The 121,896-nt window shown below is 40.4% G+C and overlaps 5 protein-coding genes, 1 non-coding gene and 2 pseudogenes across 42 annotated transcripts, besides 14 other annotated features; 6 read left to right on the forward strand and 2 right to left on the reverse strand.

Annotated features, from left to right (window-relative positions):
- ZKSCAN8P2 (ZKSCAN8 pseudogene 2) lies at window positions 6,649–8,122 on the forward strand (annotated as a pseudogene).
- Window positions 31,648–32,324: an enhancer, noted in NCBI's record as "OCT4-NANOG hESC enhancer chr6:28180715-28181391 (GRCh37/hg19 assembly coordinates)". NCBI's record gives its function as "activates a minimal SCP1, AML or CMV promoter by ChIP-STARR-seq in naive H9 embryonic stem cells {active_cell/tissue: H9 hESC(naive)}" and the evidence as "EXISTENCE:reporter gene assay evidence [ECO:0000049][PMID:30033119]".
- On the forward strand, window positions 31,748–31,829 carry TRS-GCT5-1 (tRNA-Ser (anticodon GCT) 5-1). The gene has a single exon. It is a non-coding gene; the product is annotated as a tRNA-Ser (tRNA).
- Window positions 34,049–37,640, reverse strand: TOB2P1 (transducer of ERBB2, 2 pseudogene 1; annotated as a pseudogene). Its single transcript, NR_002936.2, has one exon. The product of NR_002936.2 is annotated as a transducer of ERBB2, 2 pseudogene 1 (transcript).
- Window positions 35,695–35,888: a silencer, noted in NCBI's record as "fragment chr6:28184762-28184955 (GRCh37/hg19 assembly coordinates)". NCBI's record gives its function as "represses an EF-1alpha promoter that drives an FKBP-Casp9 reporter gene in an ReSE screen in K562 erythroleukemia cells {active_cell/tissue: K562}" and the evidence as "EXISTENCE:reporter gene assay evidence [ECO:0000049][PMID:32094911]".
- Window positions 37,697–37,816: an enhancer, noted in NCBI's record as "active region_24348". NCBI's record gives its function as "activates an Ori minimal core promoter by ATAC-STARR-seq in GM12878 lymphoblastoid cells {active_cell/tissue: GM12878}" and the evidence as "EXISTENCE:reporter gene assay evidence [ECO:0000049][PMID:35858748]".
- Window positions 43,791–43,890: an enhancer, noted in NCBI's record as "active region_24349". NCBI's record gives its function as "activates an Ori minimal core promoter by ATAC-STARR-seq in GM12878 lymphoblastoid cells {active_cell/tissue: GM12878}" and the evidence as "EXISTENCE:reporter gene assay evidence [ECO:0000049][PMID:35858748]".
- Window positions 43,951–52,198, forward strand: ZSCAN9 (zinc finger and SCAN domain containing 9). Of its 8 annotated transcripts, none has more exons than NM_001199479.2 (5): window positions 43,986–44,077; window positions 45,723–46,215; window positions 46,401–46,548; window positions 49,047–49,199; window positions 51,273–52,198. In NM_001199479.2, exons 2-5 carry the CDS (start codon window positions 45,796–45,798, stop codon window positions 51,887–51,889), a joined length of 1,338 nt encoding a protein of 445 aa, NP_001186408.1. In that variant the 5' UTR covers window positions 43,986–44,077; window positions 45,723–45,795; the 3' UTR covers window positions 51,890–52,198. The 8 variants fall into 8 exon arrangements, with proteins under 8 accessions (NP_001397770.1, NP_001186408.1, XP_047275273.1 ...); XM_047419317.1 differs by having other exon boundaries at window positions 43,986–44,041; XM_011514875.3 differs by lacking the exon at window positions 43,986–44,077 and adding an exon at window positions 44,128–44,717 and having other exon boundaries at window positions 49,029–49,199.
- Window positions 54,563–55,377: an enhancer, noted in NCBI's record as "OCT4-NANOG hESC enhancer chr6:28203630-28204444 (GRCh37/hg19 assembly coordinates)". NCBI's record gives its function as "activates a minimal SCP1, AML or CMV promoter by ChIP-STARR-seq in naive H9 embryonic stem cells {active_cell/tissue: H9 hESC(naive)}" and the evidence as "EXISTENCE:reporter gene assay evidence [ECO:0000049][PMID:30033119]".
- Window positions 58,569–58,648: a silencer, noted in NCBI's record as "silent region_17042". NCBI's record gives its function as "represses an Ori minimal core promoter by ATAC-STARR-seq in GM12878 lymphoblastoid cells {active_cell/tissue: GM12878}" and the evidence as "EXISTENCE:reporter gene assay evidence [ECO:0000049][PMID:35858748]".
- On the reverse strand, window positions 60,408–77,922 carry ZKSCAN4 (zinc finger with KRAB and SCAN domains 4). Of its 9 annotated transcripts, XM_005249095.4 has the most exons (6): window positions 71,518–71,656; window positions 70,269–70,752; window positions 68,398–68,545; window positions 66,778–66,860; window positions 65,680–65,803; window positions 60,408–64,686 (listed from the first exon to the last, which is right to left on the reverse strand). In XM_005249095.4, exons 2-6 carry the CDS (start codon window positions 70,689–70,691, stop codon window positions 63,827–63,829), a joined length of 1,638 nt encoding a protein of 545 aa, XP_005249152.1. In that variant the 5' UTR covers window positions 70,692–70,752; window positions 71,518–71,656; the 3' UTR covers window positions 60,408–63,826. The 9 variants fall into 9 exon arrangements, with proteins under 9 accessions (XP_005249152.1, XP_047274709.1, NP_001291435.1 ...); XM_047418753.1 differs by lacking the exons at window positions 70,269–70,752; window positions 71,518–71,656 and adding an exon at window positions 77,894–77,922; NM_001304506.2 differs by lacking the exons at window positions 70,269–70,752; window positions 71,518–71,656 and adding an exon at window positions 77,890–77,922.
- Window positions 70,539–70,608: an enhancer, noted in NCBI's record as "active region_24350". NCBI's record gives its function as "activates an Ori minimal core promoter by ATAC-STARR-seq in GM12878 lymphoblastoid cells {active_cell/tissue: GM12878}" and the evidence as "EXISTENCE:reporter gene assay evidence [ECO:0000049][PMID:35858748]".
- Window positions 70,739–70,788: an enhancer, noted in NCBI's record as "active region_24351". NCBI's record gives its function as "activates an Ori minimal core promoter by ATAC-STARR-seq in GM12878 lymphoblastoid cells {active_cell/tissue: GM12878}" and the evidence as "EXISTENCE:reporter gene assay evidence [ECO:0000049][PMID:35858748]".
- NKAPL (NFKB activating protein like) lies at window positions 78,008–79,669 on the forward strand. Its single transcript, NM_001007531.3, has one exon. The coding sequence runs from the start codon at window positions 78,083–78,085 to the stop codon at window positions 79,289–79,291; it is 1,209 nt and encodes a 402-aa protein (NP_001007532.1). The 5' UTR covers window positions 78,008–78,082; the 3' UTR covers window positions 79,292–79,669.
- Window positions 78,016–78,095: a silencer, noted in NCBI's record as "silent region_17043". NCBI's record gives its function as "represses an Ori minimal core promoter by ATAC-STARR-seq in GM12878 lymphoblastoid cells {active_cell/tissue: GM12878}" and the evidence as "EXISTENCE:reporter gene assay evidence [ECO:0000049][PMID:35858748]".
- Window positions 85,692–85,751: an enhancer, noted in NCBI's record as "active region_24352". NCBI's record gives its function as "activates an Ori minimal core promoter by ATAC-STARR-seq in GM12878 lymphoblastoid cells {active_cell/tissue: GM12878}" and the evidence as "EXISTENCE:reporter gene assay evidence [ECO:0000049][PMID:35858748]".
- On the forward strand, window positions 85,854–96,915 carry ZSCAN26 (zinc finger and SCAN domain containing 26). Of its 13 annotated transcripts, none has more exons than XM_011514864.2 (5): window positions 85,854–86,164; window positions 90,565–90,645; window positions 90,733–91,050; window positions 91,381–91,498; window positions 94,906–96,915. In XM_011514864.2, exons 2-5 carry the CDS (start codon window positions 90,631–90,633, stop codon window positions 95,805–95,807), a joined length of 1,353 nt encoding a protein of 450 aa, XP_011513166.1. In that variant the 5' UTR covers window positions 85,854–86,164; window positions 90,565–90,630; the 3' UTR covers window positions 95,808–96,915. The 13 variants fall into 13 exon arrangements, with proteins under 13 accessions (XP_011513166.1, XP_047275268.1, XP_024302306.1 ...); XM_047419312.1 differs by having other exon boundaries at window positions 90,733–91,047; XM_024446538.2 differs by having other exon boundaries at window positions 85,854–85,924.
- Window positions 85,896–86,460: an enhancer, noted in NCBI's record as "H3K27ac hESC enhancer chr6:28234963-28235527 (GRCh37/hg19 assembly coordinates)". NCBI's record gives its function as "activates a minimal SCP1, AML or CMV promoter by ChIP-STARR-seq in primed H9 embryonic stem cells {active_cell/tissue: H9 hESC(primed)}" and the evidence as "EXISTENCE:reporter gene assay evidence [ECO:0000049][PMID:30033119]".
- PGBD1 (piggyBac transposable element derived 1) lies at window positions 100,283–121,260 on the forward strand. Of its 9 annotated transcripts, NR_169855.1 has the most exons (8): window positions 100,283–100,629; window positions 102,487–102,920; window positions 104,262–104,418; window positions 105,791–105,879; window positions 115,527–115,656; window positions 116,098–116,234; window positions 116,606–116,702; window positions 119,435–121,260. NR_169855.1 is itself a non-coding variant. In NM_001184743.2 (7 exons), exons 2-7 carry the CDS (start codon window positions 102,525–102,527, stop codon window positions 120,993–120,995), a joined length of 2,430 nt encoding a protein of 809 aa, NP_001171672.1. In that variant the 5' UTR covers window positions 100,283–100,629; window positions 102,467–102,524; the 3' UTR covers window positions 120,996–121,260. The 9 variants fall into 9 exon arrangements, 3 of the variants coding, with proteins under 3 accessions (NP_001171672.1, NP_115896.1, NP_001372988.1); NR_169858.1 differs by lacking the exon at window positions 116,098–116,234 and having other exon boundaries at window positions 102,467–102,920; window positions 104,262–104,411; NR_169860.1 differs by lacking the exon at window positions 116,098–116,234 and having other exon boundaries at window positions 104,262–104,411.
- Window positions 100,314–100,463: a silencer, noted in NCBI's record as "silent region_17044". NCBI's record gives its function as "represses an Ori minimal core promoter by ATAC-STARR-seq in GM12878 lymphoblastoid cells {active_cell/tissue: GM12878}" and the evidence as "EXISTENCE:reporter gene assay evidence [ECO:0000049][PMID:35858748]".
- Window positions 100,655–100,831: a silencer, noted in NCBI's record as "fragment chr6:28249721-28249897 (GRCh37/hg19 assembly coordinates)". NCBI's record gives its function as "represses an EF-1alpha promoter that drives an FKBP-Casp9 reporter gene in an ReSE screen in K562 erythroleukemia cells {active_cell/tissue: K562}" and the evidence as "EXISTENCE:reporter gene assay evidence [ECO:0000049][PMID:32094911]".
- Window positions 102,782–102,989: a silencer, noted in NCBI's record as "fragment chr6:28251848-28252055 (GRCh37/hg19 assembly coordinates)". NCBI's record gives its function as "represses an EF-1alpha promoter that drives an FKBP-Casp9 reporter gene in an ReSE screen in HepG2 liver carcinoma cells {active_cell/tissue: HepG2}" and the evidence as "EXISTENCE:reporter gene assay evidence [ECO:0000049][PMID:32094911]".
- Window positions 121,261–121,896: the final 636 nt, after the last annotated feature.

A 121,896-nucleotide genomic window follows, 5' to 3' on the forward strand; every position in this document is an offset into this window, starting at 1 on the left:
GAGGCTGAGGCAGGGGAATCGCTTGAACCCGGGAGGCGGAGGTCGTGCCACTGCACTCCAGCCTAGTGACAGAGCGAGACTCCGTCTCAAAAAAAAAAAGTTTAACAAAATGCTGGTGGGGGAACGGGGGAACGTGGTTGGGGGTGGACAATGAACCAAATGAAAATCCTGAAATTGGAAAACAACTGAAATAGTAGTGGATGGATATAGCAGCAGATGAAACAGCTGAAGACAATAGTTTAGAAAAAAATATCCAGAATGAGGCACAAGAGGACAAAAAATTGGCTACATAGGAAAAGGGTAAGACACAGAGAATATAGATCCAAAATATTTGTCATTAGGATTGCAGGAGAAATGAGAGGAAATGAGGCAGACACAATATTTGAAGACAGAATAGGTGAGAACTTCCTAAGATTTATGAAGGGTATCAAGCACAGATTCAGGGACCATAAGAACCATATGAACCCTAAATAAGATAAATGAAAAAAATCATTTAGATACATCATAGTAAAACTACTAAAAATTAAAGACAGAAATATCTTTTTTTTTTTTTATTTGAGACAGGGTCTTGCTCTGTCGCCCAGGCTGGAGTGCAGTGGTGCAATCTCTGCACCCTTTACCTCCCAGGCTCAAGCAATTCTCTCCTCGGCCTCTTGAGTAGCTGGGACTATGGGTGCACACCACCATGCTTGGCTAATTTTTGTATTTTTTGTAAAGACAGCATTTTGCCATGTTGGCCAGGCTGGTCTTGAACTCCTGAGCTCAAGCAATTTGCCCATCTCGGCCTCCCAAAGTGCTGGGATTACAGATGTGAGCCACTGCACCCAGCAGAAGTATCTTAAAAGCAAGAAAAAAAGTACCTTAAAAGGAGCAACAATTAGATTGGCAGCTAAGTAAAAAAAGTCAGTGCCAAAAGACACTGAAATTTGTGGAAAGTAACTGCCAACACAGAGTTCTGTACTGAGCAAAACATTTTGTTTAAGAACAAAAGTAAAGACATTTTCAGATAAATAGAAGCTGAGAGAAGTCATCATCTATATGTCCTCAAAACACTCAAGACAAGGCTGGAAACAGTACATATTCCCACCAGCAAGATGGAAGAATCTCCTAATTCACAAAGCACTAGGTAAAGTACTTGGAAGGGGTCTGCCTCAACAGTGAGTAATAGGTAGCTGTATTAGTTTCCTACTGCTGCTATAACAGATGACCACAAACTGTCACTTAACACAAATGTATTATCATACAGTCCTGGAAATCAGAAATCCAAAATGAGTATTACTGGGCTAAAATCTTTTTTATTCAGAGCAGAAGAACTTGAGAGGTAAAATCAAGATGTCAGCAGAGATGCATTCGTTTAGGGGACTTAATGAGGAGAGTCTGGTTTATTGTCTTTTCCAGGTTCTGGAGGTTGTTCACATCCCTTGGCCCTATTTCTCCATCTTCAAAGCCAACACTGAGTTGAGTCTTTCTCACGTCATATCATTCCAAGCTCTCTTTGGACTCCCCCTTCTACTTTTAAGGATACCTGTAATTACACTGGGCCTACACAGATAATACAGGATAATCTCCCTATTTTAAGGTCAGGTGATAGGGAACCTTAAACTTCCCTCTTGCCACATAACATCATATTCACAGATCCTAGATATTAGGACATAGACATCTTTGGGTGGGTGAGGAAATTTCTGCCTACTACATTTCCTAGGCTAAAAATGTGGTTTCTGGTGAGGGTTGCCTTCTTGCTGTATACTCACATGACAAAAAGAGTGAGAAAGCTCCAGCCAGGCGCAGTGGCTCACGCCTGTAATCCCATCACTTTGGGAGGCCGAGGCAGGCAGATCACGAGGTCAGGAGATCGAGACCATCCTGGCTAACACAGTGAAACTCCGTCTCTACTAAAAATACAAAAAATCAGCCGGGCGTGGTGGCAGGCGCCTGTAGTCCCAGCTACTCGGGAGGCTGAGGCAGGAGAATGGCATGAACCCAGGAGGTGGAGCTTGCAGTGAGCCGAGATTGCGCCACTGCACTCTAGCCTGAGCGACAGAGAGAGACTCTGTCTCAAAAAAAAAAAAAAAAAAAAAAAAAGAAAAGAAAAAGAAAAACAGTGAGAAAGCTTTTAGGTGTCTCTTAATGTAAGGGTACTAATCCCATTATAAGTGCCCCACCATCATGACCTCATCTAACCCTAGTTACCTCCCAAAGGCCCCATCCCCAAATGCCACCCCAATGGAGGTTAGGGCTTCAATATGTGAATAGGAGCAGGGGACAAAAACATACAGTCCATAATAGCATGTAATGGAAATACCATAAGGAGAAGAGAAAAAGGAACAGAAGAAATATTTGAAGCAATAATGACTGAATTTTTTCCAAAGTTAATCATAAACACTAAGCTACAGATCTAGGAAGCCCAAGAGAATATGAAGCAGAATAAACAAAACATCTACACCTAGGCATATAATATTCAAACTGCAGAAAACCAAAGAAACAAAATCTTAAGCTAGAGGAAAATTTACTTTGCCTATATAGGAGCCAGAATAAGAATTACATTGGCCTTCTCTTCAGAAAGCATGCAAGCAAGAAGAGCAGAGTGAAATATTTAACATGTTGAAAAAAACTCACTAACCTAGAATTCTATATTCAGCAAAATTATCCCGCAAAAGTGAAGGAAAAAACAACAGATTTCCTCAGACAAAAAGTGGGAGAATTTGTCACCCATACACATCATTTGCAAAAAATGTTAGAAGTTCTTCAGAAAGGAGAATAATGATATAGGTCAGAAACTGTGATATGCATTAAAAAAAAAAAAAGCCAGCTGGGCACGGTGGCTCAGGCCTGTAATCCCAGCACTTTGGGAGGCCAAGGCAGGTGGATCACCTGAGGTCGGGAGTTCGAGAGCAGCCTGACCAAAATGGAGAAACCCCATCTCTTAATACAAAATTTGCCAGGCGTAGTGGTGCCTGCCTGTAATCCCAGCACGTTGGGAGGCCGAGGTGGGCAGACCACCAGGTCAGGAGATCAAGACCATCCTGGTTAGCACAGTGAAACCCTGTCTCTACTAAAAATACAAAAATTAGGCGGGTGTGGTGGCAGGCGCCTGTAGTCCCAGCTGCTCAGGAGGCTGAGGCAGGAGAATGGCGTGAACCCAGGAGGCGGAGCTTGCAGTGAGCCGAGATTGCACCACTGCACTCCAGCCTGGGCGACAGAGCGAGACTCCGTCCAAAAAAAATAAAAATAAAGAAAATAAAGCATTATATTCTACCACCCAGAGATTATGATTGATGACTTTTATATCTGTACATCTTTTTCCATGTTTATATGTGTGTGTGTGGATATATGCATACACACATATACCTTTTACAAAAATGAGATCATATTATATGTGGTATTTTATAACCGATTCTCTTCAGTTTATCATCTTCTCCTTTCCCCGTCAATACATTTTAATGTTGCCTAAATCCAGCCCAAATTCAAATTGGCCCAGTTTTTCCATAATGTCTTTAAAGTTGATTTACCCAAACTAGAGCCACACGATACATAATGGTTGTTATGTCTCTTAATTTTTTATTCTAGAGCAGTCCTCCTGTCTTTTTCCCCCCATAAAATAGTCTTTTTGATGAGTCCAGGCTAGTTGTCTTACCCTCTGAAATTTTCTGTTTGTTTCTTCATTATGTCACTTCCTTTCATACCCACATTCCCTATATTTCCTATAAATTACAAGTTAGATCAAAAGGCTTGAAGGATTCAAGTTAAACATTTGGGGATAGAATTCATATTAGGTGACAGGAGACACTGATATCTGGGTGACCCACCATTAAATCACTTTCTTAGTATGATGAGAGTCCGATCCCTCCATTGAACAGCTGATTTTTCCCCTTGTTACTAAGTTTGTGGTGTCATTTGGCACTATGTGAATGGCCAGTTTCTCATCAACAAAATACATAATGTTTGATAATCTTTTTATGGGTCAATCATTTTATCAAGGGTGACAGAATGATTTTATAATTATTCCATTCCTTATACATTATTAACTGACATTTTTATTTATAGTAGAGCTTTCCCTTATCAAATATGTCATTTTGGTCACTTCCTACTAGGAAGTTATGATTAGTACTTAGTTTTTTTCCCTTTATTTACCGATTTTTAAGTCCAAGGAGTGGTTTAATAGGCACTTCAAATTGTGACATGAGATTTTAGGACTTTCTCTATGTTAGTATTGTAATAGACTTACAGATTTTCATAGAATCAGTGTTTTAATCCTCCATAGTCATTACTTTTTTTAATGCCCAAATTGACACATCTTTGGCTTGTGTAGACATCTTCAGTCTTGTGTTCACATCTGTTTGCCATGGCCCTATTGATTTTTGAATGCTTACTTTCTGAGCAAAATTAATTGTTCCAGGCTTACTTTGTACCTCCCCTGTTCTCAGATCTGGTCTCAAGCATTTCTGAAGGAGCCTTGGTTCTTTTTAATGGAGACTAGTATTGGAGAACAAAATCTGGGTGCTAGGGGTGTCCTTTATCACTAGGGTAACACTGCTTCTAGGACATTTCCTGGACAGAGCTCAATGGACATTTCTTTTCTAAAAATTCATGAGTTCCTATTGATGTATTGAATTCAGTTTTAACATGATAGTGTTTCATTTTTAGTATTTAATTTGTTTCTGAATTTATTTTTGTTAATTCCTTCCATGTGTTCTCCTTTGGTTCATTTATTTATTTACATATTTTAAGTTGTAGTAGATTGTATCAGAAGTGATTCCAGGAAGCACAAGGAGGGATTACTGAAACAGGAAAGGGAAAAAAAGCCAACAAAGTATGCATTAATGAGCAGGTCTATCTTGGTTTATTCTATTGTGTTTTTTTCCAAACTTGTAAGCTGGGTTGGTTTTATTCTCCCTCTGTTTCCACTCTCCCTCTATTACTGATATATATGGTGCTATGAATATTTCCTTGAACACTGATTTAGATGAATCTCAAATGTTTTAAATGTAGTATTTTTATTATTTTCTAGAAAATCTGAAATTTATATTTGTATTTTGCTTTTGAACCAGTAATTGGGTGAAAATTTTGAAGTTTTCAGATGGAAGAACTTGTTTGTTTTCTGATTGTGTTATTAATTTTAGATTCGTTACATTGTTATCTGAGAATATTTATGTTCTTTGTACCTTTTAGAATTTATTGTGATTTTTTTGTGGCCAAATAAGTAATCAGTTTTCATTAATGTTCACTGTATACCTGAAAAAGATAATTCTCTATTTTTAGGGTATAGAGTTTGACATATGTAAATATCCATAAGATTTAATTTATTGATTTCATTCATTTTTGTTCATTTGGTGGTTTTTTTAGGCAGAGGTCAAAGTCTCTGTTTTTTTCTAAAAATTTTTATATCTCCTATAATTTTTGCTTTAAGAAAGTTACTCCTGTTATTTTCTGCATAATTATTCATATCTGTTCTATCATTATTTAAACTGTATTCTTTAACATTATAAAGTACTCTTCTTTATCTGACTTTATGCTTTGGTCTTTTTCTGAAATTGAGATTTTGATGAATTCTTTCTTTTTATTTGTATTTGCTTAATTTACTCTTGTTCATTCTTTATTTGCAACTTTTCTCAATCATTTTATTTTAGTTATAACTCTTATATACATAATAAAATTGAGTTTTGTTCTGATCAAATCTAATTTGATCTAATAGGTAGGTTAAGCCTATTTGCATTTATTGATATGACAGCTATGTTTGATCTTAATATAATTTTCTTCTGCTTTCTGTTTACATGTCATACATATGCAAATACATAAACATAAGTATAAATGTATACACACACACAGAGATATGTATTGTGTGTATGTATATATGCATATACATATATATGCTTTTCAAAGTGTGGTTTGTTTTTCCTCATTTTTAAAAAATTATAGTTCTTATAGTTAGGAAACTTTGCATTTGTATACTAGTGGTGTATTAGTTATTTGTTGCTGCTTAACAAATTACCACAAAGTTAGCAGCTTAAGAAGACACACATTTATTATCCACAATATCTGTGGGTCAAGAGTCTGGGTATGGCTTAGCTGGGTCTTTTGCTTCAAGGTTTTTTATGAGATGTTGGCTAGGGCTGGCATCTCATCTGTTACAAGGGAAGGATCCACTTCCAACCACACATGGGTGTTGGCAGGACCCAGTTTCTTGAAGGCTCTCAGACAGAGGGCCTCACTCTCCTGCTAACTGCCAGCCAGAGGTTACCCTGAGTTCCTTACAACATGGGTTTCTCCATATAGTGGCTGTCTACATCAAAGTCAGTAAGGGAGGATGTCAATGGAAAGAGTTTACTAGCAAGATAGAACTTGGAATCTTCTATAATCACAGAAGAGACATCCTGTCAAATTTACCATATTCTGCTGGTAACTCAGCCATGCTTTATTCTTTCTCACTTCCCCACCTGTGTTACTACCATTCCTTCTGCCTTGACTGACATATTTCTCTGAACTCCAAATAAAGAGACTATATAAAATCCACTGTTAAAATTAACCTAACATAAAGACTGTCCTTTCTGTCTGTCTCTTAAACTACTATTTTTGGGTTGTCTTTTCTCCTCAAGTTTTGTGGTTTGTTGTTTCAGATGATGGTATGAAGACTGAGATCACAATGTTAGGCATGAAGCAGGAATTTTGTGAAGTAACAGAACCACATAGGGAGGAGTTTGATGGATGTAATGAAACTGTGTCTCAGCATGCCAAACATAGAAGAGACAGTGAGCCTAATGGCAATTTGGAAATGCACGATGGGGATGCCACAGGTGAAAAAATATATAAATGTGATGAGTGTGGGAAAACTTTCACCTGGATCAGAGGCCTTCAGATGCATAGGAGGATCCATAATGGAGAGGAGCCATACCCATGTACAGAATGTGGAAAGGCCTTCATCACACATGCGGAACTTACCCAGCATCAGGGGCTTCACAGCAAGAAAAAAACCCATAAATGTAAAGAGTGTGGGAAAAGCTTCAGTCAAAAGGCAGGACTCTTCCAACATCTTAAAATCCACACTGGAGAAAAGCCCCATCAGTGTAGTAAATGTGGCAGGTGTTTTAGTTGGAGATCAGTTCTTAGGAAGCATCAAAGTCTCCATACTGGAGAGAAACCTTTTGAATGTATGGACTGTGGGAAAGCCTTCTGCCATAGTTCACACCTCATTGAACATCAGCAATTCCACAACAAAGAGAAACCTTATGCATGTAATGAATGTGGGAAAGCCTTCAGGCAGTGTTCACCTCTTACTGAATATCAACGAATTCACAGCGAAGAAAAACCCTATGAATGTAAAGTATGTGGAAAAGCCTTCACTCAGTATGCCGGCCTTAACCAACACCAGAGAATCCACACTGGAGAGAAACCTTTTCAATGTCCCGTATGTGGATGAGCCTTTAGCTGGAGCTCAGAACTAATAATACATCACAGAATCCACTCAGGGGAAAAACCCTATGAATGTGCTGAGTGTGGAAAAACCTTTAATGTGATCTCAACCTTGATCATACGTCAGAGAATTCACACTGGGGAGAAGCCCTATAAATGTGATGAATGTCTGAAGCCTTTAGTCAATGTTCAGGCTTAATAAACACAAGTTAGGAGGCAAGCATGGAAACCCTCCTGAGCCAAGAAAATATAAATGTGATGAGTGTGTAAAGACCTTTACTCTGTCAACTGGCCTGAGGAAGCACAAAAGAATCCACACTGGAGATAAGACTTACCAATGTCCTGAGTGTGGAAAGGCCCTCACAAGGAGACAGGATCTTATCGAACACCAGGGGATTCAAAACAAGGTGAAGCTCTATCAGTGTCAAGTGTGTGGCAAAGCCCTCAGTCAGAAGACAGGTCTTAGTTGCCATCTCAGAATCCCCCCAGGAGAGAAACCTTTTGAGTGTTCTGAATGCGGGCCAGCTTTCTGCTGGAAGTCAGATCTCAACAAACATAAAAGGGTCCACTCTGAGGGAAAACTCTATAAATGTGAAGAGTGTGGGAAAGCCCATAGGCAGAGAGCAACCCTGGATCAACATCAGAGAAGCCACATTGTGCCAAGACCTGGGAGTGGGGTGAGTGGTGCAAAGCCTGCAGTGGAAGCTCAGCCCTGATTAATCCCCAGAGAATCCACTACAACTGAACACCTTGCCCACGTGTTTGGTGACAACTTCAAGTAGTATCCAGGATTTTTTCTTACTGAGATAAAATGTTTCTTGAACTTCATTGTTTAAGAACATCATGGATGCCACATTTAAGACTTTTTATAAAAATCATAAATACTGTGAAAGTTGAGAATTTAGGAAAATAAACATCGAGGAATTTACCTGCAATTACCTTTTGTAAATGCAATGAAGTATCAGTGCAACAAAAAAGTATACAAGGGCAGTTGTTTAAAAATTATATTTTTCTGCTGAATTATTTATTTTGTTTTGAAGCCATTTCAATTTCTGACTAACTTTAGCATAGCCTAGTGTTGAAATTACTTGTTTGAGTACCAGTTGAGGACACTGGAATATCTAAGAGCATGGAATGTGCAAGGTGCGTTGTCTCTGTTTCTTTCCTACCTTGGCTACCTGACCAAGCAAGCCACAATCTAGAAGACAAATAGTAGGTGGGTTAAAGACCCTTCCACATCTCCACTCCAGAATCATCATTTCCTAGTGAAAAAAGGATGTGTAATATTCTAAGTAGTATGGAGGACATAGAAATTTTGGCCCCTAGTAACTCAAAATTTAGTGGGGCCATCATGGCTAAAGCCCAGGGGATATATTTTCCACTGTGAACACAGCTCCTTGAGTTCAAATGGAGATGGACAAACCTTTCATTTCAGCATTTTCACCCTCCTACAAATTATATTTCCTCAACTGAAACCCCTTTCAGCTTCAGCACTAACTGTGTCCCTCATTGGTCAAGGATGTGGGGGACTTCTTTGCCGAAGCTGATAATCATTTTCAAACACTGGAAGAATTGCACTTCTTTGTGCTGGTCACAGTGTAACAGCTCTAGACATGACATACTTTTAAGTTTACTCTGCATTGTTAACATTTTATCTAACATTTTCCTTAATCTGCACAGCCAAGAAAACAATAAACCAAGCCCTGATTTGAAGTGTTTGCCAACATCCAGCTTTCTGTGGTGTACAGTACTTGCACCATGGCTGATTTCCAGTGAAATCACTGAAGTCATGGAGTTGAGAAGAGATGGGGGGTAGCACAGGATTATAGATTCTTTCTACTATATAGACACACAGACAACCTCAAGAGCAGAAGTAATCATAAAATGTAGTAAATTGGGAATTGATATATTTTGAGTATATATTACCTTTTAATAATTAAATTGTAGCTGAGCGTGGTGGTGCACCCCTGTGGTTCCCAGCTACTTGGGAGGCTGAGGTGGGATGATCACATGGGAGTTCGGGGCTTTAGTGAGCTGTGATCACGCCACTGTACTCCAACCTGGGTGACAGAGTGAGACCCTGTCTCAAAAAAACATTAATATTAATAATTTAGTTGTCAGTTTTAATAATGTATTTTTTAATGTCTTGCAGAATTCTTGAAAATTTAACAAGCTCTGAGTCTCTTTGGTCAGGCTCCTACCCACCACTCATTCATGTTTCCTGTATTTGTTCCTTTTTATGGCTGAGTAGCATTCCATTGTGTGGATAAGTTACAATCTATTCTCCACTGCTATCATTTTGTCATTTCAGTAGTATTATATAAATCATGTAGTATGTAACCTTTTGCGATTGGCTTTTTGCACTCACTATAATTTGTTAGAGATTTATTCAGGTTGTTGGGCATATCAATAACTTGTTCCTTTTTGATGCAGAGTACTATTTCATGATATGTGTGTACCAAAGTTTGTTTAACCATTCATCATTGAAAGACATCTGGATTGTTTTCAGTTTTGGCTATTATGAATAAAGCTGCTGTGAACACTCATGTACAGCTATTGTGTGAGCATAAGTCATCGTTTCTCTGCAATAATGACCAGAAATGCAATTGTCAGGTCATCTGGTAGTCATACATTTAGTTTTTTGTTTTTTGTTTGTTTGTTTGTTTTGAGACTCTGTCACCCAGCCTAGAGTGCAGTGACATGATCTTGGCTCACTACAACCTCTGCCTCCCGGGTTCAAGCAATTCTCCCGCCTCAGCCTCCCGAGAAGCTGGGATTACAGGCACCTGCCACCACGCCTGGCTAATTTTTGTCTTTTTAGTAGAGATGGGGTTTCACCATGTTGGCCAGACTGGCCTCAAACTCCTGACCTCAAGAGATCTGCCTCAACCTTCCGAAGTCCTGAGATTACAGGTGTGAGCCACTGCGCCCGGCCACATGTTCAGTTTTTTTTAAAGAAACTACCAGACCTTGGCGGGCGCCTGTAGTCCCAGCTACTCGGGAGGCTGAGGCAGGAGAATGGCGTGAACCCAGGAGGCGGAGCTTGCAGTGAGCCGAGATCGCGCCACTGCACTTCAGCCTAGGCAACACAGGAGAATCCGTCTCAAAAAAAAAAAAAAAAAGAAAGAAAAAAGAAAGAAAGAAACTACAAGACTTTTCCAGAGTAGCTGTACTATTTTACATTCCCACTAGCAAAATATGAGTGATCCAGTTTCTCTACTTTTTTTTCTATCATTTGGTGTTTGTCTCTGTTTTTATCCTAATAGGTATTCTGATAGGTATAGTACAGTAATTTCTTACTATGCTTTTAACTTGCATTTCCCTAATTGCTAATGATGTTGAACATTCTTTGGTAAAATGTCTTTTCATGTCTTTTGCCATGTTCTGATTCCTATCTTACTATTCATTTTTGAGGGTTTTTTATATATTATAGAAACTAGTATCATCAGATATGGGTTTGTAAGTATTTTCTCCCAGTCCGCAACTTTTTTTATCCTTCTAAGAGGACCTCTTTAACAGAGCACAAGTTTTAAGTTTTTATCAAGTCCCAACGGTCAATTTTTCCTTTTTTGGATCATGTTGATGGCATCAAGTTTAAGAACTCTTTGCCTAACCCTAGATCCTAAAGATCTTCTATGGCTTTTTTTTTTTTTTTCATAAAATTTTTATAGTTTTCCTTTTAACTTTTTTTTTTTTTTTTAAATTTTGGTTTTTTGAGACAAGGTCTTACTCTGTTGCTCATGTGGGAATACAGTGGCATTATTACAACTCACTGCAGCCCTGACCTTCTGGGCTCAAGCAATCCTTCCCCCTCAGCCTCCCAAATAGCTAGGACTACAGATGTGTGCCACCACACACACGTCTGTAGTCCTAGCTACTGAAACGATCCTCCAGCCTCAGCCTCCTGAATAGCTGGGACTAGAAGTGTGCACCACCATTCCTGGCTAAATTTTTAATTTTTTTGTAGAGACGGTCTTACTATGAACCTTGACCTAAGTATCATGCCTTATATACAAATTAACAAAAAATGGATCATGGATTTAAAAGTTAAATGTTGGCCAAGCACGGTGGCTCCCACCTGTAACCCCAGCACTTTGGGAGGCTGAGGCAGGAGCCCAGGAGCAACCTGGGCAGCATAGAAAGACCCCGTCTCTACAAAAAATAAAAATAGCAACATATGGTGGTGCACACCTATAGTCCCAGCTATTCAGGAGGCTGAAGCTGGAGGAGTGCTTGAGCCCAGGAGGTCCAGGCTGCAGTGAGCTCTGATCACACCACTGCACTCCAGCCTGGGTGACAGTGAAACTGTTTCAAAAAAAATTAATAGTTTTGAGCTCAATTTCCTTAGTATTTATTAGTACATTAAAATTATTTCATATTGGATGAGTTGCGATAGTTGGTGTTTCTCAAAGAATTGGTCTATGTTGTTAAATTTATGTGTAGAGTCTGGGCGCAGTGCTCACACTTGCAATCCCAACACTTTGGGAGGCCAAGGCAAGAAGATTGCTTGAGGCTAGGAGTTGGAGACCAGCCTAGGCAACATAGCAAGACCCCCAACTCCACAAAAAAATTTAAAAATTAGCTGGGCATGGTGGTGTACACCTATAGTCATAGCTACCCAAGGGGATGACAAGAGGATCGTTTGAGACTAGGAGTTCCAGTCAGAAGTGAGCTATGATCACACACACCACTGCACTCCAGCCTGGGCAACAGAGCAAGCCTTGTCTCAAAAATAAAATAAATATATATGTAGAGAGTTGTCCATAGTATTCCCTATTATCCTTTTGGTGTTTGCATAGTCTGTTGTGATATCTCCTGTTTCATTGCAGTTAATGGTCTTCCCTAATTTTTTATTTATCAGTCTTACTAAAGGTTTTAATTTATTGATCTTTTCAAAAAACCCACTTTTTGTTTTATTTATTTTTTATAGTTTTTTTAAATTTTCCATTTGAGTTTTGCTCTTATTTTTATTATTTGCTTCTTTCTGCTTGCTTTGTGGTTTTCTTCTTTTTCTAGGCTCTTGAAGTGAAAGTTTCAATTATTGATTTGAGACTTTTCCTCTTTTCTAATGTATGCACTTACTGCTATAAATTTGCCTCTTAGTTCTGCTTTAGCTGTGTCCTACAAATATTGTTTTTTTTCAATTTTCATTTAGTTCAATGTATTTTTTTATTTTCCTTAAGACTTCCTCTTTGGTTATTGACTTATTTAGGAATGTATTCAGTTTTCAAGAATTTGGCAGTTTTTCCCTATCTTTCTGTTATAATTCCTAGTTTGGTTTTCTTGTGGATGCAGAACACATTCTAGTTCTTTTAAACTTGTTGAGGTTTGTCTTATGGCCCAGGATATGGTCCATATTGTTATATATTCTATGGGTACTTAAAAATAAATATGTATTTTGCTGGTGTTGGGCAGACTGTTTTATAAATGTCTATTAGTTGGTTGGCTGATGGTATTGTTCAGTTCTTCTGTATCCTTGATGATTTTCTGTCTAGTTGTACTATCACTTGTTCTCTAATATAATTGTGGATTTGTCTCTCTTTTCAGTTCTATCAGTTTTTGTTCACATATTTTGCCTACCTATTCTTTGGTACAGATACGTTTAGGATTATCATGTCTCATTAGTGAATTCACTCTTGTCATTATGTAATGTTCCCTCTGTGACTGGTACTTTTCTTTGTTCTGTATTCTACTCTATCTCACATTAATATAGTTGCTCCTCCTTTACTTTAACTGATATTTGCATGATCTACCTTTTTTCATCCATTTACTTTTTTTTGAGAGGGAATCTCACTCTGTCACCCAGGCTGGAGAGCAGTGGTGTGATCTTGGCTCACTGCAAAGTCCACCTCCCAGGTTTAAGTGATTCTCCTGCCTCAGCCTCCCAAGTAGCTGGGACTACAGGCGTAAGCCACCACGCCTGGCTAAGTTTTGTATTTTTAGTAGAGACAGGGTTTCACCATGTTGGCCAGGCTGGTCTTGAACTCTTGACCTTGGGTGATCCACCCGCCTCAGCCTCCCAAAGTGCTGGGATTACAGGCATGAGCCACTGTGCCTGGCCCCATTTACTTTTTTTTTTAGATGGAGTCTTGCTCTGTCACCCAGGCTAGAGTCCAGTAGCATGATTTTGGCTCACTGCAACCTCTGCCTCCCAGGTTCAAGCGATTCTCCTGCCTCAGCCTCCTGAGTAGCTGGGATTACAGGTGCCTACTACCACACCTGGCTAATTTTTGCATTTTTAATAGAGATGGAGTTTCACCATGTTGGTCAGGCTGGTCTCAAACTCCTGACCTCAAGTGATCCTCTCGCCTCAGCCTCCCAAAGTCCTGGGATTACAGGTGTGAGCCACAGCATCTGGCCTACTTTTAATATACTTATATCATTATATTTGAAGTGAATTTCTTGTAGACAGCATATACTTGGTGCCATTTTATTTTTTGCTTTTTGTTTGTTCTCTGTGTTGCATTTTTTTTTCTGCTTTCCTGTGGGTAACTGGGACTTTTTTTTAAAGTCCAGTTTGATCTGTGTGTGTATATATATATATATATATTTAAGTATATCTCTTTGTATGGCATTTTTAGGGGATTCTCTATATATTGCATTTTATGTATGTAAGTTGTCACAGTCTACCAGTGTCAAGTTCACGTAAAGTATTTCCATACTTTACCTTTCCCAATTTATAATTCTTGTAAATACATACTCTACATACATTTAGAATTACTTTAGGCAGTGTTGTAGTTTTTGCTTCAATCATCAAACACAATTTAGAAAATTCAGGAGGAGAAGGAAAGTCTATTACATGTGCCAATTTTTGTTGTTGTTTGCTTTTTAGAGACAAGGTCTCACCCTGTCAGGCCAGAGTGCAGTGGTATGAACATAGCTCACTGCAGCCTCTAGCTCCTGGGCTCAAGTGATCCTCCAGCCTCAGCCTCCCAAGTAGCTAGGACTACAGGTGAGTGCCACCACACTAAGTTAAATTTTGTTGTTGTTGTTGTTGTTGTATAGATGGGGGTTTCACTATGTTGCTTAGGCTGATCTTGAACTTGTGGCCCCAAGCAATCCTCCTGTCTCAGCCTCTGGGATTACAGCGTAGGCCACTGTGCCCAGCCCAATATTTTTGCTTACTGTGTTTTGTCTTCTTTTCTGGTGTTACAAGTTTCCTTTTTATTTTTTTTTAATCATTTCCGATTGTTCAGAGAATTTCCATTAGCCATTATTTTACGGTAGCTCCGCTGATAACAAAGTCTCTTCGTTTTCCTTCATCTAAAAGTATCTTGATTTCGCCTTCATCCCTAAAGGATATTTTCTCTGGATATAGGATTCTGGACTGACAGTTCTTTTCTTTCAGCACTTGAAAAATATTGTGCCACTTCCTTCTGGCCTTTATTGTTTCTGATGAAAAATCCCTGTCATTCTCATTGTTTTTCCTCTATTTTTAAGGTATCATTTTTCTTTGGCTACTTTCAAGAATTTTTTCTTTGTCTTTGGTTTCCAGAAGGTTAATTATTACCTGTCTTGGTATGGATTTCTTTGGGTTTGTTATGTTTAGCATTTTCTCAACTTCTTGAATTTAGTAAGTTTATGTCTTTTGACAAATTTGGGAAATTTTCAGTCATTTTTTTTTACTTTTTCATCCTTGCCCCTCTCTCCTTTCCTTCTGGTACTCTAATTGAACATTAGCTCTTTGGTTATAGTTCACAGATTCCTGAGGCTGTTTTCAATTTCCTTAGTCTGTTTTCTCTGGCATTCAGATTGGTTAATTTCTGTTGTTCTCTTTCAGTTCAGTGATTCTTTCCTTTTCCCCTCTCAATTCTGCCATTCTGCCATTCTGCCTATCTACTGAGCTTTTTATTTCAGTTACTGTGTTTTTCATTTCTGAAGTTTCCATTTGGTTCTTCTTTTATGTCCTATTTGCTGAAATTTTCTATGTCTTTGCTGTGTCTGTTTTTTCTTATTATTTGTTTCAGGCATGTTTGTAATTGCTTGTTCAAGCCTTTTTGTCACGGCAGCTTTAAAATCTTTGTTAGATAATTCTAAGATTTGTCACCTCAGTTTTAATATTCATTTTTTTTTCTTTCAGTCTGAGAATTTCTTGCTCCTTGGTATGAAGAAGGATTTTTGACTGAAACCTGGAAATTGTTATATTATGTTCTGAACTCTGGATCTTATTCAGAATCTTTTGTTTAACCTGGCTTTCTCTGATACTACTCTGGCAGGGGGAGGTGGGGGTGTGCTGCCTCATTACTACCAGATGGAACTAGAAGTCCATCCTCTGTGATACCCAGCCTCCATTGACACCCCCACTCAGCCTCCATTAACACCCAAGGTGGGGAGCTCTTCATTATTTTTGGGTGGAGGGGAGTTCCAATTCCCCATGTGGTTTATACTGATGCTATGGTCATGGGTATGACCTCATTACTGGTGGGTAATAGTAAAAGCCCTGGGCCTTCAGTAGGCCTCATCTGACACCAGTCCAATGGAGAAGAGGAGGAGTGCCTTGTTTTTGCCAAATTGGGGTAGGAGTCCATGCTCTCCACATGGCCTTTATTGACACCAACTTAGTGGAGATATTGGGGTACCATTGGAGCCTGGTGAGGGTAGAAGTCTAGGCTTCTCACTGGGCCTTTGCTGTTATGGGTAGGGCTTGGGGCCACAGTTTTTTCTGTCATGTTTGGCTGGAGTAGAGCAGTTACTATCTAAAAGGGTTTTTTGTCTCGCTAAGCTGCCCCTTTCTTGATCCTTGGGCTGCAGCAGCAAGCTTTTGTTACGGTTAAATCTGCTTCTGTTGGCATTTTCAGGTTGCTACTGTCTTCAATTTCAAGTCTAGGATAAATACGGCCAAAAGAAGACCTAGGGAACTCATTACTGGGTCATTCCTTGAATCCTGAGGTTCCTATCCAGTCTGCCTTCTCTTCACCTTTTAGAGATTTCTTATGTTTGTTTTATATATAATCTCCAGAGCTTTTAGTTGTACTTAGTAGAAGGAACAGGGAGAAGTACATTTACTTCACATCCCAGAATCCTCACTTTATTTTTAATGAAGTACTCTCAGTAATTCACCTTTTTAACTTATGTCAATTTTAGCAAAAAATTCAATTTCCATTTATCATTTATTTCTTGTTCCTCAGAGTTCTCCTCTAACATCTCCCGACCAAGACACTGCTGAGGTCACAACTCCCGGTGTCCAAGATGGCTGTGGATGCAAAGAAGCCTGCTGACTAGCAGCTCCTCCTGGAGGGTTTTGTGATAGTAAAGGTGAAGTTTGAGGAAGACCACCTCAGGGATTAGGATTTTTACCTTCCAGAGAACCAATCTCTTGCCTGGGAGACCTTCAGCCAGCAGTTTAGACACTGCTGCTGCTAGGATTCCTTAGGACCCTGTCTGAACCTGAAAATTATGACATCTAGCAGTCTCTGGGGTGCAATGTTCAGTGAGAACTTTAAGCAAGGCTGATTTTTTCTTTTCTTTTTTTTTTGTCAACATGAGAGTCACTATGAAAAGGCTTATCCATTATGAGACTCAATGTTATTAATCTCTTATTACATAAGGAACACCTAGGTGCCACATTGGAGAGTGAGTCTGCATGGGTAATAAATTCTGAAAAAAACAAGGATTTACAGAACTTTATTTGTGATTTGACCCTATTCGGTACAATAAAGTGTTCATGCAATAAAATAGCTATGCTGAAACTGCCATAGAAAATTCTTTTTTCTTTTGAAATTTATGTTATTTTGTGCATATTATCTTTATTTCTAATTATTTTTGGCATAGCCAGTACTGGTACTACTTTTTTCCCCCTTAATAGTGATTGATGGTCATTGACATATAAAAAGAGTTTGGTGTTAGGTCAGTTGTCCCTCTTTCCATCCCACACTGGAAACCTAACTGAGGTTTAGTGGGTGTGTAGCAGCTCCTCCAAACACCCATGCCCCACATTTTCACCATATTACATTTATTTCACCCCCTGGTATCCTATCATATGTAGGTTTTATTTTCATTTCCCTTCACTACATATTTCATCATCTTGTTCTGATGACTTCCTGTATTGATGCTACCTGACCTAGTCACCCAGGCTCCAAACCTTGGAGTCATCCTTGATTCCATCTATCTTGTTTCTCCACTCCACAATCAAGCAGAACTATTCTATCTCTACAGAGTGCTCAAATATGTCCCTTATTTTCCATTTGTGTTGTTATTCTTTCTCTTATTGTATAAACATGTATTAAGTGCTTATTATATGTCAGGCACTTCTAGGCAGTGGAACTAACAGTGGCGTACAAAACAGACAGTCCCTCCTTTCATGGAGCTTATATTCTAGTGAACATGAAGTAAGAAGGTGAGATAAATAACAAATAAAAGCACTTTAGGCACTAGTAAATATCATGGTCAAAATACAATTGGGTTATAGGACAGAGAAGGAAAGATTTAAGGTATTGAATAGGTAGAAGCTGTATTAGTCTGTTCTGTGGTGCCATGAAGGAATACCTGAGACTGGGTAATTTATAAAGAAAAGAGATTTAATTGGCTCATGGTTCTGCAGGAAGCCAATTGGCTCATTGGCTCTACAGGAAGCAGATGGTGCTGGCATCTGCTCAGCTTCTGGTGAGGCCTCAGGGAGCTTTTACTCATGGTGGAAGGTGAAGCAGGAGAAGCATGTCACATGGCAAGACAGGAAGCAAGAGAGCTACGGAGGAGGTGCCACACTTTTAAAACAACCAGATCTCACATGAACTCAGAGCAGGAACTCATCATAAGGAGGGCACCAGGCCATTCATGAAGGATCCACCCCCATGACCCAAACACCTCCCACCAGGCTTTACCTCCAACACTGGGATCAATTTTCAATATGATATTTGGAGACGACAGACATCCAAACCATATCAGACGCTGAGAGGAAAGCAGTCCAGGGGTGGGTCAATCGCTCTAGGAGCATTAGGGACCCATTCTCCCTTTATCTCTGCCACACCATGGTTTGTAGCTCTTTTTCTCAGTATCACCTCATAGTCCAATGAAGTTCTAGAACCTCAGTCCACATATCTGTTCTAGGAAGGGGGAAAACAGGAGGGCCACTTATTGGAATTCTCACATAACTTTTTAATATTTAATTATAATAAAATACAATAGTCTCCACTTATTTGCAGGTGGTACATTCCAAGATCCGCAGTGGATGCCTGAAACTGTGGATAGCACCAAACCCTATATATACTATGCATGAATTTATTTTTCCTCTTGACAATTTCACAGATAGAAGACTCATTCTCACTGTAGATCTTAACATCAGCGTATGATCTTTTTTCTTATTAAGTCAAGGACTTCCACCTCTTCACTTAAAGAAGGCACTTTATGGCTTCTATCCATCATATCCAAATTGCCAGCATCACTACTCTTGCACTTTAGGGCCATTAAATAAAATAAGGATTAGTTGAACACATGCACTGTGGTACCATGATGGTCAATCTGATAAGCAGAACAGCTACTAAGTGACTAATGGGCTGGTAGCATCTACAGCTCAGATATGCTTTACAAAGGGATCATTTGCATCCTGGGTGGGACGAAGCAGGACAGTGAGAGATTTCATCACACTACTGAGAACACTGTGCAATTTAAAACTCATGAATGGTTTATTTCTGGAATTTTCCATCTAATATTTTTGAATAGAAGTTGACCATGGATAACTGAAACCATAGAGAGCAAAACTGTGGATAAAGGGGGACTACTTTGCATGTAACACAAATTTATCATCCTCTTTTTCAGATGTACAGTTTAATAATGTAAAGAATATTCACATTGTTCTGCAGCCAATCTCCAGAATTCTTTTTATCTTGCAAAACTAAACCTTATTCCCATTAGAAAACAACTACCTATTTTCCCCCTGCCCTCAGCCTCTGGCAACCATCATTCTACTTTCTGTCTCTAGGAATTTGACTATTCTAAATACCTCATATAAGTGGAATGATACAGTATTTGCCTTTTTGTTACTGCTTTATTTCATTTAGTGTAATGTCATCAAGTTTTATCCCTGCAGCATGTGTCAGAATTATTTTCCTTTTTAAGGCTGAACAATTATCCATTGTTTGCATATATCACATTTTGTTCATTATTCATCTATCAATGGACACCTGGGTTGCTTTTACCTTTTGGCTATTGTGAACAACATCGCTATGTGCATGGGTGTACAAATATCTCTTTAAGACCATTCTTTCAATTCTTTTGGGTGTATACCCAGAAATGAAATTGCCGGATGATACGGTCATTCTACATGAAAGTTTTTTAGGAACCACCATACTGTTTTTTATAGTGGCTGCACCATTTTACATTCCCACCAACAATGCACAAGAATTCCAATTTCCCTACATTCTCACCAACACTTGTTATTTTCATATATAGGTATATATGTGTATGTGTATATATCTAGATAGATAGATAGATAGATAGATAGATAGATACATAGATAGATACATAGATACATAGATAGATACATAGATAGATACATAGATATAGACATCATATCTGTTAGAATAGCATATATATAATATATATGAAAGTAACAAGTGTGTGTACAATTCTCTCTCTCTCTCATATATACATATATGCTATTCTAACAGATGTGAGGTCACATAACGTTTTTATTTATACATGTCATTGGTAGACATCTGGTGGTGATGGTGATGGTAGTGGTGGGGTTTTCCAATAAATGTTCTTGTTGCTTAGGAAAGACATAATGAATATTGGAATTGGCACTTGGAAACTGCCTCACTAATGGCAGGCACTAGACAGTACCTAGTTTTTCAGTGTTATTTGTCTCTGCTTCTCCTACATTAACCTTTAATCCCAACAGAATTCACCTCTGTTACTTGCACACCTAAGCCTATGTGGTATGTGCTGGGGCATGTAAAGTTTAATCAGTCACTGAAGGTCTTGCCTACAAAATTTTTATAGCTGTGTACAGAAAATGAGACGTGGGCAAAAATAACTATAATATCCAAAGAATGTTGTACATACTATAGTAGGTATAGATAAAGAGCTTTGAGAGTTCAGAGACATAATAGATTTAGCTTCTAAAGGGAAGACATAGGTATTTTTAATTTTTTAAATTCTGCACAGCTGTACATTAACTTGATTATTTTACATTTTATAGGCTTTACTACAGTCTTGGAAGCATCATTGTCCTGGATAATAGCTGTTATTTTGACTGTTGAGTTAGAATAAACTTACTACTCTCATTATTTAGAGAGAAGGAAACTCTGGGAAGAATGTTATATTGTTGCCAATTTATCTGGGATTTTAAAATTTATTGCAATCTGTAAAAGACATTATATTAAAAATAGGAAAACTGGGCAAGACAGTGGTCATGGATGTCAGAATCTGCTAAGGAGTATGTAACAAACTGTCTGCTGGAAAGAAAAAAAGAAAGAAAACTGGAGTGCCTAATCATGGTATAACAGATGACTCCTCAGAAGCCTGCAACCTTTGGCTTAGGCTTGCCAAATTACTACCTGAATGGGAGGGATGGCTATTTCAACGCCTAATTTTGGCCGTGCTAGCATTTATATGTCTCTAATGCTTATGCTATTGTGGTAAGATTGTAGCTACCCAGTTCACGCAAATAACAATTCAACTCATATGATGACATAACATCACACTGAAGAAGACAAATCAGAAGGTAGCATAACAAATGTGTTTAGCCTCATTCATACCTTACTGATATGTAAGAGACAGACAAGTTGATTTAAAATTTTGTTAAATTATCAACAGTCTGATTTTTAAAACATTTTAAAATTATCTTCTTAGTTCCACCTGTCTCTAAATAGATGAAACCACAGGCCTATTTCCTGTGAAATATTGCCCTAACAGGAAATGATGCTTAATTGATTCTTGCAATGCTAATCCCTACAAATATATAAGCACAATGAGGAACTACTGTATATCCACTAAGAATGAGAATAATTGAATGGAAAAAAACTCAAAATTTTCTCTTTTTTTCCTCCTGCTTTCACACCATAACAATCAACACAGAAGACTTCTATGACCAAATGTGTGGGAATTTCTCCCCACCAAGCAAGCAAGCAACCAATCCTGTAGCAAACGTCAGCTGGGTGTCTTCTAATCCAGTTCAATTCTGACACTATCTACCTGGAGTTAGAGTTGGATCTCATAGGTTAAAGGCCCAGTCCCATAAGACTGCAACCAGCTTTAGATGCCAAACACCAGTAGTAGATTGTCACCCATACTTCTGACAAACCAATTATAAATTAGGGTTCCCTCTACTCACTGCTTGGGTTTGGTTTGCTAGGATGACTCATATAACTCAGGAAAACAGTTTACTTATGCTTACCCATTATATTATATTATATTATATTATATTATATTATATTATATTATATTATATTATGTATTATATATCATAAAGCCTATTATGAAGGGTACAGATGAATAGCCAGATGGAAGAAGTACATAGGGAAAGGTATGTGGGAAGAAACATGGATCTTCCAAACCCTCTTCAGGAGCATCACCCTTCAAGAACCTACACATGCGCAGCAACCAGGAGGCTCCAGGAACCCTGTCCTTTTGAGATTTTATGGAGGATTCATTATGTAAGCATGATTGGTTACATACATCACTGGCTACTGGTGATCGACTCAAACTTCAGTCCCTCTCCCTCCCCTGAGGTAGGGGGTGGGGCTGAAAGTTCAAACTCTCGAATAGTATGGTTGGTTGCCCTGGCAACCAGCCCTCCTGCTGAGGTTACCTAGGAGCTCATCAAGGTTCTTCTCATCAGTACAAAAGATGTTCCTATAACTCAAGAGATTTAGGTTCCTATAAATCTCTTCCAAGAGATTTAGAAGATTAGCGTCAGACACACTCTGGTCATTTAGGAAATTACAAAGGTCTTAGGAGCTCTGTGTCAGGAACCCAGGTCAAAGACCAAATATTAGCTCAGGAAGCAGGGGCACAGAACACATATATATTTCTTATTATATCACAATATTCAAACTTCATAAAATCAAAGATTTTTTAAAAATCTTAAAAGAATCCAAAGGAGGAAAAAAATACCTTATCTATAGAGAATCAAAGATAACAATTATATCTAATTCTCCTTAAAAACCATGTAAGCAAGAAGATAGTGAAATAAAATATTTAAACTGTTGAGAGAAAATACTGTCCACCTAGAATTCTGTACCCTGCAAAATTATCCTTCAAAAGTGAAGGAGAAATAAAGATTTTCTGAGACAAAGAAAAACTGAGGGAATTTGTTACCAGTAGACTTGCCTGGTAAGAAATGTTAAAATAAGTTATTCAGAGAGAAGGAAAATAATATAAGTCCAAAATTTGGATCTACTTATAGAAAGGATGAACATCAAAAAATGAATACATGAAAGTGAAATACTTTTTTAATGCTTAATTGATCTAATAGATAATAGTTTGTTCAAATAATAATAGCAATAATGTATTCAATTATGTATGCTTTTGTATAAGGGAAACCAATGACAGTAATGATACAAAGGACAGGAGGGTTCCAGGAATTAGGAATATTTTGTTATTAAAAGGTACATACACTACCCAAGAAACACTATAGTGTTATTTGAAAGTGTATTTGGATTAGTTGTAAATGCATATTGCAAGCTCCAGGGCGGATCATGAGGTCAAGAGATCGAGATCATCCTGGCCAATATGGTGAAACCCCGTCTCTACTAAAAATACAAAAATTAGCTGAGTGTGGTGGCATGCTCCTGTAGTCCCAGCTACCTGGGAGGCTGAGGCAGGAAAATCGCTTGAACACAGGAGGCGGAGGTTGCAGTGAGCCAAGATTGCACCACTGCCCTCCAGCCTGGTAAGGTGACAGAGCAAGACTCTGCCTCAAAAAAAAAAAAAAAAAAAAAAAGTAAATGCAGAAGCATAATTTATATACTAAGAAAGGAGAGAAAAATAAATCATATGAAGTGCTCATTTAAAACCACAACAGGTTAAAACAACAATGAGATGCCACTACACATCTATTAAAATGACCAAAATCCAGAATACTGCTAACACAAAATGCTGGCAAGGATATGAAGCTACAGGAACTCTCATTCATTCCTGAAAGGAGTACAAAATACAGTTTGGCAGTGTCTTACAAAATTAAATATACTCTTACCATATGATCCAGCAATCACATTCCTTAGTACTTACCCCAAACTTATGCCCATACAAAAACATGCACATGAATGTTAATAGCGGCTTTATTTGTAATTGCCAAAATTTGTAACCAGCTCAGCTTACAAAACTGTCCTTCAACAGATGAGTGGATAAACTGTAATACATCCAGACAATGGAATATTATTCAGTTCTAAAATAAAAAGAAAAACTATCAAGCTATGAAAAACATGGAGGAGACTTATATCCACATTGCTGAATGAAAGAGGCAAATCTGAAAAGGCTACGTACCTATGATTCCAACTAGATGACATCCTGAAAAAGGCAAAACTGGGGAGACAGTAGAAAGATCAGTGGTTTCCAGAGTTTAGAGGGGAGGAAGGGATAAACAGGCAGAACTTCGAGGATTTTTAGGACCGTGAAACTATTCTTTATGATACTATAATGGTGGATACATGTCATTATACACTTGTCAAAATGTGCAACACCAAGAGTGAATGCTAATGTAAACTGTGCACCTTGAGTGATAATTATGTGTCGATAAAGCCTCATTGATTGTAACAAGTTTACCACTCTGGTGGGAGATATTGATAATGGGAGAAGTTGTGCTGGTATGGGAACAGGGGATACGGGGGAAATCTCTGTATTGTCAGCTTAATTTTGCTGTGAACCTGAAAGTGCTCTATAAAAAGAAAGTTTATTAATTTTTAAAAATGTTGACTATCATCACTTTACTATCATCACTCTACAATAGGGCATGAGTGAGAGAAATAAATCCAAGATCACCGATGTGGGGAGCATGCTATCTGCTTTCTCTTTCAACATACACACACACGTGCGCGCACACCCACACACACACACACACAGCCCTTGTCTTTCCAGATGATCCTTAACTGGAAAGAGAAATATCAGAAAATTTCCTTGGCTAACATTATACTATACTGATGCAGTCTCAAGTTGATGTGGAAAGGAGAGAATAGAAAACAGGGGCAAGAAAAGATTGGATGACCAGTTGTTTAATGCTCAATTTTTTGGCCTTCAATTGTTTAAAGCTTAATTTTTATTTTGGCCATCTCCAACAGAATAGTCTTGGGTATGGCTAAAATTGAACAGAAATTATTTTTAGAGAAAATTAATTTTTAGAAAAAGAAAAGAGGTGAGGAAGACTCCCAATTAGCACAGGCTGTTCTTTCTCTTTCAGAGAGAATCCACTACGAAATAGCTACCTTGTTAGGCAACTGGTAAAGAGTGTTGCAAAACAAAAATGTGGAAAGTGTCAAGAATCTGCCAGCCCTTTGTTGGACAAGCTATGCTATCACTATTTAAAAAAATCAAATTATACTAGTGGAACAATTTGAAGAGTGGGTAACATTAATTGAATGAATTCTTAATCTCTAATACAAGTTGGATGATGATGTAACTTTTCTTTGAGGACCAGCTACCTTCTTATTTAATCATCTGCTCATTTCGAGCCAGTTAGGAGAAATTAACATTTAAGAATATCTACAACCAAGCAAAAGTCTCGCCAAAACTCTAGACATCAGAAAAAAGTAAGGTAGTGTCTACTTAGGAGAGCAACTGCCATCCACAATCCGAAAGACCTGAATGAAAATCCCAAATAAAGAGAGCATTTTGAATGAAACTGGGGGAAATAAAAATAGTGGAAAATGTCTAAAGATTCATCGCTGAAAGATCAACTGAGAGGGTAAGAAGAATGTTTGGCTTGTTTCTTGCCACAATTTATTGAGAAGCAGACATTTTCTCTGAGAATTGTCTCCAAACACTAAATAAGACAAGTAGGCAAGGGTCAAAGTTTAATGTAATTTCTTATAAGGGATTCTTATCTCCGTGGAAATGCTGGCTTCCAGCCTTCAGCACTGGATTATCAAACAATATACACTTTTGATAAGGTACAGCCTGGCCCATAGCAGTAAAATCTTATAAGCCATATCAAAGATCCTCAACAAGGGCAAACAGACACTCCCGGAAAACGGAAAAAGAAAAAATGTTTATTATTTAATTCTGGATATATGACAGTTTTGTATTCTCCTAAAAGTGATGTTAAAGGAAGAATTTTAGGAATGTTTGTAATTTTTTTAAGGTAACCACAATCTTAAAAATAAAAAAAACTCGGGCAAAAAAACAAGTGAGCACTGATTCATTAGAATCTGGGAAAGCAATTCCTTCAGCTACAGAACGGGCCTCATTTGGCTGACTGGATAAGGGCTCTTAATCCCAGCACTCAGGCAGTGCTCCAGTACTGGTTCGATTTCCGCAAAGTCCTTCTTGCATCCACCTTCTCCGCGTTTCTGGTGAGAGAGCAAGTAAGCTACGCTCCCCAACAGATTTTAACAGGGTGGGAGGACAATTTGAGAGAAACATCTGTGGTCTTGGAATGTCCAAAAGCTACTTGGCACCAATTACAACTGAGTGGAAAATTATGGCCCTGCTGGGCTCCAGATCTTAAGACGGGAAAATGTTGGAAATTCCTCCTGGTCACCATCTACCCTAACGTCCCGCCCCCGCACTCACGGCTTTGAATATGTAAACAATTTCAATTTCCTCTACTAACAGTTGATTTACCCACAGAATGAATCGAAGGGTACTCAACAAATGGGAGGACTCGGGCAGCTTTCCTGGGATATCACACCATATAGACTGAGAATTTCAGAAACGCAAAGTGCGCGTCCCAGCAGGGCGAGAATGGCGTTAACTATGTCACCACCGCCCAAATTCCCTATAATTTACCACTTATCGTTCCTGGCTTTATTCTCCGTGCGTGCAGGGACATGTAATTCTCTAGGAGACGGTGGTCCGGACTTGGTTCCCGACTCCCTCGTGGCTGCAAACAGGGGCAGCTGATTTGGGTGGATGCAGAGGTTGTGGCCAGGGGAAGGGCCGCGGGGCAGCGCGTAGAACTGATTGTAAACCCAACTTCCCGCCTCGGAGCGAGCCGCGGCTCGGAGTAGCGTCATTCGAAAGCCACCGGAGATATCGAGAGAGCTCCTTAACTGCTCACTGAGCAAACTTCGTTTTACAGCTTTGGGGTTGATATTTGGGAAACTGGGTCCTAAAAGTGGCTTCTGGTCTTCAGAAGGCTTTGTTCTCCGCTTTTGATTTTTTGACACCACGGGTTTCACACCCCACCCCACCCCCCAGTCTCACACAAACCACTCAAACTCGATTGCGTCTCCATTGCGCTTTGGGGAAAAATAATTTAAGATTCTCGCTTCTGAAATACAGCGTGATGGTTAAGAGCATGGGCCGTGGAAACAGACCCGGGGAAAGCCTCAGCTCGGCCACTCTTTGCCGCGTGACCCTGGGTGGCACCTTCTAAGGGTGATTCTGGGATTCTATGAATTAATGCATGGAAAGCGCTTGCGAGAGCGCTAGCCGGAGTCCGCGCTATTTAGGTGTTTGCCAATATTATTGTTGTTGTTAAGGTGTGAGGGATCTTGGAAGACAGAAGCCAGGAATAAAGTAAACCTACAGAGACGTCCCTCCCCAAACCCCGGCCGCTACCCCTGCAAGACCTTGTGGAGCATGTTAGGTTTCGTGGCGTCGCCAAGTTGTACCTCCTGCGCTTCGCCGCAGATAAAGCCCCAGCTTAGAGCATGGGGTCGCAACCACCCAGAGCCTTCAGACCAGTGAGCACTTTCCGCACAGGTTTGAATCCCATGAACAGTGATTTTTCTTCAATTCTCTAGTCTCGTCTACGTTTTTTGTTTTTTTTTTAAGGTTTTTTTTTTTAAGGAATTTCCGACAAATAGTGTATTAAGCCTCACTCAGCCTTTGCTTTTATCAGCATAGTGTATTTGCTTATCTACTGACACTCTCCCTGACCATTTTATTAATTCCTTCCGTGCAGAGACTACAACATTTGGGATACTTATACAACGAAAAAAAGGTGTTAAACATATTATAACTTTTTACTATGGAAATGTAAAATATTAAAAAAAGGGAAAAAATGATATGATGTAGCCTCGTATATCCATCACCCAGCCTCAAAATTAACAATATTTTGTCAATATTTTTAACATATATTTCAAACTTTGTCTTTCTGCATTTTAAAGCAAGCATATTATTTTATTCATAAAAACTTCACTATGTAAGAGTGAGAGCTTTTTTCTTTTGTTTTTATTTTGAGAAATAGCATTTTTAAACATATATTAAAACACTATATCTTACTGCTTATTTGCTGGGAATGTCTCATTTTTAAAATGGCTTTCTCAGATTTCTTTGTTTTTCCTATTTTGACCAGTGTGTTAATTTTCTTAGAATGGACTTAGAGGATTAGGTGAATTACTTCATAGCACAAAGTTGCTAGGGCAGAATTTTGCTTATTGCTTATATGGGCAGCAAGATAATTTTCCTTCTAAGGGCCAGTGTTAAATACTGACCTTATCTCTATTTAATTTGAACATAATCAACAATATTGTTCAAGAACAGAGTCACCTAAATATAATGTCTTTGACAGAGTGTGGTATTTGCCTCATCTCTCTGCTCTAATTGAATGCCTTGCACTTGTCTCCTAAAAATTTCCTTTCCCTGGATTTCACATAGTGCTCTTTATAATTAACCCAGAATATTCCTTTGGTGAAAACATACTCTCTTTTCAGAGGTTTGCACCTAGGATCTTTAGCAGTCAAGGCTCACCTGTCACCTTTGCTAAGAAGACATCTACTGATAAATTATTTTTAATCCAGTTGGTGTGGATACGAATAAATTAGCTGTCAAAAGTTTTGCAAGATTGGAGATATTTTGTTTTTAAGTTTTTTATTCTTTTGACTAACTAAATATGTACAACTTACCCTTGCAGTATTTAGAAAAATGGACAAAATACAGAATAGTTATTTAAAATGGGAAATAAGCCAAGGAATCACCAAATGATTTCCTGTAAATTAGATTTACTCCAAGAAATAGAAATTCCAGAATATTAATCATTTGTAGTTAAAATCTTGAATAAGGAGAGTTCCCCACGATGGATATAAATCTCATATTTCCTATAGTCCTTTGAAATAACAAATTCTTCTCCTGACTCAAAGACGAAGGAAAAAACATTCTATTGCAGACGGCCTGCATAGGTTGGTTTATGACGAGTCTTAACATGTAAAAGTTAAATTGTCATTTCCACAATACCTACCACTTCCTCAATCTTCCCAGTTTTAATAAACACTACTTCCACTTGCCCCACTACTCAAGCGAGAAGCAGGAAACTCATTATTGGTCCTTCCCTGTCACCAACTGTTTAGGTTTGCCTGGGACTGGGGGGTCTCTCAGAGACATGGAACTTTCTGTGCTGAAACAGAAAAGTTCCCAGCAAACTAGGATGAATTGTTCACCCTACTCATCACTCACAGTGTGTGTCCACCATTTTATCTCCAACATATATCTTGGACCCATCCACCTCTCTCCATTCCTATTGCCACTCTCCTAGTCTGAGCCACCACCACCTCTCGTGACAGCTGCTGCCCTGGCTTCCCAACTGGTCTGCTCACAGCTATTTCTGGCCACCTGGTCTCTCCAGAGCAGCTAGAATGATCTTTCAAAGAAATCAAACAGGGCTGGGAGCTGGTAGGAAGAAAGCCCAGGCAGGACCTGGTGAAAAAATAGCAGTTAGAATCACTATGCCAGAGAACACGATTAAAAGAAGGGTTTCCACTGTCCTGAAGCAGTCTGTGGAATCAGATCCTTTATAGGTAGTGTCTGCCAGCTTGAACTACAAGATGTTAGGAAAAAACTCCATCTTGTCCTACATAAAATCGTTCCATTGGTAAATCTAATGGTCGTTTCTTAATATTATACTTTATTTCTCAGCTGTGTTTGACTGTTCACTCTTATGTCTTGAATAATTTAAATTTATCTTTACTTTAAAAACATTAATTACTAAGTAACGTACTCATTATGAAAAAAGTAAAATCTTGAAAAAACCTTTAATATAGAAAGTTAAAAAGCTTCATATTCTCACTGTTAGAGATACCAGCTATTAACAAGTAATATACATCCTTCTGGAGGTTTTTTATGTTTATATCAATCAGAGCCTTCCAGAAGTCCAAAAGGTTCATGCCATCTTCATTTTCAGTGTATAAAAAAAAAAGAAATGCCAAATAAGATTTGAGAATATTGAAGACCTTTAATTTAACTCTTAAAAAATACACAGTAGTTGTATGTATAATACATACACAGATATACATACACATACATAATACTTCTTTAAAGATAATATGAAAAGTCTATGTTTAGAACCTTCTTAAAATTGAGCCTGAAGCTAAATGGCCCTCACCAACATTAAATATCTAAACTCTCTATCATCTAAAACAAACAACCGTACTATACATACTGTTCTGCAACTTGCCTTTTTTAAAAAAAACTTAGAAGTGGGAAAATAGGCTGGGCAAAGTGGCTCATGCCTGTAATCCCAGCACTTTGGGAGGCCGAGGGGGGCGGATCACTTGAAGCCAGGAGTTGGAGACCAGCCTGGCCAACATGGCAAAACCCCGTCTCTACTAAAAATACAAAAATTAGCCAGGCATAGTGGCATGTGCCTGTAATCCCAGCTATTGGGGAGGCTGAGGCAGAAGCATCGCTTGAACTCGGGAAGTGGAGGTTGCAGTGAGCAGAGATCACCCCACTGCATGCAGCTTGGGCGACAGAGCGAGACTTCATTTAAAAAAAAAAAAAGTGGGAAAATATTTATAAACTACTATGTATAGAACAGCATTATTCCTATTAATAATCACATACCACTTTAATGTTTTGCTTAATCATAATTTATTTAACTAAGTATTCCACTTTGGTGGACATTGGGTCGTTTTAATGTTTAACACAGGTGTGAGAATAAAAAAGAGCCTCTCCCAACAAAGCTGAGAACAGAGATAGGACATTTCACAGGGAGGAAAAAAAGCACCAACATTCTTCTGGTAGAAAAGAAAAATTTCCCCTCCAAAATTCTGCACCAAATATCAAAAAGCACACAAACTCTAACGAGTGTAAGAATCTTCCTTCCTTCCTTCCAGTTTTTTTTGTTTGTTTTTTTGTTTGTTTGTTTTTGTTTTTGACAGGGTCTCATTCTGTGGCCCAGGCTGGAGTGCAATGGCGGCAATCAGGGCTCACTGTATAGCCTTGACGCCCCCAGGGCTCCAGCGATCCTCCGCCTTAACCTCCTGAGTAGCTGGGACCACAGGTGCGGGCCACCACTTCCGGCTGATTTTTGCAATTTTTGTAGAGATAGGGTTTCTCCATGTTGCCCAGGCTGGTCTCGAAATTCTGAGCTCAAACAATCCACCCGTCTTGGCCTCCCAAAGTGCTGGAATTACAAGCGTGAGCCCCCGCACCCAGCCTCAGGCTTCTTTTCTTGCTGATCATTTTATAATTGAGGTTGTCAGAGCTGGAAGGGACGTTAGGGGTTACTGTTCTGCTTCTCAAGTTGGGTTGGATTTAGTGAGTGGGCTTAGTTAAGAGCCACAATTAGGACCAGGCATCCTGACTCCCGCACCAGGGGGTTACCCACCCCACAGGCCCTTCCCAGTGTCGGTAGCAACTGGACTGAGCCAATCTTGTGCTAAACACAAAAAGACTTTCTTTCTTTCACTGTCCTGACCAAAGCAAGAGGAGTGCCATCGGGGTGCCTGCGCGCCTCTAATTTTTGTAAAAAAACATGTTCTCACCTGTTGCTGATTTATCATAGACTGATCAACACCAACTCCTAGAGAAAGTAACAAAAGAGAAAGGAGGGCATCTCCTGGCCCTCGGGCATATTACAGAAGCAAATGAAAAGGAATTACAGTCAGGTTTCTGGTACGTCACAGAAAACAGGAATCTAAGGACAAAGTTTAGATCGGGAAGCAAATCAACCCTTTGAATGCAGAATAAAGTGGCAGAAGGACCCGGCGAAGGTCCCAGCGTGTCTCGAGGGGCATACAGGGCGGCCAGCTGGAGCCGGGTCAACAAAAAAGCAGGTGATTTTTGTCTACCAATGAATGCCGGCACTGGTTCAACCTATTATTAGATATTTGCCAAGTAACTTCACTACTCTAAGTGACAGTCGTCATTTTTATGGTGGTTGTGAAATGTGTCTTAATTAAGACACCTGACTCAGACTGTGGTTATGGGGATTAAACCAGGAAAAACGATTAGATCATGTTTCTACAAGACTCACTGGGAGCACTACACAGACGAAGAAATTCAAGTTGTTGATTCTTTGTGTGACGAGGTGGCCGAGTGGTTAAGGCGATGGACTGCTAATCCATTGTGCTCTGCACACGTGGGTTCGAATCCCATCCTCGTCGGCTGCATAGCAAGCCTTTTGTTCCAGGAATCACAAATGATATGGTAAGCACTTTATTTGGCAAATTCATTCCGTATTCACCAGCCATTTCAATAATTCCCTCTGATCTTTCCTGCTCTCTGCTTCTTTAGTAACACTTGTCTTAGCTGTGAATGTAATTTGTTAGTTGATTTATTTGATTCAGGCTTCATTCTCATGCAAATTTTCATTCCTTCACAAGTTTTGCTTAGCGGGATTCCCCATTGAGGAAACAATTGAAGATTTAATTGAGGGCTATAGAAAAACATTGCCTGAAAAATTTAAAGGTACTTATAAAATCATAAAGAGTTACATATGCAACATTATGGGTATTGAACCGTATGGGTTACTTAAGGCATTTTCAGCCTAATTGTATATCTCTACTGAAATTTTCATTTATTATCTTAATGCTAACTTTTAAAGCAGTCACTATTGCCTAAGGATTCCATCTTTGAAAAAGGAAGGAGAGTGAGAGTGTCTCTTAGAGATATAGCAAAACTTACAAATACATTCCATAGAACATTTCTAGTTAGTACTAAAGCATTTCCTCCTGAGAAAGGAAAGAAGAATGTCAGTATTATGTAGTTTCCATTTGTAACTTCCATCTTGGCTGATCTTTTGAGAGAAAAAAAGGAATACACATAATTTTATTCAGTTTATTCAATTATTTTCATTTCGAAAATAAGTACTACATTCACATGATTCAAAAAATATGAAAAGTTGTATAGCAAAGTTTTGCCACTAATTACCTACTGCCATCAGTAGGACACTCTTATTAGCTTTCATGTATCCTTCCAGAAACATATATAAGACTATTATTTATAAGACTTGCATATATAAGACTACTAATCTCTCAAAGATATACTCTTAAGTGAAAAAAGCATGATGCAAGACAATATGTATAGGTGCTACTTGTAAAAAGAGGTAAACATACCTGTGTCTGAAGATATATACATATATATATAATTTTGAATATAGCATTTTATGTGAGTGTCTATATTTACAATATAAATGTCTAGGAGTAGATATACTGTGTCCTGGGTAACATTCATTTGTAAGATACTGTCAAATTTCTTCCATAGAAGTTGTGTTGACTTACCCTCCCAACAAAGTGAAAAGGAGGTCAGACCACACCTGCTTATGCAGCCCTTACAAGAGAGATTATTGTTTCAACTAGCGTTGTCCCAGATCATCTAAATGGAAGCTCAAGTACTCACAGTGAGGAGGAAGTGATTGAGAATCCTGGATTCTCATAAACTCAGTGACCTTGGTTTATTACAGATTTTCTGGGTAACTACTGGCAGTTTATACACTGGGCTTCATAAATATTCAATATTTAATGGATTTTTAGGGATTAATGGTGTTGAGCTTTGTGTGATTTGAGAGCACGACTCATTCGATTGTTTTAAATGGGAATGAGAATTTTAAATTGTCTAAGTCAGAGGTCTGAAATTGGATCACTGGCTTCAAAGCATTATTAGCTTTTGGCCTGATGCGATGGCTTATGCCTGTAATCCCAACACTTTGGGAGACCGAGGCGGGTGGATCACCTGAGGTCAGGAGTTCGAGACCAGCCTGGCTAACATGGCTAAAACCTGTCTTTACTAAAAATACAAAAATTAGCTGGGTGCAGTGGCACACGCCTGTAATCCCAGCTACTCCGGAGGCTGAGGCAGGAGAATCTCTTGAACCCCGGAGAGCGAAGTTGCAGTGAGCCAAGATCACACCACTGCACTCCAGCCTGGGCAACAGAGCAAGATACTGTCTCAAAACAAAACAAAACAAAACAACAACAACAACAACAAAAAACCATTATTATGCCGACGAGATTGCTCTAATTCAGTGGTTCTTAAATGTGTGGTCTCTGGAACAATAACATCATTATCACCTGGGAAAAAACGCTAGGTCTGGGGTCCAGCAATTTGTGCTTTAAAAAGCTCTCCAGGTGATCCTGGTTTATGCTAAAGTTTGGCACTGCTGCTCTAGTTTTGTTTTGCCTCCCCCTCCCCTTCTAAAACATGGTTAATCTAGATTCTGTGTGATTTGGTAAAATCTTCTCTCTCTCAGGATCCACCTTCCTCTCATCATTCCAACATCAACTGAGGGTCTATCCTGCCAGGATTAATCCCTCTAACTCCTGCACTGTCGGAGGGCCACAGAGCAGTAATGTGGTGTTAAAGACAGTAGCCAAAGACCACCAGGAACAAAGCAAAATCAGATTTAATACATAGATGAAGTGACAGGATATTCCAGAGTAACGGAGAAATGCAGTTCAACAAGAGGCTGGAGAGAACTGTCTTTTGTAAGGTTTGGGTTCCCATTCGAGGATTCTGAGGAATCTCTAAGAGAAGCAGGATCAGTTCTGGATTGCTTGGTGTTTCTGAGGTGGGGTTAGGAGTAGTGGGGATTAGCTAGGGATTGGGCGTTGTCACAAGGAGAGAGTGATCTTCGGTATCCCCAGTAGTACATGGATGGGTGTGGCAAAGCGGGTATGCGCACTCGTAAAAAGGCAGCAATTGCTCAAAGAGGGGACCATTGCGACATTTTACGGCTGCTGCATGATCTTGGAAAACAGTGTTTCCTGTTAACTTTGCATCTGGCTTTACCTGTCCTCCCAGCCCCTGGTAACAGCTTTTGGGGTTTTTTTGTTTGTTTGTTTGTTTTCAATTGGAGGAGATTTCCTTTCTTTTCGTGGTGACAGGTTTTCACTCTTCCCAAAACTTAGGAAACTGTTCTCCGGCTCAATGGGGTGGGAAGTTACCCGGAACGCAATTTCTCCTCCTCCGGCCTGAAGTCAGGTTGGCGGTAGGATTGCCAGATAAGATACAAAATACCCAATTAAATTTGAATTTCAGATAAAGGAAGAACAACATTTTGCATACAAATCAAGCAACACTACCTGGTGAGGCCGGGCGTCCGTGAGCGGGCTATGGGGCAAAGAGAGAGGCGAGGAGCGCCCCACTTGCCAAAGGAAAAAAAGTTCATTACCCTGCTCCCCTGGCTCCTGTCCACGTCTGCCTGGCCTTGTAGGGTTGGAGAAACAAACCCTCTTCTGGCAAAGGCAGAGGGGCAAACACTCTTCTGTGATCCAAACAGCTGGGAGTGCAGAGTCCCTGTCCAGGATACCACCCCTCACTGTATTAAGGTCCAGTGGGGTTGGGTCAGGGCAGTGAGGGGGATGGCAAGAAGTACTGAGAAGCTCTCAATCAGCCAGGGGCATAAATGTACTCAAATAACATCTACAACCAAAAGACCAAAAAGTATCTATTCCAGGCTCAGGGCTGCCCACTACAGATGCTGACTCCAATATCCCACCCTACCTCCCTGCTCCCTTCTCACCCCCAAAGGTGCTCAGGTGAGCAGCTCCCCACGGGGCTAACATCACACATCAGAAGGGTCGAAGTCCAGGGACTTCTCATAGGCATCAGAGGCTTGGGTATTCCCTTTGCCCTTCAGATCTAACCTATTTTTTTGGTGGGGGTGGTCAAAAACAAAAATGCAGATCCCTCTGCAGTCCGGAAACCAGTTCCTTCTGCAGTACTTCTCTCTGGGAGTGTCTTAGGCTTAGCCATAGTGGTGTGACCCCACCACACACACTGCAAAAGGACTGCTAATACCCCCAGCCCATTCCCCAGCCTCACTCATTAATAAGCACTTGCCGCAACCCAGAATCACATCTAGTGAGGAAGTTTCACATGGCTTGGAATCCTTTAAAACTGGACAGCAAACCACACACACACACACACACACACACACACACACACACACCACCTCCCTCCCCACAACCTCTGCCCCAGGGAGAAGAGGCTGCATGAGAGAAAGAAAAGGCCATATGCATCAGTGGCTGGGTGGCCAGGGCCTTGATGATGGTCTGGGCCTTGAGGGAATGGTGAGGCAGGGCCTCAGGACAGAGATGACAGGAATTCAACTAGATAGAGTGCTAACCTTCCTGTAGTCACAGACATCAGCTCTAGGGTGTGGTGGGGGTGGGTGTCAAGTGGCCAACTGGCAGCTCCCTGTGGCCCAGCCTGAAAGGGAGTGGGGGCTGGAGTCAGGTCTATTTCGGTCACAGGGCCTGAGAAGGCCTGCCAAGTTTGGATGGCTTTGAGTGTGAGAATAGCTGGGCGACAGAGGCAGTGACACAGGTCAGCCTCTCCTTTGCCCATTCTTAGCAAAGGAAGCCACCAATTAAAGATGTTATATAAAGAACTACATGTTAAAAAAAGAAAGAAAGAAAAAAGAAATATAAAACCCAAACCAACCAAATTACAGGCCGATGGGCGAATTGTAAGTGGTAGGGGGGTTAGTTAAACACATTTTGGTGCTTTGGAAGCCCCTCCCATTCCGTGCCTGCACTAGATCTTTTTTTCTAGAAGTGAGAGTGAGAAAATAGAAAATCTTTTTGTACATTTTCCTTTTCCTCTTTTTTTTTTTTTTTTTTTGGCCTTTCCTTTTCTTTCTCTTTTCTGTGGTCTTGGGTGCTCCCGGCCCCAGGGCAGGTAGACGGTCAGTTGGCCAGCACCACGGACTGGAACGGTTGACTAGGATATTGCATGGTGTTCAGGTTGTAGCTGAGGTCTTCCATGAAGGGTGCCTTCTCCAGGAAGAGGCGGTGGCACCACCTCCAAATACCTAGACCATGTAGAAGCTGCTGGCGTTGCAGGTGACAGTCCCACTGCCTCCAAAGAGGGCTCGGGTGTCACTACCCTGGCCATTGGCCCCATCAAGGAAGAAACTGGGCAAGCCACCACTGTTGTACTTGAGACTGTACGTGGCCTTGGGGCGAGAGCTGGGATTGAGAGGCCGGTTGGCCGGGATGAAGTTCAATGAATGCACAGACAGAGAAAGACTCCTGTGTTTCAACAAGCTGTTGGTGTTGAAGCGGGCCGTGGAGGCTGCTGTACTGGCTGCTGGCCACCTGCTTCACCGCTGGCTGCACCCCTACCACTTGTTGCCCCACCCCTCTTCTTCATCTTAGTGGAGCCTAATTTGGTGGCAGCAAAGGAGTCCATGGTGAAGGTGATGGGCTGGGCGAGGCAGAGGATGAAGGTGGGGCTGGGTGATGGGCAAAGCATAGCGACGGGGAGTTGGACAAGGAGCTGTCCTGGCTTCCGAGGAGAAAGAGCATCTGGTCGTCAGGAGTGAAACTGCTCTTGATCTTCATGTCCAGCTCCGGGGCCCCACAGCCGTCACTGTCATCCAGGTACAGCACTTTCACTGCTCCCTTCTCACCAATCTGGTAGGACACCCCGAAGGGGTCAATCCATATGCTCAGCTCCTCAGGCACATTGGCCCGCACATCTTCCACTGTCAGGCCACTTCGCTTAGCGGCCAGCTCCCCAACGGGGTCCACCATCTCCTCGGTGTGGAAGCCAGAGCCCTTCAGTGGTTTGTCAGGGTACCAGTGGGCTTCTTATTTCTTTTTCAGAGGCGCCAGAGCAGCTTGTTGTACAAGTAGAAGATGATGAAGTTCAGGGCTACTTTGATCTCCAGCTGCATGGTCCTTTCCTAGGCAGAGAATCAGCACAGGGGACGTGCACAGCCTTGGGCTCCAGAAGGCTTCCGGTCTCCACCGCGGCTGGGCGCTCTGCCAGCCTCGGGGCAGCTTCTCCCTCTAGAGTGGCCCTGAGCGCGGGGCGGCGGTCGCTCTCTCTTTTTTCCCCCGGAGCCGCCCGGCCGGGGGCCGAAGTCCTTTTCGTCGTCGAGGGTTGGGGGAAGCAGGCAGCTATGGTCATGACTCCCAAAAATAATTCCTTCAGCGCTTAGGAGGTTGGGCGGCTGGGGGACGAAGGGCTGGCGGGCGGCGACCGGGCGGGGAGAACGGACCGGAAGGTGGCCCGTGGGGGGGGCGGGGGGAGCGGAAGAAGGACCGGGCTGTGACCGCGGGACGGTCCTGTCCTCCTGGCCCTGCGTCTCTCGAGCTGCTGGCTTCTCTCCGCCGACGACCCGCACCTTCCCGCGCCCCGGCCCGAAGTCTATACATTTTTTAAATGTGCATATTCTTTGACACGGGAATTCTACTTCTAGGAATTTATCCTAGAGACAGACTCACACATATGTAAGATAATACGTGTCTGAAGCTCAGCATTGTTTATAAATGGAAAGTGATAGGAAATATTAATAGCTTAATTGCTTATCAATAAATGACTGGTGCATAATGAAATAGTATGCAGCTGTCAAAACAGAGCTGCAGCTCTACATGTATGGCTATAGGAAAATTTTCTACTATTTCTGTAAAATCCCAGGGCAAAATTATATATAAATATTTGCTTCTACATACCTAAAATATCTCTGAAAGGCTGTATAAGAAATGAAGGCCGGGCATGGTGGCTGACACCTGGAATCCTAGCACTTTGGGATGAGGAGGCAGGCAGATCACTTGAGTTCAGGAGTTTGAGACCAGCCTGGGCAACATGGTAAAACCCCGTCTCTACTAAAAATACAAAAATTCTTCAGGCATGGTGGCACATGCCTGTGGTCCCCAGCTACCTGGGGGCCTGAGGTGGGAGAATCTCTTGAGTCTGACAGGCGGAGGTTTCAGTGAGCTGAGATCGTGCCACTGCACTCCAGCCTTGGTGACAGCACTTCAGCCTCAGCGACAGAGAGAGATCCTGTCTAGAAGAAAAAAAAAGAAATCAATACCTTTGGCTGTTTCTAGTGGATGAAATTAGGTGACTAGTGGTAGGAATAAGTTGTATATTTCTATTTAACAAATTTTTATTTTGAAGATGTTTAAATATGCAAAAAACACAGAAAATAGACTAGTACATGTCCAGGATCCCTTAATCACAGTTCTAAAATCCATAAAATTCTAAAAACTCCAAATCTTTCCTCCATAAATTTGGCACTACAATCTATCTGAGGGGAAAACCTGAACTTCTTCATAGCCTTTATTTAACTCATTTAAAGTGACTAATCATAAATCTCAAAGCAGAAATATTGAGGTGTTTGATATGCTCTGAAACTCTGCTGGAAGTTACATAATGTACAGTGTATGCACATTATCTTTCTAAAATAAAAAAAAAACAAAAACCTGAATTTGGAAACACATCTGCTCCCAAAGGTTTATGTATTTTTAACTTAAGGAAAATATCACAAGATACAAATTTAGAAAAAGAGAGAAAAGACTTTATTTCTTCTTAAGGGTTACAGCCTGCAAGGTGGCCAGACTACAGGCTGGGAAGCCTTCCTCTGGCCACATCCAGAGACAGGCACTTTGAAGGAGGAGGGGTTGAGGTAGAAGCTTTATGCTGAATGAGTTGACCAAACATACATATTCAACAGGTTACTGAAGGAGCTATGAATATTCAGGAAGGGGTCCTGACACATGCACATTGAACAAACGTGCATGTTACATGTTCACTTTGAAGTAGAGACTTAACATTTGCATGTATTACAACTAGGCTCTATACGTCAAATGGTCACTTTAGGACATGAGAGCACAGAAGTGCACAATCTCTGTAAAAGGGCTAGAATGAGTCCATGGTTGGTCTTATCAGGAGAAAGTTACTAAAATCAGTCTCACGTTCAGTCAAAGCTATAGTTACAGTTAGTGGAACAGGGGTACAGTTTGTCAGCATCTAGTGGAGCTGCAAATTGTTTGAATATTTCTTATCTCGGGGCAGTGCTTGTTTAGCTGCTAGAGAAAAAGGAAAACCTTGTGGCAGTTAAAACATAGTTTCTTCTTTAAATGAAAGGAAGCGTGACTTAAACCTTCCTTGGCATGGACTTAGATCCTGCTTATAATTTGGTATCTTATTGCCACAAAGAGCCTATTCTATCAGTCTTATGATCTCTACTTTAACTTTAATGCTGGTCAGTTGTGTCTAAACCACACAAAAGAGGAGGGTATAATGAGTCGTGTCTGAGCTCTCATTCTGTCAGGGCTGGGAACTCAGTTTTTAAGTTTTTTCTGGTATCACTTTTGCCACAAGGGGTCTGTTTAGTTGGCCAGGGTTGGGTTGGGGATTGGATTTTATTTCTAGTTTATGTTACATAACATGTAATGAACATCTATATACTTATCGTTTAGATTTTATAATTGTTCACATTTTGTCATATTTAACTCCCCGCCTTTCTCTCTGCTGAAGTATTTTAAATTAAATTATAGACATCATGGCATACCATCTTTGAATATTTCAGTACCCATCTCTAAAAAGTAAGAACACTTTCCTGCAGAACTACAATATCATTATCACACATAACAAAATTTAAAATATCACAGAGATTTTTCAGTGTATGCCCTTTTGTACCTCTTATATTTTGAATCCTTGGCTATGTAACTTATTCAATAAGCAATAAAATTTAAAATTAAAAATAAGCTGAATAAGACCTTTAATACTTAAAATTGCCAGAAAGCTATGGGAGCTGCTCCAGGCATCATTAAGGGACAGGAAAGGATTTACAAGAACAAGTTGAACTGTCTCAAAAAAAAAAAAAAAAAAAAAGGAAAAGACCAAATCATTTTATTTTAATACCCACCTAAGTTGAGGCTGGTGTAAGTGGGGCTTTCAACAAGTCAGTACTGACAGAGCATGGTAGGGATGAAAAGCCAATCCAAATCCCAAAATGTCTACTGCTTTGAAGAAAAGTTTTGTCCTCTCCATCATGGAAAGAGTTGAATGTAATCAATTTACCATCAGGTGGCTGGCTGTTTCCACTGTGATATTACATCATTTCTAGGGATTAGGATTGGTTTTGGCTCTTGCAAATTGGATTTCAACAGAAAAGCTTTTGTCTTGTTTTCTGAGCCTATGTACAGCCTTCATCATGGCAGCCATGGTCACTATGTTCAAAAGTTTCTTGAGCAAATGCTGAGATAGCTGAAAAAAGAGTTGCTGATACCCATAGAGCAGATTGTTAAGCAACAAAACTTGGGTCTGCTTCTCCAGTGCAGCAAAGTCAAACATTGACACTAGGATTTGCAGTGAGAGAAAGTAAGGCATTTATTGTAGAGCACCAAGCAAGGTTATTGGGCCACTAACACTTAAGATCTGAACTCTTTGTAAGATGGCTTACAAGCAAGAGTTTTTAAGGCATGGATGAGGGGGTTCTCCAATGTGAGCTAAAGGCTGGAAAATTTCTAGAACTTGCTTATCCATCTTCTGATTCCTGTCTGTCAAGGTCTATATGACAGTGATCAACATTTTCCATCTGGTGGGGGTCCTGGTTTCTGAAAAACAACTCAACTCAAGGACATATGTCAAATGTTATCTTTAGTTTCTATAAGGAAACAAACATCTCATGACTCTGACTCACTTGGGTGACTATTGTTTATGCTATTATTATCATCTTTTTTTTTTTTTTTTTTTTTTTTTTTTTTTTTTTTTTTGAGACGGAGTCTCGCTCTGTCGCCCAGGTCGGACTGCGGACTGCAGTGGCGCAATCTCGGCTCACTGCAAGCTCCGCTTCCCGGGTTCACGCCATTCTCCTGCCTCAGCCTCCCGAGTAGCTGGGACTACAGGCGCCCGCCACCGCGCCCGGCTAATTTTTTGTATTTTTAGTAGAGACGGGGTTTCACCTTGTTAGCCAGGATGGTCTCGATCTCCTGACCTCATGATCCACCCGCCTCGGCCTCCCAAAGTGCTGGGATTACAGGCGTGAGCCACCGCGCCCGGCCTATTATCATCTTGCTTAGCAGGTTATTAATTTATTTCCCTAGTTGCTGGTTGCAGGGTGCCTGGAATTTCCCTTGAAGGGACTCACAATTTTTCCTTTATTTTCATGCTTAAGGAGGGATCCCAGTAGGCTATGAAGAGGAGGAGTCCATGTTCTGTTTCACCATCATCTTGTTCACTTGCTTACTGAAACCCTCTGACACAGTGGGTTAATGAAGATTCATACAGGACACAAATATTTGTACATTTGATATCCATTCTAAGAGATCTATCCACATACGAGCTAGTTCCATCAATAATCTCTTTGTCACCAATCCTCCAAGTCCTTCCTTCCTTCCTTTTTCCCTGTCTCCCTCTTTTCCTTTCTTTCTCTCTCTTTCTTTCTTTTCTTTCCTTCTTTCTTTCTTTTTTCTTTCTTTCATTCTTTCTCTTTCTTTCCTTCCTTCCTTCCTTCTTGCTTGCTTTGTCTTTCTTTCTTTCTTTCTGTCTTCTTTCTTTTTGTTTTATTTCATCTTAATTTTTTTAGCTTATGGCATAACCCACAGCCGAGTTAGTATCCCAATATGCCTGCTTCTAGATTCAGGTAATCCTTAACCTTTTTGGTTGATTTTGCAGTCAGTATTTCTTGTCTTTGAGTTGGTGTGGCATTTTCAATATTCAGTACGGATTCCCAGTTATATGTTAAAAATAATCCCTTCTGTCCCAGGATACTCATCAAAGTACTGCTATAGTGGAATCTTCCCGGAAACAGACAAATGAAAGCCAGTCTCTCTCAGGGCTAACCATTGTGAAGTCCAACGTGCTGCCCACTTGACTCTGGGCTGGAGCCTGCCTGAGCCCTATAGTTGACCCACTTAGCAAGCACATATAAACCAGTGAGAGACCCTAACCAACTGCCAGTGAGACATTTAAGAAGTTTCATACAAATATTAAATTGCATTTACTTGTCACAGATGGTCATACAAAATGGAAAAGAATAACATATTTAAACAGTCTATTCAAGTCCAAGAGAAATTGAGCATTTACTCTCATTTCATAGTTTGTTAGGAAAGTTTGTAATGAGGGATTTGCAAGTGAACATGGTATGGTGGAAAAAGTGATGAGGATTTTTGAGCAAATTTTCTGCATGTTAGTGCTCTTATTGATTATATACTTATTGGATATTTGAAAGAAAAAGAAGTAAAGCATAAAGCTTGGGTTTATTTAATGCCCTCAGAAGGCTAGGTTGAGGAAAATAATAAAGAAATTTTCCGAGCTACTACCGTTTTGGAGTTAAAACAGATCATGGAGCCTCCATTAACACACAAGATACTTTCTTACTGCTTTAATAAAATAAATGATAAGATTCTGTTAAAACAAACAGAATATAGTTTAATCTACGTGACACCATCATTCTGGTTGGCATAGTAAAACTGATGAATGACTAACAGTACCTACAATTACGCTCTTTTGTACCAATAAAATTTATTTAAGGCTGGGCATGGTGGCTCATGCCTGTACCAGCACTTTGCCAGGCGGAGGTGGGAGGATCACTTGAGGTCAGGAGTTAGAGACCAGCCTGGCCAACAAAGCGAGACCCTGGTCTCTACCCCCCTCCCCCAAAAAAAATGCTGGGCATGGTGGTATGTGACTGTAGTCCCAGCTACTCAGGAGGCTGAGGCAGGATTGCTTGAGCCAGGAGTTGCAGTCTGCAGTGAGCTATGATGGTGCCACTGCACTCCAGCCTGGGTGACAAATTTATTTAATTGGTTTTGGTTTGATTTTGTATTATTATTACTAAAACTCCAGAAAACTTTTACAGCAAAAAAAAAAAACAACAAAAAACAAAAACAAGAAAGAAAGAAAAGGAAAGGAGGATGGGAGAAAGGCAGGAAGGGAGGGAGGAAGGTAGGAAAAGAGGAAGGGAGGGAGGAAAGAAGGCAAGCACGCAGGCAGATGCCTAAATAAAGAATACATAGGGGCCTGGACAAATAAATTGCTTTATGGACTGTTATGCACCCATACAATAAGTTAGACTTACATGATGAGTAAAGCTTTTTAGGATACATGAAGTGAAAACGTTAAAATAAGCGGGGGAGAAAAGGCTAAATATAAAATAATGCCATTGTGTGTGTGAGAGAGGATCACAATGATATACAAATTCCAGGCTAACGGTGACAGTGGCTGCCTCGGGGAGTGGGACTAAGGAGGGGTAGGTGGGGTTTGACATTTTACTTTATTAATTTTGGTATTGTCTGAGGGTTTTTAAACCATAAATAATGTATTAATTTTAAAAATGCTTTTAAAAATCATCATTTTCAATAGTTAACGGTCTATGCTTCATCAACGTTTTCCGTTTAAAACCTGTGTGCGGCCCACACACGTATGACATTCTGATTATGTGATTCACTGCTGAAAAAGAACTGGACGCCAGGAAATTGGGGGTTGAGTCCGAAGCAAGGTGAACGCCGGACATCGAGACATGGAATCCTAGACCGGCCCGGAAGTGCCTCTGCTCCGTCCGCCTTCGAGGAGAGGTCGGCATCTTTGTTCCCTGCCCGGCCATTGTTCGTGCCGCGCTTCTAGCAACGCCGGGCCGGTAACCCCCTCTCCCTCCTTGCGCGTTCCGGGTCTCGTGAGTTGGCTGTGGGGACCGGGAATGGAGGCGGGTCAGGGAGGGTGGGGCTGGAAAAGGGGTGTGGAAAGTGAACCTCAGCCGCTGGGAAGTGGGAGCCGGAGGAGGGGGCGGCGGTCAGTGCCGGGCGGCTTCGGGCGTCCCCTAGACCAGAGTGGTCATCCCCAGCTGTGGGGACATTGTACAAGAAAGGGTTGTAGGAGGACTGCGAGGCTGAAGGGTCACCTCGGTGAATAACGACAACAGGCTTAGGACTCAGGGAAAGAAACACCCGGGAGAGGAAGTTAAGGACAATTAAGACTTTGGCAGCCTTCACGATGGAGAACCTGTATACCCTCTTACCTCTAGATTCTGAAAGCAAATTAAGGGGCGTTGAATGGACTGGTTTTCAAGCGCAGAATGTAGCAGTTCCCGATTCCCTTTTCCTTAGTTCATTGATTCTCAAACCTTATAATACATACAAATCACTGAGGAGCCCGTTAAAGGGCATATTCTGGGTCTCCCTGTACTTCTCTCCACCTCCCAATTCAGATTCCCCAGATGTCTGCCATAGGGCCTTTCAAGCTGGAATTCAGCTGCTGCGCTGTGCTTCCTGGCATTTTGGAGACACACATTTTGGGAACACCCCCATGGGTTTCAGGTGCTTCCTGCGTCTGTGGAGAAAACTTTTCCCTTGGGCTTCTTTGGCTTCTTAGGATTGTCCTCAAAAAGAAGTTGACCTTGGGCAATCTACTTAACTTTCCCTGGCTTCCATTTCTTATCTAGTGAAATAATTATTATAATAAAACCTCAGTGGGTAATTGTGAGGATGAAATATAGTCTTGTATCTGAAAGCATATTGTAGACTTGTGCAGTGTTGACTGTTATTCTTCAGTAGCAGCAGGGCGGTGTGGAAAGCTCCAGGACTTGGAATCCACCTAAGCCTTTCTTTCTGTAAATTTAGTGAAAATAATACTAACCTTAAATGGTTGTTTTGAAGATTAAGAAAACTGAAGTAAATAGTAAAGTAAATGTTGGTTCGTTCATTTAGTCGACAGTAACAATATTTCCATTTATTCTTTCTCTAAGTTGATGTTTATACAGTGAGTTCAAACTTTTTATTCAGACTTTCTGAGTGATCGGTGCAGTCCCTAATTCATGGGCTGTTTTCCTCCATGAACTCTGTGAAGCATTATTGCTATTTCTTCTTCACATAAAGAAATCAAGATTGAAAGAAGATTTAAAAACTTGGCACAAGGTCACACAACTAGTAAATATTAGGATCAGAATAAAACCTAGGTCTGGGTCAGCTGTGGTGGCTGACGTAATCCCAGCACTTTGGGAAGCCAAGGTGGGAGGATCACTTAAACCCAGGAGTTTGAGGTTGCAGTGAGCTGTGATTATGCCACTGCACTCCAGCCTGGGAAACAGAGTGAAATTCCCCATTTAAAAAAAAAAGAAAGAAAGAAAACCCATATCTGGGTAACTTAAAAGCTTATGCTCTTAGCACATTATGAATATATATATTTCCATTATTTCCATCCTTTGGTCACCAAATCACTTTTCAGAGAAGAGCTTTAGGGCCTATGATAATTGCTTGTATTATCAGTTTCTGTCATCAGCTATTATCATTTTTCTATATAAATAATTTATTTTTACTGCTTAGGCAAGCGCCTCCAAGGTTTGTCTTGAAGCATAGCTCCAGCTGGAGGGTACCTTTTAAGCTGTTCAAGGTCAAGATGAATACAAACTCAAAGGAGGTTTTATCCCTGGGTGTTCAAGTTCCCGAGGCATGGGAAGAACTTCTGACAATGAAAGTGGAAGCAAAAAGTCACCTTCAATGGCAGGAATCCAGACTGAAACGCAGTAATCCACTGGCAAGGGAAATCTTCCGAAGGCACTTTCGACAGCTGTGCTACCAAGAGACCCCTGGACCAAGGGAGGCTCTTACTCGACTCCAGGAACTTTGCTACCAGTGGTTGAGGCCACATGTGAGCACAAAGGAGCAGATTTTGGATCTGCTGGTGCTGGAGCAGTTTCTATCCATTCTGCCCAAGGAGCTCCAGGGCTGGGTGAGGGAACACTGTCCAGAGAGTGGAGAAGAGGCTGTGATTTTGCTGGAGGATCTGGAGAGAGAGCTCGATGAACCACAACATGAGGTAGGAAGGGAGATTTGCTAGAGAAAAATGTGTATTTTGGCATGCCAAGAATCCTTGTCACTTCTGCTTTGTGTCTCCTTGACATTGGTGATAAAATACTCTCTTCCTGTTTCCTTCTTTCTTGGAAGTGTTTATTTCAGACAGTTAATTTCTTCAAAAGTCAAATCTTGTCTTTTTGTCCCCAGATGGTGGCCCACAGACACAGACAAGAAGTCCTCTGTAAAGAGATGGTGCCTCTAGCAGAGCAGACACCACTGACCCTTCAGTCCCAGCCTAAGGAGCCACAGCTCACATGTGACTCTGCTCAGAAGTGCCATTCTATTGGAGAGACAGGTGAGGGACAGCATTTATTTGATGTTGAACGAATCCCACCTGGTCAAGCAAAAACAAACAATAAACCCAGAGCTGGGAAAACAGGAGACCCAAAGACTCCTTACCAGATAGCAGTAATGGTCAGTTCTTCTGAGAGCCTAGTGTGCTCATCTTTGACCCTTCTCCCTGCGTGCAGACTTCTCCCTGAGTACCACCCTGGAAGCTTTCTGGACTTCTGATGCATGGTACATGAGGAAGGCTTTCAGGGATCGCTGTGGAGCACAGCTTCAGAGAATGGACTTCAAGGTTTGACAGACAGGTTCAGATCCTGGCATCGCCTCATGGAAGCTGCTTGTATTGGGCAGATTACTTAACCACTTGACCTCAGATCCCTCATCTACAAAATGGGGTTGATAATAGCTTTGGTTTAGTCTACTTGCGCTGCCTTAAGAGAATACCACAGACTGGTTGTCTTTAACAGAAATTTATTTTCTCACATTTTCAAAGGCTAGTAGTCCAAGATCAAGATACCATCAGGTTTGGTTTCTGGTGAGGCCTCTTCCTGGCTTATAGATGGCCATCTTCTTGCTGTATCCTCACATGGCCTTTCTTCTGTATGCATACAGAGAGAGAGCAAGCTCTCTCATCTTATAAGGACAGATACCATTCCTACCCGATAGGGCCCTTCCTTATAACCTCATTTAACTTTTAATACCTTCCTCAAGGCCCTATCTCCAAATATAATCATATTGAGGGGTTAGGACCTCAGCATATGTGAGGGAATACAATTTAGTCCGTAACCAGTATGTACCTCAGAAAGTCATTGTGAGTATCAAATACAATTTATGAAAAGCACTTGGCATGCATTATGCTTAATACATGGTCACTATTGTCACAAATCACCAGTGCCACCCTTGCTGATTTGGGTTCATACTTGGAGTAGAAAGATATCAGATATGCTTAGTAAGTGGCAGAACTGTATGGGAGAATCCAGTGAAATCAGACTTTGCCATTTCCTTCTCTGTAATCTTCTGAGTGGTGGCAGTGACCACCCTTGTGGATATAGTACTGAGCACTTGGGACTGAGTCAGCTGCTTTCCCATTCTAGCCCTCCCTGCAGGAATTGGCTCTAGCTTGTCTGATTTCCCACACATAAAATCATGCCCTCTTACTGACTTTTTGTTAATGTTCTGACAATCAATCTGTAGCAAGGTTCTACTGTTTTCAGTTTCATATTACCCCTATATGCATCAAAGCTGCAACTTCCCTTGCCTCTTTGTCCCTAGGTTCTGTTTATTTCATTTACCCTAGCAATTATGGATTTCTATTACATGGAACTCATCTCTTGATTTAAATTAAAGTGTATGTGTTGAGTAAATTCTGTGCAGACCTTCTTATAGCTTCTGTGACTTTATCAGATTAAAATTGCTTCTGATATCATTTTCCCTCTTTATGAGCATCTTTCCAGTCAATTTGTTTCTTTCTTCTTCCTCTCTCTATGAACTTGGACCTTTTATTTTCTAGCCACTTCCTTTCTTCTACCTTCCAAACTGCATCTAGAACCCTGCTGAGTATCCCCTTTTCCAAGAAGCACATCTATATTTTCCACCTATCCACTTATCTATCCATCTATCATTCAACAAGTGTTTATTAAGCATCTACTATGGCTGTAGGAGAATATCCAGAGGGCATCTGGAGACTGGAGTGTTCTCCTTGTAGGATATCAGCGCAGGTATGTGTTACAAATTTAGATAAAGCCAATATTATAAAACAACATAGTGTTTGAAATTACAAGGACCAAATTCAAGTTCCAGCTTTTCAAATTCTTAGCCAAGCAATATTTAATAGGTAAGCTTGAGTTTCTTTTTAAGTTATGCTGATTATTTAAAAATCCAAATAATACAAAAGTTTATATAGTAAAAAATGGAAGTTTTCCAAATCCTACTCCCTAGAGGTAGCTACTCTTGTCACTTTGCTGCATATTTTGCAGACGTTTCTCTATATAGTCTGCCTACCCATATATATGTATCTTCCCATATTTTTCTTTTTTTTTTTTTTTGAGACAGAGTCTCGCTCTGTCGCCCAGGCTGGAATGCAGTGGCACGATCTCGGCTCACTGCAAGCTCCGCCTCCCGGGTTCATGCCATTCTTCTGTCTGAGCCTCCCAAGTAGCTGGGACTACAGGCACCCGCCACCATGCCCGGCTAATGTTTTGTATTTTTAATAGAGACAGGGTTTCACTGTGTTAGCCAGGATGGTCTCGATCTCCTGACCTCGTGATTCGCCCGCCTCGGCCTCCCGAAGTGCTGGGATTACAGGCGTGAGTCACAGCGCCTGGCCCATATTTTTCTATAGTTCTTTAAAGAGATGGGATAATAACATCGAGTTTTGTGGTGAGTCAGTTTGATAATATATCTGAAAGTGCTTCATAAGTCATGAAAGTTGTATAAATGGTAATCATTAAAAGGTGGGAAATGTCTGAATTTTTATATTCTACCCAGCTCCCTTATGGATTTCAGATTTAATACGAAGTTTGAGGAGAAGGGCAGTACTGATCCCACTTGGGGCCCATCTGTTCTCTACAGACACATTTTTATTTTCCAAACCTGTTGTGATCCCCCAGCTAAAAGGAGGAGGAGAAACATGGCCTAACAACAGAGGAGTCCTAAGAGGTACCTATTCTTGTATGTGAGAGACAGGACAGTTAGATATGGGAGAAAGAGGCAAATATTTTGGTCAAAAGAGGAGGCCTGGGTCTGTTGTCCTCGGCCTTTTTCTGGGTTGCAAAGTGAAATCAGACTATGTGCCAGGCATGTTTCTCAGGAATAAAACAGAAGGTTCCTCCTCTCGTAGAGATTAGATTGTAGCAAGAGGGAGATAATAATAAATATAAAAGTAAAGAAATGATACAGTGTGTTAAAAGGTGATGAGGCTATGGAATAAGGCAAAAATAGAACAGGATAAGGGAGATTAAGAGTGCTACGGATGAGGCAAACAGATTGTGATATTAAATAGAAGAATTAAGATAGACCTCATTGAGAAGGTGAGTTGAACAAAGACTTAAAGGAAGCGAGAGAGTGGGCCTTGCTTTCATTTGAGGTGAGAAGTTTCCAGGAAGAGAGAAGCACTAGAGCAAAGGTCTTATGATGGGAATGCACCTTGGATAATTGTGGATTTGAAATTCATAAAGTATAGTAGTCCTCACTATTCAAGGGGGATACATTCCAAGACCCCCAGTAGATGCCTGAAACCAAGGGTAATACTGAACCCTGTATATACTATTTTTTTCCTATACATACCTAAGATAAAGTTTAATTTATAAATTAGGCATAGTAAGAGATTAACAACAATAACTAATAATAAAATGGAACAATTACAATTATAATAATATGCCAGCCTCACTACTTTTGCACTTTGGGGCCATTATTAAGTAAAATAAGGGGTATGTAAACACAAGCACTGAGACACTGCAACAGTCAATCTCATAACCAAGATGGCTACTATGTGTGCAACAGGCAGGCAGCATGTACAGTGTGGATATGCTGGACAAAAGGAAGACTCATGTCCTGGGTGAGACAGAGCCAGATGGCATGAGATTTCATCATACTACTCAGAATGGTGCCAAATTTAAAACTTAAGAATTGTTTGTGCTGGGCGTGGTGGCTCACGCCTGTAATCCCAGCACTTTGGGAGGCCAAGGCGGATGGATCATGAGGCCAGGAGTTTGAGACCAGCCTGGCCAGCATGACGAAATCTCATCTCTACTAAAAATACAAACAAACAAAAAATTAGCCAGGCATGGTGATGTGTGCCTGTAGTCCCAGCTACTCGGGAGGCTGAGGCAGGAGAATCGCTTGAATCCGGGAAGCGGAGATTACAGTGAGCCAAGGGGCAACAGAGTGAGACTCCGTCTCAAAAAAAAAAAAAAAAAATTGTTTGCCTCTGGAATCTTCCATGTAGTATATTTGAACTGTGATTGACTGTGGGTAGCTGAAACTTTGTAAAGGCAAAACCACAGATAAGTGGGGACTACTGGACTGCCTGAAGCACCTAAGTAGTAGAAGTTTAATACTTGTTCTGAAAATGAATGAATGAATACATGAAGTAACTTTCCTTGGAAAGGGTCACTTTGAGGTTATCTCAGAAAGGAGAGAGAGGTGTAAGGGAATACTCCAGAGAAGCCACCCTAATCTTTAACCATCCCTCCCTATGAAGTATAAAAAAGGTACTGCCAGCTGGGTGCAGTGGCTCACACCTGTAATCGCAGCATTTTGGGAGGCCGAGGTGGGTGGATCACCTGAGGTCAGGAGTTCAAGACCAGGATGGCCAACATGGCGAAACCGCGTCTGTACTAAAAATACAAAATTAGTTGGGCGTGGGGGTGCGTGCCTGTAGTTTCAACTACTTGGGAGACTGAGGCAGGAGAATCGCTTGAACCTGGGAAATGGAGGCTGCAGTGAGCTGAGATCACACCATTGCACTCCAGCCTGGGCTACAGAGTGACACTCTGGCTCAAAAAACAAAACAAAAAACAACGACTCAGGCCAAGTCTACATGGGGATGGACTGACCTGCATTATGCCAAAGAGGGCAAACGTTCCTCCCTACGTAGGGGAAAGTGTTACCACACTAGCCCTTCTGTTTCTAGCCCACTTCCTTTTCTATGATATATTTTTATAGACATAGTCACCTTCCCATAGGCTCAGGGAACAAGTGACATTTACCTAGCCTTTTTCTTTGTTTCAGATGAAGTAACCAAGACTGAGGACAGAGAGTTGGTGCTAAGGAAAGACTGTCCTAAGATAGTGGAACCACATGGGAAAATGTTTAATGAGCAGACCTGGGAGGTATCACAGCAGGATCCCTCACATGGAGAAGTTGGTGAACATAAGGATAGGATAGAGAGGCAGTGGGGAAACCTCTTAGGAGAGGGGCAACACAAATGTGATGAATGTGGGAAGAGCTTTACTCAGAGCTCAGGTCTCATTCGACATCAAAGAATTCATACTGGAGAAAGACCTTATGAATGTAATGAATGTGGGAAAGCCTTCAGTCGAAGTTCTGGTCTTTTTAATCACCGAGGAATCCACAATATACAGAAACGGTACCACTGCAAGGAGTGTGGGAAGGTCTTCAGTCAGAGTGCGGGTCTTATCCAGCATCAGAGAATCCACAAAGGAGAAAAGCCGTATCAGTGCAGCCAGTGCAGTAAGAGCTACAGTCGGCGTTCATTTCTCATTGAACATCAGAGAAGCCACACAGGGGAGCGACCTCACCAGTGCATTGAATGTGGGAAAAGCTTTAATCGACACTGCAACCTCATTCGCCATCAGAAGATCCACACAGTGGCTGAGCTGGTCTAGGGCTTGGCTATGAGCAAGTTTTCCAGATCACCACCCAAGTTGTGTGGGGCAGGTTGAGACTAGAAAATGCCTCTTTCTTCCTTTCTCCATGAAATGTGTTTGAAACAAATCCTGACTTAAGGCCCAGGGACTTCCTTAAAGGAAAGTTGGGTGTTTGAAGCTACTGTTTTCTCTTTTGTTCATTTTACCTCTTTCTTACTCTTACTAGCTGTGTCCCTCTTATTTATAATTTATTTATTTTTTTGAGATGGCTGCTAAACCCTTCTAATAATATAATAAATGGCACTGCCACAGCCAACATGCCTGAAAGATTTGGTATCTGTGTTTAACTACAAAGGATAACAGAGTTCTACTGATGGTTTATAACAATTGGGTCTTTGGTGTTCCCTGTGACCAGGGTCTACACTATAAACACCTTTTCTACCTTACTGCTTCTCTCTGACACCTACGTGACTCTCCCTTGGAAAGTGACCAGCATTGGCTGTGTGTTTCAGTGTCTGCAGTGTGTGTCCGCTTACTTAACCATAGTTGGTCCTCACAACAGCCACACAGGGAAATGAGCGTTATCATTATCGCATTTTACAGATGAGGACTCCAAGGCTTAGAAAATCCAAGCATCAGAGCCAAGGCTGAAACCCTGAACTTTTATTTTTAGTAATGCTTTAATTTTGGAATAATATTTGACTTACAGAAATGTTGCAGAGATGGAGTTCTCATATTCCCTTCACCTAGATTCTCCTAATGTTAACTTGTAACATCACACCTTTTTAGTTAAACCTTGGCTTTTAACTCCAAATCTCAATTTCTTTATGATGTCAAGCTTTGTACTGATACCAGATTTCTACATTTTAGTCACCTGGAACTCCCTTAGAGTTTTTCTATCACATCTTCAGTGTTAGAAAGTCATCTGTATCCTGAGTACCAGGCCACATCAGAGAACTGGATTAATCCAGGTAAGATGCTAGCTACTGTCTGAAATGTCCTCAGTCTTTCTCTTCTGTTTGCTTGGCTTAGGTCTAGAGAAAAAAATTTCTTCCCTGTGTAGATCTTTAAGAAAATCAATTGTACGCCAGGTGTGGTGGTACAAGCCTGTAATCCCAGAGCTTTTGGAGGCCAAGGCCACAGTATTGCTTGAGGCCAGGAGTTCGAGACCAGTCTGTGCAACATAGTGAGACCCTGTTGCTACAAAGAAAAAATTTTAAAATTAGCTGCGTGTGGTGGTGTGTGCCTGTAGTCCCCAGATAGGAGGTTGAGGTGAGAGGATCACTTAAACCCAGGAGTTTGAGATGCAGTGATCATGCCACTGCACTCCAGCCTGGCCACAGAGAGAGACCCCGTCTCAAAACAAAACAAAACAAACCCAGAAACGTTGTCTCAAAAAAAAAAAAATCAATTATGCTGCCTCCATCAAAAAATTTAAAAAGGAAGAAAATTTTTTTAAAAACTGGAGAAGACTTACGTCGCCTTAAGTGTTCTGCCCCAGAGGAAGCTCTTTCTCAGTGAAGTTTACTCATGGAGAGGAGGAATCTCCCTTTCTTAGGACTAAAGACTTGAGGCTTGAGGTTTCCCAAGGCTCTTTGCCTGCCCTCCCTTACTCCCTTTTATGATTACTAAGGCTGCAACCCCATCTCTTCCCTTTATGTATTTGATTTAAATGTTCAGAGGTTTCCTGAGAGATGGAAAAGAAGTGCTGCAATTTGCTCAGGATGAGTCCATACACAGTTGAGTTTTGCACTGTTTTCAGTAACTCCTAAATGTGTTGCAGAGCAGTCAACTCTTGAATTGGGGATTATGTAATTTAACTCTTTTATGTAAGATTCAAACAGAAGTGGAATAGCATAGTGAACCCCATGAACTTGTTGACGAAAAGAGTCAAACTCCATAAAATATTTGAAGAGACTTACTCTGAGCCAAATACAATTGACCATGGCCTATGACACAGCCCTCAAGGGGGTCCTGAGAACATGTGACCAAGGTGGTCAGGGTACAGCTTGGTTTTATATATTTTAGGGAGGCATGAAACATCAACCAAATACATTTAAGAAATAGATTGGTTTGGTTCAGAAAGGCGGGACAAATCAAAGCGTGGGCTTCCAAGCTGTAGGTAGATTTAAACATTTTCTGCTTGACAATTGGTTGAGTTTATCTGAAGACCTGGGATTAATGGAAAGGAATGTTTAGGCTAAGGTAAAGGATTGTGGAGATCAAGTTTTATTGTGCAGAGGAATCTCTCAGGTAGCAGACTTCAGAGAGAGAGCAGATTGTAAAATGTTTCTTTTTTCTTGTTTCTCCACTGAATGAGTGGCCAAGGAAGTTGGATTTTAAGTCAAAACCCTTAGCAACACTTTCCCATCAGAGGGAAAATAAGTTACCTAATACGTAGCATCACCTAAAAACTCCACAAAATATCAGCTTACCTAAGACACCCATTTCTTTTTTTGCATCAGGAAAAAGTTCTACACATTGTAGGGAAGCCTAAGAAGAATTTTCGTGTCATAGTAGGTTTAAATGATAAACTCCAGGATCATCTGACAGAAATGTTAAATATAATACCTTCCTATACCAAACAAATGGTATGGGAATTACCTATTACTGATGACATTAATCGTCTTGAGTGAGTGAAAATTCAAAAATTTAAATATTAAAGTAGCCTCTTCTCTTTTTTTTGTTATGTCTCAATACCACATGGTATAGTTAAAAAACAGGAGTGGACCAGGAGTCAGGACCCCTGAGATGGAGTCCATGCCTAATCAATTCTAGAGTTTGGACCTTGGATAAGTCACTTGGGTTGGGTTTCCTAGAAGCGGAGCCTAGGCATGGATTCAAGTCTAGGGAATTTATTGAGGCAAAATAAGCTGCAGGAAAAAAGCTGCAAGGCAGAGAGGGAAGCAAGATATGGAAGAGGAAGTGGGCTGAGCAAGATGTGGTCTGAGCTTAAGTCTAGTTTAGTCTACTTTGGAAGAAGGATCTTTGGAACAAAACTTACCCTTGAGGCAAGGGGCCAGCCTTTTGTACCTCAATCAGTGCCTTGTGGATTGAGGACTTCCCGGAGAGAATAGATTATCTCCCTTTGTCCAAGGACAATTCTTCAGAGAAGGTGATGACTGTGAGCCATTAGCAGCCAGTGCTCATGATAATCAGGGAGTGGGTGCACTGACCTTCCTGGCAACTGGAGAATGGGTGTACTGACTTGGAAAAGGGGACCTGGGCAGGATACCACTGGCATGCATCACCACACGTAACCTCTCAGGCCCCAGTTTCTTCACCTATCCTCCTATTTGCAGGATTGTTTTTGAAAAACAGCAGATAGCAATTACAGTCCTATAAATGACAGGGATACATCCTGAGAAATGTGCTGTTGTATGATTTTGTCACTGTACAAGCATCATAGAATATACTTACACAACATAGATGGTATACCCTACTATGAACCTAGGGTAGATGGTATAGTCTGTTGCCCCTAGGCTGCAAACCTATACAGCATGCTACTGTGTTGAATACAGCAGACATTTGTAGCACAATGCTGTATTTGTGTATCTAAACATAGAAAAATCTAGTAAAAATGCAGTGTGAAAGATAAAAAAAAATGGTATACCTGTATAGACACTATGAATGCAGTTTTTAGGACTGGAAGTTGGTCAGGGTGTCAGTGAGTGAAGAGTGAATGTGAAGACCGTACACTGCTGTAGACTTTATAAACATTGTACACTTTGACTACACCAAATTTATTTTTAAAATATTTGTTGACACCATCACTACAAACACATGAATAATGCATTGCACTAAGCTGTTAAGATAGCTACAATGTCACTAGGTGACTGAAACATGTAGCACATGACTATATGAAAGGACAATGCAATCTATAAAATGCTGCATCAAACAAATAGAAAGAGATATTACCAAATTTGCATATAATATGCCAAGGCAAAAGGAGTATCTGACATACTGGTGAGAGAGTTTTAAGTTGGAGTTTTTGTGAGACTTTTTCTTTTGCCTCATTTTTTTTTAAAGTGTATTACAGACTGTACTCACATGGGTTTTAAAAGTAAATTAATATTAAAAAGTAAAGGTTTCTGTATTGAATGAAATTCTCCATTTTCATATATGTCTATACCCTAACTAATCATTTAATCATATGTAAATTCCATTTGTTCTGCAATAGTCTCAACTAATCCATCTAAATGTTCTTCGATCCTAACTTCTTTCCTTCCCTGCTCTTCCCACCCCACTCACTACCTCTGTTCTGCTCTCAAAACATCTTCCTCAATTGTTTCTTTAGCTCTGTTTGAGAACTAACATTGAATTTTAAAAATAATATTGTTATGAATAAGGAGGGTTTTATTTCTTCCCTTTCTTATTTCCCTTTCTTGTCTTGATGCAGTGGCCAATCTCTCCTGGACAATGTTAGGTAGAAATCATACTAATAGTCATCTTATTCCTGATTTTGAATGGATTCATCTAATGATTCATATCATATTTGTTGTGAGTTTCTGATCATTATCCTCCATAATATTAAGAACATTCCCATTTAGTCCTCATTTACTAAAAGTCTTTGTCACAAATGAGTATTGAATTTTATCAAATAATGTTTCTGCTTATGTTAAAATGATGATATAGTGTTTCCTCCTTTGATCTTAATGTGGTGAATTAACAGATTTTCTGTTGTTAAAATATCAGTTTTTTGAGTTTGTTAACTGTATTCAAATTTTCCTATAGCCGAAGTTTTTGTTTGCCCTCTGATTTTTTTTTTTTTTTTTTTAAGGCAGAATCTCGCTCTGTCACCCAGGCTGAAATGCAGTGGCACGATCTCAGCTCACTACAACCTCAGCCTCCTGAGTGGCTGGGATTACAGGCTTATGCCACCATGCCCGGCTAATTTTTGTATTTTTAGTAGAATTGGGGTTTCGTCATGTTGGCCAGGTTGGTCTTGAACTCCTGGCCTCAAGTGATCCACCTGCCTTGGCCTCCCAAAGTGCTGGGATTACAGGTGTGAGCCACCCCACCTGGCCTGATCTATTGATTATTGGGAGAGGTTTGTTAATACTTTGCTGTGGGGAAAAGACTTGTCAGTTTCTCCTTGTATTATGTCAATTTTGCTTTGCATATTCTAAGGTTATGAGTTGAGGTATATAGAAGTTCAGGAATTGCATGTCTTCTTGAGGAATTATTCCTTTAATCATGATGTTTTTTATCGCTAACAATGCTTATGTGGTCTGATATTAATGTAACTAGGCCAAAATCTTTTAGAGATTATTAGCTTAGTATCTCTTTCTCACCCCTTTGCATTTTAAAAAATGATTTCCTTTGGATATCAAGTGCACAGAATTGTATTATTTATATTCCTTTATGTGATCCATAACACGCTAATATCATTGGTCCATGTATTAGTCTATTCTCTCATTGCTCTAAAGAAGTACCTGAGACTAGGTAATTTATAAAGAAAAGAGGTTTAATTGCCTTATGGTTCTGTATCCTATACAGGAAGCATGATGCCGGCTCTGCTTGGCTTCTGGGGAGGCCTCAGGAAGCTTACAATCTTGGTGAAAGGTGAAAAGGGAGTGGGCATGTCACATAGCCAGAGCAGATGCAAGAAAGAGAGGGGGAAAATGCCACACACTTTTAAACAGCCCAATCTCACAAGAACTCACTATTGCAAGGACAGTACCAAGGGGGATAGTGCTAAACCATTCATGAGAAACCCACCCTCATGATCCAATCACCTCTCACTAGGGCTTGCTTCCGATATTGAGGATTACAATTTGACATGAAATTTCATGGGGACACAGATCCAAACGATGTCAGCCCACGAATGGCATGCTTTTGATTATTGCTTTCTTAATTTAAGTAGTTATTTTTAATAATTAAATTAGCACTCTTTAACCTGCCATTCAAAACAAAAGACCTTGAAAACCACATATACATCTAATCATTTGGTACTCCTTATTTCAGCTACCTGACTTCTTCCAGTTGCGGGAACATCATCCTGAATCCCAATTTTATCATTTCTTGCTTTCCTTTTTTATATATAATTTTATTTCATATATATGCATTCCTAAGCAGTATGTTTTTTAAATTGATTTTAATATCCTTTTACAATATTTTTATGTCCAAATCTTATAACTGTGAATCCATTTCATCCATAGATATTTGTTATGATTACTGATTTATTTCCACCACCTGATTTTGTCATTCTATTTTTCATGATCTTTCTTTGATTTTTTGTTAGTTCCTGTCTTGTGTTGGCTATATTTTCTTATTTTCCCCCTATTTACATGTTTGAAAACTATACATTTACACATGGGCATAAAATGTCCATATGCCCACCTGGCTTGTGAGATTATGAAACTAATCTCTTTCCTCACCCTTTTCCATATTATACAAAACTTGGAATGCCTCCTATCAACCCTCTCCAATATTACATAACATTATTGATTAATATTTTATTTCTACTTGTTTTTAAGCTTTCTTTCCCCCAAAGTGATCATTGTTATTATCATTGTTGTTATTATTGGATTTTTATCATCAATGATTAACTAGATTTCCATGTATACATTTTAACAAATTGGTTTCACTCACTGGGGCTTTCTGGGAGATTCATTTTTCTTCTCACTGAAGCACATGTTTCAGTGGTTTGTTTAGCAACTGCAGATTCTCTCAGGCTTTGTGTTAACATGTTTTCATTTAACCGTCACCCCTGAATGGTAGTTTCTATGTGTCTGCAGTAAGTTAGAGAGCCCTTATTAACTCAGTCTGCTCAGAAGATTGACAGTTGTATTCTTCAACACTTTAAGTATTTCTTTTTAGACTTTTATTTTAGGTTCAGGGGTACATGCACAGGTTTGTTATATAGGTAAATTGCAACAGAGTGAGACCCCTGCCTCAAAAACAGAAACAAAAAACAAAACACAAAAAAAACGTTGAGGTCAGAGAGGTAATGTGAAGGCAGACTGTGAAGAGCCTTGCCTACTTCTGTAAGGGCTTGGGCTGTTAATTTTGGTGAAAATGGAAACCATTGCAGGGTTTTGAGTGGAAGAATGATGTGTGTGATCCCACTTAGATTATGCAGGAATTTAAAAAGGGTTACTCTGACTGATATATTGAGAAGAAACTGTAAGGGGACTCATTTGTAGGCTTCCATAGTGATAATCATGGGAGAGCAAGAGTGGCTCAGATCAGGATGGTAGCAGTGGAGGTGGTGAGAAATGATCAGCTTCTGAATCTACCTTAAAAGTAAACTACAAATCAAAACCTAGCAGGTAAAAATAGAGAGTAGCTCTCAAGCTTTTCCAGGGCAAAGACAACATCTTGTTCATCTTTATTTCCTTAGTGCCTGAGCATAGACATGACATAAGCAATTGGGGGTTGTTGAATGAATGGTTAGGAATACATAACTTGTTTAGAAATAGGGAAAGCCTAGTATTTCTGGAAGCAGATATGCACATACTTTGGCTGTCAAGGCATCTTGATTTACTTAAACAGTACAAAAGAAAAAGTTGAGTCAGCCAATTTCCACATTCACTGATCTAAGAGGAACTCTTTTAGGTGCTGAGGTTACAGTGAAAAGCCAGTCATATATCTTGTCTATCTCTTGTATCCCTCATATATCTCAGCCCCGCAGCAGGCCTTGTATACCCTGTGCTCTAAGTGTGTCTGTAAGGCTACAAACTCCATTTCCCAAGCTCCCAATGCTTATGGGCAGAACTGGTGGGAGAGAAAAAAGGGAGAAAATTGTTAAAGGTTTTAATGCTTTAGTTAATACCTGAAATGATAGTTATTTTCTGACAGTTTGGAAATTATGCAATCCATTATCTATTTAAGAATTCACTCAGAGGAAAGGAATAATCATATGGTTTATTACTTGTTTACAAATACGTTACATTAGGATTGCTTTCCTAGATCCCTGAAAACCTTGAAGTACCAACCTTAGAAATGGCAGTAAAAACAGGAATTTGAAAAAATGTGCAGAGGATTTTGGGTAATATTCCAATTCAACAAAATACATAAAGCAGGCAGGAATATACCCCAATGTTCAACCATTAATTGGGAAAGGAGTCCAGGAAATCTTGCTGCATTCAAATCCAGGGTCATAGGTTGACATTGTAAATAGAAGGGGACTGCAAATGCCAGAAACCAAGTAAGAAATCTGAGTAAATACAACAATGAAAGGATACTTCTATAATAAGGGAACATGATACATAACAAAAAAGTTCACAAGAAAGTAGTCCTGGAAAGTAGTCATCCCGAAAAATTTCTGTCATAGCAACTCCCTTTAAAATGTACAAAATAGACACTACTTATACAAGGCTGACTGAAAAATAAAGCTTCCTCATTTGAATCTATCAGACCCAATTTTGACTATCATGAGGAAAAACAAAGAATGGACTAAAACAAGTGTTCAGAGAAAAGTAGATAAATTGAATTGAATTAGTGGTTAAAGTTCTTATGAATAATTGAGGAAATGGTACCAGATAGGTTTGGGAAATTATTAGAAGATAAGAAGACCAATACTGTCAAATAGTTACAGGACACTTTTAAAATATAGTCTTTATTATTAAACAATTATAATTCCTTTATTTGGAGGTTTCCATTAACAAAGTGTTAATCTCCATTTCTCTACCAGTTAGCAACATTTTCAGAGTTTTTACTTAGCACTTCTTATTTGTATAAGCAGATCCTCAGAATCCTAGGAGTTAAGTTGTCATTCCTACCTTTTTTTTTCTCTCACTAAAGGAAGAGGCAGAGAAAGTCTTTTGCAGAATTATATACGTCTTTGCCAAAATTAAGAACAAATCCAAGAGTGCCATTCATCAAAAGCTTTTTTCATTATAACCATTCATTCTATCGAAGTAGAAAAAGTGCTATAACCATTTACTATTCAAGCAAAGGGAGAAAAAAGAAAATAGAAGATTTCTGCGCTGCTTCAGTTACAGAAATGAAATAGAATGGCAGACTAGTCACCACTAAAATTCCTAAAAGCAATTTAAGAAAATATGAAAAGTGGCATTTTATTGTGCTTTATATACTGCTTATATCTCAACTAAGTAGTTTACTTTACTAGATCTAATTTCATTGGAAAATAACTTTTTTGGCCATCCTTTCAATAGGCTACAGATAAACTCATTTTATAATTCAGCTATTTATAAACACATACCACTGTTTTATAGAAAAGTGGAGTATCTAAAAGACTGTAAGCAAAATGATTTTATTTGATATTATATAATACACCAGATAAAGTTTCCTAGATAATATTTTGATTATAAAATATCATGGCTCCCCAGTGCTTACTGAATAAAATTTAAACTTTTTGCTCTGGCACTGAAGGCCCCTACAATGTCCCTATCTCTTAAAATTTGCTTTATTTACTCAATTGGACAAAGTTGTTGTGAGTCCATTCAGCTTTCTAACATGTCACCCTGTCCATATAATAACAGCTTGCACAGCTGGAAGCATCCTTTTCCTTCTCTGAATTTCTACAAGCCTCAGTTTACCACTCATAAGGCATTTATCATTACACTGCCTTATTTGTGTGCAAGTCTTACCAACCTGACTGTACTAAAGACCTAAGCCTAAGTGTGTATACACACACACACACACACACACAAATAGAGGCTTTATTTCTTCCCTTTTCTAGCATAGCAGACACTGAAAAGTACTTTTCTACAATATTTCCCTCCTCTACAGAGAAGACTTTTAGGCTTGGAGGCGCAGGAGTGAAAGGAGGCACAGTGGTCCTTAGTTAATCTCAGGAAGTTATATTTGTATAATGCTTTCTGGTTTGTAAAAGGCTTTCACATATATCTCTTCATGTAACATCAGAAACAAATATCACAGAAAAGTTAACAGAGTTGTCTGTAATGAGTTTGAGTGTGTAAAATCAGAGCTATTTAGCAAATATTTAGGAGAAGTGAAAAAGGAGAAAAGGAAATGGCTAGCTTTGTGGAAATAACATAAATAAAGCTGATTTTAAAGAAATTTGAAAAGGCTAGAAAAGATTGAGCAGAGAAAGTCTACAGAACTTTGGAATTCTAAAGAAGTTTTAAATTAGACTGAAAAGGAGATAATGAAGGCAATAAAAGATTGTAGGGAATTAATAAAGGGAGAGCTCTACGGTTTTGTAAGTCTCTGGTCAGCCTGTGGTATTTCAGAGGAGAAATCCAGAAAGGGTATTTGAGGATAGACAAGAACACGATGCTGGTGACTGAATAAAACATGGTCAGGGATTTCATCAGAAGCAGAATCCATTCATGACAGTCTGGCAATGCTGGAAGATGGTAATAGGCACTTGAGCACTTCGGAAGAAATCAGTCTTTAAGCATCGCAGGTGATTTGGGTGAAAGCAGAAGATATCAAAAAATTCTTATTTCTTGTGAATAACTCACAGCATTGAGCCTTGACATCACATATCAACACTTTGGATATTGTACAATCTTTTTCATCAGATACCTAGGATTCCCAATGTGCTTCTGAACAGACACATTTTCTTTTCTTTTTTTTTTTTCTTTTTGAGACAGAGTCTCACTCTGAAACCCAGGCTGGACTGCAGTGGCACCATCTCGGCTCACTGCAACCTCCACCTCCCAGTTTCAAGCAACTCTCCTACCTCAGCCTCCCAAGTAGCAGGGATTACAGGCGTGTGTCACCATGCCTGGCTAATTTTTGTATTTTTTGTAGAGATGGGGTTTCACCGTGTTGGCCAGGCTGGTCTCAAACTTCTGACTTCATGTGATCTGCCTGCCACAGCCTCCCAAATTGCTGGGATTACAGGTGTAAGCCATGGCACCCAGCCTGAACAGATACATTTTCTCCTACCACTCAGATGTGAGTTTCTATCCTCATAGGCTGCCTCTAACCTGATCTTCCTGTCCCCAACTGACAGGGCAGTTTTGAAACCATGAATAATAATTATAAATATTTGTTATGAATCTTCGGACCTGGAGAAAGTTTAAGCTTAGCTGGCATAAGCCTTGATGCACAGTCAGCTATAAACTGGGGAAGAGGGACACAGATGACGTCTTAGCACTTGGTCGGCCCAAGATAACTAAAAGGTAAGAAACAAGATGGTAAGTGTTACAGAATGTGTTCAAAATTCATAATAATCATTTTGATCTAACTCAGTAAGTTGATTTTTATTTACCTGAATGTGAAAGACTCCCCCTAAAGAGTAGCAAAATTAATGTAAACTAACATAATTAACATTGACCAGACAGTGGAGTTCTATGGATGGAGCAATCTCACAGTGTCTTAATGATAAAGAAGCTGTTTAAGGCATTCTTCTCATCTCTACTATCATGGTAGAGAAATATGGATTCCCCCACCCCAATTCTGAAAACAGTATGTACGTGGCAACAAATACACTAGATTGGCCCAGAATCTAGAACCTCAGAGAATAATACATAAATTCAAATGGCATAAGTTAGAAATTTCTCAGAAATATAGACAACATCAAATTTTTGGTACAAAGGCCATTTTACTGGTACATTTAATAAATGTTTATTAGCACCTATCATACAAGGCACAAAGAAGAGTAAAAGACCTCATGGATCTGACCAATTTGTGAAAGATTCATTAGAGGCAAAATGAATGGTCAGAGCAGCAGCCCCCCACATCAGAGCCATCCAACCAGATGTCCTAAAGTGCTGGCTGAGGGCAATTAACAAGTCCAGAAGGCCATTTAAATACACTGGGTGAGAACAAACTATTTTAGGTCCTACAACTTCCAGACCACTCTCCCATGGCCTCTTATCAAATGACTTCTTCCAATCACTTTCTAGAATGTAGAAGATAACTCATCGTCTCAGCCAGACTACATTTTCTAATACCCGATGATGTATAGTGGTAAATAAAGCCCTGGTCCACAATTTCTGTAACCATTAAGGGCTCCAGGGTGGCTTCAGTTCAGTGACAAATGAGCACCAATGTTGGCATGAATACCATGGGTCACTGTGAAAGAGTTTTTTTCCCTACATGGCTTCTCTGATGTTGAACAAGGTATGAAGTTCGAGTGAAACCTTTTCCACATGTGTCACACTGATAGGGTTTCTCACCAGTGTGGATTTTCTGATGTTCAATAAGACTTCTATTCCGTGTGAAACTTCTCTCACACTCATTACATTTATAAGACACGGGAGCCTCAGTATTTTCCCACTGGCTTTCCGTCCTACCCTGACTTTCCCAGGACTCCCCGTGCTCAGGATTCTGAACATTTTTATCACCATGAATCCTCTGATGTCTCAGGAGATGTGAATTCCGCCTAAAGGCTTTGCCACACATATTGCACTGGTATGGCTTCTCCCCAGTATGAATTTTGTGATGTTCAAGGAGGCTGCAGCTCTGGCTGAAGGTCTTCCCACAGTCATCACACTCATAGGGCTTCTCCCCAGTGTGGGTTCTCTGGTGTTTGATAAGGTTTGAGCTGTGACTGAAGACCTTACCACATTCTTCACACTCATATGGCTTCTCACCAGTGTGGACTCTCTGATGAATGACAAGGGCAGAGCTCCCAATGAAGGTCTTTCCACAGTCTTCACATTCATAGGGTTTCTCACCAGTGTGGATTCTCCTGTGTTTAGTCAGGCCTGAACTTTGAGCAAAACTCTTTCCACATTCATGGCAATAATGTCGCCTACTCCCTATGGCATTTTTCTGCTTTCTTTGTAACCTGCCCTCCTGTTCACCAGCTTCTGCATGTGTAGGAATCTGGGCAATGTCTTCCCTCAGGTGGCATATCTTCCCATGCTCCTTTTCTGGAAGCTTCTTGACTGGAGGCAAGTCCCTGCTCTTAGTCTGTATTTCACCACCTGAAACAACAAATGGCCGGCAACTGTGGGTTATGCCCTGCCATGGGAGGAAAGCTCTGTGATGAGTACTAGGGAGACAAGAATTACAGAAGTCTATATATGCCCAGGATGAGGATTTAAGTGCTAGAATAAGAATGGGAATAAAAAGGGAGAACAGGGGTGCTGGGGAGGAAGGAGGCCTGAGAATGAGAATGGGGCCATTGGAAGGGTACAAACTGGGAGTGGAGGGAAAATGGTGAGGACCCAGGACTATGCAGGGGACATATGTGATGGTTCTAAGCTCTAAGAATAGTAAGCAGGGCCATGCACCTAGGATTAGATTTTGAAAGGGGTGAGCAGAGGGTGACAGTAACAGGGCAAGTGGAAGGATTTCTGAAGCACCTGCAAGAAATGGCAAAAGCAAAGAAACTGGTGACTGGTGATCGATCAATGACATGGACCGTCATCTCTAACTGTGCCCAGGCAGAGGCAAAGTTCTCAAACAGAACTGGCATTGGCGCTAGGAGTTCTGAGGTAGAGCCCCCACTGTGCCACAAATAAGCTATGAGATTTCAAACAAGTGAGGTAATCTACGCCTCTGCACCCTCACCCCTAAGGTCAGGGTCTGTAGTTGATGTCTAAGGTTGCTTCTGGCTCTCACGTTCTGAATCCATGGCCCATTTCCTGAAGAGGCCCCCCCCTCCCCGCAGCTTTCCTCTTCAGTCAGGGATAGGAACAAGAGGACATCAACATTTACTGAGCATCTCCTATGAGCCAGACCTGTACAAGGAGTTGTATCAATTTCACCCCACTTATCCTAACTAGAACACTGGCATGACAGAGGAGAAAGCAAGGTCAGAAGGAGTAAGGAGCTAGTAGTCAGTAACAGGCTTTCAGGAATGGTGATTCTGAATCCAAACATAATGGGGGCTTAACAGCTTCTAACAGCCCAATAGGTTCTAATACGCAAAGAATGCCAAGAAATCTTAAGACAAATTAGTGTCTCAGTCTTACCAAGGGAGACCAGGCTGCTATGGTTCTCCTGCTTTTCATCTCTGTAGAGGTTCACCTGAGATGAATCCAGCTGTGTCCACCCAGGAGTGAGGGTCAGGGCCACATCTTCCATTTTCAGCAAACCCTAAAACAATAGGTAGTCCTAACTAGCTCCTCTTGCCCAAAATTACCCCCAAAGCAAAGAATGAACATCCCCTTTAAAGAGGCTCTTTAAAAAGGAGCAAGTGTGGCACACCTACACCAATTTAGCTTTATCTCTAATAACATCTTAATCAAGAAAACCTGCCAAATGAAAGAAATATTACACACATTTTAGGATAAGTACTTTCATATAAATATCTAAACAGTCCAGAAAGTAAAAAGGTTTGGAAGACAAGGGTCAATGCAGCAAAAGGAATGGAACTATGTCCAAAATTTTCAAAAGATTTGCAGTATGCTTTGGCAAAGTGAGAGTAGGGGTTCATTTACATTAATAGCTTCAAAAATACAATGAAATCTAGAACTGAAGTGAGAAAAATTAGGGGAAAAAAAGGATACTACACAGCCTCAAACACTGAGATCTTCAAGCAGGACAGGAAAGGCTGAGTAGTAAATTGAAATCTAGGTTGAGAAAAGATTGTTCATATTGTAATATAAATAACTTCAAGATAACTATGCCTTATCTGACCTTTCAAGTATAAGTTCTTTGAGGGCAAGGGCCAGGCCTTTATATCCCTCACCAACAGCACAGCTTATTGTATCTTAAAAAGCAAAACAGAATGACCATCCCAACAAAACCTTCAGTTTGCTTTTGCGGAACTGCCCTTGTTGAAGGAGAAAAATCACATTGAAGAAGAGGCTGACCGAAGAAATGTAGGAGGAAAGATCTGAGAAGTACAAAGAAAACTCCAAGGTTGTTGTGAAACAGGAAAGTCCTCTTAGGTGGGCACCAAAATGAAGGTGGACAATTATATGCAACTTTGGGATAGATGAGAAAACTCAAATTCATGTAGATCTAGGATAGGGGTGGGGTAGGACTGGGGAGGGAGGAACTTAATGCGGAGCCCAACAGTAGTGAAAGGTATGGGGCGCTGGGGAGGGAGAGGAGCTCCAGCTCACCTGGGACCCTGGAGTGAGCCTGGAAGCTACCATTGCATCTTCTCTGCAGCACCCTCCCTGGGCAAGCCCAGGAACCTGGAGAACTAAGAAAGAAAGAAGCTCTGGATGAGAACTACCCTAGTATTCAGCCTCCCCACCTTGCAAAATCCAAGTTCAAAAACTGGGGCAGTAAGTTCTTGCCAATAAGTTTATACAGAATGTGTTCCTTTCAAAAATGCCTGATTCCCACCAGCTCCAGCCCTAGGGCCGAAAGAAGTCTGGTGCACTCTGCAGATATACAAAAACCACGTGCAGAATCGTTGGTAGGAGTGGTGAAATGAATGCAACATAACAAAGCTTTCCATTTGAAGACCTTTGGGTTTTGAATTTTGCTAGGAGATGGGGAGTAAAGAGGGTTTTTTGTTTTTGTTTTGTTTTGGTTAAAATGTCTTTAGTAGATATTAGGATGCTTTCCACTTCAGGTATGAAAAACTAGGAGGAGGCCAGGCACAGTGGCTCATCCCTGTAATCGCAGCACTTTGGGAGGCTGAGACAGGTGGGTTGCCTGAGTTCCGGAATTCGAGACCATCCTGGGCAACCTGGAGAAACCTGTCTGAACCAAAATTACAAAAAATTAGCAGGTGTAGTGGCATGGGCCTGTGCTCCCAGCTACTCAGGAGGCTGAGGTGGGAGGATTGCTTGAGCCTGGGAGACAGGTTGCAGTGAGACAAGGTCTCACCACTGCACTCCAGCCTGGATAACAGAGTGAGACCCCCATCTCAAAAAAAAAAAAAAAAAAGAAAAAAGAAAAAGAAAAACTAGGAGGAGTCAAATAAGGCTGGGTCCAGAAAGGAGGCAATGGAAGACTGGAAGACTGCTTAAATAGAACTTGCTCAGACTCAGAAGCAGAAGAAACCTTAGGTTTCCCTACAATAAGTCAATTTGCAAGGGGCAGAAAATAAGTTGGTTTAGGCCAGAAACTCTGCTGAGAAATAAAGATTGCATGTTGGATGGCATGTCCAAGTGTTGTATGTCTTAGGAATCGGCCCAGATGTTCACAGCAGATGAGGAACAGCATGGAACACACAGCTGCTTCCTATTAAGTGATTTTCACTCTTCTAGTCACAGGCTTTACAGGGTTTAGATTTACACTCTTCTATTTGCAGCAGTCCTACTATCTCTGGAATGTTCTGGCTGGCTTTACAAATTCTGCCTTATTTTCTTCATAGCACTTAACAATATCTAAAATTATATTATTAATTTATTTTCTATCCTCCCTGCTAGAATGTAAGCTCCATCAAAGCAAGAATTCTGTCTTATTGGTGGCTCTCTCCCCAGTGCCTACAACACTGGCTACCATAGATGAAGGCTCCCTAAATATATCTAATGAATGGAGATCACCATGTTGTTTAAAAAACCGATTCTTTCTAGACATCAATTTTAATAAAATCAGATTTACTATGTCCTAGTTTGGTTAGGAAAGTTTTTCACCATTGTTTGAAATTTCTCTTAGTCTCAGTCTTAAAATACAGCTCTCTGTGATGAGTATATAAAGTAACTGTAAATGGATCTTTTAGGTGATCCTTAAATGAAATTGGATGAAGTCTATAGAATTCATACAACCCAGAAGAGAATACTCACCTCTATCGTGTAAGGGCTGGGATCCCAGAGATTCATGCTTGAACAGAGCCTTCATTGGCTGGCACTGGCTACTTTGAGACCCTTGAGTTTGTGTCAATAGTGCCATCTTGCAACAGAGCAGTTCTTGCCCCTGGTCACCAACGGGAACCTAGAAGTCACGATTTTTAGTTATCTACCCAACATTTCTATGTTTTCCATGTGCAAGTGATTTCTATTTTCTAGGCACTGTTTCTACAAGCCTTATGATATTAACACAATTAATATAGATAACAACCCTGTGAGCTATTATTTTGGATTTTTATGATAAGTTGCTGAAAACGGAGATGTGGCCCGGATCCTCTCTCCTGAGTGGACAGCATTTTTTTTGTTGTTGTTGGTTTTTTTGTTTTTTTTTTTTTGAGACGGAATTTCACTCTTGTTGCTCAGGCTGGAATGCAATGGCATGATCTCACCTCACCGCAACTTCCGCCTCCGGGGTTCAAGCAATTCTCCTGCCTCAGCCTCCCTAGTAGCTGGGATTACAGCCATGTGCCACCACGCCCGGCTAATGTTTTGTACTTTTAGTAGAGACCGGGTTTCTCCATGTTGGTCAGGCTGGTCTCGAACTCCCGACCTCAGGTGATCCGCCCACCTCAGCCTCCCAAAGTGCTGGGATTACAGGCGTGAGCCACTGCACCCAGCCAAGGGTGGACAGTGTTTAAGCAGCTTGCCCATGTCACCCAGCTAATAAGTGGAAATGCTAGGATGGGAGCTCAGACAGAATGACTCCAGATCCCGTGTTCTTACCATTACTCTAGGCTCCCTCATTATATACATCTGTGTGTTTACGAAAACCCTTTGGACACTGGTGCTAAATTCTCAATACTAATATATTTTCTAATCTGAAAAATGAGGATAATAATTTCTACTTTATGAGGTTTTGGAGACCAGTAAATAAGATCACAGTATGTGACATCACCTAACACAGGGCCTGGCACATAGTTATGTCCTCATTAAAAGCAGGTTTCCTTCCAGACATTGATAGTTAAATTACAGTTTTCAAGTTACTGTCTCACGTGCAGCTCAGAATTTCCCACATATTTTATGAAGAATGAAGCTAAGAGATTTGCAATGACTTCCCACTGCTACAGGGCTTGCGTGCAATAGACCTAAGTCAAGAACCTTGGTATCCAGCTCACCAGTTAGAAGATTTGGCCACACAGGTCCTCTGAAGTTGTGTGCACAGGGACACAGGACGATGCAAAGAGGAAACAGTCCCTCATAAAACAGGGAAGAACATGGAGGTAAAAATAGGCCCACTTTCTACCAGAGGTTCATAACCAGTGGTCCATGGACTTTCTCCCAAGTGGTCCATGAACTTAGAAAGGACAAAAACTAATCTTATTTTTACTGGTCTTTAAGAGAGAGTTAACATTTCCTTCAATTATGAATGGAAGCAACAAATCAAGGTAGCATAAGCAGTACCCAGGACTTTGTCACCAACAAAACCTGCACGTTTTCACACCACATTACAACCAGGCAAATAGATGCTTATCGCCATTTTGAAATTGCCAATTATAAGCCCTGTCCCTAGGTCTTATTATTTAGTGCAGTAATAAAAATCCACATATATGACTTTAATACAAATTTAATTCTTTGCTAACTGTATGTCAATATAGTTGTGTTCTTTTGTAATCCTTTATAGTTTCTTTATATATTTAAAAATATAATTCTGAGAAGGAGTCCAGGGACTTCACCTTACTGCCAAGGAGGTTCACAGTACAAAAAGAGATGAAGAACTCCTGGACCTTAAAGGAATGCCCCTCGCTCCGATCTGGGATTTCAGGAGGAAACAGACCACAGCGCTCAGATACTAAACCTGTTCTTTCTACCTGCGGCGCCGGCTCATCCAGCTGCCTCTCCAAATACTCCAATAGCACCACCACCTCCTCCCCGCTCTCTGGATGCTGCTCCCGCACCCAGCTCTGCAGATTCCCCGGCAGGATGGTCAGGAACTGCTCCAGCACCAGCAGCTCCAGGATCTGCTCCTTGCTGTGCATCTCAGGCTGCAGCCATTGTCCGCAGAGTTCTCGGAGCCGGCTCAACGCCTCGCGGGGGCCCGCAGCCTCCGGGTAGCGGAAGCCTCGGAAGCGCTGGCGGGAGCGTTCGGGGCCCCGAGCAGGGCTGCAGGGTGCTCTCACCTCCGCCGTCAAGGCGGAGGCTTCCTCCTTCTCCACCTTCACGGTCAGGAGCCCCGTCTGGTCTTCTGCAGACTGGGCGTCCAGGGCTGCGTTTTTTCTCGGTTCTCTAGCCATTCTGACCCAAGGCAGTACTCGGGTCTCACTCTAGTTGCGACCTGTATATCTTCAGAGGATTCTGGAAGGGTGGTAAATTTTCCAGTAGAACTGCAAGTGGTCCCCCTCCTGTCATGCCCAGGGGCCCAGGACACCCCCTGAGGCGCAGCTGCACAGATCTCTCTTATAGTCCGTGCCTTTGCAGGGTCGTCCTCTGCACCCCACTCTGAATCCCACAGTAAGTATCACCAAAGGATGTCTTTGGGAGTGAAAGTGATCACTCTCCAGACATAGGAGGGAAGTTGAGGCTGGGGCACAGGAAGTCTCGATGGGAACTAAGGCCACTTCCTGGGCGCTCTAGGAAGCTTCTCTCGGTGGTTGTCTCCGAATTAACCCATTAGCTACCCTGTCCTTACCTCCACGCAAGGGAAGGCAGTTAAGGGATAGAGAAGGAAAGGATGACAGACCTTGGATCATAAGAAATAGGACTGAGCCTTTAAATCCTGGAAGGATGCCGCTGCGGCTCATATTTCTTTCCTATGTAAAGCTTGCTTAAGCAGCTGGCATAAAATTGACACTAAAATTGAGCTGGAAAGCAGGGGTTCCCCAGAGCCCCAAGAACCCTGGCAGGGGGACCTTTAGTCTCTCTCAGAAACATCAAAGCAGCAGAACACATCACCAGGCACTTGCCTGGAGCGAGCAGTGGCTGCCCTTGGTCCTTCCCCACTCACCCCCTTAATCTGTCACTTTTTTTCCTCCTCCTTAAGGCCAGACTACTCCTCCCGACCCTGACTGTAGCCCTCACCTCCCACTAATCCTCAACACACTGTCCCACTCCCCCACTCACCACTTTGCACATTCCATGGCTGCTTCTCTGGCAATCAGGCTTATGCTGCTCTCCACCTCCAGAAACTCTCTAGTCTCTGGCTTCAGGGACCCCATTCTCTTCTGCTTTCTTCCTTCCTGTTTCTTCCCAGCCCCCAATCACAGTCAAGCACAGTGGCTAGATACGCAGGTAGCCAGGTTACCTGTGTAATCCTGGCTTACCCTCCCTGTGCCCGACTTTTCCAATCTGTAAATAGGGAAAGTAATAGTAGATAGGGATGTTGTAGGCATTACTAGGGATTAGATAATGTTGTGAGCACTCTTGTGTAAAGTGCTTAGAACAGTGCCTGGCATGTGATAAACTAGGCCTATCCTATAATAGAAGAAAGCCCTGAGAATTCTTTGAACTAGATGGGACTCGATTTTAAGCCATAATTGACTGTAAGTTATTTGACTGGACACTTCAGTAAGCCCCTTTCTGCCCAGTGGAATGGAGAAGCTACAAAATGCAAGTTCAGTAGTTTATGAGGGGAAAAAATATCATGTCAGTACTTTCTTGAGTTTTTCTTTCTTTGCCTATGCCTCTACATTCCAAGGATTAAGAAATAACATAACTTAAGAAAATGAGAAGTCCCAAAGACTGTTGCAAATGAAAAATACTACAAAATATCTTTCTCTTGATGAGCTACCACAGAAGGTAGGGGGCACTGCCCATGAAGTATCCTTATAAGTGAACTTGAATCTAAGTACTTTTCTAGATCCAAATATTTACAGAAATAAGTTAAGTTAGCAGTTTTCACACTCTGTGTCACACAGAATCACTGGGGAGCTTTTAAAACATCCTGATACCTAGGCTGCAACCAAGATCAATTAAATCAGAATGTCACAGGATGGGACTCAGGCATTAATAACATTTTTTGGTTGTTTTTGTTTGTTTTGCGACAGAGTCTTGCTGTGTCACCCAGGGCTGGAGTGCAGTGGCGCAATCTTGGCTCACTGAAACCTCCACTTCCTGGGTTCAAGTGATTCTAGTGCCTCAGCCACCCGAGTAGCTGGGATTACAGACATGCGTCACCATGCTGGTCTCAAACTCCTGGCCTCAAGTGATCTGCCCACCTCAGCCTCCCAAAGTGCTGGGATTACAGGTGTGAGCCACCACGCCTGGCCAACTTTCCTAGGTGATTCCAACATGCAGGTGAGTTTGAGAGTTAAGGAATTAAATGACACTTTAAAAAATCAATCAGCCAAATCCAACATGTGGGACATTCTATAGAACAGAATGATGCAGGACAAGTGAGCCCCAAAATTAGGGCTTAGCTCAAAAGGATGCTTTGCTTCGCCCAGGGAAGAGTTCAAGGGCAAGCCAGTGGTATTAGGCAGCAACTTTTATTGAAGTGTCAGTGTACAGCAGCAGCAGAGGTACTGCTCCTTACAGAGCAGGGCTACCCCCTAGGCAGTGTGCTCAGACTAGCAGCTCAAAAGCAGTTCTGCAGTCACATTTATACCTACATTTAATTATATGCAAATTAAGCACCAGATTATGCAGAAATTTCTAGAAAAGGGGTATTACCTTCTGAGTCACTTGGTCATGGCCATGGAAAGGGGTGGCAACTTCCCTGTGTTGCCATGGCAATGGTAACTGACATTGCACACTGGTGGGTATGTCTGGTGGAGAGGTGATACTGCCTCTTCCCTCTTTTAGCTAGTCCTCAATTTGGTCAGGTGTTGGAGCCCCACTTCTGGAGTTGAATTCTGCCTCCTACCTCATTCCTCCCTCAGGGATTAGATATGCCTTCTTAATTTTAAGCAGGCTGCAGAAGGGCAGTGGTCCATCTTCTGTAACTGCTTCCTGCTTAGTTTATGGGCATAGGCCCTGCCTAGCACTGGAAGAGTAAAAATCTCTGGATACCATATCTAAAGGCGGGATGCTTTTATTTTCTGGGTCAGTAGATGGGATGGGTTGGAAGCCCTGCGACGGCATTTTCTTTATCTGGAACTGTTGTAATTTAGAAGACACAGATTTTATAAAGACGTTAAACAAGCAAGGGCCAAAGATTAGTAATAACAAGATGGCTATTAAAGGTCCTAGGAGAGATAAAAACTAGGTGAGACTTTGTATGGCACTTCTGATAATTGACCAGATATAGTTGGGTTCAGTGCCCTGATTATAGATATGTAACCCGGTATCTTGCTTATAGATCTTGTGAATGTTAAATTCAACCTGTTCAGAGTTGTTACTACATGTGCAGCAGGTTTTATTAATAATTGCACAGACTCCATCTTGTTTGGCTAGTAAATAACCTATACATTTGGGCTGGCAAGTCAGGGGCTCTTCTCTGGGCATTCCAGACACCCATCTTGTGACACTATTTCAGGATGGGTAACCCTCAGGGGTCAGGGGACTTAAAGCATTTGCTAATAATTGCACTTTTTGGCTATTGTTAAATCTCTTTTGCCCTGTCCCTATTGTTGTAAACTTTAAAGGCCATATTTAAATGGCTCATAGGGGTTTGAGGTCCTATTGCTGCTTTTTATAGCTTTCTCCTAGGATAAGGGGCAGATTGAGTAATAAAATGCATACCTAGGAGAGCTTGTCCTTTTTGGGAGTCTGAGTCTGCATTAGTATATGTCCTGAGTGTTTCACCAAAATGACCCTGAAATAGAGTGGGATTTTCTCATTTTCCCTGAGTTATTTCTTTAACCTTGTCATAAATGACTGGCTTAACCACACAATTTTTCCTTACCTTTTTTCTTTTCATGGCACAGCAAGCAAATGACAATACTTGCAAGTCATGACAAGTTAAAGAATATGGTAAAATGTATAAGCCTTTTTTTTTGATTCTCTGAAAACTGGCCAAATTTTTCCTTGTATAAAGCCAAATTAGAGATAGACAATGCCCCATGTACTCTAAGTGTTCCTCCATTTCCATCAGCTACCTCCTGCAATGGACATAGGTTTGACTTTAGGGGCTTATATGGGGCCCTACTCCTGGTGGTCCTGGTTGGGCTTACTTTTTTGGGCCCTGGGGGGTAAAGGCTGGGGGTAGTTGGATAAGGGAAAGGGGTGCCTGATGACCTTGAGTTAGAATCCTTCATTAGAAAACTAATGGGACTACTCTCAGAATAGGATTAAGGAGACTTCAGACAGGGCATAGGATGATATTGTGATTATGAAGGAAAATGTCCTTTTTATGCATTCATGACTGAAATAGTTAGAGGTGAAGCATCATAATGTCTGCAATTTTCTTTCAATTGAGTAAGAAACCAAATCGTAACAACTAGTGAATCTAGGTAAATGATATATGGGTGTTTGAACTTTTCTGTAGGTTTGAAAGTTTTTAAAATAAAAATTGGGAGCTGGGCATGGTGGCTTATGCCTGTAATGCTAGCACTTTCTGAGGCTGAGGTCAGAGGGTCACTTGAGCCCAGGAGTTCAAGACCAGCCTGGGCAACATCTGTCTAGAGACAGGGTCTAGTTCTACAAAAAATCAAAAATCAGTTGAGCATGGTGGCACACAGCTGTGGTCCCAGCTACTCAGGAGGCTCAAATGGAAGGACCACTTAAGCCCAGGAGGTCAAGGGTACACAGTGAGCCATGATAGTACCACTCCACTCTAGCATGGGCAACAGAGTAAGACCCTGTCTCAAAAAATAATAAAATAAAATAAAAACTAGAGGAAAGATTTATGAAAAACAATTTTGAGAAATTTTAAGAAAGGTAGTAAAAGGTTACCTGTGAGAACAATTCCATTTTAGCTGAGCATTCAACATCTGGTACTTTCCTTGATAATTAAAATGTATTGTTATTTCAAAAACTGTCCCTATTTTCTTAAAGTTCTTCAAATATATTTCTATGCTGTATGCAAATGAACATTTGCTCATCTATAAATAAAATTTAGAAAATAAAAGCCCATCCTCCCATTAAAAAGGTATGGTAGGCATTTATTTTTATCCCTATAAGCATACTTTTTGCACCACTGCTTTTTCTGCTAAGTCAGGGGTTAGCAAACTGCTGCCTACAGACCAAAATTGCCCCATGGCCTGTTTTTTAATGGTCTGAGTGAGGAATTATCTTTATATTTTTTAATGGCTTGGGGAAAAATCAAAAGAATAATAAAATTTAGTAACGTGAAAATCATATGAAATTCACTTCAGTGTCTATAAATAAAGTTTTGTTGGAACACAGCCATATTCATTCACTTACATATTGTCTATGGCTACTTTTGACCTACAAGGGCAGAACCCTAATTAAGCAAAATGTTATTCATCCAAAAAACAATTTCATTCTTCCCATTAGAAAATATGCATTGCAAAATTATACTCAATTATTATAGTTTGAATAATAATATAATTATATTGCATCAATGAAAATGTGCTTTTTCTTTTGTTATAAGTATGTAATATACACCATGGAATACTATACAGCCATAAGAAAGGAATGAGATCATGTTCTTTGCAGGCACATGGATGAAGCTAGAAGCCATTATCCTCAGCAAACTAACACAGGAAGAGAAAACCAAACACTGCATGTTCTCATAAGTGGGAGTTTAACAATGAGAACACATGGACACAGCGAGTGGAACAACACACACAAGGGCCTGTGGGGGGTGGAGGATGGGAGGGAGAGCAGCAGGACAAATAGCTAATGCATGTGGGGCTTAAAACCTAGATGATGGGTTGATAGGTGCAGCAAAGCACCATGGCGTGTGTATACCTATGTAACAAACCTGCATGTTCTACACATGTATCCCAGAACTTATAATAAAAATTAAAAAAAAACAGTTATCTCTTCCTTGGAATAATTGAACAAATTGTTGATTATGCTTTATCATTTAAAATAAATGTATATTTTGTCTTAAAAAAAGTATGTAATAATATCCTCAATTTTGCCTCTTGGCCCACAAAGCCTAAAATATTTACTATTGGCCTTTTGCAGAAAAGGATTGCCAGCCCCTAGTCTAGGTCATAACTTTTCTAAAGATCAAAAATATATTCTAAATTTCATTTTCCTGTGTCGCTACCTGAAAGAAGTATTTCATCAACCAGCTTTGTAATTCAAGTCTACATCAGATACTAAATGGCTTAAATTTACAATTATCCAAGTAAGACATATCCATTTCATTGGCCTATCAAGTAGTTTATAACTCCAAAAGAAAATTTTCTTTACTTACACAAACTCTATAGTACTCACCCTATCCATATGATATTTTCACTATACATGTGACCATTCACATATAATACTCCCTGCTGTTTACCAGTTCCTAAATTCATATAATTTATGTATGGAACCAATTCTTATCCCCTTCAATCAAAGTACTAAAATTCTACTTAGAGCAAATGATATGATTTGGTCTTATTCAATTTAATTTCCCCCATTTTGTTGTTTAGAGTTCTAGCATCAGGAAGGCATCATTCTTAAGTTTTGACCTGGCTGTCAAACAACTGAGCAGATCAACTTAATTAGAGAGAACCAAGATGATGTTAATGCCTATTTACATTTTAAGATGAGAGATAAATGATCTTGCATAAAACGTTTATCATTTCTGAGAGTGAGATCTAATGTGTATCGAGAAAGTGGTTTCCAAACTACAAAGTTTCTGAAGAAGTCTCCCTAGATAGAAAGACATCTGTCTACAAGATCGAGTGGGATGCTTCTGTGTGTTTCTAGGGTGGAAAAGTCTGTGAATTTAATAATTAAAATCATGACTCTGGGCCGGGCATGGTGGCTCACACCTGTAATTCCAGCACTTTGTAAGGCTGAGGTGGGAGGATCGCTTGAACCCAGGAGTTTGAGACCAGACTCAGAAACAAAGTGACAACGGTCTCTACAAATAATTATTAAAAAAATCAACCTGGCGTGGTGGTGGGCACCTGCAGTCCCAGCTCCTCGGGAGGATCTCTTGAACCTAGGAAGTCAAGTCGGCCCTGAGCCATGATCGTGCCACTGCACCCCAACCTGGGCGACAGAGTGAGATCCTGTCTCCAAAAAAAAAAAAAAAAAGTACGACTTTGGCCTTCACCTAGCTTAGAGGGTGAGCTCAAACTGATTCCAAAAGAAGTTTTGGTTCTTGCTTCCAGTGGTAACAAGGGGGGTTGGGAAGTGATTAATTAAACATATTTCCTCCACGAAGAGGGTGGACAAGTTCCTTTTTTAGGAAGGAAAAAAGGAGGAGCGTTGGTAGTAGGGATCTTCCACAGAGGGGTAAAGTTAAGGAGGTGGAAATGAAAGGGAAGAACAAAGGGTGAGAAGCAAAATGGTAAAAGCGAAATCGAAAAAGAGAAGTGGGTGTTCCAACAGTAGAGGGGATCATTGACGCAAATTCGTCCTTTTATGTTCCCACACGGCTCAAGTTGGGGAATATAAGTCCTAAAAACAGGCGCACCCTAATCCTACCTACTTCCCACAAGAAGCCTTCACGCAGCCAAGGCCCGCCCCACATAGCACACGCGCGGATTCGTTTTCCGTTTGGTAACTGACAGGAAGCGGAAGCCGTGCGTGGGAGGCCGATTCTAGTGCGCCTGCGTGGCCGCGAATCACCAGCCAGCCTCTGGGTCTGTAGCAACCGCCCAGCGTTGAGGCGCGGCTCATGCCCCCAGTATCCCGGTCCAGCTATTCCGAGGACATCGTGGGCTCTCGGAGAAGGCGACGCAGCTCCTCGGGGAGCCCACCATCCCCGCAGAGCAGATGTTCCTCTTGGGATGGCTGTTCCCGCTCTCACTCCCGCGGCCGTGAGGGCCTCAGGCCTCCTTGGAGTGAGTTGGACGTGGGCGCTCTTTACCCCTTTAGTCGCTCTGGGTCGCGAGGGCGGCTCCCAAGATTCCGCAACTACGCCTTCGCGTCCTCCTGGTCGACCTCGTATAGTGGATATCGCTACCATCGTCACTGCTATGCAGAAGAACGGCAGTCAGCGGAAGACTACGAGAAGGAAGAGAGCCATCGGCAGAGGAGGCTGAAGGAGAGAGAGAGGATTGGGGAATTGGGAGCGCCTGAAGTGTGGGGGCCGTCTCCAAAGTTCCCTCAGCTAGATTCTGACGAACATACCCCAGTTGAGGATGAAGAAGAGGTAACGCATCAGAAAAGCAGCAGTTCAGATTCCAACTCGGAAGAACATAGGAAAAAGAAGACCAGTCGTTCAAGAAACAAGAAAAAAAGAAAGAATAAGTCGTCTAAAAGAAAGCATAGGAAATATTCTGATAGTGACAGTAACTCAGAGTCTGACACAAATTCTGACTCTGATGATGATAAAAAGAGAGTTAAAGCCAAGAAGAAAAAGAAGAAAAAGAAACACAAAACAAAGAAAAAGAAGAATAAGAAAACCAAAAAAGAATCCAGTGACTCAAGCTGTAAAGACTCAGAAGAGGACTTGTCAGAAGCTACCTGGATGGAGCAGCCAAATGTGGCAGATACTATGGATTTAATAGGGCCAGAAGCACCTATAATACATACCTCTCAAGATGAAAAACCTTTGAAGTATGGCCATGCTTTGCTTCCCGGTGAAGGTGCAGCTATGGCTGAGTATGTAAAAGCTGGAAAGCGAATCCCACGAAGAGGTGAAATTGGGTTGACAAGTGAAGAGATCGGTTCTTTTGAATGCTCAGGTTATGTCATGAGTGGTAGCAGGCATCGCAGAATGGAGGCTGTACGACTGCGTAAGGAGAACCAGATCTACAGTGCTGATGAGAAGAGAGCTCTTGCATCCTTTAACCAAGAAGAGAGACGAAAGAGAGAAAGTAAGATTTTAGCCAGTTTCCGAGAGATGGTGCACAAAAAGACAAAAGAGAAAGATGACAAGTAAGGACTTACTTGTTGCACAGCAGGAATTTTAACAACAAAAATTTTATGTGACCAAAAGTGTTAAAAGGCTTTACAGTGCTACTGTACTTACCATATTAGTAAGTCCCTCAGGAAAAAGCTTCTTTTGAGATATCTTTAGCAGCTTATTTTTTGTTATTTTAACTTTAAAAAGTAATATGTGCACATGGTTTTAAAAATATTCAACCATTATAGGAGGAGAGTTAGTAAAAAGTGAATCTTTCACTTTAGCCCCTGACACCTTTCCCCCAAAAATATATATTTTGGTGTCTTATATACAGAATATACATTCTGTGCATATACAAGAGTATATGTTGCAGCATAAAGATTAAAAGCTATTAAAGTTTTTTTTCGCTCGTTACTCTTTTGCCATTCATTTGCCCCGGGGGGACCAAAAGAAGCCCAGAAAGAACAAAGGATTCAATCAAGTGTATACTTCTACTTTCAGTTAATAGACTGGCTTAGAAAATAGAAAAGATTTAGTGGCTCTTACAAATGAAAAGTCTAGAAGAAGGATGGATTTTCTGCATGGCTTTAATTGGACATTGGCTTTCTTCTCCACTTTTTTTCCAAGGGTCATTTTCCTTGGGCTGGTTTCCCTTATATAACAAAAAGGCTGCCAAAGCTCCTGATTTTGGTTATCTTTTTTCTGGTCCATCTCTGAAGAGAGAACATTTCTTAGTTGCTAATCCAAACAAGAATCCAGAGATTCACCATAATGGGATAAGCTTGGGTCACATGCCCACTCAAAACAAGTGTTGTTGCTTAGGAAATAGAATGGCTTATCTGTGGAGTCATAGACCAGTTATAGAGGAATGGATTCTTGAATGAAAATCAGGGTAATTTTGGGCAAGGGGGATAGACAACCATAGACGCGTACTACAGTTTCGAATGCTTTTTTAAAAAACGTATAATGAAAGTACATGTGCTAAAAGTGAACATTTTCTTGAAGAAAAACTTGGCTTCGACTATTAGAAGTCAGATTCTAATTTAAGAGGATATAGGGTTTATTCATAAAAAGAGATATAAAAGATGGAGATCAGAGTGCTTGAGTAGATTAGGGCCACCTAGACTAGCAAGAGAAAGAAAAAATGATAAGGTATAAAGAAGAAGGCCCAGGCATGATGGCTTGCCTGTAATCCCAGCACTTTCGGAGACTGAGGTGGGAGAATTGCTTACGGCTAGGAGTTCAAGAGCAGCCTGAATAACAGCGAGACCTAGTCTCACACACACACACACACACACACACACACACACACACACACACACACAGATGTTAGGTTGTGAAGGGAAGACAAGGGTTAAAGAAAGACATACACACAGAGGGCAGTTCAACAGGAAATGCAGGCTTTATGTCCAGCATAACACCTACAGAGGTGGGGAACCAGCCTAATGCCAGTGCCCACCACCGCTTACAGGCTGGGGTACTTATAGGCCTAGGTGGGAGGGGTCTGGGCAGTATGGCTTGCTGCTATGTACTGCTATGTGTTGGTAAGGTGTTCCCACGATGAGGCAGTTTGGCTCTTGTTCCCACAGAATGTGATGTTCCTTGCACTTTTTCCCAGCAGAATATGATAAAAGGCAGGCTGTTTCTCACAGCCCGAACCCCCGTGGAATGATTCACTTTGATCAAGGTCTGAGAAATGGTGGGAGACTTACAAAATGATGCAGTTGGAACTAACAAGAGAGAAAGAACTAGAAGAAGAATAAGGTAGTTGGCAGAACTCATGAGGAGGAGACCAGATCAGGAGGGACCACAAGGACAGGAGAATTAGCAACGAGAGACTGGCTGGCACCAGTCTTGGGAAAACTTCAGAGTGAGCTCCATTCATGGTCTATTAAAAGGCCTTTGTTGTCATTCAGTGATATGTGCCTGGCCCCTGAGACTTTAATTCAACACTAGCCAAACTATCTCATTTGGATAACCCCCTTTTCAAAGTTCAAAAGACTGATTAGCCCCCACAGAACTGAAGGTGAGGAAATGGGGTTCTAGAATCTGGCAGGGCAGTGTGATGTGGAAGGGCACATTTACCCTTCCACAGGATGTGACATGGCTGATACTGGACCACACCACCTTGAGATTTTCGCCAAAGGGTGTTGTGGCATATTGGTGATAGACATGCTGTTACATGTGCGTATTTCCATTTTTAGAACAAACTATACCACATGATACACATGGATTGACACCTTGCTCTTTTCAATTAATACATCCTGGAGATGTTTTATATCAATACATATGAATCTTTCTTTCTTTTAGATAATCTTGTAGTATTCCATTATATGAAAGCACCGTATTTTGTTGGATGGTTAAGATGTTTTTCTGTATTTTACTGTCACAGAGTACTATATTGAAAGCCTCTGTGGATATGTGACAGTATATTTGTAGCATATTCAACTAAAAATAGATGAATATTAGGTCAAAAAGAATCCTTTTGGTCATCTAGAAATGCTAACCTCAAAATAGAATTATTGAAACAAAGGGAAAATATCAGGTGCTTTCTATGTATTAGGCACTATGGCTGGTACTGAGGATAAACCAAGAAACAAGTTAGACTTGCTCCTTGCCATCATAGAATTTTACATTTTACTGGGGGAGACAGACTTATAAAAGCCAACAGGCAAAAATTACAAATTACAGTATGATGTGAAAAAAGTAACGGGCTAGAGACAGAATTGGGGGGAACTTTTTTGATATAGTGGTCAAGGAAAGACTAAGAATGCCAGATTTAAGCTGTGTGTGCTTTTAAATTTTAGTAGATATTGCAACACCACCTTCTATGTTTACACACTCACCAACATCATCACCAATATTGTATTTTCAAACCTTTTGATCTTTCCCAATCTAAGGTGAAAATGGCATTTTATTTGTATTTATTATTAAAAGTAAGATAGAGCATCCTTTCATAGATGTATTTACGAGTCTTTTGAAATTCTTTTGTGTGTATGTGAACTGCTCCTCTGATAACCTTTGTCCACTCTTCTATAGCGTTGTTGGTCTTTTTTCTTAACTGGTCATAAAAACTCTTTAATAAATTAGATCTTTATCAAATATCTTGCAAATATATCTCCGTGTTATTTACCTTTGACTTGTTTTTCTGAGAGACACTTGACTGTAATGCCCGTTAAAGCCTAAAAAGGTTTTCTAACAGTGGCCAAACAAATATCTTTATCTTTCTCGCTTGGAAGAAGATGCAGCTGAGAAACTGACTTCTAAGTAAGCCAAGGTAAGATCGGTGAGCTTCTTTCCCAGAAAGATAAAATACACACCATGCAACAAATAGTATGTCTAATGCCTACAGTGGAATACTCATGATAGCTTTTTTGCTGTAGTTATGCTTAACTTGCCATTTAATGTTGCTATTAGAGAGGGACTTGGCCAATAAATCTGCCTTAAAAGAGATTTCAAGAGTTGGAATATGACTGCAGATCACTGTTGTCTCAGGGGAGCTAATAAAAAGGGTTACAACTTTTCCTTTGAAGTAGTTTTGCCCAGAGTATGTAGCTATGGATTGTGAAATAGAAGAAAAACAGTATAACGAAAATTTTGTATTACGTTTACATTTCAAGAAACCATCAGAATCACTTTATTATTTCACTCTGCTCAAGCAGGAAGTTGAACAGATCAAATAACTTGTCTTAGCCACTAGAGTTACACTGAGTTTTATTCAGTGCTGAGAAACAGCCTAAGAAAGCAAACTAGTGAGGCTGTGCTGATTTACAATTGATACATTTTATGAAATAGCATTAATGTTCTCACAGACCATCATTATATGACTTTGTGGAATTATCAAAAGTAGTGTTTCACAAAATATAAAAATCTCCCACTGGCATAAGGGGTCTAATGTGTATTTCATGTTTGTTTGTTTTAAAGTTCTGTAGCACAAGGGAAGGTGTTTCTTAACCTTAGCCACCAGCAATTTAGGGAGTAAGAAATCATACATTTAGCAAAATTGCTCTTTTTATTCTTAGCCTAACGAATTCAGCTAGACTTTAATCTGAATTTATGGGGGATATGTCTAAGATTTCACCATCAAATATAAGGGAGGTTTTTGGTATATTTGAGATGTATTTATTTTTGCCTTATAAAGGAATCATCCATCTATTTATTTTTTATTAGGAGTTTCTGCTTTTAGTCAGAAATATATGTTGAGTTTTATGAAATGACATTGTAGCATTTGTGGAGATTATATGATTTTTCTTTATCAGCCTAATATGGGTGACTTAAAGTTATAGGTTCCTAATATTAAGCTATAAATTTGTTAGATTCATTTGTAGGCTTTGATTGTTTAGAACGATCACTGGACAAATAACTTATTTTAAAACTCAGAGTAATGAATGAGACCTTGCTGTATACGTATAAGAAGCAGAGAGAAGAGCAGGAAGCATCATTACCAGAAGATAAGAACTGTAAATCTTATGCTGGAGCATGGTGACATGACTCATAATGCGATAGCATCTCTACTGATAATATGGAAAAGAAAGTTCTTATCTTGAATATCGTATGAATGGACCTGGCAGAAACATGATCACTATAGTTTACAAAAATAAGGATAATCCTGGAAAATGAAAACCTCAAGTTTGAAAATTGATTTGTATTTTAGTATTTTGTCTCTCCTGGTGATAACAGTGTTTTGAGTTATTCTCACCTTATCTACCCCTACCCCTCCCAAAAGGTACAAACAGACTGTTTAAATGAAAAATGCACACCTTGAAAATTTAAAAAAACTCTTCTTTGTCTAGCTACTTTAAAGGTTTTGATTTTCATGGGATATCCAGTGCAATGGCAATAATCTCAGCCTTGACAATAAAAGTGACAGATTTAAGAAACTAGTCATAGTAGGGAATTTTAGAGGGGGAGTAAATAGGATATAGTATTTACTTTCTATTTAAATTAAATTTTCTTTATGTTTATCCCTTATATAATTTTTGAAAAGGTCCTTTTCTAGATATTAAAAAATAAGATATATGAGTTTTCCTCTCAAGAAAGAATATTGACTTCTAATTAGTAACACATATTGACTAGATTTGTTGGCCTTATGAAAAGTTTTAAAGTAAACATATTTAATTTTTACTTTAAAAATATGCTTTCAAAGATACATTCAGACACTTAAGAAGAAAAGATAACTGCTTGTGATAATGAAACTGGTTGTTTTTTTTCTGTTATGATAATTTCAATGCTTGAAACACTGAATAAATTACACGTCAGTACAATGTTTTGTATATTTAATGATATTTCAAAGCTTCTGTCAACTGATCAGTTAAACACAAAAGTTTGTTCAGATTTTTTAAAGGTTTTTTTTTCTTTCTTCCAACTTTTGTTTTAGGTTCAGTGGGTACATGTGCAGGTATGTTACATGAATAAAGTGCATACTGCTGGGGTTTGGTGTACAAATGATTTTGTCACCAAAGTGGTAGCATAGTACCTTATAGGTAACTTTTCAATCTTCACCTTCCTCTCACCCTCCACCCTCAAGAAGTCCTTGTGTCTGTTGTTCCCATTTGTGTTCATGTTTACTGAATGTTTAGCACCCACTTATAAGTAAGAACATGCAGTATTTGGTTTTCTGTTCCTGTGTTAATTGGCTTAGGATAAATGGCCTCCAGCTGCATCCATGTTGCTGCAAAGGACATGATCTCATTCTTTTAGCTGCATGATATTCCATGGTGTTATGTACCACATTTTCTTTTTCCAGTCCACCACTGATGGGCATCTAGGTTGATTCCATGTTTCTGCTATTGTGAAAAGTGCTGTGATGAACATACACATGCATGGTCTTTATGGTAGAACAGTATATTCCTCTGGGTATATACCCAATAATGGAATTGCTGGGTCAAATGAGAGCTCTGTTTTAAGTTCCTTAAGAAATTTCCAAATTGCTTTCCACAGTGGCAGAACTAATTTACATTCCCACTAGCAATGTATAAGCATTCAAAGAGTTTATCTTATTCAAAAACTATAAAAACCCAGTTTGTGATACTGTGGGCAAGAGAGACTATTTCTGTTCTCTGTTGTAGAATTTATTTTGATAAAGTGATATCTGTTGCTTTTATTCCCCCTGAAACTTACATTGATTGCAAAGTGTTGTTGATTTATTTTCTCTCACAGTAATAGCCCTAATTTCTTCTTACCTTAAACCTTTCAATCCAAACGTATGTCCATTGTTTAGTTTAATTTTCGAAATACTTTGACAATTATTTTTGCCATTGTGTTTGATGAATTTCTAAATTGCGAAAAATGGCGAAGTATGTGTGTTTTATTTATGTGAGCAAAGTGAAAATGTTGGCTGTTTGTGATAACACTCAACGGAGCTGGCCTGTTTTTACATGAATAAAATAAACATCCACTTTAAAATGAGAAAACAAAAACAAAAACAGAAACAAAAAAAAAACCCCAACAATCTTAGCTCACAACGAAATGACCCTCCCAGCCGTCCTCAGCAGGCAGCACCCATGTTAGTCTCCTTCTGCGATGCCTAAGCGGCAGCACCATCGAGCCAAGGTCCTCCAGCGTTCCTAGAGCGGAGAAGAAAGCGCTCCGAAGAGCTAGAGCTGACACTCGGCGATGAGCTAAGACGCTGTTTCAGAGCGTTTGGGTCCTCTGAGGCCCCTTGACCAGGTGAGCGGACCCTGGAGCTGGGCCCCGGGCTGGGGCGGAACTGCGGCCTAGGGGCCTAGGGAGCAGCTGCTTCCCGGCGGGTGCAGAGAATCTTCCCTCGACCGAGGGGGCGGGGTCCGTAGCGGAGGTGTCGGCCCTGGGGCCTATGAGAGTGATGAAGCTGTGGATCTGGTAAACAGAGTACAACCTTCTGCTGCATATTTTTCATCCATTCAGCGCAATTTTAAGTAGATATTAAAGGTAGGCGCCACCGAGAAGGTAATATTTGAGCAGAAATCTGAAGGAGGTGGGTGGAAAGACCTAAGTGGCTTTTGCGGTCAGGAACTTTCTAGGTAGAGGGAATAGCAAGTGCAAAGGTCTTAAAGCAGGAGCTTGCTTGGCATATTTGAGGAATAACGGGGAGACCAGAGCGGTTGGAGCAGTGAACAAAGGCGACCTTTGTAGGGAATGATGTCAGAGAGATTGGGGTATGGAGAGGAAGAGTGTAGAGGAAATGAGAACTGTATCGTGTAAGGAATTTTGTCTTTTTTTGGTGTGTGTTTTTGGAGGATTTTGAGCAGAAGAAAACATGATCTGACTTATGTTTTAAAGCTTCTTTACTTGGAGACTCATGATGATAATAGATTGTAAGTGGGCAAGAATGGAATCAAGAAAACTTAAAAGTTAAGAGTAATTTTTTAAAATTCCAAGTAATTCAGGTGGGAGATAAGGATATCTTGAGCCAGTGATCAGATTATGATCTGCTTTGAAAATAGAGACAATAATATTTGCTACTGGGTCAGATGTAGGGTGTGACAGTAAGAAGGCAAATATAAATCCAAGGTTTTGGGCCTGTGGGTGCAAGAGATACTGGAGAAAAGATCTGAGGTTTAGCTTTGGTACCTCGTGTAAGTTCTTCAACTCTCCCCGTCTCAATTTCCTTCTCTGCACGAAGAAATTAGGAATAGTGTCTTCTTTATAGGGTTGTGTGAGGGTTAAATAATTAATATATGTGAAACATGTAGTATAGTTGTCCTGGCTCATTGTTTTATTATGCTGAGACATGAAGTGTGAGTGGGCATTAACAAGAAGAAAATTGGAGGGTTGGAGGGTGGTCCAAGCAGAAGGAATAAGCTGTGGAAGGGCCAAGGAGCAAGAAGGAGTATTGCAAATTTGATGAAATAAAGTACTTTATTAGATCAAAAAACAATGTAAACCATATTAAATGTTTTGAACTTGATCCTAAGGGTAATAATCAGCCATTATATGTAACAGGCATAGCAGGGACATAATAATATTTCATATCCTCCTTAGAATGATCACTGTTTGCGTGTGGAAAATAGATTGGTGTCTCAGACCAGTCTGTTTGTCACAGTGGTCTAGGTAGGAGAAGACAATGGCAAAGGGGATGAGAAGTGGATTGATTTGAGAGATATTTAAGCAATAGAATCAATAGAACTTGATTGATCAGATACATGAGATATGAAAGGAGGAAGGAATGGTCAGTTTTCTGGCTCAAATAGCTGGGTAGATGGAGCTCCTCCCAAAACAGTTTATCAAATTATTTATTATATATTGTGTTTGATATATTTAATCACATTATAGAAATGAACTCACCACTAATTCAGCCTCATACCCAGCCAGGCACGGTGGCTCATGCCTGTAATCCCAGCACTTCGGGAGGCTGAGGACGGTGGATCACTTGAGGTCAGGAATTCGAGACCAGCTTGGCCAACATGGTGAAACACTGTCTCTGCTAAAATTACAAAAATTAGCTGGGTGTCATGGCAGGCATTTGTAATCCCAGCTATTCGGGAGGCTGAGGGAGGAGAATCACTTGAACCCGGGAGGCGGAGGTTGCAGTAAGCCAAGATTGCGCTGCTGTACTCCAGCCTGGGCAACAGAGGCAGACTCCATTTCAAAGAAAAAAAAAAAACACATCATACCCTATATATACATATCAACATCATACCACATGTTTATTTATATACCAATACTGATATAGATACCAGTATATATATATGTATGTGGCATAGATATATACTGATATGGGTATAGATATCTCTATAGATATAATAATATGAATACAGGTATATATAAAAAATACGAATACAGGTATATATACCTAAACAATAATACGAATTATGTATATATATACATATGCCTGTATTTGTGTCATTATTTGTATAACTAGGGTATCTATATCGGTAAAGATAGGTAGAGATCTAGAAAGAGATTTACTATAGGGAATTAGCATAGGTCATTATGGAGGCTGGCAAGTCTCAGTATCTTCAGAGTGAGTTTTCAGGCTGGAGACCCAGGAGAGCAAATGGTTTAGTTCCAGCTCAAGCCCAAAGGCCTGAGAACCAGGAGAGCTGATGGTGTAGTTCCTGTCTGAAGGCCATAGGCTTGAGATTCAGTAAGAGCTGTTTTAGTTCCAAGTCTGATGGCAAGAAAAAAGCTGATGATTCAGTTTGAAGCATTTTAGACAGGAAGAATTCTCTTACTCAGGGATGAGTCAGCCTTTTTGTTCTAGTCAGACTTTTAACTGCTTGGATGAGGCCCACCAACATTATGGAGGGCAGTCTGTTTTAGTCAACAGTCTACCAATTTAAATGTTAATCTCATTCCAAAAACACCCTCACAGAAACATCCAGAATAATGTTTGACCAAATATCTGAGCACCCTGTGGCCAGTTAAGTTGACACATAAAATTAACCATTACAATACCAATCTTTTATTTTCTGGCTAATAATCATCACTTTTTTTGAGACAGAGTCTCACTCTGTCGCCCAGGCTGGAGTGCAGTGGTGTGATCTCAGCTCACTGCAACCTCCACCTCCTGGGTTCAAGTGATTCTCCTGCCTTAGCCTCCCGAGTAGCTAGGACTACAGGCGTGTGCCACCACACCCGGCTCATTTTTTGTATTTTTAGTAGACACGGGGTTTCACTGATAATCATCACTTTCTTGGACTTTTTTACTTATATTAAGAATACTAGGAATTGGCTTTTTAAAGTTTAAGTTCATTTTGACTAAGAAAAATAATTATCAGCTGGGAAATGTTAACTATATACACATTCAGGAATATATAACAGCAAACTGTTTGGAGGCTAAGCCACTGATTAAGTGAGCCTTCTCCCGTTCTCCCACTTACCGCATGCACATTGATTCAAAGGCATGTGTCAGCAGCTGACAGATGGTGTTTCACTGATCTATAGGGATACTCAAGCATAGTCAAAATCAAGAATGCTAAATCCCCACATACCAAGGGCCTGCCCCAAAGGATGGTAGGGAATTGTCTGAGTTCATTTTTGACATGTTGGATTTGAGAGGCTTCTGTAGGGTATCCTGGTCCCAAATAGGCAGAAGGAAATTCAGGTCTGACACTTGAGATATCTGACCTGAAGAATAAGGAAATCATCAGCATAAGGACAGTAATTGAAGTCACAAAAATACTTATACTCTACATTAGCCCTTTCTAGTTTCTGCCCTATCTTTCTTGTTCCATTCAATGTATTACTTTTTTGAAATTTGTCATTTATGCTCACTCTCCATTTTCTCATTTCCTATGGCAGGCTAGCTATTCTCACTACCAAAATTACCTTCACAGAGGTCACTAATGACATCTTTGTTTTTGAATCAAGTGTCTATGCCAGGTCTTAGATTAATTCACCATCTTATAGCATTTCACACTCTTGAACACTGTGCTCATATCATTTCCCTTATAAATCAGTGAATTCCTTCTGTTCTTTAGAATTATCTCATTTACCTCAAAACTTCTGTGAATTAGGTATTATCTTCATTTTACAAATGAGTAAACTAAGTCCAAAAGGATAAGTTACTTGCCCCAGGTCACAACATGTAAGTGACAGGGCTGGATTGGAACCCAGGCCTGTCTAAGGCCCAGGGTCTTTCCACCATTCCACATTTACAGAAATAGACCTCCTTGACCTTCTGGATACTATTGTCTTTTTTCTCCTCCTACCTTTCCAGTTCCATCTCACTTCTGTTTCTTACATGTAGATGTTTCCCAGGATTCCGGCTCCATATAACGTTTTCCCAGCCATAACTAACTACTACACTGAACATCCAACAGCTTTATGGTGTCTTTTTTGTCTGAAAAAACTTTCTCTATTTCCTTGTCTTTCACTTGTCTTTTTTCTTTTCTTTTTCTTTCTTTCTTTCATTCTTTTTCTCTCTTTTCTTCCTTTTTTGATATAGGTCTTGCTCTGGTTGCCCAGGCTGAACTCAGACTCCTGGGCTCAAGCAGTTCTCCCTCCTCAGCCTCCCGAGTAGCTTGGATTACAGGCATGTGCCACCATGCCTGGTGTCACTATGTTGCCCAGGCTGGACTCAAACTCCTGGGCTTAAGCAGTCTTCCCACCTCAGCCTCCCAAAGTGCTGAGATGACAAGTGTAAGCCACAGTGCCTAGCCTCAGTTATTTTGAGGGCTACAAAATGGTGATTTTTCAAATCTATTATTCCTTCTACATTAGATGGTATTCTGTAAGATAGTTTTTTCCTTCTGTATGTATGTTTAGAAATGGTTGTTTTAGAGAGAAAAAATGGATAATAGGAAATGTATAAACCCAAGAAAATGTTACTGTTCTTGTTAGCAGTACTATTACTGTTTCTGTCACTCTTGTTACTATAATTTTAGGAGTGTCTCTGAAGATACAGTCCAAAGAAAGTTCTCCAAAACAAGGAGAACAGTCTGAAGCTGGGGATGGCAACAGCATTGGTGAGTGCCCATTCCCTGGCTCCCCTGAATCTGAAGAAGGAGGGGCTTCGGGTAGTGAGGGAGGATCACTACTCTACTTGGGAACAGGGATTCAAGCTGCAAGGAAACAGTAAAGGCCTTGGACAGGAGCCATTGTGCAAACAATTCAGGCAGTTGCGTTATGAAGAGACCACAGGACCTCGAGAAGCACTAAGTCGGCTCCGGGAGCTCTGTCAACAGTGGCTACAGCCCGAGACCCATACCAAGGAGCAGATCCTGGAGCTGCTGGTGCTGGAGCAGTTTCTGATCATCCTGCCTAAGGAGCTCCAGGCCCGGGTGCAGGAGCATCACCCAGAGAGCAGGGAGGACGTGGTTGTTGTTCTGGAGGATTTGCAGCTGGATCTTGGAGAAACAGGACAACAGGTGGTAAGGGTCAGATGTGCTCTTTTTCAGGAATGCAGGAATTGAGATCTCTGGCCAGACAGGTGGACATGGGCTCATCAGCGGAAGGAGAATTACTAAGCTTTGATTCAGTTTTTTTCCAGTCTAGCTGTTAATTTCCTTAGGTCTTACCTCAACCTTACCTGGCCCTTGCTTGGAGAAAACTGAATGTGCACCAGATTCCCCATCTTCTTTTCTTTGCCCCTCTGGGGTTTCTCTTTCTTCTCTTTTTTAACACCTAGGTGTTTTACTGAACAGCAGTTTCCTAAACCCACATATATCTAATTATGCCTCCATATACCTAATTGTCCCTAGGACCCAGACCAGCCAAAGAAACAAAAAATACTTGTGGAGGAGATGGCCCCTCTGAAAGGAGTACAGGAACAGCAGGTTCGGCATGAGTGTGAAGTTACAAAGCCTGAGAAAGAGAAGGGTAAGAATTGGATTGCATCTTCTGTGTGTGAGACGTGGTGGACTGTGCCTTTCCCTCTGAGGTTGTGCTTAGCACCCTTGTATTTTGTTTTTTGCTTTTGTTTTGAGTCAGGTTTACTGAAGCATAATTTATATGTAGTAAAATTCACTCTTTTTAGATGTACAGGTCAATGAGTTTTCACAAATGCGAAATAATTGTGGTCTAATCAGGACCACTATCAAGAGATAAGAGATATCTATCACCCCAAATATTTTAGCTGAACAAAATAGCAAGAAAAGGGTACAAAGGGAACCTGGACCTTCACCTTGCTCTTCTTCCTCTTACTGTAGGGGTGAATAAAAAAAGCAGTGCCAGGCCAGCTACTTGGGAAGCTAAGGGAGAAGGATCACTTGAGCCCAGTTCAAGGCTGCAGTGAGCAATGATTGTTGCACTGCACTTCAGTCTGGGCAACATCTCTTAAAAAAGCAAATAGTGGCCAGGCATGGTGGCTCATGCCTGTAAACCCAACACTTTGGGGGGCCAAGGTGGGTAGGTATACGAGGTCAGGAGTTCAAGACCAGCCTGGCCAAGATGGTGAAACACTGTCTCTACTAAAAATACAAAAATTAGCCAGGTTTGGTGGCGGGTGCCTGTAATCCCAGCTACTCGGGAGGCTGAGGCAGAGAACTGCTTGAATCCAGGAGGCTGAGATTGCAGTGAGCTGAGATCACGCCACTACACTTCAGCCTGGGCGACACAGCAAGACTCTGTCTCAAAAAACAAACAAACAAAAAAAAAAACAAGTACTGCTAGTTTCTTAATCAAGGCAAAGAAAGCCACATGCTTCATTACTCATTTTTTAACATTTCCTTCAAATTATTGTAAATGGCCACTATCTTTCATTTCTAAACGTCACCTGGATTTTTTTTTTTTTTTGGTTCTATACTTTCTTTTTTGTTGTTTTTCTATTGAGACAGGGTCTTGCTCTGTCTTCAGGCTGGAGTACAATGGTGCAGTCATAGCTCACTACAGCCTTGACCTTCCAGGCTCAAGTGATCCTCCCACCTCAGCCTCCCAAGTATCTGGGACTACCGGTGTGTGTGCCACCACACCTGGCTTTTTATTATTATTATTTGTAGAGACAGGGTCTCCCTCTGTTGCCCTGGCTGGTCTCGAACTCCTGGTCTTAAGCATTTCTCCCATTTGGGCCTCTCACAGTGCTGGCATTATAGGTGCAAGCCACTCGCCCAGCCTCCTTTATTTTCTTTGTCACTGAAATTCTTCTTCCTAATTTTTGCTCCTTACATTTTTTCATTTCTTCTTTTTTTTTTCTGTCATAGAACTAATTACATTATATTGCAGTTTCTAGTTTGCTTCTCTTTTTCTCTTGCCAGACTAAAAGGGAAGGGGTTTTGTTTTGTTTTCTGAGTCAGCTACAGTCCCTGGCCTAGTGTAGACCCTCAATAAATGTCTGTTTGATGAATGACTGGTTTTATATGTAAAATCATGCTTTACATGCTACCTATTCCTCTGTTCAATTTCCAAGTCAGCTTCAAATTACCTTTCTTCTGGGAGCATCCTGAATAAAGTAGCTGAAAGAAAGGGGCCTACCTTTTCTCAATAGCCTTGCAGAAATGAATTAGCCTTGCAGAAATGATTACCATGTAATCAGTGATGGGTGTATAGTTTAAATACAAAAAGTAAATGTGGCTGCTGTAATCCCACTACTTTGGGAAGCCAGAGTGGGAGGATTGCTTGAAGCCAGATGTTTGAGACCAGCCTGGGCAACATAGTGAAACCCTGTCCTCTACAAAAAATAAATAAATAGCTAGGCGTGGTGGCATGCAGCTGTAGTTCTAGCCACTTGGGAGGCTGAGGCAAGAGGATTGCTTGAGCCCAGGAGTTCAAGACTGCAGTGAGCTATGTGATTGCACCACTGTACTCCAGCGTTGGCAACAGAGCAAGACCATGTCTCAAAAAAAGTGAATGTAATGTCAGTAGACTCTTGAAAATGTCCCTTACCCTCTGGATCTGTTAAAAATGTTATTTTATATTCAAAGTTCAGGTTGTTTTTTGGTTTCATCCTCTCTTGCTTTTTTAAAGTTGTATATGTGATTATGTCATTACTGGAAGAGTCTTATTCCTTTCCCTTAATCTCTCACTCTTGCCCCCTGCCCCTGTGTAGGACTGAATACTTCATTCTGTTGTAGAGGGTCTTTGTACACAGTACATTATTACATTATTTAATTTATTCACTCCCCACCTGTGACCTTCCTTTCTCTGATGTCTCCTTACTAATTCCTTCACTTTCACTTTTCCTTTCAGCTGTCATCCACTCTTTCCTTTTTACTTATCTGCTGAATTAACTTGCTCACACTGATTAACCCTCTTTTGTTTGTTATTAGTGCTGCTTAGAGTCTTTCTTCTATTTTCTCCATCCAGCTTTCCTTTTACTCTCTCATTCTGACTTTGCATCCCCAGTCATGCTCCTAGCCTTTGAAGAGTTATCCTTAGCTACAAGAAAAACTGGTAAATAAAAATATAAAATGAAACAAAACAAAAACTTCACATTCTTCTCACCCGTCTGCTTGTGTATCTGAGCTTAAGTTTTCTCTATTTTCATTTAATTTCACCCTTAGGACACAGGCCATTTATTTAGTAAACATTTGTTTAATGTCTGTTATGTACCAGGCTCTGTGCTAGAGAAAACAAAGTCTGCTCTGCATGTGCTTACAGTCTCTTGGGGCATTGTGCATCAGGGGTGCAGGGAGCGACAGACATGAATAAATTATCATAGCGTTGAGATTAAAGCTCTGTTGAACCACACAGGAGAGCAGTTACTGCTGTCCAAGGAGATTAGGAAAGGCGAAGGCATTTTTGTGAACTTCATGTTATTGTCAAGGTCTTATAGTACATTATTCTTTCTTTATGGATGAGGACACAGAGCCCAGATGATTTACCTTACTTTTTTAAGATTACACAGTTAGTGATAAAATTGGGCACCACATCTACATTTCTTCATTTTCAGTTAAAATGTCGTCCCTTTCTTATGGGCCCTGGGGGCCTCAATTAACCTAGCTTTTTTTATTTTCCATGTGACAAGTTATCTTCAAGACTGTACAGCCATGCCCTTTAAGACAGTTTATTTGCTTGCTTGCTAGCTTCTCTGTGTGTGGTATCCCATGATAAAATTTAAACTATTTAAAATAAGTCACCTCCCACCAGAATTCCCCATCTTTCCCCAAAGACAGTCACAGTTAACAATGTCTTGTGTACCATTCTGTAACTATTTTACGCAATCACAAGCATCCACAATGTTTTTACTTTGCACACATGGCTTCATTATATTTTTTTTTCCTTTTAGTTGCAGATTCCTTTCCCCAAGCATCAAAAGACAAGTAATTGGTGGTATATATTTAATATTGCAGGTGAGGAGACAAGGATTGAGAATGGGAAGCTTATTGTAGTAACAGACTCTTGTGGAAGAGTAGAGTCATCTGGGAAAATATCTGAACCCATGGAGGCTCATAATGAGGGCTCTAACTTGGAAAGGCATCAGGCCAAGCCCAAAGAGAAGATTGAGTATAAATGCTCAGAACGTGAGCAGAGATTCATCCAGCACTTGGACCTGATTGAACATGCGAGTACACACACGGGAAAGAAACTCTGCGAGTCTGATGTGTGTCAGAGTTCCAGTCTTACAGGACATAAGAAAGTCCTCTCTAGAGAGAAAGGTCATCAGTGTCATGAGTGTGGGAAAGCCTTTCAGAGGAGTTCACACCTCGTCAGACATCAGAAAATCCATCTTGGTGAGAAGCCTTATCAGTGCAATGAGTGTGGCAAAGTCTTTAGCCAGAATGCAGGCCTTTTGGAACATCTCAGAATTCATACTGGAGAGAAACCTTATCTATGTATCCATTGTGGAAAAAATTTTAGGCGCAGCTCTCACCTTAATCGACATCAGAGAATTCACAGTCAGGAGGAGCCCTGTGAGTGCAAGGAGTGTGGAAAAACCTTTAGTCAGGCCTTACTCCTCACCCACCATCAGAGAATCCATAGTCACTCCAAAAGCCATCAATGTAACGAGTGTGGAAAAGCTTTCAGTTTGACCTCAGACCTTATTCGACACCACAGAATTCATACTGGAGAAAAACCTTTCAAGTGTAACATATGCCAGAAAGCCTTCCGACTAAACTCACACCTTGCTCAGCATGTAAGAATCCACAATGAAGAAAAACCCTATCAGTGTAGTGAATGTGGAGAAGCCTTCAGGCAAAGGTCAGGTCTTTTTCAACATCAGAGATATCACCACAAAGACAAACTGGCTTGATGAGGTGTTCTCTCCTTGTAGAACATCAGAGAAGGCACATTGACTAGCAAACAGCACTTTAGGAAAAGTCACCGTAGCCCACTGTGGCATCAGAAAATTCTTGGGGGCTGAGTTGGAGGCTCCCTGCCTCTATTCTCTCTCCTTTGCTTTCCTTGAAGTCAGCTTTGGACCACAATAATTTCACTGTAGATGATATGCTAGGATCAAAGTTAAACAGCATTCTTCACTGCAGGACATCTCAGAGCATGTAACATAACTGCATGATTATATACTCTAAGCAATAGAGAGCTTCATGACTGAGTAAGAGTTTTGAAGTCAGCAGTGAATCAAGTGCCCACAGATTTGCAGGCTTAAGCAGAACAAGGGAAGATTGATATTTTTGGATATGCTATAGCAGCTTTCTCCTATGAAATAAAACTGATGATGTTTGGAAGTATACTACTCTCAAAGGTGTCTTTAAAGTACAGGTTAATGGTGAACATTTTCCCCCAGTGGCTTCACCTCATTCCTCCCACTGGCCTTACCCCTTCCTTCCCCAGTGGAAGCATTTTCAAAAGCAAAGATAATTTTCGCTGGTGAACTTCAGAACTTGCCTTCAGGGTTAGCTTCATGTAATTTTACCATTTCCCATCCCCATTCCCCACCACATTATGTCAAGATTCAAGTTATAAATTAACGTTTTACTTAGACTTTGAAAGAGATTTCATGAGTAATTTGAATGAACCTTGCTGAATTAATCTGAATAGCAACTGTCTGACTTGATAACTCCAGTGCCAGTATAGTGGCTGCTGCATAGACACTATTCAGTAAATGTCTGATGAAAGAAATTGGACTTTTTCCCTTTAATACTGATGATGCAATTTTGAAATGTTGCTTGTTCTGGAATACTTCGGAAGTTAAACAATAAAGTCAGCTTGGAGAGGAGATCATGATCTTTATACTGTGAATAGCAGAATGTCACAGATGAAGAATATTAAAATTAGGGGCGTCCACTCCAAAACATATCACCAGAGTGACAACTTCAGCCCTCAGCCTCTGCAATCCATATATATCCTGGTCTTGGGAGTCCATAGAATACTGTTTCCTTCTAATAAAGGTTTCAAACAAATCCCTGCAGATTTATTTAAAGTGTTTGTGGAAGATAATTTTCCATATAAGCTGTGCAGTATTCTATGGTATATGTCCCCATTGTTCATCATTTACGTCATTTACAGTTTGATCACCATAAACAATTTTTCAGTGAACATCCTTGTATATACAACTTTGCCTACTTACAGAATTTTTTTCTTTGTTCAGTTCCCATAATGAGAATCAATGAGGCAGAAGGTAGGCATATTTTCTAAGGCTTTTGATGCATTTTCCAGAATGCCCTCCAGAAAAGTTACACTAATTTGTACACCCTGTTAGCAGCCTATGATAATGCCCAATTTTCTATACCCACGTAAACTGGGAATTATTCTTTTGAATATTTGACAATCTGATGTGTACAAAATGGTTTGCTTTTTTTAATAAACCATTTTTTAGAGCAGTTTTAAGTTCTCAGCAAAATTGAGAGGAAGATACAAAGATTTCTCATATACCCACTGCTCCCATTCATGTATAGCCTCCCCTATTATCAACATCCCCTCCCAGGGTGACATTTGTTACAATTGATGAACCTACATTGACATATTATCACCCAAAGACCATAGTTTACATTAGGGTTCACTCTTGGTATTGTTCATTTTATGGGTCTGGACAAATACATAATATCGTGTCCACCATTATAGTTTCACTGCCCTAAAAATCCTCTGTGCCTTACCTATTATTCATCCCTCCCTTTTTCCAGCCCCTAGCAACCACTGACCTTTCTACAGTCTTTATAGTTTTGCCTTTTCCAGGATGTCATGTATACAGGTTGAGTACAGCTAATCTGAAAACCCAAAATCCAAAATGCATTAAAATGTGAAACTTCAGCACCAACATGATGCTACAAGTGAAAAATTTCATACCTGACCTCGTGACAGGTCATAGACAAAATCCAGTCAATACTTTGTTTCGGCTGGGTGCAGTGGCTCAAGCCTGTAATCCCAGCACTTTGGGAGGCCAAGGTGGGTGGATCACCTGAGGTCAGGCGTTTGAGACCAGCCTGGCCAACATGGCGAAACCCCGTCTTTGCTAAAAATATAAAAATTAGCCGGGTGTGGTAGCATGCACCTGTAGTTCCAGCTACTTGGGAGGCTGAGGCACGAGAATCGCTTGAACCCAGGAGGCGGAGGTTGTGGTGAGCCAACATTGTGCCACTGCACTCCAGTCTGGGCAACAGAGCAAGACTCAATCTCAAAAAAAAAGACTATGTTTCATGCACGAAAGTATTTAAACTGTATAAAATTAGCTCTATGTGAGTAAGGTATATATGAAACAAATGAATTTCATGTTTAGACTTGGGCCTCATCCCTAAGATATTTCATAATGTATGTATATATTCCAAAATCCGAAATTGGAAACACTTCTGGCCCCAAGCATTTCAGATAAGGGATACTCAACTTGTAGTTGAAATCATACAGTATGTAGCTTTTCAGACAGGATTCTTTCACTTTGTAATATGCTTTTAAATTTTCTCAATATCTTTTCATGCCTTGATAGCTCATTTCTTTTTTTTTTCTTTTTTTTTTTTGACATAAGGTCTCACTCTGTTGGCCAGGCTGGAGTGCTGTGGTACGATCTTGGCTCACTACAACCTTTGCTTCCTGGGTTTAAGCAATTCTCCAGCCTCAGCCTTCTGAGTAGCTGGGACCACAGGCGCACACCACCACGGCCGGCTAATTTTTTGTATTTTTAGTAGAGATGGGGTTTCACTGTGTTGCCCAGGCTAGTCTCCAGCTCCTGAGCTCAAAGTGATCCACCTGCCTCAGCCTCCCAAAGTGCTGGGATCACAGGCTTGAGCCACCGTGTCTGGCCAGCTTATTTCTTTTTAGCACTGAATAATATTCCATTGTCTGCATATACCACAGCAAAAGAAATATCTGTTAAAGGACTGTTATCCAAAATACAGAAAGAACTCTTAAAACTCAGAAATAAGGAAACAACCCGATTCAAACATGAGCCAAAGACCTTGACAGACACCTCATTAAAGAAGATATACAGATGGAAAATAAGCATATGAAAAGATGCTCCACACCATATCCCATCAGGGAAATTGCAAATTAAAACAACTGTGAGATGCCACTACACATCTATTAGAATGACCAAAATCCAGAACACTGACACATCAAATTCTGGTATGGATGTGGAACAACAGGAGCTCTCATTCATTGCTGGTGGGAATGCAAAATGATACAGCCACTTTGGATGACAGTTAGGTAGTTTCGTACAAAATTAAACATACTCTTACCATGTGATACAGCAATCGCCCTCCTTAGTGTTTACCCAAAGGAGCTGAAAACCAGTGTCTACACAGAAGTTTGCACACAGATGTTTATAGCGGCTTTATTCATAATTGCCAAAACTCAGTAGGTAAATGAATAAATAATGGGTCTGTTTTTTAAAGAGTTTTTTATATTTTTACTATTGAACATCTTTTCACATGTTAATTTGTCACTTATCTTGTGTGTAGTAATGTTCATATCCTTTACTAATTTTTCTACTAAAGTCTCCTTTTACTCTTAAACAGAAGTGCCCTTAAAAATCAAATAGGGAACTTGCATATCAGCATTTTAAATGCACGTGTCCTTTGGCTGAACAGTTCTAATATGTGGCATTTATCCTAGAAATATATTCTTAAAAGAATGTAAAGGTATTGAATGGTGTTCCCTCTAGCATTGCTTTTAAAGAAAAAATATAACCTAAGTATGCATCAATAGGATAGTTAAGTAAATTATGGAACACTCATACAGTATTACTTAGCTGTTAAAGAATAAGCTGATCTGTGAAGATCTCCAAGTTGTCTTAACCGAAAAGAGCTAAGGTGCAAAATTACATTATGATACCATAAGTGTTTTAAAATGTATAAATACTTATTCACTAAACAAAATGTTCATTAAGTGCTACTGTGTGGCAGGTAGTGTCCTAGATAAATATGAACAAAATACAATGGTTAACTCTAAAGAGGGGACACTTTTCGTTTTATGGTCCTTTTGCAACTTGACTTTTTTATTGTACATATATTATGTATACTTAAAGAAAATAATTTGTACAGCTTACTATAATGGTCTTTTTATTGATCTGTCTCTCCTACCAGCCAGTGATGACCCCGAAGACAGACATTTACCACTGTGTTGGTTTTCAATCGAAATGATGTACATAAATTTGGGGCGTGCTTGCACCGTCCGAATGGGCCTGGGGTCCGGCGGCGGAGAGTGACCTGGGCGGGGCAGGAGGTGGCAGCGGGGGTCCTCCCGGCTCACCAGAGAGACGAGCGGCCGTGCTCCTAGAGAGGCAGGGAACCCGCCAGACTCCGCCACTCCGCTGCGGGCGCGGCGCAGGGAGAAGCTTTTGTACCCGCCCAGCTGCTGGAGGCGCCGGCAGCGCCCGCCAGACCCGCCAGCCCAGCGGCCCGGGCTCTGGGGAAACCGGCGCTCCCGACAGGGGAGCACCGGGCCTCTGAGCTCCCTCGGGAGCCTTTCACGAGGTCAGCTACGTCTTTGTTGTGCGCGTTCCTGAACTTTTGGTCCATTAACCAACAATTAGACACGCCGGTATTCAGTGCCTGGCGCGGTGCTAGATGCTGGGTGTAATCTCAGAAAAATACATTCAGGGGCGCGCCTGAGGGTGCTGGCTGCTGGCATCTCAGGTGCTTTACGTGCATTCGTGAAGAAGCCCATCAGTATTTCTTGAATACCAGGTACGTGCCGGGCATGTAGAGTCTATGCAGAGATAAACTCCTGTCCTCAAGAACCCGGGTGGGGATGGGGTTGGTGATCTGTAATACGAGATGGAGATGAGGGTTGGGTGCAGTTTTCTATGGGAATACCCCATCTCAACCTGTGTGGCTTACTTTTCCTGTCTATATGTTAGGGTTAGGGGTTGCCAGGGAAGGTTTTACAATAGAACATTTACGCTGGGCCTTGGGAATTTACCCTTAGAAGGGCGGTCCTGACTGTATAGAGTGGGTGGAAAAAAATTGAGTACTTAGCATGGCAGTGACATAAGAAATTTGGGAAGACCATGGCTTTCTTGAAAGCAGGAACCAAGTCTTTTATTCCAGAGTTAACTTTATGCCTGGAAAATAATGAGATGCTCCACAAATGTTGATTGAGTGACAAACAAATCAGCAAAACCCAGTAAAGATTAGATCCTGGGGAGTTTGAATTTACTTCAACGAGTTTAATGAAAACTTTGTGTGTGTTTATGTGTGTGTGAGGTATGTTGAATATGGTCACAACTGTGCTTTAGGGAATATTAATCCAGTGACCATAGAAGCGGGGAGTTGGGCAGGAATACCGTAACAGAACATTATTGTAACAGTGAATGAAAATAATAGTAAAATTATAAGAAGGAAAGAATGGCTGCAAGAGGCGTTTTTAAGAATTGACTCACTGATTGTGTATAGAGGCTGTTTAAAAGACTGAATGCGTGGAAGATGATGGTGATGCCAGTAGAAATGGAGAAATACCGAGTGAACGCAGCTTTGAGGGACTCTGATTTCAGTTTGAGATCTGTTGAAATTATAGTGCAGTAGAGGCCCACAGCTGCTGGCATTTCAAGATGTGGGTTTGGAGTGCAAAAAGCAAGCTGGTGCCAAAGATTTGAGTCTTCTTGGAACAGAGATATATTGAAAGTGTGACTAAGGAGATCACAAAGGAAAAAATGAAAAGAGGGAATAAAAGAACTTGATGCATGTCTACTGTTTTTCAGTTATGTATTGTTGCATCAAAAATAAAACTCTAAACTTAGTGGCTGAAAACAAGCTCAGCTTATTGTTCCTCAGGATTATGCGGGTTGACTAGGCGGTTCTACTGGTCTCACCTGGAGTTACTAATAGAGCTGCATTCAGGTGGTGAATTATTTGAGCACTAGGCCTGGCTGGGCTTTAACTTGGGCATTTTGGTTCTCATCCACATGACCTCTGTATAGCTAGCTTGGGCTTCCTTACAGCATGGCAGTCTTATGGCAGTGAGCCAAGAGCTACAGCAGCACTCTCTCTTACAATGTCATTTCTGCTGTATTCCACTGGTCAAAGCAAGTCATAGGCCAGAACAGATTCAAGGGAAGGAAAAAGAGACTCCACCCCTTGAATGACAACAGTGGCAAAATCTCATCACAAAAGGTATTTGAGAATGGGAGACTTTGGAAACATTCTGTTACACCTACATTTAAAGTGGAATATTCAATGAGAGTTACACAGATATAGAAGACCTTTGAGACTGTATTATTTGTCCATGAAGGCAGCCATCTGCCTCCTCAATGGGTAAATTATCCCCTCTCCCCAGCTGAAGTGCAAGCTACTCGAGCTTTCTTATTGCTAACACTTCTTCCCTCATGTCCTACATCCCTTACCTTTGGACTCAGGCCCTTTAGTACTAGTTCAAAATATACTTCTGATTCATTTCACTGATAATAGAAGCAAGCAGGCTCAGCTTTTGAGCATTACCTACAGTGGGGACAAAAATGTAAGTAGGTTACATACAGTTTTGAAGCTCTTATAATTTGCATGTTGCTGATAAATTCTTATGCCTCAGATCTCTATTTCTGAATATAGACCCCAAGCTAAGTGAAGCTTTAGCCTCTAAGCTCAACATGTATGAAGCTTTGCCAGGCCCTGCTCCTGAAAATGAAGATGGCCTTGTGAAAGTGAAGGAGGAAGATCCCACCTGGGAGCAGGTGTGCAACTCACAGGAGGGCAGCTCCCACACTCAGGAGATTTGCCGCCTGCGCTTTCGGCACTTCTGCTACCAGGAGGCTCACGGACCCCAGGAAGCTCTGGCCCAACTCCGAGAACTTTGTCATCAATGGCTGAGACCGGAGATGCACACCAAGGAACAGATAATGGAACTGCTGGTGCTGGAGCAGTTCCTGACCATCCTGCCCAAGGAGCTCCAGCCCTGTGTGAAGACATATCCTCTGGAGAGTGGAGAGGAGGCAGTGACAGTGCTGGAGAATCTAGAGACAGGAAGTGGAGACACAGGACAACAGGTGGGAAGAGAATGTGTGTGGTGATGTGGGAGAAGAAAAGGGGGACATGTATCGGTTTATTTTTAACGTTTTATTTTGAAATAACTCCTAATTTATAGAAGTATTAGAAGAATAGAGAACTCCCGTAAAACTCTTCATCCAAATTTGCCAGTTGTTAACATTTGTTTGATGAAGTCCCATTGTTGTGTACACACTCGTACAAGGAAGTGCATTCCCCCCCCCCAAGATGCATATGTATATGTATACACACACATACATACACATATGCAGTATTTTTTTTTCCTGAATCTATTTGAGAGTCAGTTGCAAACACTATATCCCTTTACCTCACTGTTGACCAGGCTGGAGTGCAGTGGTACGATCATAGCATCATTGCAGCCTTGAACTGCAATGGTGGAAGGCTCAAGCAATCCTCCCACCTCAGGCTCCTGAGTAGATGGGACTACAGGTGCATGCCACCATGCCTGGCTAATTTATTTTTAATTTTTTGTAGCGGGGGTGGGGTCTCACTATATTGCCCAGGCTGATCTTGAACTCCTGGCCTCAAGTGATCATGCTGCCTTGGCCTCCCAAAGTGTTGGGATTACAGGCATGAGCCACTGCACCTGGCTATTCGGTGTGTATTTCTGAAGAGTGAGGATATTCTCTTGTATCACAAGAATACAAAAATCAAGTTTAGGGAAATTAAACTTACGATACTATCATATAACCTTAGTCCTTATTCATATTTTGCCATGTTATCCTAATAATGTTCTTTATGATAATTTTCCTGTGATTCAGGATACAAGCCAGCATCACATATTGCACTTAGTTGCCATATCTCTAGTCTGTGAATCTGGAGTAGCTGCTGTCTTTGTCATGACGTTGTTATTTTTGAAGAGTACAGCTAGTTTTTTTGGAGACTATCCCTCAATTTGAGTTTGTCCTATATTTTCTCATGATTCAGGCTGCACATTTTGGCTAGAATACCACAGAGGTAATGTTGTGTTCTCAGTGCGTTACTTCAGGAGGTGCGTAGTGATGATTTGTCCCATTACTGATGAGGTTATGGTGGTACCTGTCAATTTTCTCCACTAGAAAGTTACCATTTTCCCCTTTGTAATTACTAAGTAATCTGTGGGAGACATTTTGAGGTGGTGTACATATCCTGTTCCTCATTAAATTTTCACCAGCTAGTTTAAACATCCACTTGTTTGTTGTTTTTGTTTTTCTGGGCTGGGATCCTTTGCCTGTCTTTTCTGCCTTGTTTGCTGCTGTATCCCCAGCATGTAGAACAGTGCCAGGCTCTTAGCATGCAGTCCATATATGCATGCCCTTTCAAAATAAATCTTTTGTTTCCAGGCCTCTGTCTATATTCAGGGACAGGACATGCACCCAATGGTGGCAGAATATCAAGGAGTCTCTTTGGAGTGTCAGAGCCTCCAGCTCCTGCCTGGGATAACCACCCTGAAGTGTGAACCTCCACAGCGTCCTCAAGGGAACCCCCAAGAAGTGAGTGGTGAGTGCTCGAGTGAGTTTAGTGAGGACGCTGGGAGCTGGCCACTGACACTTGCACAGCCTTCTTGACCTCAAGTTTGTATACATTGTGAAATGATTACCACAAGCTAACTTACATATCTCACAGTTACCTTTTATGTGTCTGTGGTAAGAATTCCTAAGATCTACTCTCATGAAATTTCAAGTATACAATATATTATTATTACTAACTATAGTCAGCATTCTGTACGTAGGTCTTCAGAGCTTATTCATCTTATAACTGCAAGTTTATACCCTGTGACCAACATCAAGTTTTATTTTTTTGTCTAACCCTGTATCTGAACAAACTTGTAAAGACCTGCTTTATTTTACACTGTGCATTTTAAGCTGGTTTATTTAGTATGTATGTGTTGTGGACAAGTACATATAATAGTAAAAGTGAATCGGGGCAAGGCTGTTTTTTTCCAGCAAACTTTATTCCTTCTAGAAATGCAACAACAGCAATAAAAACATTCCATAGTGATCCATTATGGAAGCAAAGAAAAGCAGAGCAAAGAAAAGTGATGTTCTGTTTTATATTTTTGGGTTAGAATTACCACATGTGCTCTTCATTTGATAATTTTGTACTCTGCCATCTGCCAACTGCCAACTTTGTGACCTAGGCAAGTCATTTAATAGGTTATTCAGTTAATCAACAATTATCTGTTTGATCTCTGTGTGTACTCTGCACTCAGCTGTGATTCTTCTGAATGTGCCTAGGATTTTGGAGGCAATAATTTGGACCTTCTTGATTATTTTGAGGATTGGAAATAATCTTTTAAAGTAACAGCACAGTGGCTGGCCTTGTGCAGTCATCATCACCATTTTGATTATTGTTGGTTCTTTGGGATCAGTACCTCCTAACAGTTTTTCTAGTTCATGGCTAACATCTCTTCTCTATTTTTTTAAATATCTTTATTTTCCTGTCTCTCTCTCCATCTTCCTTTCTTCTGCTTTCCTGTTTCCCCTCAGTCTCATCTCTCTACTCTCTACATCCTTTCTTTTGCCTCTGTGTTCTCTCCTTGATCCTTCCTTTATCACCAGCTTCTTCCTCCCCTTTATTTTTGTCTATGATTTTTATTTTTTCTTTATGTGAAAGTGCATGACTGTAAAGCACCTTATGAGTTCATAAATCCCACTCCATTTTTTGGGTGAGAGACCCTAAAGTTGTAGAATTTTAGAATTTCTGACAGAATGAAAGCAGTTGTGATGCTCTTTCTCACACTGTAAAATCTACGTCTTAGTTCTTGAATGTTTAACAAACATAACATTTGGGGGAAAAGGCTGGGTCTCCAAAAAGGGTACCCTAAAGGCCATCATGTCTCATTTAGGACTCTTGCCCTCTCTCTCTGCAGGGCCTGTTCCCCACGGATCAGCTCATCTCCAGGAAAAAAACCCCAGAGACAAGGCTGTAGTGCCTGTGTTTAACCCAGTCAGGTCCCAGGTAAGTAGGATGCCCAAGCTTGTAGGAATATCAGTAGTGGTCTTTCTCCCTCATTCCATGTTCCTTGCCCTTCTCTTGGCTCACACTCATCATCGTGAGAGCCATTCAGGTGGCATAGTCCCTCTGCCTTCACCTTGTCACAGAATATCACAAAGTGTGTTGCATCATTCGAGGAGCTTGTATTGATTATATGCCATTGCCTCATTTCATTGTTCAGGAGGCACGTCCAAATCTCAAGGCATGGGAGTGAGGGGTGGAGTGAGGCTCCTGGTTTCAGAAAGTGCTCCACTCATTTGATGTTGAGTAACTGATATTTTCTCCTTTGAAGTCTCTGGTTTATCTCCCCAGCTTTAGAATAAGGGCCCTTTCTCACACTACTTTATATTCAGCATGTATGCAATTAATGCTTGGTGATAATAATGGAAATTCTATATATCTAAGGTAATACTTAACATCTTCTTCACAAAATGGACTCTGGTTTTTTTTCTTATTAGTGGTTCATTCATTTTCCTAGTCATTTATTTACAAAAAAAAAATAACTCTCTCATTTAAGTCCTCTTGCATACTGCTGCCACATCAGTTTCCTCAAGACACTTGCTCAGTCCTCTTCTATGGCTTCTAATTAATTTTTAATTCTATCAGACCCAGTGCCTCCTGTTATTAACAAATACTTCCTGATAAGAAGTATCTAGAAAATAAAACCTACTCATGCACATTCTGAAAATCAACATAATTCCCTTAAATGTAATTTAATGGTATAATGTAGAAACAAAAAAGTTATTTATTTTAAAAGTAGTGTTTCAAAATGCAAGTGCTTGATGTGATTATAACTAGGGAAATAACAACGTAGTCAGGTGTTTGCACTGAAATATAATTAGTAAGTTCAAATTAAGGAGGAATAAGAAGACCAGAAGCCCAAGAAAATCAAAGAGCAATGGTATAGGTGGACAGTGAAATGAAACTAGTATTGAGTCAGATAATACAAGACTAGACAGAGAAAGTGGGGCCCTTAATTGAAGTAAGGCTTAGATGTTGTAAATTGAATTATGTCCCTCCAAAAGATATATGAAAATCCTAACCCCACGTACCTGTGAATGTGACCTGATTTGGAAACAGGCTCTGTCTTAGTCCATTTTGTGTTGCTAATAACAGAATTCCTGAGACTGGGTAATTTATTTTAAAAAGAGGTTTATTTAGCTCAAAGTTCTACAACCTGGGAAGTCCAAGATCATCAGCCTATCTGGTTAGGATCTCATGCTGCTTTAGCTCATGGCAGAAAGTGGAATGATGGATAATCAAGTGTGTGCAAGGAGACCACACATTAGAGGCAGCCATCCTTTAAACAGTCTGCTCTTGGAGCTGAGCAAGAGCAAGAATAGAAAGCTTATTCAAAGAAATAACAATAGGCCGGGTGCAGTGGCTCTCAACTGTAATCCCAGAACTTTGGGAGGCCATGGCAGGAGGATTGCTTGAGGCCAGGAGTTTGAGACCAGCCTGAGCAACACAGCAAGACCCTGTATCTATTTAAAAAAAAAGAATAGGCCAGGCGTGGTGGCTCATGCCTGTAATCCCACACTTTGGGAGGCTGAGGTGGGTGGATCACGAGGTCAGGAGTTCGAGACCAGCCTGGCCTACCTGGCAAAACCCCGTCTCTACTAAAAATACAAAAAAAAGGAGCCAGGTGTGGCAGGCACCTGCAATGCCAGCTACTCGGGAGGCTGAGGCAGGAGAATCGCTTGAACCTGGGAGATGGAGGTTGCAGTGAGCCGAGATCATGCCATTACACTCCAGCCTGGGCAACAAGAGCAAGACTCCATCTCAAAAAAATTAAAATAAAATAAATTAAAAATAAATTTTAAAAATAGAGAAATAATAACAAAAATCTTCACAAAACTTGTGAAAGATATAAATGTCCAGGTACAGGAAGATCTGAGAACACTGAACAGAATCATCCCAAATAAGACTACTCCAAGGCATATAATAATCAAACTCTCAACTGTCCAGGAAAAAGAGAGGATCTGAAAAGCAGCAAGAGACAAGAAACAAATAAGGAGCTCCAACTTGTCTGGCAATAGACTTCTCAATGGCAATCATACAGGCCAGGAGAAAGTGGAATGACATTTTCAAAGTACTCCAAGAAAAAAACTGACATTCAAGAATATTGTATCCAGCAGAATTATCTTTCATATATGAAGGAGAAAGTCTTTCCCAAACAAACAAGCTGAGAGAGTACACCACCACCAGACACATCTTACAAGAAATGCTAAAGAATTCTTCAGTCTAAAAGGAAAGAAGACTAATGTGCATAAAGAAAACTTTTGAAGGCATAAAAGTCACTGATAAAATTAAGTACATGGACAAACCCAGAATACTTTATTACTGTAATAGTGACATACAGTATACTCACAACTGTGAAGCCCCAAGACATACCTATCAAAAACAATAATAGGACTGGACACAGTGGCTCATGCCTGTAAACCCAGTTCTTTGGGAGGCTGAAGTGGGAGGATCACTTGAGACAAGGAGTTTGAGACCAGCCCAGGCAACATGGTAAGATCCTGATGCTATACCTGGAGACATGAGACAGAGTGAGACCATATCTTTAAAACAAAACAAGACAAACAATAATGGCTAGCAACCTGTTAAGAGATAGGTAATATAAAGATATAAATTGAGACAACGAAAAGTCAAAATCTAGAGGAATGGAATTAAAGCATATAATTTTTTTCTGTGTGTTTCTGCCTTTGTTTCTACTCTTGTATTTGGGATCTAAGATAAGTTGTTATCTCTTTAAAATAACTTATTATATCTGAAGGTCTTCTTTGTAAGCCTCATGATAACTACAATGCAAAAACCTATAATAAATTCACTAAAAATAGCAACAAAGGAAGGCATACTATAAGAGAAAATCACTTAGCCACAGAGGTTTTTTGTTGTTGTTGTTTGAGATAGGGTCTCACTCTTTCACTCTGGCTGGAGTGCAGTGGTATCATCTCAGCTCACTGCAACCTCTGCCTCCCGAGTTCAAGTGATCCTTCCACCTCAGCCTCCCAAGTAGCTGGGACCACAGGTGTGTGCCACCATGCCTGGGTAATTTTTTGTATTTTTTGTAGACCTGGGTTTTTGCCATGTTGCCCAGGCTGGCTTGAACTTCTGGCCTCAAGCAGTCTGCCCACCTTGACCTCCCAAAGTTCTGGGATTACAGGCGTGAGACACCATGCCCGGCTGTATATAACAATTATAAATACCTATGCATGCAACACCAGAGCTCCCAGGTATATAAGGAAAACATTAATAGATCTAAAAGGAGAGTTAGACTGCAATACAATAATAGTAGGAGATTTTAACACCCCACTCTCAGTAATTGACACATCATCCAGACAGAAAGTCAACAGAGAAACGATGGAATTAAACTACATGCTAGATCTAATAAGCCTAACTGATATTTACTGAACATGTAACCCAACTGCTACAGAATGCACATTCTTTTCATCAGCACGTGGGACATAAGAATAGACCATATCTTAGGCCACAAACAAATCTGAACAAATTTTTAAAAAATATAAATCATATCAAGTATCTTTTCTAATCACAGTGGAATAAAACTAGAAAGCAATAACAAGAAAAACCTTGGAAACTACACAAACGCGTGGAAATTAAATAGCATGCTTCTGAACAACTAATTTGTCAGGGAAGAAATTAAGAAGGAAATGTAAAAATGTCTTGAAACTAATGAAAATAGAAAATGTGACATATCAAAATTTGTGGGATACTGCAAAAGCAGTACTAAGAAGGAAATTTATAGCAATAAACACCTATATCAGAAAAGTAAAAAGACATCAAATGCACAACCTAATGATACACCTCAAGGAACTAGAAAAGCAAGAACAAACCAAACTGAAATTAGTAGAAGGAAACAAATAAAGATTAGAACAGAAATAACTGAAATTGAGACCAAAAAAAAAAAAAAAAAACCCAGAAGAACAATGAAACAAGAAGTTGGATTTTTTTTAAAAGATAAACAAAATCAAGTCTTTAGCTGGACAAACAAAAAAGGAGAAGACCCAAATGAATAAAATCAGAAATGAAAAAGACATAACAGCTGAGACCTCAGAAATACAAAGAAACCATTAGAGACTTATGAACAACTATGACAATAAATTTGAAAACCTGGAAGAAATGGATAAATTCCTAGATGCATGCCAACTACCAAGATTGGACCATGAAAAAATAGAAAACCTCAGCAAACCAATAACAAGTAACGAGATAGAATCTGTAATAAAAAGTCTTCCATCAAAGAAAAGCCCAGGACCTGTTGGCTTCCCTGCTGAATTCTACCAAACATTTAAAAAGAACTAATACCAATCCTATTCAAATTCTTCAAAAAAAAAAAAAAAAATTGAAGAGGAGGGACTACTTCCAAATTCATTCTAGGAGGCCAGCATTGCCCTGATACCAAAACTAGACTAGGATACAAAATAAAAAGAAAACTACAGACCAACATCACTGATGAGCATAGGTGCAAAAATTCTCAATGAAACACTAGCAAACTGAATTCAACAACACATTAAAAAGATCATTCACCATGATCAAGTGGGATTCACTCCAGGGATGCAAGGATGGTTCAACATATGCAAATCAATAAATGTGATATATCACATTAATATAATCAAGAACAAACACCATATGATTATTTCAATAGATGCTGAAAAGCATTTGATAAAATTCATTGCTTTTTGATAAAAACCCTTGTCAAAATTGGTATAAAAGGAACATACCTCAAAATAAGGGCCATATATGACAAACCTACAGCTAACATCAAACTGAAGGCCTTTTCTCTAAGGACTGGAACAAGATAAGAATGCCCATCTCACCACTGTTGTTCAACATAATACCCGAAGTCCTGGCCAGAGCAATTATGCAAGAGAAGGAAATAAATGGCATCCAAACCGGATAGCAAAAAGTCAGGTTAGTCTGTTCGCAGATGATATAATCTTATACCTCGAAAAACCTGAAGACTACACCAAAAAAACTGTTAGTGCTGATAAACAAACTAAGTAAAGTTGCAGGATAAAAAATCAACACTCAAAAATTAGTAGCATTTATATACTTCAATAGTGAACAATCTGAGATAGAAATCAAGAAAATGATCGCATTTACAAAAGCTACAAAAAATATAAAATACTTAGGGAATTTAAATACTAAAAATTTAAACACCAAATTAAGTTAAATTTAGTGTTTAAATTCCCTAGGCATTTTATATTTTTTAGTATTTTATTTATAATTTATAATTTAGCATTTAATTACTAAAGAAGTGAAAGACCTGTATAAGGAAAACTAAAACTCTCATGGAACAAATTGAAGAGGACACAAAAACACTGGAAAGATATTCCATTCTAATGGATTGGAAGAATTTATATTATTAAAATGACAATACTTCCCAAAACAATTTACAGATTCAGTGTAATCACTATCAAAATACCAATGACATTCTTCACAAAAATCAGAAAAAAAAATTCATGTGGTGAGCCCTTAATCTAATGACTCATATTCTTATAAGAAGTCCATATTTGCAAATTGACCAAGGGGTTGAAAAAAAAGAAAGAAAAATGCCCAAGTGAAAACACACACAGGGAGAATGCCATGTGATCACTGAGGCAAAGATTTGTATAACACATCTGCAAGCCGAGGAACACCAAGAATTGCTGACAAACACTAAAAACTTGGAGAGAGGCAAGGAAAATTATCCCATGGAGCTTTTTTTCTTTTCTTTTCTTTTCTTTTTCTTTCTTTTTGAGACAGTCTTGCTCTGTTGCCAGGCTGGAGTGCAGTGGCGCGATCTCAGCTCACTGCAACCTCTGGCTCCCTGGTTCAAGTGATTCTCCTGCCTCAGCCTCCCGAGTAGCTGAGATTACAGGCAAGCGCCATCACGCCCAGCTAATTTTTGTATTTTTAGTAGAGATGGGGTTTCACCATGTTGGCCAGGATGGTCTCGATCTCCTGACCTAGTGATGTGCCCACCTTGGCCTCCCAAAGTGCTGGGATTACAGGCATGAGCCACCACGCCAGGCCTCCCATAGAGCTTTCAAAGATAACATGGCCCTACTGATATCTTGATTTTGGATTTCTAGCCTCCAGAGCCATGAGATAATACAATTCTGTTGTTTTCCACTATTGAGGTTGTGGTACTTTGTTACAAGAGCCATAGGAAAGCAATATAAGTTACAAAACAAATTATGGACTGATAAAGGGAGAAAATAAGGAGGTATGATATTACAGATACACTTCCTTCATTGTGTTTCACTTTATTGTGCTTTGCAGTATTGAAAGTTTGTGATGACCCTGTGTGGAACAAGTCTGTCAGCACCATTTTTCTACAGCATGTGCTCACTTTGTGTCACATTTTGGTAATTCTTAAATTCTTAAACGTGACACTCTGTGTCACATTTTGGTAATTCTTAAAATGTTTCAAACTTTATTGTTATATCTGTCATGGTGATCTGTGATCAGTTATTTTTGATGTTACTATTGAATTTGTTTTGGTGTGCCACAAACCATGCCCGTTTAAAATGTCAGACCTAATCAATAAACATTGTATGTGTCCTGACTCCTCCATTGACCAGCTGTTCCCTCATCTCTTTTCCTTTCCTTGGTCCTTGCTATGTCCTGAGACACAATAATATTGAAATGAAGCCATTTATAATACTACTACTACAGTGACCTCTATGTGTTCAAGTGAAAGGAAGAGTCACATGCCTCTCAGGTTCAATAAAAAGCTAGAAGTGATTAAGTATAGTAAGGAAGGCATGTTGAAAGCCGAGATAGGCCAAAAGCTAGGAGGCCTCTTGTGCCAAACAGGCAGGTGGTGAATGCAAAGGAAATGTTCTTGAAGGAAATGAAAAGTGCTACTCTGGTGAACATATGAATGATAAGAAAGCAAAAAGCTTTTTGCTGATATGGAGAAAGTTTGAGTGGTTTGGATAGAAGATCACACCAGCCACAGCATTGCCTTGAGCCAAAGGCTAATCCAGAGCACATCTCTTACTCTCTTCAATTCTGTGAAGGCTGAGAGAGGTGAGGAAGCTACAGAAGAATAATCGGAAGCTAGCAGAGGTTGGTTCGTGAGGTGTAAGGAAGAAGCCATCTCTATAAAATGCATCAGCAACAAGTGCTGATGCAGATGCTGCAGCAGGTTATCCAGATCTAGCTAAAATCACTAATGAAGGTGGCTACACTAAACAACAGATTTTCAATGAAGATGAAACCACCTTTTATTGAAATAAGATGCCATCTAGGACTTTGATTGCTAGAGAGGAGAAGTCAGTGCCTGGCTTCAAAGCTTCAAAGGACAGCCTGACTTGTTAGGGGCTTACGCAGTTGGTGATTTTAAAGTTGAAGCCAGTGCTCATTTATCATTCTGAAAATCCTAGGGTCCATAAGAATTATGCTAAACCTACTCTGCCTGTACTCTAGAAATGGAACAACAAAGCCTGGATGATAGCACATCTGTTTACAGCATGGTTTACTGAATATTTTAAGCCTACTGTTGAGACATACTACTCAAAAAAGAAAAAAAGATTTCTTTGAAAATATTACTGCTTATTCACAGAGCACCTAGTCACACAAGAGCTCTGAAGGAGAGGTACAAGGAAATTAATGTTTTCAAGCCTGCCAATACAATACACATTCTGTAGCCCATGGATCAAGGAGTAATTTTGACTTTCAAGTCTTATTATTTGAGAAATACATTTTTTAAGGCTATAGCTGCCATAGATAGTGATTCCATAGATAGTGATGGATCTGGGCAAAGTAAATTAAAAACCTTCTGGAAAGGATTCATCATTCTAGATGCCATTAACATTTGTGATTCAAGGGAGGAGGTGAAAATACCAACATTAACAGGAGTTTGGAAGAAATTGGTTCTAACACTCATCATTGTCTTTGAGAGGTTTAGGACTTCAGTGGATAGTGTAGCTGCAGATGTGGTGGAAAGGACTAGTATTAGAAGTGGAACCTGAAGATGTGACTGAATTGCTACAATCTCATGACAAAACTTGAACAGATAAGTTACTTCTTATGGGTGAGAAAAGAAAGTGGTTTGAGATTGAATCTACTCCTGGTGAAGCATTGTTGAAATGACAACAAAGGATTTAGAATATTAAATAAACGTAGTTGATAAAGCAGCAGCAGGTTTGAGATGATTGACTACAATTTTGAAAGAAGTTCTACTCTGGGTAAAATGCTATCAAACAACATTGCATGCTACACAGAAATCTTTTGTGAAAGGAAGAGTCAATCAAGGTGGCCAACATTACTGTTGTCTTATTTTAAGCAACTGCCACAGCCACCGAAACCTTCAGCAACCACCACATTGATTAGTCAGCATCGTTCAACATCGCAGGAAGCCCCTCTACCAGCAAAAAGATCACAACTCTCTGAAGGCTCAGATGATTATTAGCATGTATTAGCAATAAAGTATTTTTAAATTAAGATATATACTTTTTTAGACACAATGCTTATGTACGATTAATAGACTACATAGTATAGTGTAAACATGACTTTCACATGCACTCGGAAGCCAAGAAATTTCTGTGACTTGCTTTATTGTGATATTTGCCTTATTGTGGTGGTCTGGAACTGAACCTGCAATATCTCTGAGGTAGGCCTATGTTTAAATGAGGTGGGCTTTGCCTTTTATTATCAAAATAATTATCTGTAGTTTGGAATAGGGTGATGATGAGTTAAAGAGAAAACATCTTCTGTCTTGAAACCCCCTCCTTGTCAAAACAGATATTCATTCTCTAAAAGACTGGCACTGTGTCCTTTTTCAGGCAACAAGAAAGAGAAAGTAGATTGGAAAATGAGAGAAAATCAAGAGGCTAATGAAACCATGTGGTAGCCTTTTGGGACAGTGTCAGAGAGATAGAAAATCTCAGACAGTTCCCCAAATAAATAAATTCAGTGTATGATTTTTCCAGCCTACATATCATTACTAGCTTTGAAATGTTTTTAAACAATCTTTGTTGATGAAATTCAGTGAGATTTCTGCATTTACATTAGATTCCAAATCTGTTAAAAGGAGTCTCAAAACTCTGTTAGGTATTTGTAGTCAGTTTAATTGCATTTGTTATAACTGCAATATTATATTGAAGTGCTGTTCAACCAAATACATAGAAAATGCTGTAAAATAGTGTGTAGAACAATCCAAGTGAGTCAACTTTTGTGACAATGTCTTTAATCGATGTAAGCTTCCTTCTCTAACTTTCTTGAATTACTGACTTTTTTTCAGTATCATCCTATAAAAACTCTTCAGGTTTCCTATGTTTCAGTGTAGCTGATTTATACTGATTGTAGGTTTGGTTCAGGAGGACACTCAAAAGTCCTGCAGGATGTGGAAGAATTCTTTGTAGTGTGGGACTGTCCCACATATTTCAAGATGCCTAGCATCTCTGGCCTCACCCTCTGAATGGCATCGGCTTGAGGTGGTGGTGGACTTCATTGTTATAACCAGAAAGGTTCCCACAAGTTTACAAAATGCCCTGAGGGGCTGGGACTACCGGTCTACAGCGTGGTATTCAACACCCTTCACAACTGGATTCCTTACCATGTGAAAACAAAGAGGCTATTTTCTTTTTTTGTCTTTTTAGACATTGGTGAAGACTGAGGAAGAAACAGCCCAGGCCGTTGCTGCAGAGAAGTGGTCACATCTGAGTCTGACTCGGAGGAACCTCTGTGGGAACTCAGCTCAGGAGACAGTTATGAGCCTCAGTCCGATGAGTAAGGCCAGGCCTCTGGCTGGACCCCTGTCTGGACTCTCATTTTCCTGTCACTCACCCTGGCTTGGCCCTTGGGAGGCCACGTTTCCTACAGACCCACACCCTTCCTTTCCCTTCTTCTGGCCTCTGCCTCCAGACTTCTAGCCCTTATCACTTTGCATCCTTCCCAATCACATTTTCTTCTGTTACTAATCAGTTTACTGATTGTTGTGGTTATCTTCTCTGATCATCTCTTCTAGTTCCCTGATTCCTTCAGTGACTCCTTTGTATCCTTTTCCCCTTTTTTCTTCCCTGTCAAGGATTCCATATAACTTGTCTTTCAGATATCCCTTCATACTTGGAAGCCCCATGAACACCTCTGTCTGACCTTGTCTTTACCTCAGAGGAGGTCATCTTCACTCTCTAAGAACACGACAGTTCATGTTTATTTTATTTTTTTTAGTTTTTTTAAAGATGGGGTCTCGCTTTGTTGCCCATGCTGGAGCATAGTGGCACGATGATAGTTCACTGCAGCCTCAAACTCCTGGGCTCAACTGATCCTCCCACCTCAGCCTTCTAAAAAGCTGGGGCTACACCCAGGTAATTTTTTGTAGACACGGAGTCTCGCTATGTTGCCCAGGCTGGTCTTGAACTCCTGGCCTGAAGCAGTCCTTCCACCTTGGCCTCCCAAAGCACCCAGCCTAATTTTCTTGAAATGTGCTCTGCCCTGTTGGGCCCTCTCTGCAGCTGGGCTTTGGTGCCTTAATTAACCTTTCTTATCATTTTCCCATACCATGCCACATTTTGTAGGATTGCTGAAACTGTGCACCCTTGAAACACCAATATGATTTGTTTTTTGTTTGATTTGGAACATCTATTCCCTACCCTGGAAGTTTTTTTTTTTTTTTTTTTTTTTTTTTTTCAAAATTCACATAACAGATGACATTTAAATCATTAATGTTATATTTTAGCTGAAGAAATTGTAACTAAAGATAGATTGTTTAAAGCAAAGCAAGAAACTTCTGAAGAAATGGAACAAAGTGGAGAAGCCTCAGGAAAGCCCAACAGGTGAGTGTCCATGGTCCTCAGTGAATCAAATCCTGCAGATATAAGAAATTGGAATGGAATCAGAGAAACCAATTGGTCAAAGGCCTGCTTCTCTGGAATAAGATATGACAACTGCCACTCACTTCTGTGATCATAGGAGGTCCATGCCAAGAAAGTGACCTATTCAAAATTTTCAATATGCAATAAATATACAAAACCTTCAGTTGATACTCAGTTTCCTCCAAGAAGCCTATCCTGATCCAGTCTGTCCTGCTTGATTACCCTTCCCTGGGCTCCCTTACATTTTTATGGAGCTGTGGAGAAGCTAGAAGGCAGATAATTTAACAAGAATGAGGGCTACAGATGAAGCTGCCATGACAGTTAAGAAAGAAATGTCAGAGTGGAAGAGGACAAGCAGGGTACAGGTTGAGCATTCCAAATCTGAAATGTTCCAAAATCTGAGCTGTTTGAGCACCAGCATGATGCTCAAAGGAAATGCTCATTGGAGCATTTTGGATTTTGGATCTTTGGTTAGGGATGCCCAACTGGTATAATGCAAATATTCCAAAATCTGAAAAAAATCCAAAATTCAAAAATCTTCTGACCCCAAGCATTTCAGATAAGGGAAAATTAACCTGTATTTTCAACCGCCATTGGGAGACCTGAACAAGGTATAGGTCAAAAGGAAAGTTAGCTGATGAAGTAGAAATGAATGACAGTGGTGTGTGCTTCATAAGTGCTGGTTGTGGGAATGAATGAACTTGTAACAGATACTCCTATGCAAAGCAAGAAACTTCTGAAGAAATGGAACAAGGTGGAGAAGCCTCGGGAATGCCCAACATTCCGAGGCTTCTCAGGATTGCAGAAAGAGAGGGAACAAATCACAAGCAGAGGGTTGGCTTCTGGTGAGGCCATTTGGTCCTCAGAGACTTGAGAAAAGAGAGAGTAAGCAAGGTGGGCTACTTGGCCAAAGAGCTGAGAAGGGGGTGTGAATTTTCCTTATTGACATTTGTTTAACTTAGAGAAACTGGGAGCTAAATCTCAGCTAAAGTAGAAATGTCTTAAAGCTCAAGAGGAGAAGTGAAATTTTGCATTAAGATTAGTGAAGACTGAGCCAGGCTCCACTAAAGGAAGAGATATGATGTTCAGTAACTTAGAGCAGAGTTATGCAACTGGAGAATAGGAATCTGCTATTGTGCCTGTAGGTACATTTAGTATCAGGCAACTAACAGGTAATTCATAGTGCCTATAATAAAGATATTCATATAACAAAAAGTGTGAAGGTAGGCTATTTCAGGTTAGGTGCAATAGCTTAACCATGGTATCAAAGGTCTAGCCCCCTGCCCTCCTTCTAGTCCCCCTCCCTCACCCCCACCCCACTTTCTTAGCTCACTCTTTTTTCCCATTTCTCACTCCCATTTCCTTCCCTCACAATATTGGGCTTAATGCACTGTGGTTCTTAGAGTTTAGATGTCAACAGTAGAAAGACTCAGTGTGATCAAGGAATGTCACTGAAGTTATGGATGTCAGGGAACTTTAAGATGGATGTGTTGAATACATGCAGACACTGAAGACACCCTGGATGATAAACACTTTACATAAAGAAATGTATGTAGTGTAAATTATATTAAAATATACTCTTCATGCTTCTTAAATGTCTTTGAAAACTTGACTAGTTTACCAACAGAACACTAATAAATTAAATGCACATGTCTAAAAATTAAAAACTTTGTGTAAAATAATACTTTTCAGTTGGGTGCAGTGGCTCATGCTTGTAATCCCAGCACTTTGGGAGGCCGAGGTGAGTGGATCACGAGGTCAGGAGTTTGAGACCAGCCTGGCCAACACAGTGAAACCCTGTCTCTACTAAAAATACAAAAATTAGTTGGGCATGGTGGCACGTGCCTGTAGTCCCAGCTACTCGGGAGGCTGAGGCAGGAGAATTGCTTGAACCTGGGAGGCAGAGGTGGCAGTGAGCTGAAATCATGCCACTGCACTCCAGCCTGGGTGACAGAGCTAGACTCTGTCTCAAAAAAAAAAAAAAACAAAACAAAACTTTTCATCTTTGTAACTTTAGCTTACTTCCTTGTAAACCCCATAAAAATCAGTCCAAGTGCAATGAGTTGAGTTTCATTTGTTTTTCCCCAGAGTAGTATGTCCATCAGATGAATGTAGAACTAGCAGGGGCTAAGTCCTTCCATGTTCAGAAATTCTGTGAGAGATGTCAGAAGACCTGGTAAATAATAACCTTTTTTTCTTGTTCAGATTCAGAACCAATTGACAGGGATGCAGGAGTAAAATAGATGGTTCTGGAAACCTCAGTTTCTTACTGACAGAAGTTAGACTGGATAAAAACGGCTTAAAGGCAGAGCTAAATAGGCTTGTACTGGCAGAGGAGGAGTGTAGCAGATGTCCCTCTGCATAGGTCTTCTCAATGCAACTTGGGGCACCAAGGAGCATGGGATGTCTGCATCCTGCTCCTAAAGAGGACAGAGGGAGGAGTGTACCAAGGATACTCAGTTATTTCTCCCAGGCTCAACAGTTAGTTCCATCCTGAGGAGTGAGTGAGAGGTGGAGAGTGGCTAGAAATGTTTAATCTAGCCAAAGTCCTCCCCATGGAAACTTAAGAGAAATAAGTAAGTATCCCCCCACACCCACCCCAAGCCCCAAAAGATTTAAGCTTCAGCAGATTTATCATGTGTGAGAGAATATGATTGAGGATTTTTATAACATGTTCTTTTTTTCTTTCCCAGAGAGTGTGCACCCCAGATTCCTTGTAGTACTCCTATTGCTACTGAAAGGACAGTTGCACATTTGAACACTCTGAAGGACCGTCACCCAGGTGATTTGTGGGCCCGCATGCACATCTCATCCCTGGAATATGCTGCAGGAGACATTACCCGAAAAGGGAGAAAAAAAGACAAAGCTCGAGTGAGTGAACTGCTCCAAGGCCTCTCATTCTCTGGTGACTCAGATGTGGAAAAAGATAATGAGCCTGAGATCCAGCCTGCTCAAAAGAAGTTAAAGGTATCATGTTTCCCAGAAAAGAGTTGGACCAAAAGAGACATTAAACCCAATTTTCCAAGCTGGTCAGCACTGGATTCTGGACTTTTGAATCTCAAGAGCGAAAAGTTGAACCCAGTAGAGCTTTTTGAATTATTTTTTGATGATGAAACATTCAACTTAATTGTCAATGAAACCAATAATTATGCTTCTCAGAAAAATGTCAGCTTGGAAGTCACAGTTCAGGAAATGAGGTGTGTGTTTGGTGTCTTACTTTTGAGTGGATTTATGAGGCATCCTAGAAGGGAAATGTATTGGGAAGTCTCTGACACCGATCAGAACCTGGTTAGAGATGCAATCAGAAGGGACAGATTTGAATTGATTTTCTCAAACCTGCACTTTGCAGATAATGGCCACCTAGATCAAAAAGATAAGTTTACAAAGTTGAGACCTCTCATAAAACAAATGAATAAAAATTTCCTCTTGTATGCTCCCCTGGAAGAATACTATTGCTTTGATAAGTCAATGTGTGAATGCTTTGATAGTGACCAATTCCTGAATGGAAAGCCTATTAGAATTGGCTATAAAATTTGGTGTGGTACAACCACACAGGGTTATCTGGTTTGGTTTGAACCCTATCAAGAAGAATCAACTATGAAGGTAGATGAGGATCCTGATCTTGGGTTAGGTGGAAATCTAGTGATGAACTTCGCTGATGTTCTTTTAGAGAGAGGTCAGTATCCCTATCACCTGTGTTTTGATAGCTTCTTTACAAGTGTCAAATTGTTGTCAGCCTTGAAAAAGAAGGGGGTGAGGGCAACAGGAACAATTCGTGAGAACAGGACCGAAAAATGTCCCCTTATGAATGTAGAACATATGAAAAAAATGAAGAGAGGGTATTTTGATTTCCGAATAGAAGAAAACAATGAGATAATTTTGTGTCGTTGGTATGGGGATGGCATTATCAGTCTGTGCTCCAATGCTGTGGGCATAGAACCAGTCAATGAGGTAAGCTGTTGTGATGCTGATAACGAAGAAATCCCTCAGATAAGTCAACCATCCATAGTAAAAGTGTATGATGAATGCAAGGAAGGTGTAGCTAAAATGGATCAAATTATTTCGAAATACAGGGTGAGGATAAGAAGCAAGAAATGGTACTCAATTTTGGTGAGCTACATGATTGATGTAGCCATGAACAATGCATGGCAACTACACAGAGCCTGTAACCCAGGTGCTTCTCTAGACCCCTTGGATTTTCGGAGATTTGTTGCACATTTCTACTTGGAACACAATGCTCATCTGTCAGATTAGGGTACATAAAATGGACATAGTGCAGACATTAATAAGACATAGAAAAATAATAATTATACATGCTGTTGTACCCTCCCAAAGTAAATCTGATATATGTAATGAAGTTATTAAATAATACTTTTAAAAATCAGACATTTATATAGAGTTTCAAAGACTATTGTAACAAGTAATGTTAAAAATTGTCTGTGAGAATGTTGAACTGTAGTACCTTTCTCTATGTCAAGTTTTGTGTCAGACATGGGAAATCATGTATTTGTTCAATTGACTACTTTGTGCACTTATTTATTTATTTTTTGAGACACAGTCTCGCTCTGCGGCCAAGCTGGAGTGCAGTGGCACGATCTTGGCTCACTGCAACCTCTGACACCCTAGTTCAAGCGATTCTCCTGCCTCAGCCTCCCAAGTAGCTGGGATTACAGGCACGTGCTGCCATGCCTAGCTAATTTTTGTATTTTTAGTAGAGACAGGGTTTCACCATGTTGGCCAGGATGGTCTCGATCTGACCTCGTGATCTGCCTGCCTTGGCCTCCCAAAGTGCTGGGATTACAGGCGTGAGCCACCATGCCCAGCTATTTTGTGCATTTAAAGAAGGAAATCCTACCTCTTAAAAAAAATTATCTGGAGAATGCCATTTTTAAGATGCAAGCAATGTTACAGAAACCATAGAATGGTGCTGACTCAATAGTTCAAACTAGTGACACAGCCTATGAAGTAAGAATGATCTAAACAAAACATAGGTGGTAAGAGACTAAAAACCTTAGCATTGGTGTAAAACTGGATCGGATTGTGTGTAAGTGAGAAGGGTCAGGCATGGATATTGAAGGAGAGTGCTATAAAGGAAAAACCAGAGGTGAAGCAGTGCCTTTGAATATTGAAATGATAGGTGTATCCTATGGTGACT

Source organism: Homo sapiens, chromosome 6 (genome assembly GCF_000001405.40).
Source record: "Homo sapiens chromosome 6, GRCh38.p14 Primary Assembly".
Taxonomy (NCBI): domain Eukaryota; kingdom Metazoa; phylum Chordata; class Mammalia; order Primates; family Hominidae; genus Homo; species Homo sapiens.

What these genes read in the sequence shown, in the direction of transcription:
- ZKSCAN4 (XM_005249095.4), bottom strand. Translation starts at nt 70,691, where the DNA reads ATGGCTAGAGAACCGAGAAAAAACGCAGCCCTGGACGCCCAGTCTGCA. An exon ending in GGCTCACTCCAGGGTCCCAG is followed by an intron (nt 65,804 to 66,777) that starts GTGAGCTGGAGC and finishes CTATTGTTTTAG; the next exon opens with GGTTTGCTGAAAATGGAAGA. An exon ending in TAGCAGCCTGGTCTCCCTTG is followed by an intron (nt 64,687 to 65,679) that starts GTAAGACTGAGA and finishes TTGTTGTTTCAG; the next exon opens with GTGGTGAAATACAGACTAAG.
- NKAPL (NM_001007531.3), top strand. Translation starts at nt 78,083, where the DNA reads ATGCCCCCAGTATCCCGGTCCAGCTATTCCGAGGACATCGTGGGCTCT.
- ZSCAN26 (XM_011514862.3), top strand. Translation starts at nt 90,631, where the DNA reads ATGGCAACAGCATTGGTGAGTGCCCATTCCCTGGCTCCCCTGAATCTG. An exon ending in GAGAAACAGGACAACAGGTG is followed by an intron (nt 91,051 to 91,380) that starts GTAAGGGTCAGA and finishes AATTGTCCCTAG; the next exon opens with GACCCAGACCAGCCAAAGAA. An exon ending in AAAGCCTGAGAAAGAGAAGG is followed by an intron (nt 91,499 to 94,905) that starts GTAAGAATTGGA and finishes TTAATATTGCAG; the next exon opens with GTGAGGAGACAAGGATTGAG.
- PGBD1 (NM_001184743.2), top strand. Translation starts at nt 102,525, where the DNA reads ATGTATGAAGCTTTGCCAGGCCCTGCTCCTGAAAATGAAGATGGCCTT. An exon ending in GTGGAGACACAGGACAACAG is followed by an intron (nt 102,921 to 104,261) that starts GTGGGAAGAGAA and finishes TTTTGTTTCCAG; the next exon opens with GCCTCTGTCTATATTCAGGG. An exon ending in GCCTCAGGAAAGCCCAACAG is followed by an intron (nt 116,703 to 119,434) that starts GTGAGTGTCCAT and finishes TTTCTTTCCCAG; the next exon opens with AGAGTGTGCACCCCAGATTC.
- ZSCAN9 (XM_011514875.3), top strand. Translation starts at nt 44,395, where the DNA reads ATGGAGAACCTGTATACCCTCTTACCTCTAGATTCTGAAAGCAAATTA. An exon ending in TCGATGAACCACAACATGAG is followed by an intron (nt 46,216 to 46,400) that starts GTAGGAAGGGAG and finishes TTTTGTCCCCAG; the next exon opens with ATGGTGGCCCACAGACACAG. An exon ending in CCATTCTATTGGAGAGACAG is followed by an intron (nt 46,549 to 49,028) that starts GTGAGGGACAGC and finishes TATTCTACCCAG; the next exon opens with CTCCCTTATGGATTTCAGAT.